Source organism: Pan paniscus, chromosome 3 (assembly GCF_029289425.2).
Source record: "Pan paniscus chromosome 3, NHGRI_mPanPan1-v2.0_pri, whole genome shotgun sequence".
Classification (NCBI taxonomy): Eukaryota; Metazoa; Chordata; class Mammalia; order Primates; family Hominidae; genus Pan; species Pan paniscus.
This window is the reverse complement of record NC_073252.2, coordinates 7,034,067-7,155,962: the sequence shown is the minus strand read 5'-3', so window position 1 is coordinate 7,155,962 and position 121,896 is coordinate 7,034,067. Positions and strand designations below refer to the sequence as shown.

The 121,896-nt window shown below is 43.6% G+C and overlaps 1 protein-coding gene across 8 annotated transcripts; it reads right to left on the bottom strand.

Moving 5' to 3' along the window:
- Positions 1-3,976: 3,976 nt before the first annotated feature.
- KIAA0232 (KIAA0232 ortholog) lies at positions 3,977-104,453 on the bottom strand. Of its 8 annotated transcripts, XM_055111178.2 has the most exons (11): positions 104,252-104,393; positions 91,082-91,188; positions 62,371-62,870; positions 44,841-44,978; positions 29,803-29,869; positions 28,527-28,608; positions 22,849-26,131; positions 20,774-20,845; positions 15,354-15,462; positions 10,276-10,373; positions 3,977-6,549 (listed from the first exon to the last, which is right to left on the bottom strand). In XM_055111178.2, the coding sequence occupies exons 3-11, from the start codon at positions 62,599-62,601 to the stop codon at positions 6,370-6,372; spliced, it is 4,260 nt and encodes a 1,419-aa protein (XP_054967153.1). In that variant the 5' UTR covers positions 62,602-62,870; positions 91,082-91,188; positions 104,252-104,393; the 3' UTR covers positions 3,977-6,369. The 8 variants fall into 8 exon arrangements, with proteins under 8 accessions (XP_054967153.1, XP_034807842.1, XP_034807845.1 ...); XM_034951951.3 differs by lacking the exon at positions 91,082-91,188 and having other exon boundaries at positions 104,252-104,453; XM_034951954.3 differs by lacking the exons at positions 91,082-91,188; positions 104,252-104,393 and adding an exon at positions 103,892-103,909.
- Positions 104,454-121,896: the final 17,443 nt, after the last annotated feature.

Genomic DNA, 121,896 nt, shown 5'->3' with positions numbered 1-121,896 from the left:
GAAAGGCACAGACCTCTCTCTCCCAGGTGTGTCCTGAGTCTTGGCAAAATACACTTCGAAATTAATTGAGGTCTGTCTCAGGTACTTTTTAGTTTGCACTCTAGTATTTATGCAGATGGACAATTTCATGTTTATAACCAACCCTTAGGAGAGAGGTCCAGTTATGATCTCCATTTACATCTAAAGATACCAACGTGTGAGACTGAGTAACTCGCCCAAGGACACACAGCCGGGGCTGACACAGCAGGACTACCTGCAAGTACGCAGACAATACATAACTTTTTTTTTTGAGACGGAGTCTTGCTGTCACCCAGGTTGGAGTGCAGTGGCGCGATCTCAGATCACCACGACCTCTGCCTCCCGGGTTCAAGTGATTCTCCTGCCTCAGCCTCCGGAGTAGCTGGGATTACAGGCGCCTGTCATTATGCCTGGCTAATTTTTGTAGTTTTAGTAGACACGGGGTTTCACCATGTTGGCCAGGTTGGTCTCGAACTCCTGACCTCAGGTGATCCGCCCACCTTGGCCTCCCAAAGTGCTGGGTTAACAGGCATGAGCCACCGTGCCCAGAGACAATACATAACTTATCATGAGTGGGATTTTGTGAGATGGAGGTTTCAGTGTTAAATGGACTCTGCAGTCAGTGCCCAAGGTGAATCCGGGCTCCAGCATCCACCAAGTGTGAGACTGCAGTGCCTAATGCCCCATTGTGCCTCAGTTTACTCATCTGTAAAACAGAGCAGCTGTAGCTCCCTCATAGGGTTGCTAGTTAACACTCAGAGTGCTTAGAATGCGTGGCAGCCAGTAAGCCCTCAGTGTCAGCTGTTGACTATGATTAGCACAGACAATAGCAGCGCCAACCAAACGTTAGGTGGCAGCATCATTACCAGCTTGATAATTGAGGCAACTGTCCCTGAACATGCTATTAATTAACCACACCAGTGGCACAAGGCTAGCAGCGGGCTCTGAAATGACAGCTCATTTCCTAATCTCTGTGTTCACAACAGTGGCCAGCTTGTGATGCCATCCGACTGGCTGCTTTCAAGAGCAACCAGGGGCAGGGGCTTCCTTTCTGTTCCTGGACTGCTGGTAGATGCAGGCCTCCTGGGCACTGCCACAGCCACTCATGGCCAGAGTGGCATCTGTAGTAGTGGCAGCAGCAGCAGCAGCAGCAGCAGGCACACAGGGCAGTGGCCAGAGCACTTTCAGTGAAACAGGCAGAGGCCTTTACACTCCACCCCGGGCTGTTCTAAAAATACTTAGCTGTGGTGTCAGAATTCCTGGCCCGAGAGGGGAGGACTGCCTGAGCTCCGGGAGGTGGAGGCTGCAGTGAACCGAGATAACACCACTGCACTCCTGCAAATCGGTGGGGTAAGGACTTTAAAAATGGTGTTGGGGGGTGGGCCAACTACATCCTTTAGGGCCTGTGCTATTGCCAGGTGCAATGGCTCAGGCCTGTAATCCCAGCACTTTGGGAGGCTGAGGTGAGGAGGATGGATTGAGGCCAAGTAACTGAGACCAGCCTGGGCAACCCTGTTCCTACAAAAAATTAAAAAATGAGCTGGGCATGGTGAGGTGTGCTTATAGTCCCAGCTATTAGGGAGGCTGAGGCAGGAGGATCACTAGGCCCAGGAGTTTGAGATGACAGTGATCATGCCACTGCACTCCAGCCTAGGTGACACAGTGAGACTGTCTCCAAAAAAGAGCTATGCACAGATTTCAAAAATTTTTTGCACCAAAATAAACTTGTATTAACTTGTTATAACATGTCTTAAGATCTAGTTTGAGGCACTAAGAAGGGTACGACTGTTTGAAAAGAGCACCTATCAGAGCAACATGAATTCTGCTAAAAATGGAAGCAAGGACATCAAATTTATGGTGATGCTTGGGTGGAAGAATGGTGAAATCAGTGATTTTTTTTTTTTTTTTTTCCTTGAGACAGAGTCTCACTCTGTTGCCCAGGCTGGAGTGCAGTGGCGTGATCTCGGCTCACTGCAGCTTCCGCCTCTCAGGTTCAAGCAATTCTCTTGCCTCAGCCTCCTGAGTAGCTGGGACTACAGGCACATGCCACCACGCCTGGCTAATTTTTTTGTATTTTTAATAGAGACAGGGTTTCACCATGTTGGCCAGGATGGTCTCGATCTCCTGACCTCGTGATCCACCCACCTCAGCCTCCCAAAGTGCTAGGAATACAGGCGTGAGCCACCACACCTGGCCCAAAATCAATGATTTTTTTACAAAAAAGCTTATGGGGACAATGCCCTGCCCCCAGCCAAAATCAGAGGTTTGCCAATGGGTAACTTGTTTTAAGAAGGGATGAGACAATGGTGAAGACCTCCTCATCAATTTGTGAGGAAAAAATTAATCTTATTCATGCCTGAATCAAAGAGGACCAATGATCAACAGCAGAAACAACAGCCAACACCATAGACACCTCAGATGGTTCAGCTTACACGATCTGACTGAAAAATTAACGTTGAGCAAACTTGCCACTCAGTGGCTACCAAACCACTGCACTCAGATCAGCTGGAGACAGCAGCAGAGCTTTCAGGGGAAACTTTCAACAAGAGGAATCAACATCCTAAAGCATTTCCTCTGAGAACTGTAACAGGAGATGGAACATGGCTTTACCAGCACAATCCTGAAGACAATGTGATTGTGATCACAGCACTGGCTACCAAGAGGTGGGAGGGGTCTCCTCATAGCAAATGCAGACTGGTCAAAAGCAGAGGCCAGGCAACCATTTTCTGGGATGCTCAAAGCACTGTGTATGTGCTGACTTTCCAGATGCCCAAAGAATGTTAACATCTGCTTATGACGAGTGTTTTGAGAAAGTTAGCCAAAGCTGTGGCAGAACAATGCCTAGGAAAGTTTCACCAGAGCCCTTTTCCACCATGACAGTGCTCCTCCTGCTCATTCCTCTCAGCAAACGAGAGCCATTTTCCAAGAGTTTTGATGGGAAATCATTAGGCATCCACTTTGCAGTCCTGATTTGGCTTCTTCTGACTTTTTGTTTCCTAATCTTAAAAATCTGTAAAGGGCACCCATTTCTCTTCAGTTCACAATGCAGAGACTACACTGACAAGGTGAAATTTCCAGGAGCCTCAGTTCTTTAGGGATAGACTGAATGGTTGGTATTATGTCTTATAGTAGTATCTTGAACTTGATGGAACTTATGTTGAGAAATAAAGTTCATATATTTTTATTTTTCTTTTAATTCCATTTTCCATGAACTTTTAAAAGTCCCCTCATACATGTTTACGGATGTCCATAGAAACGTTATTCAGATACTGAATAAACAACCAAAAAAACATTGTTTTATCAATGAGGAACCTGTTAAATCTACATAATACAGCTATAAAAATAATTATGTAGTTCTATAATTACCGACATGAAGACATCTGAGTAAAAACCTATTTCTGATGTTATAGAAGAACAAGTATAGTACACTCTTTAATGTAAATTTCTCTATGTATGCATTCATATATACTGTACATTCAGAATCCTGGAAAGGGGCTTGCACAGATGTTACCAGTGTGTCTCAGAGTGACAGAAGGACATATGAGTTTTCCTTTTCCCTTATACTTCTTTAAAAACACACTGATTTTTTTTGCACAATGAATATCAATCATATTAACATATAAAGATTTAATTTTTTCCCCAGAAGAAAACAAAAAGATTGAGCTTTGTGTACCATCTACGGACAAAAATGCTATGTGTTTTGCAGACTCAGGTAGTAGTCCCTGCGTGTGCTGGGGGTGAGATGGGGAGGAGCCGCTCATTTCTCAGCAGGCCACACCACTTTCTTCCCTAGCAAAGCTGCACAATGTTTTCAGCAGTGTCTGCAAGGAGAGCTAAATGACCTCCATCTAGAACAAATGTAACCTGGGCACTTGCTCTTCCACGGATGCTCATGAGTAAAAGGAAGCTGGAGTTCTTTACAAAAGAAGCTTTGCTATGAGAAATAAAAACAACAAACTGTTTTTTACAATTTTTATTTGGTGTTAACTCCACAAGAAAACAAACAAAAAAAAAATCAGTTACTCTGGTGTACGTGAAATCAGAACAATACAACCACGGGAAAAACAATCTCAGCCCAGGAATGGAAACTGGTACTTCAGTGCTATGGAAATGCAATGCGCTTCATACCACAGTGCGTTTCAGCGTTTGCCAACTTTTTAAAAAAGCTTTTTCTTTGTGATCATCCATTCACAAAACTAAAAAGCCACACTTTCATCTCTGTTGCTGAAAGCCTCTGAGCTTCAGCTACTTAACTATGAAAACAAATAAATACATAATTTGTGAATCCCTTTGCTCACTTCGAATCCGTCCCATTCACCTGTGGAAGGTGCTGCATCTTCTCACCTGTGTCTGAGGAAGTGTGCACCTTTGCCACCTGGAGCCCTTTCCTAATAAACAGCAGCTGTCCAAAATCAACTGTGCTCAAGGTTGTGTCTGAAATCTATTTATTTGGTCTTTGCTACACAAGCAACGATTTCTAGAATAATCGTCCACTGTAGTGATATGAGGAATTTACAACTTTCAATCCTTTTTTACTTTTGCTGTTAAATTATATTTCAGTGCAGATGCTTATCAATTTTTAGGAAGCTCCAGAAGAATGAAAAATACATAAAAACGTATCTGAAGTTCGTAAATAAATAACAGCAACATAAAACCTTACACATGCGCGCACGCACACACACACACACACACCCACCCACCTTAAAGTGTCAAAAGATGTGTTGTATAAAAATAAACCCTAACACGTGGGAAGATCGACCCGGCGGGCACACCAGGTCCCTCTCGGTGAGGACACACAGACCCTCAATGACTCCACAGTCTTTGATGGTACTTTCTTTTCTGTGTTATCAATTAAGAAAAAGGCAACAAAACCCAAATGTTCAAAGCAAATCATAGATTTCACAGCCAGTTCAGCTCCCAGCTAATAAATTATATGTGTGTTTACTGCCTGCCCAAATGAGTGGTGAAGCTGTCTAGAGCGTATCAGACTTTTCTGCCATTCCTGATGCTCCAGGCATGCTACGCTGATTTCACAGATTAGGTTTTTTTTGTTTTTGTTTTTTAAACAATGAGTTGGTTAAAAAAGAAAAACAATGTAAAAAATGTAAAATGTTTCGGTTGTGCACATACTGCTCCTCCTGGCTTCCGCCTGTGGCACAATGCCATGAGAGCCGGAGGAGCGGATCGCCATGCACAGACGCGACTCACAAGATGCGCCGGCTCCCCGGGCTCACCAAGGAGAAACGGGAGCCAGTCCCACGGAGCGACAGTCAGCAAAACCACCACACAGGGATGTGGAAAACTCATGACTCTACCCGCCCCAACCCACCACACACAGAACTTGCCCAGAACATTCTCTCAAACACAAAATGAGATCGAAGCTATACTACATCACAGCCAAGGAGCGGCTAGCTGCAGCAGCCAAAGATTTCTCTGGGTGATGAGGTGGCCTTTACTGCATGTCAAATGTTCACAATTTCAAGTTTTGGGGGTTTCAATTCAACATAGGTCACCAGAAAGTAACAATCTGCAACTAAGGTCCTTATCACATATGTAACACTCACCACAAAGAACCCTGCATGGGGTTTTGGTGTAAATGTAACTGCAGTATGAGAGCAGGTAAGGGGTGGGGTATGCACCCTTACCCCACTGTGTCTCGCATACGACCCCACACCCCAAATCCTTGGCTTCTTCAGTTAGCAAGAAAGTCACGAACCATAGTATCTTCCATGATACTTTAGGGGAAAAGAAATCCTAAGATAGAAAACACAGTATTTGGTGAGTCTTGAAAAGCACACCTTTGCGGTTCCTACTTGAAATGTACATGAGATTTTGCTGAATGGAGACCACCGCTGAGCCACCCAGGCTTCCCTCTCGCCTTCAGAAAGGCATCAAGCCACTGTAGGGTAAGAATGGATATCCCAGTTCTTGGAGAACAAAGCCTAAATGCTCCAAAGCTGAAGTCTCTGAAGAGCAGAAGTGGTTGTTGACACTGCAATGCTAGTAAGGTCATAGTGATATAACCGCAGTCGGAAGGAAAATTAACTGCAGTTAAGATGCAAAAAGCAGTGATACTTCTAAGACAAGCACATGCACACCCATTCTTGATTTGACAACACAATCTAGTCTATTTCAAATAGCCAAGAATTTAACAGCTGGGAAAAAAAATCTTTAACAGGATAGCTGTCCTCAACTCTAAAATAAGCAAGAAGAGAAAGATAATTATTACCAATCTGAATCAGTTAATTGAAGAGGAAACCTAAGTTGTTGTTTTAGATTAACAGGTCTCACTGAAGAGTAATTTTCCATCACATATCATTTTTAAACAATAATTTGTACTATTTTGCAGGTTTAGAGATGAGTTCGAGAAAAGAGCTCCTCTTCACTAGGGCCCACCCACTCGCCTCCGCCTTCTGAGCCTGTCTCTTCCGAGGTGGAGCTGGCGCTGGAGCACATCTTTCCGCGGAAGCCATCTGACTTTGCTCCAGAATCTCTCTCTCCTGTACATCTTGCTTCATAAACAGAAGACACCTAAGATTAAAACAATTTTCAACACATCAAAAAGACTTTTTTTTCCCAAAAGGGTGAGATACTCTATCTATATACAGAGAAGAAATAATAAATCATCAGTGTTTTCCTGTGGAGTTACAAAAATGCAGAGTTTTACTGTTTCAGAGCAAAACTGCCTCTCTTCTCTGATCCATGAAGGATCCAAAATCCTAATTCCACATGTTCAGTCACTTGGACAAAATGTTAGCCATGTTAGGGTAGGATAAAGAATTATTTCATTTTCAAAGTCTTTGAGTACCTGCTATGCACCAGGAACTTTACTGGGCACAGGGACTCCAGCAGTGGAAGGCACATGCCAGGCTCGCTGGGGAGATGAACGAGCAAACCAACATGTGCCAGTTGCAGTGACACAGTACCGATGGTGAGGGGGGCACTGCAGACGGGTGTGTTGGGAAGGGAGTTTGCAGTGACACAGTACAGATGGTGAGGGGACACTACAGACCTCTGTGTTGGGAAGGGAGTTTGCAGTGACACAGTACAGATGGTGAGGGGACACTGCAGACCTGTGTGTTGGGAAGGGAGTTTGCAGTGACACAGTACAGATGGTGAGGGGGGGCACTGCAGATGGGTGTGTTGGGAAGGGAGTTTGCAGTGACACAGTACAGATGGTGAGGGGGCACTGCAGACGGGTGTGTTGGGAAGGGAGTTCTTTGGAGAAGAGGCCCGCTCAGCTGAGAAGCCAGCCATGCAGAGGTGCCAACACTCTGTGGTGTGGGACTGTCTCCCCTACACCAGATGGTCAGCATCTCTGGACCCCAGGACATGAGATGCAGTGGTGGCCCCTCCTCAGTCACAGTCATTACAAAGCTCCCCTCACCCTGCCATAGTAACTAGCAGCACTCCCACCTCATTTCCAAATGGCAGCATTGTCCCTGGTTGAGAACCCCTGAGGCAGAAGCACAGAAAAGCCACACAGAGTAAGGGGAGAGCAGAGACAGATGAGGTCAAAGGCAGACGGGGGCAAAACATACAGGGCTGTAGAGGCGTGGCGGGGAGTTTGGATCTGTCTCAAATGCAACAGCAAAGCGACATCATGGTTAGCAGTATGGGTCCTAGAGGCAGACTGCTGAGGTTCAGAGTTCAGGTCCACACTGAAGCTGTGGCTCTCTGGCCTCGGATACACGGCGCCTGATGTTTTTGTGCTTCAGTTTCCTATTTTGCAGAACAGGCATGACAACAGTACCTACCTCACAGGGGCGTTGTGAGGACTGAACAAGATACTGCTCGTGAGGTCATTCTGTCTGCTGTGTGGACAGAAGGCTGGAAAGGATGACGGAAGCAGGAAGGACAATGAAAAGACCATGGCAGCTGTTCAGGAGCAGGGACAGTGGCTTGAACAAAGTGGTAATGATGGAGAGGAGGAGAAGTGGGAGATGCGAAGTGGCTGACGGGGGCAACGGTCAGGACTGGCAGGCAGACTGTGTGTGGAAGATGAGAGAGAGGACGGGGGAATATGTCTCAGTTTGGGGTTTGAGGCCGGAGGGATGATGTGAACTAGTCACTGAGGAGAGAGCTGGTGGGGGCCTCAAACATCTGCCTTCATGTGTGGAGCCGGACAGGTCAGTGGGCAGCAGGACATGGACGATGATGCTACAGGTGCTTGGGCAGACAGTTCTCACAGGACTTGAATGGACACTGACTGATGGTTAATACTGAGTGTCAACTTGATCACATGCCCTGTGATTCAAGTTAACGGGAAACTACAACAGCCCAGTCCAGACAGGATACAAACGGCTCAGACTCTTTAGGAATGAAGGTTTAGGTCACTCCACCGGGAAAAAACCACAACCTGCTGAGGTGCTCGCTGAAGGCAAAGGGAATACAGAATGGGTAGTAGAAGAAGGTAGTCATCAATACCAGCTACGACCACGTGACCAGGTGCAAAAACCAGGACTGTAATTGTCTTATTTCCTCCTTCGTTAAAAACACGTTTGTGCATGTATACACTTGTACTAAGAAAATCTCATTTTATTTTTTGTCCTTTATCATGTGACACAAGATTTATGTATGTATGTATGTATGTATGTATGTATGTATGTATGTATGTATGAATGAATGAATGATGGAGTTTTGCTCTGTCACCCAGGCTGGAGTGCAGTGGTGCGATCTCAGCTCACTGCAATCTCTACCTCCTGGGTTCAAGCAATTCTCCAGCTTCAGCCTCCCAAGTAGCTGGGATTACAGGGGTGCACCATCACGCCCGGCTAATTTTTGTATTTTTAGTAGAGATGGGGTTTCGCCATGTTGGCCAGGCTGGTCTTGAACTCCTGACCTCAGGTGATCTGCCCACCTTGGCCTTCCAAAATGTTGGGATTACAAGCGTGAGCCACAGCGCCCGGCTGACATAAGATTTATTGACTTCATATCAGCATTTAAGTATTGTTAACTCTATGTAATAGTACTTGGGTTTGGGATTGGTGCTTTTCCGGTTGTATGAAGCATAGCTGTATTATGTTAGGTATAATTATGACCTTATTGTCTTTATTTGAAGATTACATAAAATTTCAGGAGATGTGTATGGGTTCAAATTGACAAGGGGTGGACTTGTTATGGTTAATACTGAGTGTCAACTTGATTGGATTAAAGGATGCAAAGTACTGATCCTGGGTGTGTCTGTGGGGGTGTTGCCAAAGGAGATTAACATTTGATCCAGTGGGCTGGGAAAGGCAGACCCACCCTTCATCTGGGTGGGCACCATCTAGTCAGCTGCCAGCGTGGCTAGAATATAAAGCAGGCAGAAAAATGTGAAAAGACTAGACTGGCCTAGCCTCCCAGCCTACATCTTCTCCCATGCTGGATGCTTCCTGCCCTCGAACATCGGACTCCCAAGTTCTTCAGTTTTGGGACTGGGACTGGGACTGGCTCTCCTTCCTCCTCAGCTTGCAGATGGCCTATTGTGGGACCTTGTGATCGTGTGAGTTAATACTTAATAAACTCCCCTTTGTGTATATATATACCTATTCCATTAGTTCTGTCCCTCTGGAGAACCCTAATACACTGACGATTCACACCAAATAAAAAGAATTTTCCTTAGATTCATTTGCCTGCCTGCCTCTTAACCGGGGAAGGTCTAAGACGAGACCAAACCAGGCGGAGGCCCCGCTCCCGCCTTCGTGGTGTCCACAGGCTTGTGGAAGAGGCAGACATGCAGAAACGGAACGCAGGTACATGCTCTGGCTACAGCAAGAAGAGTCGTGCACAGAGTGCAGGAGGACACGGAAAGGGCAGGATGGTTCTGCAGAAGCCGGGACAGCGGCAACAAGCACACTGGCAAGGCTGCCTCAGGGTGCACTTTCAAAGAGGACAAGGCTAGGTCTCCCACTTATTAGGTAAACAAAAAAAAAAGAAAAAAAGAAAGATGAAAAGTGTGCCCACCCAAGGAGCAACAGGGTCAGCTCTGCATTTGTAATGCAATGCCCTCGGGCAGTAGTGTAGAGCCAAGACTGGGGAGAGAGCTGGGGATTCTTCAGGAAGCACTGGCAGTCAACAGTCAAGGGGGTTTGGAAGCGGGGGAGAATGCAGACTCAGAACAAAGGCCAGAGAACAGGAAGTCTGCACCCACAGGCCTGGCTGGTTCCTGGGAGAGGTGGGGTCCACTCACATGACTCCCAGGTTTTTGACTACAGTGACAACTGGAGGTGGTGGCTGTTTGTAAGTTAATGATGAGGAGGAGGACAGTCCACTTACCCTATTAAAATCTAACAGGCGCTCTTCATTACTGGGTGTCTCTTTAGCATCTGGATATTCTTCTAAACCACTCTCTCCCTTGGCATTTGTGTAACATTCTTAATCATTTGGAATGGAGAAGGGAAAAGAGGGAAAGGGGGAAATTCCATTAAGACACAGTTATGAAACACACATTCTTGTTTCATTTTTCACTAAAAAGCTACATCAGTTAGGTCTCCCAACCCTTCGGAGATTTTAAGTCGTCACTAAAAGCACAGCCAGGCAGGTGTGTAAGAGAAAAAAAACGCTATGCTGACAAAAAATTCTTGGTTTGGTGAGTTAAAAAAAGAAATAGGCCAGCATAACCATACACTCCTGTTATTCTACCAGGAGGCACTCATTGGACAAGCTTCTATTCACACCTGTAATGTGATCGGCCCTGGGAACACAGGACAGAGAGACCCACAGGGCCCATGCTCTCCACAACAAATGGATGGAGGAGACAGATGGTGCATCATAGCACGTTCATAGGACAGAGGAACAAAGGAAGCTCAGACAGGAGGGAACGCAATGGAGAAACGACACAGGGTCACGTCCTTGTGTGTTCTTCCTCAACAACATACTGAACCATGTATCACATCTATGAATAGGAAAAAGAAATGGTGCTAGCGATTCCATCAGGCAAATGGCCCCACAAAATGGGAAAGAAACTGGGATGAGAAGAAATCAAACAAATCCAACGAGCCCAGTAGTTCTCAACCCTGGCTGCATATTCTCATCATCCAGGGGCTTTAGAGAGGCTTAGACTCCTGCCAGAGATTCCAAATGAACTGTCCTGGGCAGGGGCTGGGCACTTTCTGAAAAGCAGAATTGCTCCCAGGCAATTCTAATGCACTGAGAACTGCTGGTCTTCATCCAGAACAGCCTCTTACTCCCCTTACCTCCATGAGAAACATAGCTGAGGCAGAGGCACAGTGCAGAGTAAAAGGAGGAACTTGGCCAGGGTTTTGGACTCTGGCGTTGACATTCATGGTGCATTAAGTCCTTTAGCACCCTTGAGCATCTACTTCCTCAAAACCAGATCACACCCCCCATCCCCTGCCACAGAGTTGCCACAAGGTAGTTTGACGAGATGACATGCCTGCCCCTTGCACAACACCCCAAAGGACAAGGCTGGAGCAAGTGACTGCTGCGCCCTTCTACCTTGGCACAGGGTAGCGAGGCTGTGCCAAGGGTAAGACCATCTGGGCCCTGCTGGGCTGCTTCCTGCAGCTGCACTGGCCACATGGAAGACTCTCCACAGCTTCTGTTCTCTCTGACGGCTCCAAGAACTCCAAGTTACTAGTTGAGGTTCATGAGAATACCCCAGGCTCTGGGATTAGACAGACTTCAGTCAATTCCAGGTCATGCTATTTACTTGTGATGTAACTTTGCACAAATTATTTAACCTCTTTGAGCCCTAGTATCCTCATCTCTAAGATGAGAACATCACCATTTTCCCTCCTACATTTCTGTGCAAATTCAAAGAGGTGAAGCCTCAAGCACAGTGCCGGGCACACACATTGTACCCATGACCGCTGCTGATCAAAGCCATAGGCTTGGAGGCGTGGTTGCCCTAGGGCGGCTGGGGAGGATGCCATGTGTCCTCTGCTGAGGCTGGGAGGAACCCTGGCTTCATCTCTCCTAAGGAGGCATCTTTTCCTTGGCTGACTTCTCACTCCATGGCCCACTCCATATGGCCACCACTTATACTGGCTGAGGGGCATGGAGTGGATAGGACATGGTTTCCTTGACAAGGATAGCTCAGAGGCAGGCAGGCCCATCTCCACACCCCACTCCTTCATTTTCTCTTCCTGCTTTAGGAATTCTGTACATACAAGAGGGTTTTATTGTGCCACAGGGTATTTGGAAGAGGTGATGCTGAACTGCTGCTGATAGTCTTCATGATGCTCAAGTTGACCACCACCCTGTTTCAGGCTATGACATGCCAGCCACTGTTCTAGGCACTTTACCTTACAATGAGGGCATTCTTCTAGCCTCCTTTTATACATACAGACTACAGAGGCACAGAAAGGCTCAGTCAGCACCCAAAGCCTAATAGCTGGGGAAAGAGGCTCTGGATTCCAATACAGTTCTCAATCCTGGGCCTTTCACCGCCTGTCTGTACTGCTTCCCTGCAGGACTCTCTGTCTTTAATGCTAAAATCATCCAGACGCTTACATTACTCAAGTCTTGAAAGCACTGAAAATCCAGGGGCGTGAGCTGTGGAGACTGCTGTTTGGGACGGCACTCCTGGTGCACAGAGTCTACAAGGCCCTCTGTGGTCTGGCTCCCAGCTGCCTGACTGGCCTCATCCCCACCACACTCCCATGCCATCCCTTCTTTGCCAGTCATGCTGGGGCATACCCAATGCATTCCTGTCCCTGCACAAGCCACTGCTGCCTGGCACCTCTCCCTGCAGGCAGCCCCAGCTGTCACATGGTCTGTGCCCTATTTCCTCAAGTCCCTGTTGAGAAGGTACCTGAGCAGGGGGAGGACAGGGACACGATGTTTGCCTATGCATTCCCAAGTCTAGAACAGTGCCTAACCCAAGTGCTGAAGGGATGCACATATGAATACGCAGCAAGGCCAGCAGGGGGCAGACTGCACAAAGCTGGGGCTTTCTTATATGGTTACCTGAACAAGCTGCCTCTTTTCTGAGCCTGTTTCCTCGCCTTACTGTAAAGGGGACAATGCTACTCTTCCTTTCCAGAGATGCTGTGAGCTCCCAGGTCAGCCCCTGGCTCAGAGCAGCAACTGCTTGTGACGAATCATATCCAATATTAGAAGCATTAGGAGTCCCCAGCCACTTCTGCTGAGTAGGTAAGTGACTCCCTGTTTTCTTGGCTATCCTTCTGAGACTAAATGCCCCAACCCACATAAGCTAAAGAAGGATGCTTCATGATGCTACAGGGCAAATATGCAGGGACTTAACTCACAGTGTGAGCTAAAGGTCATTCAAAAGAAATAATTACCAGTATTTATGCACTGAGAGTTTCTCTATATACCACTTCACTGTAAAAACAAAAATATTATGTACAAACACCAGTATCTACTAAGAGACTGTACAGATAACCAGGAACCTAGAGCTAAGAGGTGGAACTGGATTCTTTACTAACTAATGACAGAAAACTGGACTAAGGGTGCTAAGGTTGCCCTTTACTAAAGAAACATGAACTCTGTGTCTCAAAATCATCCTATGCCACTGTAAGGAATTGGTTCTTTTCCACAAGGTGGCATCCTCCTCTCCCTCCTAGCTCTTCCTGAGAGGTCCTCTGTGGCACAGCTGTGGCCACATCCCACCTTCATTCCATTAACTGTGTCTGTGTCTTATACTTGCCCAGTTTACCAGACTGGACACACATGAAGGGAAGCTCTGTGTGTCCTACTCCTCCTACTGCCCTGGCATCTACCTTGGTACCAAGTGCAGGCAGCTGCTGTAGAGGGCAAAACTTCTGGACCACAAGAATCACAACCTACATTCTAGCCCATGCTTAATAGTTAACTGTGTGATTTCGGGCAAATTACAGTACTAAACTTGAGACTCAGCTTCCTCATCTGAAAACTAGCGGGGGGCATCTCCTAAGGTTCTTGTGGGAATTATGTAAAAGAAAAGCTTGAGAGCACCTTGCACGTAACCAAGGCTGTCCAGATACGAGCTAATGGTAGGGCGGCAGCAGCAACGGGCCTTCAATAAACGCTGTTCAATCAACGAAGACGCTAACAGTGAAGACTCAGCTCTACGCTCTCCTTATGACCCAGCTGAACCTCTGGGAAGGAGGAAGGCAGGGTCTTGGGAAGCTGTCTGTGGCTACAGACCAGAGAACAGCAAACGCTCCACTCCTAAAGAGTCAACCTGGCCAAGCCGGCCTTCCATCCCATCAGCTATAGCCCATGCTGCCGAGGGATGCCAGGGAGGCTTTCCGAGGACAACACAGGCGTGTGCAGGGCATCGTGGCTAGTGAGAGAGAAGTCACTTGGCTCCACACTAACTACAAATTAGCTGAGGGGATGTGACAAACACGTGAACCCGTAAATTTAAATGCAATAGATTTGCATAACCCCTTCAGGACTCTGACAGGAGACTGGTGTTAAATAAATGTGGTAGCCAATAGAAGCCCAGGAGACCACAATCTGGACAAGTTGAACTTCCTGAGCTAATCAATTCTGGTTGCATCCTTAGTTCCTACTTCTCCCAAAATTTCAATTCAGGGTTTCTTAACAACTTCTGGGTGTCTACCTGGAAGGCCTCACAGACTGCTCATTCAAAAAATACCCTAAACTAAAATCTTCCTCACCGCATCAGCACCCACTCCTGTCTCCCTCTCTACCTAGACTCCCATAACTACTCCTCATAGAAAGTAATCCAACAAACTCCTCCTCTACAAAACCTCTCCGTCCTGTTTCCTTTTCTCTGTTCCCGCTTTGATTGCCTCAGTCCAGGCCTTTAGCGTATGCCTCCCAAACTACTGCAAGGGCTTAAAACCCTGGCCAATAGCCTTCAGTTTTTCAATTCCATTTCCACTCTGTTACTAGAATTGTTCTAAACAACATCTGACCTTGACAACCTCCAATTTAAATCCTGTCAACGGCATTCCCTTCCTGCATGTCAGACGCTACCTAACCTAGCCAAGCCCTCAAACCTTCTGACAGGCTCCTGCCCTGTCTGTCTCTCCTGCGTCAGCTACAACTCAGCTGAGCCATGGGGCCCTGTGCTTTCCCCTGGCTGCCACCCTCCTGCCTCTGTGCAGGCAACTCTCTTCACAGGGACTGCCCGCTGTTTCCTCCTCTGTGACTCAGTGGTGGCTTATACACACCTCATCCATGGTCAGTAATGCTTGGATATATTTCCATGCCTTTCCCCTCCATCAGATTGTGGCTGTTTCAGAGCAGGGCCCAGTTCTCATTCCTCTCTGTGTCCCCAGTGCATGACAAAGTGCTACCCACACAGAAACCTCTTGGTAAATGTTTCTTGGACTGATATTCATAGAAAAAGAAATTATTGCTCTTAACAAATTACAAATTGGAATGAATAAATGAACTAACAAAGGTCTCCTTACCTTCACACTCTGATGCAGGAAAAAGAGGAGAGTACAAGGCTTTTTCCCACCAGGTCTGTTTTTCTTGACTTCTATTCATTCCTTGTATATCAGTGTTCAATACAGGGAACTGTTTAGATTAAACCAAATACAGAAAAAGTTTATAAACTTTCAGGTTAGAGGAAGAATATTCAAGCATTATTAACTATAGATTATAAACCCAGAACTTTTAAACTGGTGAGGTTTTTTGATTTTTCTTTCTTTCTTTTTGAGATAGGGTCTGGCTCTGTCACCCAGGCTGGAGTGTAGTGGCACGATCTTGGCTCACTGCAACCTCCACCTCCAGGGCTCAAGTGATCCTTCCACCTCAGCCTTGCAAGTAGCTGGGACTACAGGCGGGAACCACCATGTCTGGCTCATTTTTTGTGCTTTTTGTAGAAATGGGGTTTCGCCATGTTGGCCAGGCTGGTCTCGAACTCCTGGGCTCAAGCAATCTGCCAAGCTTGGCCTCCCAAAGTACTGGGATTACAGGCATGAGCCACCATGCCCAGCCAACTGGTGAGTTTTTATAATGTTCTGAAAAAAAGTGCATTTTAAAAGCCAGCGTGTTCACAGTGTATAAAGAAAGTATTGCTTAAGAAGTACTTAGATGGGAAGCGACATGAAAATCTTAACTAAAAAAACTCTTACAAGCCAAAAATATAATGTAATAAAAACGCTCCCAAGCAAGGCAAACTTCTAGATTCCCCAAGTGCATACAGGTAACGGGGAAGCCCTGAGCCTTTACTGGCATGAGGTGCTCTGAAGAGAACAGGGGGAACCTTCTTCTCCCTCATATATTCAGGCAGAAGTAAGTAAAAGAAGAAATGGAATCAAAGAAACTTCTTTTTTTTTTTTTTTTCCAAGACAGAGTCTCACTCTGTCACCCAGGCTGGAGTGCAGTGGCACGATCTCAGCTCACTGCAACTTCTGCCTCCAGTGTTCAAATGATTCTCGTGCCTTAGCTTCCTGAGTAGCTGGGACTACAGGCATGTACCACCACCCCGGCTAATTTTTGTATTTTTAGTAGAGACAGGGTTTTGCCATGTTGGCCAGGCTGGTCTCGAACTTGTGACCTCAGGTGATCTGCCCGCCTTGGCCTCCCAAAGTGCTGGGATTACAGGCGTGAGCCACCATGCCTGGCCCAAAGGAAATTCTTATAGGCACAGTTATTGACCTAAGTGTCTTAAAATTATCTTGCTTAGGTGCGAACCAGAAGGAAACTAAGGCTAAAACCAAATTACAAATTCAAATTCCATGATTCAAATTTAAAATAGGAGATAGCCATCCAAATGAGATGAGAGAATGACTCCTGAGAGCGGGAGAGACTCATATCCTTCACATCTGGAAGCTGCCCAGGCCCAGAAGAGGGACCTAGCCTGAACCCAGGCTCTGTCCTTTCCCAGTGGGATTCTCAAGTCCTGGCTGGGCCCCGCGCACCTGCTTGGCCAGTGAGAACTGGATAGTGTGGCCAATGGCAGACAGACAACAGCTGTCATCAGTGACCAAGAAGAGTCCTTGTAGTGTGGTCAATAGAAGACTTGTGGCAGCTTCAGTCACCATGTATACCTGGCATGCTGGCAGTCAGGGCAACCCCCTTCAGTGTGCCTTCCTCACTGTGCCTGAGAGAGTGAGCCTGCCCCAGCTCGCCCAGGGTGAGGCTTGGCCACTGCATCTTTCTACCACCCACATCCCCTAATACTGTTTTCTCAGTAGACATCTGCTTAGTGGACAGGCCTGTGAAGACTGCACCCATCTTCATTGTTTTAAAAGACACTTCACTACGTGTTCAAGTTTAAAATCTAAAGTGTTTTAGAAACAAATTTTTCATCAGTTTCCTAACAGGATTTTGTTGTGCTTCTAACTTAATTATTTATGGGTCTAAAACTGTTCAATTCCGTAATGAGTGTCTGTTATGTAACTAAAAGGGAAACACTTCAAACTTTTGTTTTCACTTAACTTTTCGGAAACACTCCTAAGTCAGAAACTGAAGAAGAATTGTACTGTCTACCCACAGCAGTCAGTTAACCTTTGCTAATTTCTCCTACAACTTATCCTAACAATAAAAATTGGTACTGCTATTAGATAAACAGATGCTAGGGCCAGGGGAACGGACAGGGCTGGGCTTCCCGCAAACAAGGTGGCACCACGCAAGGCCTGCAGTTCTTCCAAGGTGGCTAACAGCACCTGTCATGCAATTCCCTGCACTCTAAGACCTCTTCAGAAAGGCCTTGCCTGTCCTGTGAGATTACTTAGTGCTACTCAGGGGGAGCAAGGAAGATGCCCCAGCCAGAACTCTCTCCATCACCTCCCTAAGGCGCTATTGAAGATAAATGGATTTAGAGGTTAACAGGTTCTTATTTGAGAAAGAAAAAGCTCTTTGCAGGAATGATCAGTTTAAATACACTGCTTATCTTTTCATCCTTTCTTGAGGATTAAGATCAAGAAAGGGAGTGAGTTCATGGTGGGGGATGGGACAGGTCAGGGAAAGCAGGCTAGAGGGGCCAGGAACCTGGGAGCAGGGGCAGCATGAACCAAGACGAGTTTAGATTCCAGCAGAACCCGACTGTAAGCTTCCTGAGGGGCGGGACCACGTCTTCCTCATCTTTGCATCCCCAAGTATGGGGCCCCGCACAAAGCAGATACTCAAGTGTCTGCTGACGTGAAGAAAAGTTTCCGCCAGGCCAACAGTCTCTGACTATCTCATACATCATTTCTTCTCTCTCTTGCTGAAACCACTGTGAAGGGCACACCAGTTTCTACCATAAATTTGGGAGTCTTTTTTCTGCATCCTCCATTTGAATGTCAATTCCTATGGCAGGGACTTATTTGTCCCGTTTTATACTAAACATATTCAAGGAATATGCATCTCGTTATGACATCTCTCCACTCATTTATAACTTTTAGGCTGGATCATGCTATATTCATCTAATACATCATCGAATGTATTAATTCAACTTCTGCTGTAGCTGGGAATGAAAAGAATGAAGAGACAATGGAGGAAGCTGAAAGCAGATCAGAAGGTCGCTGTCATGGACAGGCAGGCACAGCAGCGGCCTCAGTGCTGCCCTCCCTTTCCGGCCAGGCATCCTCTCAGCTCACTCTCTTACCTCTAAGTATTTCCTTAAATTGCACCTTGGCGAGGAAGCCTGCTCTCACACCGCCCATTAACACAGCAAACTCCTGCCATCACTCCCAAACCCAATGCCCCTCGTCCAGCGATCCTCCTTTCCAATAGCATTTATATTGTAACACACTATATAACTTAACATGTTTATTGTCAGCTCCCCAAGGTGGGATGTGACTCCACCAGCACCAAGAGCTTTGTTACTTATTCCCAGCACCAAGAATAGTACCTGGCCGAGCAGGTACATAAGAAATACTTGATGAATGAATGCAACAGTGAAAAGAAGACATAAACTTAATCCAAAAAGCCTAACCAGAAATGTTTTTAGCAACAGATGTAAAATTGAGAAATTCTTTAGAAGGTGGAAGCTGGGTGAAGGAAACAAAGGCTTCACAGCTGTAAATTCTCACAGAATACTCCTAGTATGGATAAAGAGAAAGGTGCTTGGTTTTAGTTTTACTCTGGGAATCTTGCCCCTTTGCCACAATCAGCTCTCATTTGGGTCACACCAGGAAAAGCAAGACTTCCATGTACCTTGTTCTCTGGGAAGGAAGAAATGAAACATCAATGAAGAGATACTGAGTGCAACAGAGACAAACAAGAGACACAGAACTGCTGGTGTAAGTCTTCCTCAGTTCACAGAGGTGCAGAGTGGTGGAAAATGCTTTGCCTGTCCCCCACACTGGGATCTGGGGCAGCTGTCTCACCTCTCAGAGCCTATGTGTCTTTAGAAGTGGGGAAAATAACCTACCGCATGAGGTCTACATGGGCATCCAGTAGGATAGTGGTGACAGAAGCCTCTACATAGATGGGCCGGGTGGCACATCACCAGGATGACCCCTGACCCTCACTCCTTCTTTACTCATCAGAGCCTTCCTGTCCCTCCAGACCTGCTGACCTCCACAGCACAGTGAGCTCCTCTCCTGAGTGGACTGAAATTCCCTGAAGACAGCAAGTAAGCCTTTTGCTTATTTTCTGTGCCTCAAGGTACTTGGTACTAAGTTGGCAACCAAGGAAACGACAAGAACATTTTCACCACAAATGTATGTCCAGATACCAAGGCACACTGTGCTTCATCTGTGCTACTCTTAACCGTATGGCTTATACTCCAGAGACCGTGAGATCCCTGTTCACAGCTGCCCTGCACACATCAGCAGATTCAAATCTCTTTACCCTTGCTTCTGCTGTTCCTTCTGCCTGGACTGCCCTGCCTCCGTCCTTCTACTCTGGACACTCAGATATGCTCAAGAAACCTACCTCAACCTTCACAGGCTGGAAGGGTTCTCCTGCAGGTTCCCACAGCATTCTGTGCTCCCGTCCACCATTCTACCTACAGCACCTAAAACTGCACTGGTCAAATGCCCTAAAACGTAAAGAACTGACTAGGTAGATTACGGTATATCCATACAATGGAATAGTGTGCAGAAAATAAAAAAAGGAAGGGTGATTACAATAAAGTACCATTTCAGCAAAAAGAAAAAATAGGAAGAAATACATGTGAACATTTACTTGTTTATACGCGCAAAAAATATCCTTGGAGAATACATCAGAACTCACACTAGTGGTTGCTGCTGGGGAGGAAACCTTTCACTGTGTATGTACATATACACTTGTAACTTCTGAATTTGAACCATATGAATAAATTACCTATTTCAGTTAAAATAAGTAACATGGTACAAGTCGGTCATCTTCACTACGCTGAATTCTGTATGGGCAAGGACAAAGTCTTATTCATCCAGGACACCTACTTTAGCAACAGGCATGTAAACAGGTACTCACTAAATGTTTGCTGAATTGAACTAAACTTTTGAAAATAATCATATTATTTTCATGCTCTTAGACACCAGTTCTATCGGAAATCCTACACTTTCATCATCTAGGTCTGAAACAGATGGGGTTCTACTGATCTTTAAACAGACCTCCCAGATTGCTTTCTGAAGACTGTACTGACTCAGGAAAAGGGCCGGAAGCACATCCTCTTAAAAGCACCCTTCAGACTGACCAAGCAATGTGACAGAACAGAAAGATGCAGGTTCTAGTCCCAGGCTGGCCCCAAACTGTCCCTTCAGGTCACTCAGCCTCCTCCACATCTCAGATGAATCTATGAAGTAAGTTTCAACCTGGCTTCTAAAGTATAACAATGCTGCCAAGAGAGCAGTGCTGACAACATCTAAACTATCAGACAATCCCAAAATGTCCTCTGGGAATTTTTTTGGCAGCTAAGACCTTTCAAGGAAACCCGGAATTCTGATAACACATAAATACATCAACATACTAGAAAGCGAAGGAATATGGTAGTGGTATGATGTAGAATCTTGCTTCTTTCCTCTTTTTCTTTCTTCCCAATCTGGAACCAGGTGAAATACAAAGTACATAAAGGAATATTTAAGGATGAAAAATGGGGCAATAAACAAACAGATAAAGGCTAACAATATTATTGGGTTTTTTCTTAGCAGTGTTTCAATGGGATTAAATTCATCCTCTGCGGGTCTCTAGGTAGCTGATTAGAGCAGTGCCTCTCAAGTCGCCTGGGGGCTTCCTAGAATCACAGGCAAGCAGTCCCACACCTGGGCACTCTGATGCGACAAATAAGTAAGGCATGGTCCACAGCCACAAGGAGCTTATAGTCCAGGATATAAATAACTCATGAGAAATGGAAAATGCAATCAAAAAGAGGCATAAAGTGCATGAAAATTAAGAGAGGGGCAAAATTAATTCTGATGCAGAGTGGGGCTGGAGCAGGGGAGAGAGGGAATTAGGGAAAGTGTCAGTGAAGGAGGTGGTATATGAAATAAGTCTCATGGTATGGGTAGGATTTGGATGTGCAATGGTGGGTAGGGTGTGCAGGACAGTTGGGAGGAAGTGCAACACTCATCTGCTCTCTGGCCACAGGTGGCATGGCTTCTAAACACCTCCATCTCTTTTTTTCAATAAGCTGGGCCGGATGCGGTGGCTCATGCCTGTAATCCCAACACTTTGGGAGGCCAAGGCAGGTGGATCACTTGAAGTTAGGAGTTCAAGACCAGCCTGGCCAACCTGGTAAAACCCCGTCTCTACTAAAACTACAAATAATTAGCCGGGCGTGGTGGCGCATGCCTTTAATCCCAGCTACTTGGGAGGCTGAGGCAGGAGAATCACTTGAACCTGGGAGGTGGAGGTTGCAGTGAGCTGAGATCGCACCACTGCACTCAAGCCTGGGCGACAGAGTGAGACTCTGTCCCCAAAACAAAACAAAAACAAAATTAAATAAGCTGTTTCTGGAGAAAGGCTAGGCACTCACATATCGAAAACAGTGGAAAAATGGGCAGACCGCTGTGCTTTTTTTGTGAAACAGTTTATTGTCTTAAGTGTTATTTCTTGCACAATCAGTTTAACCTCAAGCCATTTCTTGGGCATACAGTGGAGGGGTACAATGACTCTCATTAACACAACTTAATGTGATCCTCATTCCATAGCCTTAACATATAATCCACATAGCTTCTGGAATATGTACTTTGTATAAAGCAAGATACATCTATATAGGTTCTGTGGAAGAAATTTTGTTGCATTTGGGCTGTGGGTGAATTTCTACATGTACCACAATGTATTTTTGAGAACTCCATAGAGATATAATTTGTTTTATATGTAAAACACAAGTTTTGATAAAGTGATCAACTTCTAAGAGTCAGTTAGACAGGCTTGCTACACTTTAATAGCAGCCACTTCCTGATTCATCAACTTTGAATGTTAGAACACTTTCATGTTACGTTTTTGCTTTAAGCATAATACATGTATCTTTTTTTTTTTTTTTTTTTTTGAGATGGAGTCTCACCCTGTCACCCAGGCTGGAGTGCAGAACACGATCTCGGCTCACTGCAACCTTTGCCTCTCGGGTTCAAGTGATTCTCCTGCCTCAGCCTCCCAAGTAGCTGGGATTACAGGTGCCTGCCACCACGCCTGGGTAATTTTTGTATTTTTAGTAGAGACGGGGTCTCACCATGTTGGCCAAGCTGGTCTTGAACTCCTGACCTCAAATGATCCACCCACTTCGGCCTCCCAAAGTGCTGGGATTACAGGCGTGAGCCACTGCACCCGGCCAATAACATGCATCTTAAGACAACACATAGGAATCTTACATCCTGTGATTTTTAAAAGCTTTTTCTCTCCAGAAAAACTCTACTGTCTAGTTCAAATTTATAAATATCAAATCCATTTTAAGCCCTTACACGTAAAATTAGAACAATTTAAGTTTTAAGACATTTAAGCTAATTTCCCAATAATTTAACCCTATCTTTCATTGACTGGCATGTCTGTTCTTGGGTTAAACTCTGATCAAATCCTTTTGTCAAATACCAACACGCAGACACATACCTCTTCCAGCTGTCCCGAAGAAACTGGATTATCTTCATAAGCAGGAAACTGACAACCTGCTTTGCAACCACAAAAATTATTAATTTCTTCCTCGCATTGTGCCATTATTTTACAATTTGCTTCTGAGCTTTCTAAATCTATTTCCAGGGATTCATTCATGCTACATTCCAAACACTGATTTTGCTTTCCTACTGACAGAATCCCAGTTGATTCCTCCTGGGAATCCAGTGATGTCTGAGCACTCTTTTCCATCCCAGATTTTTTTAACCTGGGAAGGAATTTTCCAGACTCAAGCTCTGATTTTCCATAGTAATGGCCTTCTTTCTCTGCATCTTCTTCCAGAGGTTTGAGATCTGCCTGCGGATCTTCAAATATATCAACTTGAGAAGGAATGGGAATATTTGCTTCATCTTTCTCAGATTCAAATTCTGACTCGCTTCCTCCTCCTGGGGACAGTTCGGATGCAGAAATTGGGCGAAAGTGAGTCCGAGGAGAGATCCGAATAGCCCTGTATTGTGTTCTGTCAACACCACATATCCTGGGGTGAAACACTTCACTGTCTGAGTCAGAACAGAGGATTGATTTCGGTTTAAAACTGGGGCTGAAAGATGCAATCCCTTCAGGTTCAAATGAGCATTCTACATGAAGAACTTGTGAAAATGGATTGCTTAAGTCAAAGGAAGAAAATGAGTATTCAAGTCCAGGATCTTCGACTTGAAAGTTGCCACAAGCTCCTAGTAAGTCTTCATGGAAGATAAAAGAAAATCCCTTATTTAACCCATTTTCCCCACTCTTCGGCTGATCGTTCTGTTCAAATGACACGAAGGGTTTCCATAACTGCCTGTGCCCAGGAGCAAAACTGTTTCCTGGGGTCATAAAGACATCTGTACCAGCTATCGTCACAACATCAGAAGCTGCACACTGTAACAGACTTCCTTTTGTGTGACTAGGTGGTACGACTGCCCATTCCCCATCACTATTGAAGGTTTTGAGTTCTCCATAAACTCCTCCAAGAATGAATGTGTTTTCTTTATCTTGGGCTACATCCCAGGGTTTAGAGGGTGTTGTATAATCACCACCATCCACGTTTGATAGCTCACTAGAAGCAAATGCTCTTTTCTCCAGGCTCTCTTTCTGTCCCTCCCACAGATGGTACTCTGACCTCCGCACAGCCTTATCAGGCTCCTGAAGGGTCTCCAGTTCAGCTTCAGCATCTAGACAGCAGCAGTAGTTATTTACATCTGCCGAAAACAACTCAGCATCAGTTCTTTCTATTTCTACTGTAGCCACAGAATTTGTGTCTGCCATCTTTGTCCAAATGTCTTTAATAACCCCTGAGCTGTAGCCATCTCCATGTGGACTTTCATTACATACTTGTGTAGTTTCAAAATTTTTGTTTTCTGTTTTTTGTTCTAGCTGAATACCACAGACGGATTCTAGTTTAGATGTTTTTTTGAAAACTAATGTAGGAATCTCACCTAAAGTTCTACTGTTTTGCTGGCAAGTTTCATCTTGCAAAAAATCTAGAAGTTCTTCATCTACATAATTTGACGAGACTCTAGGAACTACATAATTAATATCTTCGGCATTAAACTGTGTGGATTCTTCAAACTGAATATTTAATGTTTCATTGTCTGAACGTGTTTCTTCTGAATGGGACCATGGACTACAAGTTCTTGTTGAAAGATTAGAACAGTGTTCATTTTCTTCAAAGGCACTATTTTTGGTCCATATTAGCAATCTAGACTGTGTTTTCCCAAGCATATTAGCACTAGAATCTGTATTTTCATTTCCCAAGTTGAGTGTTTCAAAAGAAAATGGTAAAACAGAATTACTGCATTGCACTTCAAACACTGAAAAACAAGAGTTTATACCAGATCCTTCATTAATATCTGAAAAGAGCTCTTGATTGCCAGCAAGCAGGTGTGAATTGAGCACTGTGCTGTCTAAGATGGGAGAGAGTCTAACTGGAGAGTCTCCTCCAAAACTCTCCCCATCAGCATCACCGGAGCTGGATGAACAGCACTCCCAAAACTGAGCCAGATTGCCAAGGTCCTGCAGGAATAAGCCCTCAGCACCTACGGAGCTGGTAGAATCTGTCCATATTGCACGTTCCCCTTGCAACTCCATACCATCTAACACTATGCAACATTCTGCCTCAAAATCTGTGTTCTCTTTGCTTTTCTGTCGAATCATATTCAAAATCCGACTTTCTCCTTGCATTGTTTCTGAGGCACCAGGATCCAACATGGATTGATCAATATCCACTTCATAGAAGTGCGTTAATTCTGATAGATGAATATCATCCAGGTATTTATTGTCCTCTGGTAGAGAACATAATGAGGTCCCAGTGAGGTCAATATCCTCATTTATAACTGCAGGCATTTCTACAAAATGACCATCAATGAAAGTACCTGCTGCGAGGTATGTTTTATGAAGATTATTGTTGCTGATACAAAGACCATGCACTGATTCAGACAATTCTTCCACTGCCTCTGATGTCAGATCACTTGTATCCTGTCTGTTTCGGTATGTGGTCTCTAGTTTACTTTTTCTGCTCAGAGGAACAAAATATTCAGCAATTGGCTCGGTGTACCACAAGGGCTCCTCTTTATACTCTGTGTCCTTTCTGTTCTCCATGTACAGGTCTTTTCCTTCAGTGCTCCCAGGATCTTTTCTCCCTATTTCTTTTAAAGGTCTCTTACCCCGCTTGCACAGCTGTTTGACAGAACCACTGCTGCTACTGCTACTACTTCCAGTATGAATGTTCCTTTCAGCCTTTTCACCGTGCTTCAAAGAAAGCCTGCTTTGCCCATTCCGCCCTTTTTTGTTTCGAATCTCTCGTGCCTTGTGTCTTACTTTAACATACTTCATGGATGCTTTTAATTCTCCCTGATTCCCACTGGAACTTGAGCCTGCTTCACTGGAGCCAGAAGACCACGAGCGAGGGCGAATCTTTCCTTCAGGTTTATGTCGGATTTGCTTTTTGTACAAAGCAGGCTTTTCTTCAATTGTGCCATTACTAAATTTGTTTTCCTTCTCGTTTTTGCTTTTGCTCTGGGTTTTCTCATGCACAGTGGTGGGTACTTCACTGCTTCTTTCCTTGGTGACTTCACTTTCACTGTTGCAGTCCTTAGGAGAGGAAGTATCTGTGCTAGCTGGTGGGGCTGTGGATGATGAAGAAGAGCTAGAGTAAGAACAGACTTTAGACTTGTTCCACACAGTCATGATTTCTTGCAGGCAAACTGGTTTCTCAGAAAGTGGTGGAAATGCTTCATAGTACCTGAAAAACAGAGGAAAGACTTCAAAACACGAGTATGCAGATTTTTTAGATACAGTAAAACAACATTACCAACCAGAAGAATGGAATATTTCATTTTAGTAGTGTCAACATTCACATCATCCAAGAATCATTAACTTTACAATAATTTATAATACAGTAAAATATGCTTAAGATTAGTCCCATGCATCAAGCACCATTTTGCTCAGCACTGTGACACGCACTGTAAGATTACTGAGAAAATATGTAAGATGACAGTCTTTATCTTCAAAGTTTGCATTTTAATTAAGAAGTCAAAAAGGACAAATAGTAGAAGAAAGAATGCAGTCTCTTCAGTAAGCATTATCTGAATTTGAATCTCAGCTAAGTCACTATTGCTTGCGACTTTAAGCTCATTATTTACTGCTTCAGACTATTTCCTCAACTGCAAAATGGTGATCCTATGACTTACCTCCCAAAGTTACTGTGAGCGTTGAAAATATATGCAGTTAAAAAGCTCGGTAGCAATCAGTCAAGAGTATGAGCTCTGAAGCCACATTCTCTGAGGTCAAATCCTGGCTCTGCCTGCTTTACTAGCTGTGTGACCTTAGGCATGTTACTTAACCTCTCCATAGCTCAGTTTCCTCACCTACAAAATAGAGCTAGTAATATTTACCTCTCAGGGTTGTGAGGAGTAAAGGAATTAATATGCAAAATGAGTTGGAACAGCAGCTTCTTACGTAACTGCTAGCATACTGCCTGGCATTGAAGCAGGCCCTCAGAAAGGGTAGGAATGATCACATTCAAGTATTCAGAAAGAGGATGTCGGTGAGGCCTACAACAATTAAAGTGGGCCACAACTGAGCCTTGAAATTCCAGATTTATTCCACAGGTTTAGTGAGTACTACCTGTGAGGCCTGAGAGCCTGTGTGAGGACACAAAGACACACATGTTATGCTCACAGAATGGAAAACTAATTAGAGCTGTGATCACTAGAAATGCAGCGTAGAAAAAGCCAGGGAGGCTGGTTTCAGGGGGCTTGAAAATGAGAAAGTATTTTTGATTTGCTAGGAAACTGGGGGCCACTGAAGATTTCAGAGCACAACAGATTGCAAAGGGCAGAATTTAAAGTCACATTGGCTACTGGGGACTGTTGTTTCAGAGGCAACGCTCAAGGTCACACATGAAGTGGTAAAAGGCCATGTTTTCAAAGGGCCTGAACTTGATTCTCTTTCTCAGTCTATGTCAGAGTTGACCAACAGAAACATATTTTGAGCTTCATATGTAATTTTAAGTGTTCTAGTAGGCACATTAAAAACATAAGAAATAGGTGAAATGCACTCCAGTAATATATTAACTAAACTCCTGATATTATTTCAACATGTAATCAATACTTTAAAATGTTTAATACTTTACATTTTTTTTATATATAGTCTTTGAAATCCAATGAGAATTGTCCACTGACAGCGCATCACGGTTTGAACCAGCCCCATTTCAAGTGCTCAGTAGTCACACATGGCTTGCAGCTACTGTGCTGGACAATACAGGTCTATACAAACCAAGGAAATGCTATTTTTTTCTTAGGTTTCAGAGGTTCGAAAGATTAAAATAAAATGTATAATAGGGAAGTCTGTTTATAATGCAGATTATTTTAAGACTAATTATTTACGAAGAAAAAAATAAAAGTATCTTTAGGAAGCAGGTTTGGCAGGTCAAGGATTGCCTATGTTCCCTCTGCAGTAAACAGTGGGAACTCAGTGTTCTTGCTTGCGAACATGGATAATCATTTCTTTTCTTTCTTGTTTTTTTTTTTTTTTTTTTTTTAAATAAGACAGAGTCTCGCTCTGTCGTCCAGGCTGGAGTGCAATGGCACAGTCTCAGCTCACTGCAACCTCTGCCTCCCGGGTTCCAGCAATTCTCCTGCCTCAGTCTCCTGAGTAGCTGGGATTACAGGCATGTACCACCATGCTCAACTAATATTTGAGACAGGGTTTCACCATGTTGACCAGGCTGGTCTCAAACTCCGGACCTCAGGTGATCCACCTGCCTTGGCTTCCCAAAGTGTTGGGATTACTGACATGAGCCACTGTGCCCGGCTGATAATCCTAATTTCTCACAGCTGTCTCAAAGGGCTGTTGTGAATATTAAAGGTAATAGTACATACATAGACTTAGCAAATAATAACCTTCTATGTTTCACTCATTTGTTCCACAAATATTGAATATGAACACCAAGGACAGAACCATCTTATTTCACCTTTGAATTCTCAGTGTCAAGCATGTAAGCGCTCGATAAATGTTTCTTACATTATATATAATGAAACTAAACAAGATGACAAACAGAAAACGGAAACCATGTAGCAGTTATTCATTTGATTTTAACAAATGCACACTTTATTACCGAATACAATCTTACATACATTTCCACTTGATCCTTTGCTGGAGGGGATAATTCTGCCTCTGGAGAGGGAGACCCCTCTAACTTTTTGTGAATCTTCTCTTCTGTTATGAAACAAAAATTAAGAAAGATTTGTCTTATATCTAGTTAATAAATGCTAATGTATTTCAAAGTTTCTCAACTAATTTTAACAAGAAATAGAGACTTTGGTGCTTAAAAGGCAAACTCAATACCGATCTTTTTAATAAAAATCTATTTTTTCAGTGTGCCAGAGGGAATTCTCCGATTAAACCACATTAGCATTAGGCCAAGAGGTGAGAGTTGTTCATCTCGTTGCTGATACAGTGCTCTAGAGGCACTTAATTAAGAGACTGAAGTCCCCTGTGTACTTATTAATTAGACCAGAAGGACAGAACATCTGTTTAGATTCCAAAACTATTTTCTCACAAAATTCTACACTCATAGACTTTACATTGACTCATCTTGACCAAAACTAATCTGTAAAGAATATTCTTTATTACAATTTGCTCTATTACTTAACAAGTAGGTGAGCAAGGGCTATTTCAACTGAAACAGGAAAAAGGGCTATCCCTTAGTTTAGCCTAGGATACTGCCTTAGGTTACAAATCAACTGTGCCCTTAAGAGGCAGGCTCAAGGCTTGGTGGGCAGCAAAATGACCATAAAGAGGGCAAGGAAACAAGGATCCTCACCCTTAATATGAAGGTCTCGTTCTTAGGGATTGCAAACAAGTTAGAAAAAGTATGAGGAGGATTCATATATCGAAATAACTAAATAAGCTTGCCAAGTCTGTGTTTCCAAAAAAGCTGAGTCAAAACAGAAGTCCCTTCCAAACCTGAAGTAATTCATGTCTTAACATCTTAATTTAATGTCGTAATTTAGCAGTCTTAACATCAACAGGCAGATATTAACAGAGGGGCAAGGATGGGGAAAGGAAAGAGACAATATTGTTCCTGATCTCTGAGCTTCAACTTGAAGCCAACGACAATTAAAAAAACCCAAAAAACAGAAAACCATGAAGTGTTTCCTATCTCTGAGGGCACCTGTGGACTAAGTCCCTCCCTTGGTTGCAGGAATCTCTATGAGTGACTGCTGGGACTGACACTGAAGCCACTAACAGAGCTGCAGATGGAGCATGAGGCTGGCCTAGTGACACACACTGGACACAAAGACTTTGTTCTGGTTGTTTTCTTTTCTGATCAATTCTAAGATTTTCCCCAATCCAGATTCCTCAGGGATGTAATCCTGGCTTGTGTGCGCACAGTGCTTTTGACCTCACCTTGCTTACTCTGAAGGTCTTTCAGTCTGGAGCAGAGCTCCTCCACTAAAGTCTCGATACCAGAGCTCTGCATGACAACAAAAAGACACATTAGGTTACAGCCAGGTATGTACAAATCAGGTATTTGTATACTTTTGTTTTAATACACAGGTTTTACAAATCATCCACATTCCAAAATAAATATATTACCAATATTTACGTGAATACTACAGTTTAAAAATTATAGGTTTGTAGATACAAATTGGTATACATGCTTATTACTAATAAGGCATATTAAATGAAACTTAGTGATAAAATGTGAACATATTCATGTACCTCCCAGAATAGCTTCTGTTTTTCCAAAGGTGTGTCATCTTGCTCATGGGGCAGATTTAAGGGCCTAAATGTCCATCATACGACCAAAAGTCAGTCACCATCAAAAAGAGTATTAAATATTTATGTGAGCGAGATCTTATACCAGACTTAAAACAAAGGAAAATCACAAAACCTCATCTTAGTTCTCTAGGAGCTCACACCCTGAAAAAAACAAGGTGATTTTTTTTTTTCTGTTTTAAAGAAACATGAACACTCATGATTAAAACAACAGAAGTCCAGAAAATGAAGCCAATATTGCAAATGTGAAAGCTTTGTCTTCTTTTCAGCATCTGGACCAGATTATCGACTTCTGTACAAAGCTTGGGAGTTTAAAATTTAAGGAGAGTACATAGAAGAGTCTGGATTTGGGAGGGTAAAAATAAGAGTCAACCTTTAAAGAAAAATGAATGTTGAAAACAGGCACAAGCAAATAATCTTTCATTAGTAGACTTTAACTTTTAAGAGTCTCAATTTCTCACAGGAAGAAAAAAAAATTTTTTTACAGTGGACAAAAGAAGTCAATGTATTTCTCAGAAACTTTAGATTTATTCAGTGACCAAAGTCCTATTTAAACTGGAATCAAGTCCTTATTGGTGGGCATAACCCAAACAGATGCGCGTGACGGAGAGTTCTGCTAAGCCAGTGCCCTCACTAGGCCTTGACGGGCTAAAAATAGAACTTTACCCCATTCACTTAACTCAAAATGACTCAGCACAAATATTATAGATATCCTACATAAGAAATCCCATGGTTACACAGTTTGAGTAGCAAGAAACAGATTACAATGAAAACAGTTAATTGTAAACATCTAGAGTTACATTCTGTCCACGTCATACCACAGCTTTTAATAGGAAGATAGAAAAATAGGCCAGACAAGAGTTGCCCTTTCCTTTAAAAACACTCTTAAAAACCATGGCAGATATTAGTCATAAACACTGTTCAACCACAAACAGTTGCACCAGAAAGCACCTGCTTACCATAATGCTCAAGGTGTGACAAGGACGGCAATTATATTCCATTTCCTTCGGATCGTGAAACCAACACCAGTGTCAGCTGACACGCTGCATACTGTTCTGTACAGCAAGCCTATGTCACTAGGTTTCTAAACCTAGGGCTAGTCTCGCAATGCAGAACACTGAACCTCTAGGGATCACTTATTAAACGTCTTCCAATACTCTAAAATGGGGTCCCATTTAATCAGAATGGTCATTACAACCTAGTGACTACGTATTTTTTCATGCTTTGTCTTAGAAATTAATTACATATACACACATATATTTATTAATATATGAGTAAATATGTATACTATATGAGTGATATATATATATTTGCTGTCATATATAAACATATATTTTTTTTGCTCTCATGTTTAAACAGCAAAATAAGAGCTTACTCCTTACTCTCTGTGTAAAAGCAAGCTCTACCAACCAGGTTTTTCTGTTCTTTTCTTGACTACCTGTAGCATCTTATATATTTTTTTAAAAAATCAGCTGGGCGCAGCGGCTCACACCTGTAATCCCAGCACGTTGGGAGGCCAAGGTGGGTGGATCACTTGAGGTCAGGAGTTCAAGACTAGCCTGGCGAACATGGTGAAACCCCGTTTCTACTAAAAATACAAAAAAATTAGCTGGGCGTGGTGGCAGGCACCTGTAATCTTAGCTACTTGGGAGGCTGAGGCAGGAGAACTGCTTGAACCCAGGAGGTGGAGGTTGCAGTGAGCTGAGATCGCGTCATTGCACTCCAGCCTGGGCAACAGAGCGAGACTCGGTCTCAAAAAAATAAAAAAAAATAAAAAATTAAAAATTAAAAAATCATGAGAACCCTGGGTCACCATCACAGCAAGCTGGGAAGCATAGAGGCACAGCAGAAGCTGTCATCACCCTTTGTTGTCTCCTGGCAGGTGTTCCAAAGTGTTAATTTACAGTTTTAATGAGAAATTTTTATTCACTTTCCCAATTATATAAACCATTAGAAAATATTAATAATCAAATTTCAGTAGCATAGCATATCCATAAGGCCATTCAATAATATTTTGAGAGCCTATAGTATCTTAAAAAACAAAGAAAGATTAAGTTATATCTTAATAACAACTCTAAGGAAGCACAAGCTATAGGTGAAAAAAATGCTACCATTCCACCACTGAACTCATGAATTGCTTTTCCTAACTGTAAAATGGATAATATCCACCCATCTTCCAGTATCCAACACATGTAAAACACTCTGCAAACCGTTAAGAGCACTCTAAAATTCAAATTACAGTACTCCAAACCTGCAAAGTGGCGAGCCACATACAGACACTGGCAAGTTTCAGGACACGCTCAGTGAGCAACCCTCAGAATGCATGGCCAGCCAGCCACAAGTTTACCATGCACTGGCTCATTCACGCACCCAGTGAACAAATGGTTATGAGGACCCCTGTCCTCCTGAGATTTACATGATAATCACTCTAATTTCTCTGAGAAGAGGACTCAGTGGAATGTATTTGGGTTTGGGGCTTGGAGTCATGCTGGCCTGGGTCTGAATTCTTGCCCTGCTACATTCACTGGGCAGCAAAGGGCATGTGTGCCACTTCCTCTTTCTGGACCCAAGAATGCCACCACTTCCCTCCCAAGATTCAGTAAAAAAAAGCTAACATGACACATGTGAGGAATCCAGAGTCCCTGTCACCTTAGTCACTTAAATGTTGGTGTCATTTCTAGATTTTGTACGTCTTTAATTTTCTACAATCTTGTTTTTTGATTCATCACTTCAAAAATGTCTTTAATTTTTGCTATGATTTGATTTTGAGGTTGGAGGAGTAAAAAGGTAATTAACCTAATGCATACCACCAAAACCCCTCTGGATTCTCCCTGGACTTCATGGCCTGCTCCTTCTCTCTCTGACCAACGCTAGGTTCTTGCTACTGCTGCACTCTCTGCTCCTGGCTGTGGGGTGGGGTTGAAGAGTAAAATGATGATGGAGACTGAGCCTTGGTCAAACACAGCAACTGGTGTCCTATTACTTCATGAGGGTCTTATTTGTTCCCTGACAAATTCCTATCACTTCCCATCCCTACAACATTTCCAGTATTTCTCCATCTTCTCCATACTTCCCCATCCTTCTCAACTTGGACCTTAGTTATTAAGTGTAAAGTAAAAGAAAGGCAATTTGACTTATTCTGCCTCATCTCTCCTCTCCATACTCAAAGGTTTCTGTGCCATATTAATCATCTTACAGGTTTCTCTTTTATGGAGGGTTCATTTAGACTGGATATTCCCTAAATGCTGGACAGGTGCCGCCATAGTGTGATCACTAACCTACATGATACTCAGTGTTAACTGCCTGTTCCATTGGCACATGGCTCAATGGAGTCAAAGAGATCTGGTTCTAAATTTCACCCCAGGGTTAACCACATGACCCTACATAAATCATTTACCTATCAAAGCCTCAGTTTCTACATCTGGAAAAGGGTGCTAGTATTATGGACACATTTCCTAATAGCTGGTTACTGAATTTCCTATACTGGTCCCCTAATTTCTTTTGTCACCTGTTTACCATTTCTTCATCTTTTTGTTCTACTTTCTGGAAGATTTCCAGAGCTGCCTTCCAAACCGTCTATTGAGTTTTTCATTTCTATTATCATGGTTATAATTTTTAAAGGATCATCTCGTCCCTCAAATGTTTCTTCTTTCCAGCAACCTCTTCCTCGTTAAGAAATCTTCCACACTTCTATCTTTGGAAGATAAACCTATTTGTCAGTCAGGCACCAGAAAGGGATGGGGGAATCAGTCAGTCCCCAATTTTCATTATGGTGTCTCATGCTTTGCCTCAGGGGTGCTTAGTATCCCAAAGTCCAGAACCTGTCTACTTAATCTCTCCAGAAAGTAACTGTCAGAGGAAAGGCTGTTACTCTGGTGCCCCCAATGAACTGTGCCTCCCAGCACTTGCCCCTAGGTTGGGCCCCTCCCACAGTGACTGGGTTTCACAATAAGATGTTGCCGAGTGTGACAGATGCCCTCCTGGAATGCTACCTTCTGAGTGTTCTCCATCTGCCATGTGGGGAAAGGTCACAGCTCCCAGCCATGCTTGCTGAAGCACCAGTCACATGAGGAAAGCAATCCTGGATGTTTCAGCTCCACCTGCCATCACAGACCCCAAGCAAGAACAGCAGAAGAACCTCCCAGCTGAGCCCTTGCTAACTCACAGAATTGTGGGTAAATAGTTGTTTCAAGCCACTAAGTTTTGGGGTACTTAGTCATGTAGCAATAACTGAAGCACAGGCTTTCAAACACTCCTATTTTCAGCCCAGCCCTGCACATGGAGCTCTTTTACAGTTTTTCAGATCTTAGTCTTTAGCTTTAAAGCAGAGTTGGAAGATTAGTGGTAGGAAACCCAACTAGATACTGATAGAATGACTACTGGTGATCATAGTAATTGTTTCACTGGAAAGCAAAGGATCAATTCCATACTTTAATGACTGGAAGTTTTAAAAACCTTTTTAAAATTTAGAATTAAATTAATGTTAAGCAAATAAGCAAAAGAGCACCAACTGAGAAGACTGAGAATATGTGCCAGGGGTCACAAACTCATGCCTTCAATAGCCAGAGAAGCAATACAAAGTGAAAAAAAACTCCTCTAAATAAAAAGCTGTTTCTGCCAAGGCCCCTGTATGAGAGCTGTGATTCCTATCCTTGAACACGGAATGGTCTAAAAAATTGGCCTGTCTCCAGCTCTCATGCACATTTGCTCTCTAGAAAATGATACAGAGTAGGAGAGAAGTGGCCAATGGATAAATATCTTCAAACATGACCTAGGGCACAGATTATATACTCTTTAGAATGCTGAAAAAAAAAAGAAGGTTAAAGTTTTCAACAAAAAATAGAGGATATCAAACTGTTATAATAATTAAATAATGTGATCAATCGAGGCTTAGAAAAAGGTAACCCCGCTCTTTAGCAGGGTGATGTAACATAAAGGGAACACGATCTGGACTTATGAGACCTGCTGTGCTGTGTGAAGCTGGACAAGTTATTTAACTTCTGAGCCTCCATTTCATCATTTTACAAAAAGAGGAAAATACTTCAACTTGATTTAAGTCCTTCAATTTTCTTAGTTCATTATAGCACCTTACTGATTCAGGCAAACCCCTCCCCGCTTTTTTTTTTTTTTTTAATTTTTGAGATAGGATCTTGCTCTGTCACCCAGGCTGGAGTGCAGTGGTACGATCACAGCTCACCATATCCTTGACCTCCAGGACTCACGTGTTGCTCCCACCTTCTCAGCCTCCCAAGTAGCTGGGGACTCAGGCGTGTGCCACCACACTTGGCTTTTTTTTTGTTTTTTTTTTTTCAGAGATGTGGTTTCTGCAAAACCCCATCTCAAACTGGTTTCAAACTGCCAGGCTCAAGCGACCCACCCGCCTCAGCTTCTCAAAGTGCCGGGATTACAGGCATGAGCCATCGCACCCAGGCAAACCCTATTTTTTATGATATGCAAAAAAGTCCTGTTTCTTACTTTCATATGGAGATGGCAGTTTCTTTTCCCTTTAGATATCTAACAAGTAAACTTCCTGAAGGATATTTGGCTACAGAAGCTCAGAAAGCTATGAGCTGAATGTCTGGATACTACTTGTTTCACTTCATGGTTCAATTAAGAAGAACAGTCACAACTTAGACCAGTTATTTTTAATCTAGGAAGGATGAACTCTTAAGGAGGCCACTAATGGGCATGTAACAAAGTAATTCATATAAGAAAAGTTTAAGTATAACATTCTGGTTAGGGCCATAGCTTTCATCAAATACTCCAGTCTATAAGGCTGACAGTTACAAAAAAACACTGACTTCAGTCAAGGAATCTGATGCCTAAGTATACATGCAAGAAAAAGTACTGTACATACGCACAAGGATAAGCAGGTAAGAATGTTCCTTTCGGCCGAGCATGGTGGCTCACGCCTGTAATCTCAGCACTTTGGGAGGCCGAGGTGGGCGGATCACGAGGTCAAGAGATCGAGACCATCCTGGCCAACATGGTGAAATCCCGTCTCTACTAAGAATACAAAAATTAGCTGGGCGTGGTGGCATGTGCCTGTAGTCCCAGCTACTCGGGAGGCTGAGGCAGAGAATCGCTTGAACCCAGGAGACAGAGGCTGCAGTGAGCTGACTGAGATAACGCCACTGCACTCCAGCCTGGCACAGAGCGAGACTCCGTCTAAAAAAAAAAAAAGAATGTTCCTTTCTACTTTCTTTATAATAGCCCAAAATGAGAAGCAATTGAAAGGCCCATTACCAGGAGAACAAACAGTGTTACATAGTTCACAATGGACAACTATTTAGGAACGAAGAATGAAGACATTATAAGATCATGTTATCAATATAGATAAAATTTTAAAATTTTTAACTAAAAGAAGTTACAAAAATATATAGAGTATGGTATAATTTATAGAAAGTTTAAGAACATGCAAAATCATGCTGTATTTGTGTACACCTTCAAACAGTATTTAGTAAACATACGAAAATAAGCATGGGAAAGACAAACACCAAGCGGGGTATGATGGTGACCTGAGAGGGATGACCAGGAAAGTCATTAGGAAAGCGTACATGGGTCTCCAGCTGTGCCCCCAACACCTGGCTTCTTCAACTTCAGTGGGCACACAGGGATTCACTGGGCCATCATTTGGCCCTTTCTGGTCCTCAAACTCTTAATCTGTTTTCATACCCCAGCCCCTAACCCCACGCATGTCTATTTTATAGTGCCTCATTCTCAGATTTTTACAGCAGCCCCTTCCACTTCTGTGTCTGCTCTCATATTCTCACTTTTCAACATGTGAAAGATCAGAAAACTTCCTGTTAAAAAATCCCAATTTTCTACCTTTTCTAAAAAGAGATCAGAAGATCTGGGCTAGATTAACAAAAAGAAAATGGGCTATTTCTTGCCTGGTCCTCATAAACCACTCTACCCCACCAACCCTAGACATGCATATTCAGTTTATTCAGCTGCCTGTTCAAAAATCTCCATTTAGCTGTCTCCTAGGAGGCATCTCATATGTTAATCCTTATTCATACCACAAAGATGTTCCTTCCTTAGGTTCCTTTTCCTTAGTAAATAGAAATTACTTTTTTTTTTTTTTGGAGACCAAGTCTCGCTCTGTCACCTGGGCTGGAGTGCAGTGGCGTGATCTTGGCTCCACCGCCTGGTTCAAGCAATTTTCCCACCTCAGCCTCCTGAGTAGCTGGGACTACAGGCATGCACCACCACATCCGGCTAATTTTTTCTTTGTTTGTTTGAGATGGAGTCTTGCTCTGTTGCCCAGGCTGCAGTGCAGTGGCACGATCTCAGCTCACGGGAACCTCCGCCTCCTGGGTTCAAGTGATTCTCCTGTCTCAGCCTCCCAGGTAGCTGGGATTATGGGTGGGCGCCACCACGTCCGGTTAATTTTTATATTTTTAGTAGAGACAGGTTTTTGCCATGTTGGCGAGGCTGATCTCAAACTCCTGACGTCAAGTGACCTGCCTGCCTCCCAAAGTGCTGGGATTATAGGCATGAGCCACTGTGCCGGGCCAGGAATTATATTCTTGCAGTTGCTCAGATCAAAACCCTTGGCTGTCTTCCTTGTCTCCTCCCCTTATCTCTACCCCACATCTAATCCTGACAGTTCCATCTTCGAAAACAGATGCAGAATCCCCCAGCCATCTGCCTTCTGGACCCCTGCAACTGCATCTTCACTGGGTGCTCACAATCTGCCCTCTGTCCCTCCAGCACAGCTCACTCACCGTGTTTAGTTAGTCTCAGTGCAGCAACCAGTATGGTCTGATCAGCATCTGACTGGCAAGTAAATCAGGTTGCACTACTCCTCTCCAAACCCTAACACTTCACAGCTGCTCAGGGGAAAAGCCCAAGTCCCTAGCATGGCCCGTGTGTCCTCAAATGCTCCAGCTCCACTGCCATCTATATACCCAAAGACATAGGACTTAGGCTTCCTCAGGCAGGACTGGCTGTGATCACACAACAACTGTGAGCACTCTCAGCTTTTGTAATCACTGGCTTCTTCTCAGGGGGTTCTGGTCTGTAGAGAGAGCACAGCATCACTTCCTGCAATGTACATAATGTATTCAGACAGGCACCTTACACATTTTAAGTGCTCAATAAATGTTATCATTGTATTGATGCTCTTAGTATTACCCAGAAAAGGTTGGGTGCAACAGTCCATGTGTCAAGACACAGTATATAGTCATCCCTATATTGGGTCGCTTCCAGGACCCCCTGAGGATACCAAAATCTGTGGATGTTCAAGTTCCTTATATAAAATGGCATAATATTTGCATATAACCTACACACGTCCTCCTGTTTGTTTTAAATTATTTCTAAATGACAAGTAATACCTAATACAATGTAAATGCTATGGGTGTAGTTGTCATACTGTATTTTTTAGGGAATGCCAGGAAAAAAGTCTATATGTGTTCAGCACAGACACAATCATCCATTTTTTTCCAAATATTTTTGATCCACTGTTGGTTACCTCCACAGATGTAGAACTCATGGGTATGAAGGGCCAATTGTATATGGTCAAAATTAACCTTGAAGGTAAACACTGCCGTGACATACTTTACATGGTTTTCTGTAGATATAACCCTGTACAGCATATAAATAATGCATATACAAAATACTAAGTTGTACTCTGTACTTTTACTGGCAAAAAGAATTTTACTGGTAGACTTAGCTCAATTGAGAATATAAGCAAGTGAATGTTAAGACTCTACTCTACTTAGGGTGTAAGTCCTCTAAGGCTCTTTAAATAACAATAGGACTGGTCAGCTCCCCAGGGTAAGCTGCAGTGCTGTTACCTTCAAAACTAACACCCCAAAAGAATGGTATTATGAAAGAGTTATTGCATTTTAACTTTATTTACTCCTCAAACAGGGCCTCATTAAGTTTCTAATCTTCTAACCATCCTCAAAGTGGGAGATAAAGTACTAGCTTTGATTCAGTTTTAAGTGGCTCAATAAAAATAAAACAAATATAAGTAGTTTTTTTTTTAAGGGGGAAATGAAGAGTGGTTTGCATATATTTAACAAATACCAGGTATATGCCAGGTCCAGTCATAACAGGAATGAAACAGACAGCTTAGGATAATAATCACCTAAAAAATATGCATCTGGAGGAGGGCTGAATTGCCTATGGCTGATTCACAATACCATTCCTCTTTACAGACCCCATTACTAACTGCAATCAAAGCATATGCAAAACATTTTATCGAAAACTTGCATGTTATTTGCATATGTAAATGAAAGGGAATTAGCCAAGGCAGTTTTCAGCTGGGACCTAAAAACCAATAAAGCCCATCAAAGGTCATGATTCCCTGGAGAAATATTCACCAACTGCTCTGCCAACTTTTACACGGGGACAGCCAAATTTTAATCAATGTATAAAATTAAATTCTGACACAACTGAATTGCCCTTCTGTTTTGGCAATGTCTCTCATAAAATAATGAGCTGAGCAGGCCAAGAGAAGTGCCATAATGTGGGGTACAACTTGTTACAAGGATAAAGTGGAGGCATGGTGTAGTATCACAAGTATGTAAGTGGAGCCAGAGAAGTAAGCCATTCTCCTTAAACCATGACACCAGTGAACAGTCTGGTAACTATGGATGCTTTTATAGAAACAGTTCACATTGTAACTATAATAGTCACATACACGCATGGTCACATGTGTCACACACACACATAATAGTCACACACATAATGAGAAAATAATTCATCTCACATGTAATGCATAACATCACCAGTACTTCCTACCTATACTTATATTTAATATAATAATATAACCTATATTATTGTCTTTTAATTGCCATTAGCATTTTAATCGCCATTAGCATTTTAATCTACTAGATTATAAACTTGAACTGTTAGTGGTTTTTGATTGTGACCAATTAGTAGTGACTGTCTAAAGAGCTGTACTGAGAAGCACTTTTAAGAGGGCATTTGGACTGGATGGGAAAGCATAGCACACAGTACCACAAACACGATCATCCTCAGGAAATGAGCATACTTATATGCAAACATTCACGACAAAAACACAAAATAAAATTGTGCATTATAATTTTCGATGTAGGTCCTCTTTGCTCCTTTCTTTCCATTGAAGCCAATAGACAGATTATAAAAAGAAACCCAGGGGACACACAGATGGCCTACCATTCATAAACTACCACACATTGATTCTTTCTATTGCAGCAGGCAATAGTTAAAGAGGGTTCTTTTCATTGGCTCCCCAAGAGGCCAGTGAGCTGGTTTAAGGCAGTGGTCCCCAGTGTTTTTGGCACCAGGGACTGGTTTCGTGGAAGACAACTGTTCCACAGACCAAGCAGGTAGGCATGGGGTTCGGGATGAAACTTCCACCTCAGGCATTAGATTCTTATAAGAAGCGTTCACCCTAGATCCCTCGCATGCTCAGTCCACAATAGGGTTTGTGCTCCTATGAGAATCTAATGCCACAACGGATCTGACAAGAGGCGGAGCTCAGGCGGTAAAGCTTGCTCGCTGTTCACCTCCTGCTGTGCAGCCCAGCTCCTAACAGGCCATGTACTGGTACCTGTCCATGGCCCGGGGGTCGGGGACACCTGGTTTAAGGGATCTATAGATTGATGCACAAACAACAGCTCTGGAGCAGGGACTGGGACTTGAAGACTCTCCTCATTCATTCCATAAGTAATTACCGAGCATCTGGTTATGCCTGGCACATTCACTTCCTCAGCTAATTTTAATTTGGTAAGATTTTTAAAAATCGTTGTTACGAAAAAGCAATCCAACAATCTTTTTTTTTTAAATAAAATGAGAAGGAAAGAGCAATAAAAGTACAAATATGCTTTACTGGGGTTGAAAATAAAAATCCTGCCTATGACAGCCAGACAAAGGAAAGCATTTTCCCAAAGCAATAACCTAAAGAATCAAAGATCTTTATAAGCCACAACCATTCCCTTGCACTGTTTCTACCTCATACTAAGTTCTTCACATCACACGACATACTCGGCTAGCATGAATTACACGCAAATTCAACAAGCTACAGGAGAAGGGTCTTGCATTACTCACAGAAGGTTTTTATACCCTTCATCTTTTCAGTTGATTTCAGCTGCCCCTGTCATTTCCCCAGCTTAACCGTGAGTCAAAGGCTAGGCTCATTTCTCAGCAACTTTGGTCCAAAAAAGAAATAAGATCCTTTCTCAGTTTGAACCTGCACTACCCATATTTTCTTTCCGACTATAACTCAGCAGCTTCTTTGGATTTTGCTCAAATAATTTACCTGAATTAACTTCTCACTTGTTAAAAAAAAAAAAATCTGCATTCTGAATTCCTTTAAAAGCTCTAAATTACTTATCAATCTACAAATTATCAATTTACTCCCTTTCGGTGTCATAAAGAAAACACCATTTTGGCTGGGCATGGTGACTCAGGCCTGTACCGTGCAGTTTGGGAGGCCGACGCGGGAGGATGTCTTGAGCCCAGGAGTTCAAAACCAGCCTGGGCAACACAGGGAGACCCTGTCCCTGTATTTTTTTAAAATTAAAACAAAAAATCAAAAAACCCACCATTTTAACCACAAAGTTTTCTCTGCCAAGTTTTCTCTGGGCACGTCACTCACAGCCCCTGCTGAAGTGATGAACCTCCAGGCAGCCCTGCCCCCTCACCAGGGCTTATCAAATCAGGCTGGCTCAAGCCTGATTAAGCCCAGGCTCAATCACCTGGCTCAAGCCCAGCCAATCAGATTCTCTCTCTAGATGAATGGTGTTGGACAGTAGAGTTCCATGGTCATGCTGGGCTGGAAGCTGGAATGGCCATTCTTCACTATGTGCTAAAGCAGAGAAAACCAGAGTTTGGACAGAGAGGGAATGACCCTGACTCAGGCACAGAAGGAAATGAGAGATTGTAGCTTGGTTGTTACCGAAAGTGACTTTGTCTATCACATAATTCCCAGTTCAGGTCTCTCGTGAGGCTGCTATACTTTTAGCACTTGGCTTCAGTGAGATATCCCTGTATCCTTTACATATATTTCTATTCTTCCTTAAACCAGGTTAATTATGTTCCTAATTGTTGTAATGAAATGGTGCCTAAGATAGCTGTATGTATAAGTGGTAACTTCCAAACTCCTATCCCATGCTGTATGAAGCAACAATTTCAAGAAATTAAGAAGTTGGCCAGGCGCGGTGGCTCACGCCTGTAATCCCAGCACTTCAGGAGGTGGAAGCAGGTGGATCACCTGAGGTCAGGAGTTTGAGACCAGCCTGGCCAACACAGTGAAACCCCATCTCTACTGAAAATATAAAAATTAGCTGGGTGTGGTGGCGGATGCCTGCAATCCCAGCTACTCGGGAGGCTGAGGCAGGAGAATCGCTTGAACCCAGGAGGTTGCAGTGAGCCAGGTTTGCGTCACTGCGTTCCAGCCTGGGCAATAGAGTAAGACTCTGTCGTCTCAAAAAAAGAAAAAAGAAAAGAAAAAGAAAAAGAAATTAAGAAGTTAAAAAATCAGAGGTGGGGGAGAAGAAAACAGCTGGGAATAGAAAAAATAATTGGATGAAAGGGTAGGCTTTTTTAAAAATGAATGTTAGATTCATTTTTAAAAAATCAGTACCTTTCATGTGATAAGCACTCACTGTGCTAGGCAGTAGGAGATAAAAACGATGGGTAACTTGGTCGGGTGCGGTGGCTCACGCCTGTAATCCCGGCACTTTGGGAGGCTGAGGCAGACGGATCACGAGGTCAGGAGATCGAGACCATCCTGGCTAACACGGTGATACCCCATCACTACTAAAAAATACAAAAAATTAGCCGGGCGTGGTGGCGGGCGCCTGTAGTCCCAGCTATTCAGGAGGCTGAGGCAGAAGAATGGCATGAACCCGGGAGGCAGAGCTTGCAGTGAGCCGAGATGGCGCCACTGCACTTCAGCCTGGGCTACAGAGCAAGACTACACCACAAAAAAAAAAAAAAAAAAAAAAAAAGATGGGTAACTCACAGTCCTTGCGCCCAGTGAGCACAGTCAAATGAATAATTACAACTTAGGATGTGAAGGCCATGTTATTTGAGGTATACACAATGTATCATGAGTATATGGCCAGGGGAGTCAGGCTTTCAGAGACAATTCTTTTTTTATTTTCTTGAGATGGAGTCTCCCTCTGTTGCCCAGGTTGGAGTGCGGCGGCATGATCCTGGCTCACTGCAACCTCTGCCTCCCAGGTTCAAGTGATTCTCCTGCCTCAGCCTCCCAAGTAGCTGGGATTACAGGCATGCACCACCATGCCCAGCTAATTTTTGTATTTTTAGTAGACATGGGGTTTCACTATGTTGGACCAGGCTGGTCTCGAACTCCTGACCTCAGGTGATCTGCCCGCCTTGGCCTCCCAAAGTCCTGGGATTACAGGTGTTGAGCCACTGTTCCTGGCCTCAGAGATAATTAGGAGTTGGATGAGAACAGAAAGGTGGGAAACATTAAGCAAGCCTTAAAAACCGTTTGCATCAGTGGCAGCCAGACAGAATAAACTTCTGCAGATTGTCAAAGATAACAAAGCCAATGATCGCAACACTAGACCATTCAACAATTAGTCCAGGAAGGAAGTTTCTGGAGGTCAGAATCCGCTCAATTTCGCCTTGCATCATAAAGGTGCTTAAACCATACCTTCTCAAATAGTATGGTCAAAGCAAAATGACTCTTTCAGTAGTTATGATCTCACAGATAACATCTTAGAGTGAATAATAAAATAAGAATTCATAATATTAACTGCAAAAGATATTTTTTAATTATTTTGTTATTTCAGGAAACTGAAAGACATGAGAAATATTTTATATGAAATGCTAAAACAATAAAATAATATTGTAATATTTTCTAAAAACAAAAAATATATAAATCATATGCCAATACAGTACTTTTGAAGTGTTTGAACTGCTATTCCCTTCTAGGAATGTATCCAAATGTAATAATACAGACCACTGAAAAACCCCACATAACATATTCTAGACAGCATAACAGAAAAATCAAGAGCGGGCCGGGCGCGATGGCTCATGCCTATAATCTCAGCACTTTGGGAGGCCACGGCAGGCAGATCACCTGAGATCAGGAGTTCAAGACCAGCCTGGCCAACATGGTGAAACCCCATCTCTACTAAAAAATGCAAAAAAATTAGTCAGGCGTGGTGGCACGTGCCTGTAATTCTGGCTACTCAGGAGGCTGAGGCACAAGAATCGCTTAAACCTGGGAGGCAGAGGTTGCAGTGAGTTGAGATCACACCACTGCACTCCAGCCTGGGCGACAGAGTGAGACACTGTCTTAAAAAAAAAAAAAATCAAGAGCAAGGTAAACATCCAGTAATAAAGATTATATTATAATATTATACTGCTGTTGAAATATTATTTGAGGAAATGCAACTGAGCCACTAAAAAGAATAAAGACAATGTAGTAACAGGATGAAATAGTCGAGTTGGAAAAAGGATATAAAATTTTGTGTATACTCTTAATTAGAATAGCACATATAAAAGAAAAGCATATAAAACTTCAGAAAATAGAGAAAAATACCATAAAGGAAAAGTGGTAATGTTCATGTTACTTGGTAAAATAAGTAAGTACTTTGTTTTCCCAGTTTTTGGAGGTCAAGTTGTCATATTTGTAAACTTAAATCACCCCTTCTTTTATTCTCTTAAGTGTTAGAAACAAAATGTAAACTTACTTCATCAGAAGCAGATCGAAGACACTGGACAGCAGCCTGTTTTTTCATTTCTTCTAGAGTTAGATCTGAACATTTTTTCTTACTCTTTCCCCATTTCTTATAAGCTCCTTTTTCCCAGCCCAGGAAGATGTCATTCTCCTGCAATGAAATTGCACCAGGTTAAATGACCAGGGCTAACTTGGACACTACTATGTTCCACCTACCACACACACTCAGTCACAAAAAGGCCCCTTGCATTTCCATACGAGTTTTAGGATCGGCTTGTCTATTTCTGCGACAAAGGGAGCTGGCATTCCAAGATGGATTATCTTGATTCTATAAAACAACTTGGGGTGTACTGCCATCTTAACAGTATTGTTTTCTGATCACAAACATGGGATGTTTTCTATTTATTTAGGTCTTCTTTGATTTCTTTCAAAGATGCTTTATAGTTTTTGGTGCACAAGTCTTGCACTTTTGTCAAATTTTTTCTTAAGCATTATATTCTTTTTTATACTATTGCAAATGGAGTTTTTTCTTAATTTCATTCCTTAGGATTTTCTCTATATTCTATACAAGATCATGTCTTATGTGACTAGAGTCTTACTTCTTCCTTTTCAATCTGGATGTCTTTTCCTTACCTAACTGCCCTCTTAATGCTGATTTATAAAAAAAAGTTTATGTATTTCATCTTTGAAAATGTCTTCACACAAATAGAAATTGCCAAATGCTGGTATTAATCCACAAGCATGAGTTTAACTGAACATATTTGGTTAGAAGGCATTTATAGAATTCTGTTAAATTTGTATCTTGATATTTGCCTTCTAGCATGTCAGTATATTGTAGATTAATACTAAGGAATGAAAGTTAATGAAAGCGCCTTGCTAACTTAAGTAGGCAAATAGATTTTGAGATAAAGAAATTTCCTTTGCACTGCGTATCCAGTATGAAAAATGCTGCTGGAAGAGCAGTTTGAGCCTGGACAACTTACCCATGATAAATTTGTGTGGGGATGGAGATTTCACTTCTTGTTTTAACTTTTGACAGAACAAAAAATGTATGAAGCAGCCTGACATTATGTATGATTCAAATAATGTTAGAGTGACTTTATCACATTATTTAGGTTGAATTAAGAAACATCACATCTGTAGCAAAAGCTACATAAACAACAGTATATCACACACACTTGTTTGCATTCTGTTCTTTATACTTGTATTTGAGAGGTCCCTCATGCTGTTTTTTTAAGGCTTAATGTACTATGTTAATGTATCATAACTTAACCAAAATTTAACAGCATTGAATTGTTAATCACAGCTTAAAGAAATGAGTATAAAAAGAACCAAGATATTTCTATTTCACTTATCGTTATCCTTTTAGTCTCCTATCCTGTACTATTAAAAGTCTGCTTATGACTGGGGGCGATGGCTCATGTCTGTAATCCCAGCACTTTGGGAGGCAGAGGTGGGTGGATCACGAGGTTAGGAGTGTCTCAAAAAAAAAAAAAAAAAAGTCTGCTTATACATAAACATAAAATATTAGACATTTGTCAAATAGTTACTCAGTCCTAATCTTAAAGAAACAACATAATTATCAAGTACCAAAAGCAGATACAACTAAGGAACTCCCCAGCATGAGAGTCTATTATCAGGTACTTTTCTAGACACTACAGGGAGGTCACGTAAGGCTAGAGTTCTGATTGACTTTTCCATGCTGTCTTTATCAAAAGGGAGATTGGGAACTGGGGGAGAAAAAGCACATGCCACTTGGAAATACACCAGCAGTCACTGGAGGCTAGCTGCTGAGCATACGCCCCTGCCTAACAGTGCCTAAATGACCAAAACCACAATGTGTCTGCATGGAATTAACACTATCCCCATCATCCCTTTGGCCACAAAGATTGGCTCAGAGAGAGACACGTGGCCAATCAGAAATGCACATTTCATGGTCCTTGCTGGGAATGCGGAGAACATGACCTCTGGACAGTGTGTGAGAATATGATCCCAGAAGCATGCTCATTGTCACCACCCTTTACCCTACAAGGAGCTGGCTGCAAAACCAAGCTGACAAAAAGAGGTAGGCAGAGAGGCAGAGCAGAAGCCTGAATGACACTGGGAAGCTGTGAATCAAACCTAGCAGGGGCCAGCCCAACTTCTGGACTTTTAGTTATTTGAGTCTTTTTTCCCCCGTAAGCCAATTTAGGCCAAACTTTGGGTTGCTTGTGAATGAGATACAGTCAGATTCTGAGGAGAGCATTCAGTAATAAATCCACTGATATATTGCTCAAAATAACCCCTATTTGCCCCTAAAAAATGAGCCGCTCCAATCAAACAAGCATAATTTCAGGTTAACTATATTCCTGTTTTTCCTACTAGGTCTTCAGCCCACAGTGATGACCTCCTCACTGACCTACCTGCCTTCAGTGGCCCAAGCCCGTCTGCCCACTGCCATGCCATTAAGTCCTGCTGGCTAAACTCGATCTACAGGTCTTTTGTCTCTAGGACATAACTAGAAATGCCCTCACACAGCACATCAGTCTCTTCAGGGTCTGTTTCCTGTGGGCCTGCCCCACTCTGACCTTCGACTACCCCCTCCTCAGCATACTCTTTTCTGACCTTACAGCATCAGGCCCCTCCTATTTCTGTGTCTTTGTACACACTATCCCTTTATACACACTATTCCTTTATTCTTCCTTCAAGGTGATTCCTAAACTGGCAGTTGTCACTCAGGGACCATCCCTAGTTTTCTCTGTATTGATGCATTCACATTTGCACATAAAAGCAGAAATGTCAGTTTTAAAACATGGGATATTTATATTTAAAACTTCTCTATTCCATGAGAACATTTTACACAAAAAGCGTTAATGGTGTCTTGGGAAGTACAGGAATTTGTGTACCCATCATTAGCACCAACTCTCACTCTGAAATTATTTTCATATTCCTTATATGTAAAATTTTATATATTTTCTTCTGCCTAACGTAAGTGCTAATGCAAAATCTAAACCTGACGGTGATGGGAAAAAATTTAATCAATTTTCATATAAGAGCTAAAATTAATCTTATTAATCAATGTCATTCCTAGAAGCTTGAGAGGAAGAATCCTTAGCTTTATTTATTTTACTTCTGAGACAGAGTCTTGCTCTGTAACCCAGGCTGGAGTGTAGTGGCGTGATCTTGGCTCATTGCAACCTCTGCCTCCTGGGTTCAAGAGATTCTCGTGCCTCAGCCTGAGTAGCTGGGATTGCAGGCATGCGCCACCACACCTGGCTAATTTCTGTATTTTTAGTGGAGATGGGGTTTTGCCATGTTGGCCGGGCTGGTCTTGAACTCCTGGCCTCAAGTGATCTGCCCACCTCGGCCTCCCAGAGTGCTAGGATTACAGGCGTGAGCCACCTCACCTGGCCAGCTTTATTTATTTTAAACGTATCAATTCATAAACTACCAAAAACATGTATCAGCTTCAAGCAACCTTTATAACAATTTTGAAATGGACTTTGTCTCAAAAAAAAAAAAAGCTGCTTTGAAAGTACAAGTCAGTTCCACCCCAACATCAATCCTCACAGGTAACTACTGTCAACAGTTGGCATATATCTTAACAGATTTATTTTAAATGTGGAATTTATCCCACATAGCAGAGTATATACAATGTAAATGTACAGTTTTAAGAATAATAATATATCTATCAGGTAATAGTCAGACCTAGAATACTCCCAGTAACCTCAGAAGCCTCATCTGTCAAAAGCTATCTTTAGGCAGGGCATATGGTGGCTCACACCTATAATCCTAGCAATTTGGGAGGCAGAGGTGGGCAGCTCACTTGAGCCCAGGAGTTTGAGAACAGCCTGGCCAACATGGTGAAACTCTGTCTCCAAGAAAAATACAAAAATTAGCCGGGCATGGTGGTGTCCACCTGTAGTCCCAGCTACTTGGAAGGCTGAGGTGGGAGAATTGCTTGAGCCTGGGAGGCGGAGGCTGCAGTGAGCAGAGATCACGCCACTGTGCTCCAGTTTGGGTGACAGAGTAAGACCCTGTCTCAAAAAAAAAAAAAAAAAAAAAAAGCTATCTTTGTTACCCTCATACTTACTAGTTCGGGTAAGATCTTTTAGAATGGAGATAATTTTTCTCAGAATCTGAAAGGTATTGCTCCATATACTCTCAAATGCAACACTATAAGTTAGAAATCCTAATTCTACAGAATGGGAGTAAATTTTTGCAATCTATCCATCTGACAAAGGGCTAATATCCAGAATCTACAAAGAACTTAAACAAATTTACAAGAAAAAAACAAACAACCGCCTCTGCCTCTCCCTCTTCCTCTCCTTCCCCCTCCCCCTCTCCCCTTTGCACGGTCTCCCTCTAATGCCCAGCCAAGGCTGGACTGTGCTGCCGCCATCTCGGCTCACTGCAACCTCCCTGCCTGATTCTCCTGCCCCAGCCTGCCCAGTGCCTGGGATTGCAGGCGCGCGCCGCCCACGCCTGACTGGTTTTTGTATTTTTTGGTGGAGACGGGGTTTCGCCGTGTTGGCCGTGCTGGTCTCCAGCTTCTGACCGCGAGTGATCTGCCAGCTTCGGCCTCCCGAGGTGCCGGGATTGCAGACGGAGTCTCGCTCACTCAGTGCTCAATGTTGCCCAGGCTGGAGTGCAGTGGTGTGATCTCGGCTCGCTACAACCTCCACCTCCCAGCCGCCTGCCTTGGCCTCCCAAAGCGCCGAGATTGCAGCCTCTGCCTGGCCGCCACCCCGTCTAGGAAGTGAGGAGCGTCTCTGCCCGGCCGCCCATCGTCTGGGATGTGAGGAGCCCCTCTGCCCGGCCGCCCAGCCTGGGAAGTGAGGAGCGCCTCTTCCCGGCCGTCATCCCGTCTAGGAAGTGAGGAGCCTCTCTGCCCGGCTGCCCATCGTCTGGGATGTGGGGAGCACCTCTGTCCAGCCGCGACCCCATCTGGGAACTGAGTAGTGTCTCTGCCCCGCCGCCACCCCGTCTGGGAGGTGAAGAGCGTCTCTGACCCGCCGCCCCTTCTGAGAAGTGAGAAGCCCCTCCGCCCGGCAGCCGCCCCGTCTGGGATGTGAGGAGCCCCTCCGCCCCGCCAGCCGCCCCGTTCGGGAGGTAGGGGGCAGCCCCCGACAGGCCGCCGCCCAGTCTGGGATGTGGGGTGCGCCTCTGCCCAGCCGCCCTGTCTGGTAAGTGAGGAGCCCCTCTGCCTGGCCGCCACCCCGTCTGGGAGGTGTACCCAACAGCTCATTGAGAACGGGCCATGATGACGATGGCGGTTTTGTCGAATAGAAAGGGGGGAAGTGTGGGGAAAAGAAAGGGAGATCAGATTGTTACTGTGTCTGTGTGGAAAGAAACAGACAGGAGACTCCACTTTGTTCTGTACTACGAAAAATTCCTCTGCCTTGGGATGCTGTTAATCTATAACCTTGCCCCCAACCCCATGCTCTCTGAAACATGTGCTGTGTCCACTAAGGGTTAAATGGATTAAGGGCGGTGCAAGATGTGCTTTGTTAAACAGATGCTTGAAGGCAGCATGCTCGTTAAGAGTCATCACCACTCCCTAATCTCATGTACCCAGGGACACAAACACTGCGGAAGGCGGCAGGGCCCTCTGCCTAGGAAAACCAGAGACCTTTGTTCACATGTGTATCTGCTGACCTTCCCTCCACTATTGTCCTATGACCCTGCCAAATCCCCCTCTCCGAGAAACACCCAAGAATGATCAATAAATACTGAAAAAAAAAAAAAAAAAGACAAACGACCCTTAATACAATTATTAAGCACAATAGAATGAGAAACAAAGAAATCAGGAAAAAGTGAGAACAATATTTCTACAAGTACAAGAAATGGGGGGAAAGTGTTAGGACTCAAAGCCACCAAACTGCGTATTCCAATTTTCAATATACATATATGATTTGCAAAGCCAAACAAACAAACAAACAACCCCATCAAAAAGTGGGCAAAGGATATGCATAGACACGTCTCAAAAGAAGACATTTATGCAGCCAACAGACATATGAAAAAATGCTCATCATCACTGGTCATCAGAGAAATGCAAATCAAAACCACAACGAGATACCATCTCACACCAGTTAGAATGGCGATCATCAAAAAGTCAGGAAACAACAGATGCTGGAGAAGATGTGGAGAGATAGGAATGCTTTTACACTATTGGTGGGACTGTAAATTAGTTCAACCATTGTGGAAGACAGTGTGGCGATCCCTCAAGGATCTAGAACTAGAAATACCATTTGACCCAGCATTCCCATTACTGGGTATATACCCAAAGGATTATAAATCATGCTACTATAAAGACACATGCACATGTATGTTTATTGCAGCACTATTCACAATAGCAAAGACGTGGAACCAACCCAAATGTCCATCAATAATAGACTGGATAAAGAAAATGTGGCACATATACACCATGGAATACTGTGCAGCCATAAAAAAGGATGAGTTCATGTCCTTTGCAGGGACACGGATGAAGCTGGAAACCATCATTCTCAGCAAAATATCACAAGGACAGAAAACCAAACACTTCATGTTCTCACTCATAAGTGGGAATTGAACAATGAGAACACATGGACACAGGGAGGGGAACATCACACACCGGGGACCTGTTGGGACGCGGGGAGCTGGGGGAGGGATAGCGTTAGGAGAAATACCTAATGTAAATGACGAGCTAATGGGTGCAGCAAACCAACATGGCACATGTATACCTATGTAACGAACCTGCACATTGTGCATATGTACTCTAGAACTTAAAGTATACTACTAATAAAAAGAAATCCTAATTCTTTGGGTAAGGCTTGTTTTTTCTTTGGAAAAATCGTAGCTTTGTCCTTGGTGGTCTAAAATTTTGAAACCAAACACCTTGACAGAGTGGTGGTTCTACCATCAAGAGAGTGATGCTTCTTCCCCTTGAACGTGTGTGGGCTCCAGTCGGCTCAACAGAGTGCAATGGAAGTGATTCTATGTGACTTTCAAGGCTCGGTGGTAAAAGGCCTTAAGCTTCTACCTGATTCTCTTGGGCTACTCGCTTTGAGGGACCCAGCCAACCACATAAGCCTAGCTACCTCCTGACCCACATGAAGAGGCTCTGGTCAACAATACCAGCTGAGTCCAGCCCTCCAGCACACCTGCCAAGATGACAGACATGTCAGTAAAGCTATCTTGGGCCTTCCAGCTCAGCCTGTCTGTCAGCTGAGTACCAATGAGTGACTTTGGGTGAATCACCCAATTGAGCCCTGCCCAAATTCCTTACTTACAGATTCTGTCATATGATCGTGTTGTTGTTGTTTTAATGCTACTAAGTTTTGGGGCAGTTTCTTAGGCAACAACACTCTTACCACAAATAAAAGTATTTCTTTTGTGCTAAACAACTCTCTTTTAAACTCAAGAGAACCACCCCTACCCCTCCCATTATAACTTTTACAGTGAACAAATCCAGGTTCATTCTATCTTTATGTACCATCAAAAGATTTTTACTTTAGTTTCTTAAAATTTATTACTTTTTTAACCTGGTCATCATGTCACAAAAAATAAGAGTAATTGCCACTGGAATTTGTCAGTCTTAAAGAACACCTTTTCAAGGGACCCAATTGTGTCAAAGGTAATAATTACATCCAGAAATATTATAGTGACCATGTTTGCTGAATGCATAATTAGGATATATGGCAGGGCTAAATATTTCAAATTGAGATTGTTAGGGTAAATGTTGGAAATACTGTATCAGCAGCTTATCTTTGCCTCTAACAAATGCATTAGCCTACCTGCTAGAAGAGGAGTAGTTAATAGGAAAATAACTATTTGAAGGAAATATTTGTATGAATAGCAACAATAATAGCAATAGTTGTCAATATTTACTGAGCACTTACTTTGTGTCTAGTATTCCTCTAACTATATTATCAGTACATAAAATGATGCCTGGCACCTATATGGTCAATAAATGAATCTCCTTTAATCCTCAGTAACGATATTAGATATGCACATAATTTGTACAATTTATAAATGAAAAGACAGCTGTAGTGCCAGCTACTTGGAAGGCTGAGACAGGAGGACCCTTGAGCCCAAGAATTCGAGGCTCAGTGAGCTCTGAGAAACACTGCACTCCAGCCTGGGCGAAAGCAAGACCCTATCTCTAAAATAATAATAATAATAATAATAATAATAATAATAATAGAAATGAAGAGTCAGGCACAGAGATGTTAACTTGTCCAAGTCAGTGGTCTAAGTTGGAAAGTAAAGAAGGTGGGGTTAGAACCCAGGTCTTCAGACTCCAAGGCCTATGTTCTTAACAATGTGATACTGACTTACAGTAAGCGGGGGAAATCTCAAAAGGGAAAGAGAGAACAGGAGACTGCAGGTCTGAAAGTCACTTGGGATAAAAATCAAGGTGGTATTAAAGGAACTTTTGGTCTGGGTCAGTGGTACAAGTTTTTTCACCCTATAATCCTTCTGATATCTCCTGCTTAATTCTTCATGAATTATCCAGTGATGTATATGCTATTTCATACCTACTACCCAGAATGGTTTTTGTCACTATGGGAGTCAAAGTGAATACTGGCATGTATATACTCTTCCATCAGTAGCATGAACACTTTCTTCTTCTTCTTTTTTTTTTTTTGAGATGGCGTCTCACTCTGTTGCCTAGGCTGGAGTGCAGTGACACAATCATGGCTCACTGCAGCCTCGACCTCCCTGGCCTCAGGTGATCCTCCAACCTCAGCCTCCCGAGCAGCTGAGACTACAGGCACACACCACCATGCCTGGCTAATTTTTGTATTATTTGTAGAGACAGGGTTTCTCCATGTTGCCCAGGCTAGTTTCAAACTCCTGGGCTCAAGTAATAGCATGGAATAATTCTTAGGAAGTTTTCAGGGATAGGGAAGGTTCTAGAAAGATACTCCTGGCTTTCTTTCTGGAGCTCTGAAATGCTGATTTGAAATAAGAGAATAAAAATAGGAAGTGTTGTTTAAATGCAAATAACAATGCTTGTGATGTAGAAGGTTATTTAATTAAAGTCTGTTGAATGTTTGTTGAAATACAGTGTATGCAGTGACACACACGAGGAGCGCTTTATGGTCAGACTTTTATAGTTCCTATTGTTAAAGATTCTAATAAACTGTAACAGGAAACACCGCAGATGCTAGCTTTTCAAGAAGCGTAATGCTGAACGGGACACGCTACAGGAGTATGTTACAAATAGGCTGAAGGAGCAAATAAGGTTTGTTGAATGAAGAAGGGATGAGTCTCGCCTAGCACTCAGGACTGGGATTATTATTATACAACCTATGGGCAAATACAGATAATGTAATAATCCAGTTACATTTCTAGAAGGATGGACTCTGAGCTAGTAGATACAATTTGATTAGGGGATTTAAAACAAGCAACAGTAACTTCTCTGCAGGGCAGGCCCCAGTGTGTGATTATGGGGCCTACACCCACTCCTAGCATGCTTCCCTCCTACACACAAGTCACAGACCTGAGAAAGAAGCACGTGGCTATCCATTTGTCTAATACGTATCTGAGCCTCTTGTATATTCCAGGAACTGTTTTAAGGGCTGGGAATCCAACAGAAAACATAGCAGAAAAGGTCCCCAACTCTGGCTGGGCGTGGTGGTTCGCTTCTGTAATCCCAGCACTTTGGGAGGCCAAGGCAGGCGGATCACTTGAGGTCAGGAGCTCGAGACCAGCCTGGCCCACAGGGTGAAACCCCATCTCTACTAAAAATACAAAAATTAGCCAGGTGTGGTGGTGGGCGCCTGTAATGCCAGCTACTCGGGTGGCTGAGGCAGGAGAATTGCTTGAACCCGGGAGGTGGAGGTTGCAGTGAGCCAAGATCACGCCACTACACTCCAGCCTAGGCAACACAGCAAGAGTCCCTCTCCAAAAAAAAAAAAGGCCCCAACTTCATGAATTACATATGCCAGTAGGGGAGACATAATTAAATCACAAGTAATCATATAATTTCAGGTAATAAAAAATGTCATGAAGAAAAATAAATTAGGTAAGAGGGCTGAGAATGGGAGGCTTCTATTTTAAATAGAGTGGGTCAGGGAAAGACTGAGGATAAGACAAAACATATATCAAAACCACACTATGCCATTAAACAAATAAATACTCTCTTTTAAAAAGTAATTGGTGGCAGCACAACTCTCTTGCCTAGATTAACTAGAAAAGCCAGTAACGACATAAAGACAAACCAAACCTACATCACCTGCTCCAGGGCATCAGAGCCCTGCTGAGGTGCCAGGCATTGAGAAGACAGTGAGTGCCAAGGGAAAGGTAGGTGTGGGCATGGGGCACTGACATCTGCAGCTGCTTCCTTCCTGGGGAAATATGCTGACCTAGGCCCGGGACAAGAGGCTGAGAAAAAGGTGGCCCTTTGAAGAGGCAAAGAAAGCAGCAGAACTTGGAGTAAACTCTTAGGGCCAGAGGGAGAACACCTGAGATACAGATGCCAGGGTCCAAGCAAGAGGAAGGGGTTGGAAGCAGAGGGCACTCTGCTGGCGTCCCCTCTGAGCATGTGAGGAACTCTAAAGCTGTGTGGGACACGAGGGGGGCTTCTGGGTTGCCAGTAATCTTCCATTTCTGTGTGTGGCTATAGTTACAGGGATATGATCTTTGTGAAAATTCATCAAGTTGTACATTTTTCTGTATGCATTTTATGCCTCAATAAAAAGTTTAGGGAAAAAAACCTCTTATTCTTGTACAGAATCCATGGTTGTTCTCTATATGGAACAGTTAGTAAAGTTCTGGGAGTCCTAAGATCTAAAAAAAGAAATCTAACCATCCAACAACACCTAAAGCCATCACTCAGATGGAGGGGCCATCATGAAAGGATACTTTTGGAGGTGGTCTGCAAAGAAAAAACTTCTAGAAAAAGACAACAAAATCGGCCAGGTGTGGTGGCTCACGCCTGTAATCCCAGCGCTTTGGGAGGCCGAGGCGGGCGGATCACGAGGTCAAGAGTTCGAGACCAGCCTGACCAACATAGTGAAACCCCGTCTCCACTAAAAATACAAAAATTAGCTGGGCGTGGTGGCGCGCACCTGTAATCCCAGCTACTTGGGAGGCTGGGCCAGGAGAATGGCTTGAACCTGGGAGGCGGAGGTTGCAGTGAGCCGAGGTCGCACCACTGCATTCCAGCCTGGGTGACAGGGCGAGACTCCGTCTCAAAAAAATAATAAATAAATAAATAAATAAATAAATAAATTTTAAAAAACAAAAAATAAAAAAAAGGGAAAGAAAGCACTACTTTGTAGAAAGGTAGTTGGACAGGACTTTTTTGGGGTGGTTCAGCACCCCACTTACTCACTCCATGTCTCCCTTGGAGACTCGTCCTCTCAATTCTTAGTCCTTGTGGTCCCAGGTGCTCGCACCCAAGTCTTGTCACTGCAGTGATCAGCTCAGGAACAGCTCCACAGCAAAGCTGACCTACTAGGATGAGAAGCCTGCTCTTTCTGCTGGACACACATACACAAAAAAGGGTGTAAGTCTGAGCTTACAGCGGGCAGGGTAGGGGTGAAGCTTGAGAATAAAGAAAACAGGCCGGGCATGGCAGCTCACACCTGTAATCCCAGCACTTTGGGAGGCCAAGGTGGGTGGATCACTTGAGGCCAGGAGTTTGAGACCAGCCTGGCCAACATGGTGAAACCCTGTGTCTACTAAAAATATAAAAATTACCCAGGCGTGGTAATGCACGCCTGCAATCTAGCTACTCAGGAGCCTAAGGCAGGAGAATCACTTGAACCCAGGAGGCAGAGGCTGCAGTGAGCTGAGATCGCCCCTGCACTCTAGCCTGGGCAACACAGTGAGTGCTCCACCTCAAAAAAAAAAAAAAAAAAAGACAACAGAGAAGGCAAGCTAAAAGACGGGGCACTGATTTTACTGTAGGCCCTGGATCAAGTTGCCACTGGGGTCAGCCCTAATTCCCAGATATTTCAAGTTTTTTAAACCAGTAAATGCTCCAAAATTTACTAGCTGTGTGGCCTTGGGCAAGCTATTTAACCACTGTCAGTATCTCCACCTATGAAATACAAATAATAACAGGATGGTGTAAGGAAGATTAAATGAGTTACTGTGAATGGAAAATGAGTGCCTTCAACAGTAGCTGGCACACAGCACATGATACACACGTGTTTGCTTTTACTATTACTTCTCTTTAAGCCAGATTGAGCTGGGTTTTCTGTTATCATCACAGACTCCTAATAAGAATAATAAACAAAGAATGCATTATGCTGAGAACATCAATGTATAACAAGAAAAGTTTTAATAAACTCTCAATGGTAGTTTAATTAGCTATAAAGGAAACGAAAGCATATTTGGGGTTATAAGAACAATACTGAAACACACCCTCATCTGCTAGTGCATCCCTTCCCACCTGTGACAGATCATGGGGAGACCTACTGTCAACTATCAATCTAGCACAACTTCTGGGCAGGAAAAGTTAACTCCCATTTTAAGTTATAATGTTACTGAAGTTCTCCTTTTAGTCATTTTTGAGTAAGACTGTAAAATGTTTTAAACTAATGTAACAAATGTGTTGTAAGATGTACAGGATCTAAGCTTAATGCTCCAGGTCACCAGTCAATGCACATTGCCATGCCATTCACTTTCAGGCTGTGGGAGCTTAATACTTACTTTCGAGGTTTGGCTTGCAGACTGAATAAGGCAATCCTTACATATTAAGTGGCTGGTGCTGCATCTTACATGCTGTGATGTTCCTTATGTGACCAGGCTACTGATTTTTAAAAGATGGAAGGCACTGTGGTAAAATGTCAACTACTAAATGTAGAGGGGATCACTGAGTTAGGAAAATCACCACTTTTCAACCACCCAACTAATAACTGATTCAGGCAAGGAACATCAATGGATGGTAAAAGTATCAAAGTCTCCCTGCACAGATCGCTTATTCATTACAAGGAGAAACCTGGCAGACACCATCTGAACCATGATAAACCAAGTCAGCGTCTCCAAGAATGATAAAGACTGTCATCACTGGCCCTCTGATGTGATATGCAGAAAAAAAGAAAACATCATTATGCAATGCTACTACCATAAACGCACAAGCCAACTCTAAATACGAGGAAATATCCGAAAAACCCAAATTAAGGGATGTTTTGCAAAACTGGCCTGGACTCTCCAAAAGCATCAATGTCATGAGATGCCAGGGAAAAACAAGGAATTATTACAGATGAAAGGAGATTAAGGAGATGTGGCCATTAAAGTCGATGCATAATCTCAAACTAGATACTAGATGAGGGAGAAAACTGCAATGAGAAACAATATCGGGACAGGTGACAAAAACTGAATATTGACTGTATATCTGACAATAAAGTTTTATCAATGCTAATTTTCCTGAATTTTGTAATTGTAATATGACTAAGGGAAAGTCTTTGATCTTAAAAAGTACATGCTAGTTTACTCAGAGAGGTCAGCATGAAGAGAAGACAGAAATAAAGCAAAAGTAGAAGATGAAGAAAAGTGGGCTAAAGGGTACAAACATACACGTAAACAAAGAGTCACTTCTAGTATTCAACAGTATGGTAGGGAGACTACAGCTAACAATATTTATTGTATATTTCAAAATAGCTAGAAAAGAATTGGACTATTTCCAACACAAAGAAAAGATAAATGTTTAAGGAGATAGGTAACTCAAATACCCTGATTTGATCATAACATCTTATATTCATGTATCAAAATATCATAATACCCACAAATATGTACAACTATTATATATCAATAGAAGAAAGCAAATGTGTGAAAATACTAACAATTGATGACTGAAGAAAACATGAGAGCTCTCTGTACTATCCTAGCTGTTAGTGAGGTCTGAAATTATTTCATTTTAAAAAGTTAAATTTATTTATTTTTTAAGAGACAGGGTCTCGCTGTGTTTCCCAGGCTGGAGTGCAGCGTCATGATCGCTGCTCACTGCAGCCTCCACCCCCCGGGCTCAAGCGATCCTCCTACCTCAGCTTCCCAAGTTGCTGGGACTACAGGTAAACCCCACTGCATCCAGATAATTTTTTTTAAGAGATGGGGTCTCACTATGTTGCCCAGGCTGGTTAAACTTTTTAAAAAAAGATTAATATATGATTTCTGCCCATAAGGATGTTATAACCTACTGAGAAACAGAATACATTCCAGTAACGATAATGAAAAGCTTTACAGTAAAATATTACCAAGTTTGGTAGAAGACATTGCTTTCATCAGAAATTATCAGACAAGGTTTCAGAGACAGAGGTGACCTACGCTTTGAAAGATGGGTGAGAAAAGCAGTTTATATAAAATAAAAGTGAAATGTAGTGATTTCCTGATTATCTTAGAATATACTTCCCAGACAGAGTAATCATGACAAAAAAAAAAAGGAAGAAGAAACATTTATGGAAATAAAACTACTGGCACAGTGACGGTATCTCCATATTACAAGGCAGTGGTTCTCTGGAACTACATTGTAACCAGCCCACCACCACAAATGTGTTTATAACCCTGCCCAAATTAGAGGTTTATAGATGATTCAGCCTTAAACAAGACTAGGATCTGATCAGCTTTACTTCCTTATCATCCTGCACAACTGAGACCAGACTGATGCATAAAATCTGTTTTAGAACTCAAGAGCACTGCGTGTTTGCTTTAGCCTAAAACAGAGAAGTGATGGGTCTTCAAACTGGCTGCTCATGGCTAGACTAACTCAAGGACTAAGGGGTGAGCGAAGATGTGAGGAAATGAACACCCAGGAGTACAGTGGTTTGGCCTCCACTCGAGGGGCTGCATTATCACAGGCATGAGCCAGAGATCAGGAAAGGTGGCACACATCTTCACCCAGGTCTGTCAGCCTTGCTGTTAGCTGGAGTTCTGAATGACAGAAGCTAAGGCCCCTTCCACTCTCCTTACTCTTGCTAGAAGAGAACCATCCTTGTCTTCTGCATCCTCTCTGCCTGGGGAAACCGTAAGCACATCCTCCCTTTGAGTCAGGCATCTGGCTTTTGCCACCTTTAACAAAGGACTGTAACTTCACGGAAAAGCAATGCAGGGGATAAAGGATTCTCAAGTCATGTCTTACTAAAACAGGTATCATTTAAAATTTGACCTTCTTCATTGGCGTGGGACTTGGCACACATGGCTGTTACTTTGGACCAAGTAGAAAAGTATTTTAGGGCCTTTTATTTCCCTACGCATTCTCCTTGTAACTCCAGACATGTTATGTTTTCCCTAACCTTTATCTGTCCTGTGTCCTGAGGAACGAACCGGAACTCTGGAGGGAGGATCAAACACAGCTGCAGATACTGATAGTTCATCTTATCTCTGACCACAACCCCCTAGAGTTAGTAAAGAAACCAGAGGATTCACAAGTCTGATCAGAGATGTTATTACTATAATCTTATTAACATCTGGCCTGTTTTATCCTATATGTCCTGTAGCACCCAGCACATACTTTGTGCTAGTAAATTTATTGGTGTTGATTAAATATTGTAGACTGATAATAGCTGACATACAACTCTTAAGAAATGAGAAGTTCAAGTCCTACTAAAAAACTATTCTTTCCAGCCTAGGCAACAGAAAGAGACATAGTTTTTTAAAAATTAGCTGGGTGGGGTGCCACACACATGTGGTTCCAGCTACTCAGGAGACAGAGGCAGGAAGATCGCTTGAGCCCAGGAGGTTAAGACTGCAGTGAGCTATGATCACACCACTGCACTCCAGCCTGGGCAAAAGAGCAAGACCCTGTCTCAAAAAAAAAAAAAAAAAAAAAAATCATTCCCTATGAGTACATGCTTACAATAAAGTACATAATTTTTGAATGATGAGAAATATTTTCCTCATTTCTAGAAATTAAAGTCCTTCTATGTTTGTAGATTTAACGTCTTGCCTGTAAAGGAGCATATTTGACATTTACCAGAAAGATGATAACAGAGCTCTGGTAAGGAAATTATACAAAATACTGACCACCAAAATAACACATTTGCTGATTATTAGGTTATAAGCTAATCCCTTCAAAACCTTACTTGACTTAATGCCAGCCAAGGCAGCAAGCAACCTGGAAGCAAGAAAAATGCCGCTGTGTCCAGCTAGACATGATGAGAAACCCCTCTCATCAAACATGCTCTGCACAACTGAGGTATAAAACATGTTAAGCTGGCTGGAAAGAGTAGCTCCCATCTGTAATGCCAGCACTTTGGGAGGCTGAGGTGGGAGGGCTGCTTGAGCCCAGGAGTTCAAGGCTTCAGTGAGCTATGATCACACCACTGCACTCCAGCCTGGGTGACAGAGCAAGACCCTGTCTCAAAAAAAGTTAAGCATCTTGGTGAAATCCTCTGTATGTGTTATTTATAGGACTTTGAAGTTTTTTTGTGTGGTCTGGAGGGGCAAAGCCAATATCTCCTGACAATGAAACCCTTCCTGCTCTCAGCGTGGGTAACGATGGTTTAAAACAGCAACAAAAACTGCCCACAAAATACCCCCTTCTTTTTACTGTCTATAAAAACCAAAAGATTTTATGTGAAATTTGTAGACAGAAGTCACCCAGAGCCCATTTATTTAGTACTGATGACTCTGGTTCCCTCTGGCAGGCCTCACTTTCAGTAGCTCCTCTTAAGAATGAGACTCAGGTTAACATTTTTTTCAAGAACCTGTATTTGGTTTCTCTTGCTTTCTCTTTCTCTCTCTCTCGTGTATGCGTGCGAGCGAGAGACAGGGTCTTGCTCTGTTGCCAAGGCTGCAGTGCAATGGCGCAATCATGGCTGACTGCAGCCTCGACTTTCTGGGCTGAAGTGAACCTCCCACCTCAGCCTCCTGAGTAGCTACGGACTACAGGCACATGCTACCATGCCTGGCTAATTTTTTAATACTTTTTGTAAAGACTGGGTTCTATGTTGCCAAGGCTGGTCTCAAACTCCCGGTTTAAAGGGATCCTCCCGCCTCGGCCTCCCAAAGTGTTGGGACTGTAAGTGTGAACCACCACACCCAGCCCAATTTCTCACTATAAACTCAGCAGCAAAGTCAAATAAAATGTGTAATGACCAACTTGCAAGGTGACACACCCTGACTTATAGCAAAATTGTGTGCTTTACTCAACTTTAAGTCTACTGATTTGTCATACATACTGACTAATAAGCAGTTAAACATCATTCTTGCAGATAAAATACAATATTAAATTTGGATGGCAAGAAGTATAATAGACACAATGTTTAAATATCTATTCATAATGTGTGAGTTTTCTAAATAGTAGAAATCAACATTCCAGAGCACTGCTACTCAAAGGCAGCAGGTCACCAAACTATGACCAGTCCATGACAAGATCTGGAGTCTATGCCAAAACGTAACCAACAGTGAGAAAGTCTAACTATGGAGAAAATAACTGCACTTAACAGGGTGCTCGATGACACAGGCTGATTGACACTCCAAGGCAATCTTACCATCTGGTCACTGACAGGTTAAATGTTTGCACACACACACGAATAGCTCAGTTTTCAAGTATAAAAGTGCTTGCTTAAGAGGAATGTATACATACAGATACAATCAGTTTTCACGAAACACTTAAAATATGTAAATACCTGTTCCTGCAGGTCGTAGTCATAGCTGTCATGCAGCAGAAGACTGAGGACATACCGAGTGTAAATCATGGCATCAATGCCACATTTCTCGAGCTCTTGTCCCAGCCAGGTCTGAACTGGACCCAAAGCATGAAGCAGAGACATTTCAGAAACAGACACAGGGCTTGGATAAGAACTTGAGGAGCTTTCAGATGGCAAACCATCCACAACAACTGTACAGATAGGGTACATGAATTTAGGTTGCCGACATCCTTAAAATGTGAAGCATTTTCTGCAGTTGATATTCTGTTGGTATCTGGAGGGGATTTTCACTCCAGTAAAAAGTAGAGATGCTTGACATGTAGGATAAGCATTTATTTTTGCTGGTAGTCAGCCACCTAAAACAGACTTTCCCTCTTCAGGCATGACTAATGAATCAACATCCTGATAGCAACATACATGTAGATGTGATTTTCTACTTTAATTTCACATTGAGGCCAAATGGAAGTCTCCGGCAGAACCTACAAAAACGAGAGAGGAAAAAAAGTATGCATTATATATAAATAATAAATTATTGACCTTTTGAGGAAAAAAAAAATCAAATAAACTGTCCCTCTTTATTAAAATATTTTTGGTATCTTAGAACACTGATTTTTCCCCCCATCATCTTTGATATTTTAAACTTCTAAAATGAATCCAGGCACTGTGGTACCTTCCCGTGTACCAGCAAGTTGGAAGGCTGAAGCGGGAAGACTGCCTGAACCCAGGAGTTCGAGGCTGTCCTGCACCATGACTGTACCTATGAATAACCCCTGCGCTCCAGTGTGGGGAACATATTGAGACATTGTCTTTATAAATAAATTTTTAAAAAAACTTAAAACAACATTGTGAACTTTTAAAAAGCTTAGTATCATTTAAAATAAATGAAAATTCAGGAGTTGATGCTCTGCTTCTGCTCAATTATACCAATTTTTTTTTTTTTGCTATCTCAAGAGATTGGACTAGTAAAATTTTGTTTCTGTAATGCTGAAAAACAACTAATAAATCACTAGTTCATATCTAAGTATAACGGAAATAAGTAGATGAAGAGTAATTTCATTGAAACATGGGTAAAAAAATTAGTTCTTTATGTTTTATATAAGTAATCAATTACTTTGTAGGGCTCGAAACTTTAGGACTGGTCATCTCTGATTTCATACAAATAAAGGTGGAGTACCAATCTGTTTTACAACCAGGCTATACTGTTACAACTATTGAAACTTGTCTTCTTGCTGGAGAGGATGTGGAGAAATAGGAACACTTTTTACACTGTTGGTGGGACTGTAAACTAGTTCAACCATTGTGGAAGTCAGTGTGGCAATTCCTCAGGGATCTAGAACTAGAAATACCATTTGACCCAGCCATCCCATTACTGGGTATATACCCAAAGGACTATAAATCATGCTGCTATAAAGACACATGCACACGTATGTTTATTGCGGCATTATTCACAACAGCAAAGACTTGGAACCAACCCAAATGTCCAACAATGATAGACTGGATTAAGAAAATGGGGCACATATACACCATGGAATACTATGCAGCCATAAAAAATGATGAGTTCATGTCCTTTGTAGGGACATGGATGAAATTGGAAATCATCATTCTCAGTAAACTATTGCAAGAATGAAAAACCAAACACCGCATATTCTCACTCACAGGTGGGAACTGAACAATGAGAACACATGGACACAGGAAGGGGAACATCACACTCTGGGGACTGTTGTGGGGTGGGGGGAGGTGGGAGGGATAGCATTGGGAGATGTACCTAATGCTAGATGACGAGTTAGTGGGTGCAGCGCACCAGCATGGCACATGTATACATATGTAATTAACCTGCACACTGTGCACATGTACCCTAAAACTTAAAGTATAATAATAATAAATTTTTAAAAAAAGAAACTTGTCTTCTTATATACCTAGGTTGAATTTCTTAGTTTTTATGACAGATGACACACTTTCAGCTTAATGGCTTCCCCCCAAATTAACATACTTTCAATAAGTGAAAGTAATCTAACAATGGCTTTATTAAATCATAATATTCTTTATATTAGAGTTCTGGTTAATTTACAAACCACCAGAAAATGAAAACTAATGTAATGAAAGGTAAACCTCCTAAACTCAACTTTTGCATGAATTTTAACAGATAATAAGAGGGCTACCAAAAATTACTTTCAAAGTATTGTTAATAAATGTTAGTAAAAGCATCAAGTCAGAAAGACAAATACCATTACCCAAAGATTTAAGACTGAGTTTCTTGCATTTATCTATCACTATGTAGTAAATTTTACACACATTAAATATAAAGACAACAGTTTTAAGTTCACCACAGGACTAAGTTACTAAATTAATGTGTCACTAATACATGTTTTGCTACTTTTAAAATCCTCTCTACTATATTATCTTTTCTGAATTATGACAACTAGATAAACTAAAGCCAAGATTTTCTGTAGCTTTCACCAGCTGAACTTTTCCAACTGACTTTCAAAACATTTTCCATAATTCATTTAACATTTGGATCTCAGGATGCCAGAGAGATTGTCAATTAAATAACACACTCAATTCTGGAGATGTGCAAGAAATATGAAGAAAACGACCCCTAGAACACTATAATAAAATTACTCAAACTTGTCATAAACAGAAAAATTTTAAAGCACTCAGAGAAAAAAGAAACATTAAATATAGCAAACAAAAGATAAGTATGACCTCAGTTTTCTTGTTGGAAACAATGCAAGTGAGCAGATAATGGAGCAAAAACTTTAAAGTACTAAAAGAAAAAAAAACTGTCAACCTAGAATTCTATACTCATTGAAAGTGTCTTTCAAAAAGATACTTGCACACTCGTATTTATAGCAGCACAATTTGCTATTGCAAAAATATGGTACCAGCCCAAATGCCCATCAATCAATGAGGGGATAAAGAAATTGTGGTATATGTATACACATATATACACACACACACACATATATACATGTATATATATATATACACATACACGTATATACACGTATCTATATACACGTATATATATATACGTGTATATACGTGTATATATGTGTGTATATATATACACCATGGACTACTACTCAGCCACAAAAAGGAACGAAGTAATGGCATTTGCAGTGACCCTGATGGAACTAGAGACCATTATTCTAAGTGAAGTAATATAGGAATAGAAAACCAAACACTGTATGTTTTCACTCACAAGCGGGAGCTAAGCTATGAGGATGCAAAGGCATAAGAATGATACCAGTGGACTTTGGGAACTCAGGGGGAAAGGGTGGGAGACGGGTAAGAGATAAAAAGACTACAAACTGGGTAGAGTGTATGCTGCTCAGGTGATGGGTGCACCAAAATCTCAGAAATCACCACTAAAGGACTTACTCATGTAACCATCACCTGTTCCCCAAAAACCTATGGAAATAAAAAATAAAAATAAAAAGCAAAAAGCTAAAAACTAAAAACTTTCAAAATGAAAGTGAAACAAATGCTTTCTCTGATATGCAAAAACTGAAGGAATTTATCGCCAGCAAATGCTATGGATTTAAATATCACCTCCAAGCCTCATGTTGAAATTTAACTGCCATTGTGATGGTATTAAGAGGTAAGACCTTTAAGAGGTGATTAGGTCATGAGGGCTCCAACTTCATATCACAGGAGTGGGCTCCTGATAAAAGGATAAGTTCAGCCCCATTTCTGTCTCAAGCACTCGCGCCTCCTCTTACCCTCCCCATCATGTGATGCTTTCTGCCATGGCATGACCCTCACTACATGCCAATGCCATGCTTTTGGACTTCCCAGCCTCCAGGAACTGTGAGCCAAATAAACTATTCTTTATAAATACCCAATCTGTGTCATTCTGTTATAGCAACAGAAAACAGAGTAAGACAGAACAAAATGTGGATCCATTCAAGGGAACAAAGAGCACCAGAAATAACAACGTTTGTCTTATTATTTAAATATCTTTAAAAGACAATTGCTTAAACAAAAATAATACAAAACATTGTAGAGCTTTTATTTAATAACATACATACAAGTAAAACATAAGCCAACAGTAGGATAAAGGCCAGGAGTGGAGAAATGTAAGAATACTATTATTAAGTTCTTGTATGAAAATGGTTTATCATTTGAAGACAAATTCTAATAACATAGCTGTTAATAATAATGAATGTAAATGACCTAAACACATCAATTAAAAGGCAGAGATACACTGAATTTTAAAACAGCAAGACCTAATTATATGCTGCCTATTAAAAAAAAAAACCCTCCACTTAATTTTTTCCACAGAATTCAAGTTTATATTCCTGAATGTCAATCTGGTAGATGTAGCCTAAACATGCCAGCTTTTCCCCAAACTTCTCTACCTGCTCTACCCAAGTAAGATGTGGCGTCTTTTTTCTTTTTAACTTTTATTTTAGATTCAGGGGGTACATATGCAAGTTTGTTACCTGGGTATGTTGCATGATGCTGAGGTTTGGGGTATGAATTATTCCATTGCCCAGGTACTGAGTACAGTACCCAACAGTTAGTTTTTTCAACACCTACTGCCTCCCTCCCTCATCACTATAGCAGTCTTCAGTGTTTAGTGCTGTCACCTTTACATCCACAAGTAACTGATGTTTAACTCCCACTTCTAAGTGAGAACACACAGTATTTTATTTTCTGTTTCTACGTTAATTCACTTAGGATATTATCCTCCAGCTGCATCCACGTTGCTGCAAAGGACATGATTTCATTCTTTTTTTTAATGGCTGCATAGTATTCCATGGTATATATGTACCACATTTTATTTATGCAATCCACTGTTGATGGGCACCTAGGTTGATTCCATATCTTTGCTAGTGTGAATAGTGCCGTGATGAACATATGAGTACATGTGTCTTTTTGGTAGAATAATTTCTTTTCTGTGATGTAGCCAGTAATGGGATTGCTGGGTCAAATGGTAGTTCTGTTTTAAGTTCTTTGAGAAATCTCCAAACTGCTTTCCACAGTGGCTGAACTAATTTAGATTCCCACCAACAGTGCATGAGTGTTCCCTTTTCTCTGCAGCCTCATTAGCATCTGTTTTTTAACTTCTAATGACAGCCATTCTGACTGTTGTGAGATGTTAACTCATTGTGGTTTTGATTTGCATTTCTCTGATGATCAGCGATGTAGAACTTTTTTTCTACATTTGTTGGCTGCTTGTATGTCTTCTTTTGAAAATTGTCTGTTCATGTCTTTTGCCCACCTTTTAGTGGGGTTTTTTTTTCTTGTTGAATTGTTTAAGTTTCCAATAGATTCTGGATATTGGACCTGTGTCAGATGCATAGTTTGCAAATATTTTCTCCTATTCTGTAGGTGGTCTGTATATGAAATGGCGTATCTATTAATACTGTACACCGTTTACTCTATTGATAATTTCTTTTGCTGTACATAAGCTCTTTAGCTTAATTAGATCTCATTTGTCAATGTTCGTTTTTGTTGCAATTGCTTTTGAGGACTTAGTCACAAATTCTTTCCTAAGGCCAGAATGGTGTTTCCAAGTTTTTTTCCTAGGATTTTTATAGTTTGAGGTCTTACATTTAAGTATCTATAATCCATGTTGGGTCAATTTTTATATATGCTGAAAGGTAGGGGTCCATTTTCATTCCTCTGCATATGGCTAGTAAGCTATTCCAGGACCATTTATTGAATAGGGAGTCCTTTTCCTGTTGCTTATTTTTGTCAACTTTGTTGAAGATTCGATGGCTACAGGTGTACACCTTTATTTCTGGGTTCTCTATTCCGTTCCATTGGTCTACACATCTATTTTTGTACCAGTACCATGCTGTTTTGGTTACTGTAGTCTTACAGTATAGTTTGAAGTCAGGTAACACAAAACAACTAGTTTTGTTCTTTTTGCTTTGGATTGCTTCGGCTACTCTGGCTGTTTTTTGGTTCCACATGAATTTTGGAATAGTTTTTTTTTTTTTCCAGTTCTGTGAAAAATGATATTAGTAGTTTGATGGGAACAGTGTTGAATATGTAGACTGCTTTGGGCTGTATGGCCATTGTAATGATATCAATTCTTCCAGTCCATGAACATGAAATATTTTTCCATTAGTTTGTGTTATCCATGATTTTATCGTCCTTCTTGCAGAGATCTTTCACCTCCTTCGTTAGATGTACTCCTAGGTAGTGTGTGTGTGTGTGTGTGTGTGTGTGTGTGTGTGTGTCTATTGTAAATGGGAGTGTTCTCTCTTGAAGGAATCACTGAACTACTGCCAGTCCACGGAGCGTATTCTTTTTTTTTTTTTTGAGACGGAGTCTTGCTCTGTTGCCCAGGCTCAAGTGCAGTGGTGTGACTTTGGCTCACTGCAACCTCCGCCTCCTGGGTTCTAAAAATTCTCTGCCTCGGCCTCCTGAGTAGCTGGGATTACAGATGCCCACCACCATGCCCAGCTAATTTTTGTATTTTTAGTAGAGACGGGGTTTCACCATCTTGGCCAGGCTGGTCTTGAACTCCTGACCTCGTGATCCACCAGCCTCGGCCTCCCAAAGTGCTACAATTACAGGCGTGAGCCACTTCGCCCAGCCCAGGAATGCATTCTTGATTTGGTTCTTGGTTTGAATGTTATAGGTGTATAAAATCCACTTTAAATATAAAGACACAAATAGGTTAAAAGTAAAAGGAGAGAAAAAATATTACCCTAACATTAATAAAAAAGCTAGAGTGTCTACATCAGTTTCTAACAAAAGTAGATTGTGGTGCAAAAAATACTAACAGAGATAAAGAAGGTCAATTCATAATGATAAAGGGATAGATGTATCAAAAGGCCATACCAGTCCTTTATATTATACATCTAACAGCATACTTGCAAAACATATGAAACAAAAATTGGTAGAACTGCAAAAATAAATAAACAAGTCCACAATTACACTAGATCTCAAAACCTCTTTGTCAGTCACTGCAAGAAGAAATACACAAAAAAACCAGTAAGGATATAGAGAGTACAACATTATTAACCAACTTGACCTAAGATAAACTGTATCTTTGGCCACAGAAAAGGTGCAATAAGCTTAAAAGAATTCAATCATACATGCATGTTCTCTGACCACATGGAACTATAACTGGTAACATAAAGATGTCTGGAAAAGCTTCCAAATATTTGAGAACTAGAAACATATTTCTAAACAATAGGGGAGGCCAGGCACGGTGGCTCACGCCTGTAATCCCAGCACTTTGGGAGGCCGAGGCAGGCGGATCACGAGGTCAGGAGATCGAGACCGTCCTGGCTAACACGGTGAAACCCCGTCTACTAAAAATACAAAAAAATTAGCTGGGCATGGTGGCGGGCGCCTGTAGTCCCAGCTGCTTGGGAGGCTGAGGTAAAAGAATCACTTGAACCTGGGAGGAGGAGGCGGCTGCAGCGAGTCGAGATCATGCCACTGCACTCCAGCCTGGGCGACAGAGTGAGACTCTGTCTCACAAAAAAAAAAAAAAAAAAAAGTGGGGGAAGAAGAAATTGGAGAAATTAGGAAGTACTATATTTTGAACTGAATGTAAATGAAAACACAACCTATCAATATTTTTAGGATGCCACAAAAGCAGTCCTGAGAAAGAAATGTAGAGCACTGTCTATATTAGAAAAGGTCTTAAATCAATGATCTCAGTTTTCACCTTAAGAAACTAGACAAAGAAGAGCAAACGAAGCCTAAACTAAGCAGAAAAAAGATCAGAGCAGAAACCAATGAAATAGAAAGCAGAAAAACAATAAAACCAAAAACACGTTCTTTAACCTCTAGCCAGACTGATCAGGAAAGAGAGAAGACATAGATTACCAGTATCAGGAATGAGAGAGGTGAGATCACTACAGATTCTATAGGTATAAAAATGAGAATAAGGCATATTAGAAAAACTTTATACCAATAAATTCAATAACTTAAATGAAATGGAAAAATTCCTTGAAAGATACAAACTACCAAAGCCTACTCAAGAAGAAACAGAATGAATAGTCCTATATCTATAAAGGGAATTGAATTTATAGTTTAAAATTCACAAAGAAATTGCTAGGCCCATATAGTTTCAAAGGTGAATTCTACCAAATATTTAAGAAAAGCATAATTCCAATTCTATACAAACTTTCCCAATACTTCTCAAATCATGTTATGAAGACAGCATTAAACTGATACCAAAAGCCAATAAAGATATTACAAGAAACAGGCTGAGCGCGGTGGCTCACGCCTGTAATCCCAGCACTTTGGGAGGCCGAGGCGGGTGGATCACGAGGTCAGGAGATCGAGACCATCCTGGCTAACACGGTGAAACCCCGTCTCTACTAAAATACAAAAAAATTAGCCAGGCGTGGTGGCAGGCGCCTGTAGTCCCAGCTACTCGGGAGGCTGAGGCAGGAGAATGGCGTGAACCCGGGAGGTAGAGCTTGCAGTGAGCCGAGATCACGCCACTGCACTCGAGCCTGGGCAACAGAGCGAGGCTCCGTCTCAAAAAAAAAAAAAAAAGACATTATAAGAAACAAAGAAGACCAATATGCCTCATGAGTACAGATGCAAAAATTTTACACAAATTTTCAGGTAATTTAATCCAGTAATATATACATCAAACCCAGAGGATACAAGGATATCAGAAGAATGCTGTTCTACACAATTGCCTACCACAGAACCTCCAAAATATTCGTTTCACTGTACAACTCAAAGGCCTTGAAAATTGACACCATGAAAGATTGTATTCACTGTAAAGACTGATATATTGTTTTAATTTTATTATGTTTACTTTAAAATGTGATCTCAAGCCAACCATAAGATTCTTTTTGTTGTCGACAGAGTTCACATTTATTTAGCCAAGTGAAAGGATTCAAGGAAGTGAGACAAAATCAGCATACGAAGGCAAAATAAAGCAAAGCATATTGAACTCCCACATGATCTCAAAGCTGGATAAAACCTTTGCTTGCATTATTATCCTTAAGAGAACCGTTCTTACAACTTGTCCAAAATCTGATTGCATGTAATTTTAAAATAACTGGTTATATCTATAGTCATGAGTGATTAAAATCTACACAGTACAGACTGCAGAGGACCAAGGAAAAGAAAGAAAAAGAAAGTAAAGGCTGACAAGTAGCTTCAGACTACTCTACATCCATCTATGCAGTACTTTTCAGTGGATAGTAATAACTGGGGTTTTTAGACAGAAGCACCAACCATACGATGGCTTCTTCCTGTACCATAATGACAGATCTAAATGTTCTTGAAGCTAAAGAGTATTCATTCTCCTTGCTTTAACTCAAACTGTTAGCAGATGACCCATGTACAGAATACCGGGCACTAAGCTTTCTCTACCTAAGCAGCAAGCCTTTGGTAGAGGGGTAAACATTTGACCAAATTAGAGACTATTTCTAGTTGTGAACTGAAAGGAGACTCCTAGGTATGTTGGTTCACGAATTATCTGTTTAATTAAAACTTACTTCACGTATGATCCACCATGGTGAAACTTACCTCTAATGGTCACAGCACTGAGGGTCAGTGTTGGTTTTGACAAGCACAGGCAAAAACCCATGTTTATTCACCTGGCATGATGAGGAACACAACTGGCAAACACTCAAATTTCAAACTGTCTATCTGCCTTTACACTCATTCCAAACATGGAATTTAGTCAATACGAAGTTAAATTTTAGTTTAAATTCTATAAAAAAGTTTTAAAGAAAAAGCACCACTATATATCAAGTTTTTTTTTTTAATGTTCCCTTCCCTCTTCAGAGGCTTGCGCCAAGAGAAAAGGACCTTCAAATCATCTTATCTTTCTCTCATGCAACATTAGCCCAAATCATCCTAATTCATGTGTATTCCCACATGAATACACTCATTTTAAAATTTGTCTTTTTTACTTTAAAGTTTAAATCGTTTCTATTAAAAATGTAAAAACAATATAGATAGTTCCCATAAAAGTTTATATATCATTTGAGTTATCTTTAATTCACGGAGGTAGGATGGCGAGTGGAAAGTACACTAGTTCAGCAATCATAGTATCTTAGGTTTTTGCACACAGTCCCACCTCTGCCACTTAATAGCTGGCTTTTGTGCCCACAACTTCCCAGGGTCATTGTTCTCTCATCTGTAAAACAGAATAATGTATACTGACTCTTCCTACCTTTCAACCTCTCACAAGACTGTTGCATGGGAAAATGAAAAGTCTATCTGTGTATTTTGGGGTATCTGCATTTCTCCAAATAGCATACAAATTGAAGGTATTGTTAAAGACTACCACACTCAAATTGTTTTTATATGCTTAGTATTACAGGTTCTGTTACTAATAGGATTATATGAAGAACAGTAATTATTTAAAATATGTTAGCCTTTTAGAACAAAATACTCAATTTCTTTACTATCCTTAAAAAAAAAAACAACCAACTATGAGATCGTCTTCATTTATAATAATCTAGTTCTAGTCCTATCAGGGCCTTTCCTCTTTCAGGTAACATTGCAGTTCTCTACAACAAAGTTCTAATATGACAGTGCAAAGAACCCAAGGTGGTTAAGTGCAAAGGAGGAGGAATATGGAAATACAACAACCTCTCTTTGCTGTCCAGTTTTCTACTTGTTTTAGAACACAGACATCTGCAGAGCAATCTCCATACATTTAAACTATGTTATCCCCAAGCAGTCCAGAGAGCTCAGCACATACATATACTTGCAGCTGTACGCCTAGTACACAACTGCAAGCCCTTTTAAAGACCTTAGGATTAAAAATAGCCTTGGTCCAATGAAAATTATCCCCCAAAGACTGGAACAACTCTATGCAGGCTCTGGGGTCAATATTAACATTGCTCTGTGCTGCCCGGCAGTGACAGTGTGATGGAGTAAGGCGAGAACAGACGTCAAGCCAGGCTCACTCCTATGGCAGCCCCCAGGAAACCCTGCACTAAGTTTAAATACATGCCACTTTGGGTCTCCAGGAGTCAGAGCCCTGGGCATGAGAGTTTATAACCAGCCCAGGGACTAAACTAAATTTTTAAATAAAAGTATTTAATTATTTATCTAGTCTACATCTTTTCAGGGTGATATAATAAACCCCAAATGGTTTGTCCATTAAGGGGGAGAAAAAAACAACAGACCTGGCCAGGCGCGGTGGCTCACGCCTGTAATCCCAGCACTTTGGGAGGCTGAGGCGGGCGGATCACAAGGTCAGGAGATGGAGACCATCCTGGCTAACATGGTGAAACCCCATCTCTACTAAAAATACAAAAAGTTAGCCAGGCGTGGTGGCAGGCACCTGTAGTCCCAGCTACTCGGGAGGCTGAGGCAGGAGAATGGCGTGAACCTGGGAGGCAGAGCTTGCAGGGAGCCGAGACTGCGCCACTGCATTCCAGCCTGGGCAACGGAGCGAGACTCCGTCTCAAAACAAACAAACAAACAAACAAAAACAGATCTAAGTACTTAAATTATTATATAAGTAAATACTTTCCAAGAAGTAGACCAAACATAATGCCACACTTCACGCAAGTAATTTAATAATGAAGGGTTTTTTGGAGCAGTGAGGAATTGTTTTGAAGAAGTTCATAAATCTTCTCAAAATCTCATCCCTTATGTAATAATGTTCCGAGAAACATGGTGCTATCTTTTTATATTCTATATGACATATATTACTAAAAATAATTCAAATTACAACTCCTATTGGTGTTCCTAATTATTTAGAGTGCACTAATAGCATTTCTTATAAGCTATGAGAGACATACTATCTATAGTTCAGTTTCTTTAGTGTTCAAGTACAGCAGACATGTGGCCAAGTTAACTTAAATATTAAGATAGTTCCCTTTTTTGTAATACACTGTAAATAATTTTAGGTGTGATTACAACATATGAAAATTATTTCAAAAAGCATACTCTCTTTCTGACATGGCTGCATAAATACTATCTGTGGACTGTTCTCTCAATTTACTTTTGTTACAGCACAACTGATCAAAAAGAGCACCAGACAGTAAACAGTCACAAACTGGGCTTCTCTGGGCAAAATTTAAAATGTGGACCTTGTGGAGAAAAATCTGGGCAGCTCTATTCAACCGATATATTCACTTGCCGATATATATTAGTACCACAGCACTTCTTTCTTCTCATGTTTATCATATATATCTTTATTAGCAAAGTTTTAAAGTATTTTTATAATATAAAAACAGAAGTAGACACTCATACATAATTTCAGCACCTAATATTCACTGTTAGTATTTTGGTGTGCTTATTACTAGTGTTTTTTCCTTTGCATAGGACTTTAAATTTATTATTTCTATATATTAAATAATAACATACATATACTTTCATATTCTGCCTTTTTCACCTGGCATTATGTCACCCCCATGGCGTTCTAAGACCCTTACTGCACTGCCCAATATGGTAGCCACTAGTCACATGTGGCTATTTTAAACTAAAAGTCAGTTCTTCAGTCACACCAGCTACAGTTCAAGTGCTCAACAGCCTCATGTAGCCGGTGTGCAAATATAGTACATTTCCATAATCACAAAAGTTCTACTAGACGACACTGGTTTTGACTCTCTCCTCTCTAGCAAATGACTATGTTGAGCTTAATAAAGACTCATTAAGCTCTTTCAATGGAGTTCATATGCCCCTCCTCACGTTCCAGTAGGTTGTCCAAGACACTACCTGGAAGAAAGGCTACTGATCACAGCTACTCTGAAATAACACAGTGTGCCCAGAAAGAACTGTTTGAGAGAACTGGAAAACATCTACTTTATGTTTGATAGGTCTCAAATTTCAAAAGGTCAAATTTCATTACATTTCAATGTAATCATGGAAGGTTCAATGACAAAGTCAGACTGTATGGAATAACAAGAACAACTAAAGCCTATTGACAAAACAAAGAGAGAACTGATAATTAGGATAAGGGGTCAATAACAAACTGAGGGAAAAGGTTAAAATAGGGTAGATTATGCAACAGAAACAACTCCCAAATTACAGTAGCCTAACACAAAGGTTTATATCTTAAAAAAAAAAAAAAAAAAATTAGGCCAGGCACAGTGGCTCACACCAATAATCCCGGCACTTTGGGTGGCCGAGGCAGACAGATTGCTTGAGCTCAGGAGTTCAAGACCAGCCTGGGCAACATGGTGAGACCCCATCTCTACCAAAAAAATACAAAAATCAGCCAGGCATGGTGGCTTGCGCTTGGAGTCCCAGCTACTCAGGAGGCTGAGATGGGAGGATCACTGGAGCTCGGGAGGCAGAGGCTGCAGTGAGCCAAGATCATGCCAAAGCACTCCAGCCTAGGTGACAGAGTGAGACCCTGTCTCAGAAAGAAAAAGCAAAACTTATAGGGTACAGGTGCAATTTTGTTACATGCATAGATTGCATAGTAAGTCACGGTTTACGCAATACCTGGCTTTCTATGTCTGGCTTGTGCCTTATCACTTAAGATAATGACTTCCAGTTCCACCAACGTTGCTGCAAAAGACACGATTTCACTCTTTTTTTTATGTCTGAATAGCATTCTATTGTGTGTATACACCACATTTTCTTTACCCATTTATTCACTGATGGACACTCAGGTTGATTCTACATCTTTGTTATTGTGAATAGTGCTGCAATAAACATACGAGCACAGGTATCTTTCTGACACGTTCTTTTCCTTTGAGTATCTACCCAAAGTAGATACTCAACAGTGGGAACGCTGAATCGAATGCTCATTCTATTTTCAGTTCTTTAAGAAATCGCCATACTCTTTTCCATAGAAGCTATACTAATTTATATTCCCACCAAAAATGTTTAAGAGTTTCCTTTTCTCTGCATCCGTGCAAATACTTGTTTTCTTTTTGTTGTTGTCGTTTTGTCTTTTTAATAATAGCCATTCTGACTGGGGTAAGATGACATCTCATTCTGGTTTTGGTTTGCATTTCTCTGATGACTGGTGATGCTGAGCTTTTCTTCATATACGTGTAGGCCATGTGTATGTCTTCTTTTAAAAAAAGCCTATTCATGTCTTTGCCCACTTTTTAATGGGATCTTCTTGTTTTTGCTGCTGTTGAAGTGTCTGAATTCCTTGTATATTCTGGGTATCAGTTCCCTATCAGATAAATAGTTTGCAAACATTTCCTCTCATTCTACAGGCTGTCTCTTCAATCTCCTGCTGATTTCTTTTGCTCTGCTGAAGCTTTTTGGTTTCAATAAGGCCCATTTGTCTATTTCTGTTTTAGTTGCCTGTGTTTTTGAGGTCTTAGTCACAGATTCTTTGCCTATATCAATGTCCAGAAGAGTTTTCCCTAGGTTTTATTCTAGTATTTTTATAGTTTCAGGTCTTACGTTTAAGTCTTTAATCGATCTTGAGTTGATTTTCTGTATATGGTGAGAGACTGGGGTCCAATTTCATTCTTATGCATAGGGCAATCCAATTTTTCCAGCACCATTTCTTTAAGAGGGTATCCTTTCTCTGATGTATGTTGTTGGTAGCGTTGTCAAAGATCAGTTGGCTATAAATATGTGGCTTAATTTCTGGACTCTCTATTCTGTGCCATTGTCTATACATCTATTTTTACACCAGTACCATGCTGTTTCGGTTACTATACCCTTTTAATATAATTTGAAGTCAGGTAATGTGATACCCCCAGCTTTGTTCTTTTTGGTCAGGATTGCTTTGGCTATTAGGGCTTTTTTTTGATTTCATATGAATTTAGGATTTTTTTCCTAATTCTGTAAAACATGACATTAGTATTTTGATAGGGGTTACATTGAATCTGTAGATTGCTTTGGATAGTACGGTCACTTTAATGATATTAATTCTTCCAATCCATGAGCATCGGATGTTTTTCCATTTATGTGTCATCTACAATTTCTTTTATCAGTATTTTGTAGTCTTCCTTGTAGAGATCTTTCACCTCCTTGGTTAAATGTATTCCTAGGTACCTTGTTTTTTAATAGCTATTGTAAATAGTACTGCCTTCTTGATTTCTTCCTCAGCTAGATCGTTATTGGTAATATATAAATATTACTGATTTTTGTATGCCGATTTTGTATCCTGCAACTTTACTGAATTTACTTATTAAATCTAGGAGGCTTTTTGGTGGAGTCTTTAGTTTTTCTAGATATAAGAGCATATTATTGGCAAACAGGGATATAATGTGACCTCCTCTTTTCTAATTTGGATGCCTTTTATTTCTTTCTCTTGCTTAATTTCTCTTACTAGGACTTCCACAAAGGTTTACATCCTTCTCATACTATGTGTTCATCCTGGATTGGCAGGGATGATCAGGGTAATCACTCATCATAATCATTCTGGGACACAGGGTGACAAAATGGCCATTATCTTGAACCCTGCTAGTCTAGGGGCCAGAGAAAATAAGATCTGCACCAAAGCTGGCACTGGTACTTTGAATGCTTCCTCCTGGAAGTGAGCTACTCACATTTTAGGAGTCAAAGCAAGTCTCTTAGCCTCACTTCACTTTAATAGGGCAGGTATCACTAGCCCTAATGACCACTTCAAGGGGTAGAATATGAGGCTGTTAATATTAAGGAAACAACTCTGAAGTCTAACATTATTGAAACCAGCATTCTGGTAAACATAGACAAACTATCAAAGACAAAAATAATAGGATCATAAAAGTTTCAGAAAGCACAGACACCGCTGAAACACTAACACCCAACTGGCAATGGAATCATTCCTGCCCTGCCTTCCTGAAGAAGCCCTTTCTAATTATTTAAGGGCATACCGCTGTCTTCCTCCCAACACTTATAGAGTGCTGGCTGTCCTCATGGCCTGCTGCCTTGTGATGATGTCCTTTTATACTATTCTCTAACCGCCTCCTGGGAATGGGTTCCTCATCAAATAGGCTTAAAGTTCTTCAGGCCAAACTGTGACATCCTCCACATGTACCATTTAGTAGAATGCTTAGGCCTTGGCAGGTGATCAAAACTGTGCTGAACTAACTACTTCCCAAATCTAAATGGAGGAGAATAAATTCTGAAAAAGAGAAGTTTGGTAAATAAAATGATATTCATAATACTAGCAGGTGGGAGAAAAAACCAACTCAGATCACACTCTGAGTCCACAGGCAGGGACTAACTAACATAGGAATTTTAACTCATTCTCTCACGATCCCATGTACTAGAGGTTTCTTGTGTACAAGGCACTGTGCCTGGTGTCAGTGATATCGAGACAATCATGACTCTCTCAGGATTTTCCTTTAGGTATTTACCATCCTGTATTAGCAGGCTTTCGCCTTAGGTAAAGCAACTTGTACTCTTCCCACAGAAGCCCTCTACCATTCCCTTTGATCTAGTATGGTACTTCTGCAAGTCATGCTTGAACTCTCTATATTTTTAACTGGTCCTTTCTCACTACAAAGTTCATACTCACATTGCTGGTGTGCTCGGTACCAAGACACTGCATTACCTGCAACTGTCTTTTCATAATTATTCAATTTGGGTGTTTATAGGACTTTCACACAAGGAAAAGACTTGAGGGGGAAGGCATAAAGGATATATAACATAAAGTAAAAGAAAGAATATAGAAAAGAGCATAAAGAAAACAGATATTTGAAATATTAAGACTCTGGCTTTTGGGCTCTATTACTTTTCACCAAAATCCTAAATACTATTTGCCTGGCAAGCCAGAGAGTGCAAACATACAATTAAGTAGTTATACACTTATAAATAATTCTTGTCTGTTATTTTCTTTTTTCTTTTTTGAGACATAGTCTCACTCTGTTGCCCAGGCTAGAGTGTAGTGGCATGATCTCAGCTCACTGAAACCTCTGCCTCCCAGGTTCAAGGGATTCTCCTGCCTCAGCCACCCGAGTAGCTGGGACTACAGGTGCACATCACCACACCTAGCTAATTTTTGTATTTTTAGTAGAGATGGGGTTTCACCATGTTGGCCAGGCTGGTCTCCTGACCTCAACAGATCCACTTGCCTTGGCCTCCCAAAGTGCTGGGATTACAGGCATGAGTCACTGTAATCCTTGTCTGTTATTTTCTGATCTCAGCACATGAATTTGGAACTGAAGATAATGCTTATTCTCTTTAGTAGGTAGCCTGGCTCCAAAGCCAATCTACAGCCAGAAGAGAAAATCCATAAAGAATCTACAACCCAAACTGGAATTCAAGCACTGAAACAGGAACCAAGGGCTATAAACTATGTAAACTGGTTTACCCTAGGTATCTGAAAAGCTACGTAGAAATGGACAATCAGACCTACAGTTTTCTTCCCCATTCTAGAAGTGTGTCAAGTCCCAGGAAATGAATAAGGCTTTTTAAAAAGTAATGTAATCAACAAAACTAGTGTGAGACTTGAGTTCTTTCTACAAAAAGAGGAAAAACTGCATAAAGATTGAGAAATTCCATGCTTACTAGTCATCAGAAATAAACACGTAAGTATATATGCTCCAGTGACAATTAAAATGAATTATTAATATTTTCATAAACAGGATTGTTCTTATAGATAAGATTATTACTTGATAGCAAGAGAAGTAGCAAATGTTTTCATAAATTGCAAGCCTGTAACAGATTTGGTTAATCTGGTTGATCTTTATGTTTAAAAGATAAGGAAGAAAAGCTGGATGCCATGGTGTGTGCCTATAATCCTAGCTATTGGAGAAGCTGAGGCAGGAACAACACTTGAGCCCAGGCGTACAGGGCCAACTTGGGCAACATAGCAGGACCCTGTCTTAGATAGATAGATAGATAGATAGATAGATAGATAGATAGATGGATGGAGAGACAGACAGACAGACAGACAGATAAAAAGGAAAAACCAATTTTGTAATGATAAAGTGTAGGTGAAAGCGATCAGTTCTACATAGATTCAGAAGTACTAAACAGACTTCTATTAAAACAAAACAAATGAGGGCTAGATCTAGTGTGTAATGAGACTAAATAAAAGGGAAAAGCTTTCTATGCAACCTGGATAAACTTTCCTCTACTGAGGAAATGCTACTGTCAAATGCTCACAGACCTGAAAGTTTCGATCAGCCTGTATGTTCTTATTGTTTCAATTCTTTTTTTTTTTTTTTTTTTTTTTGAGAGGGAGTCTAGCTCTGTCACCCAGGATGGAGTGCAGTGGCATGATCTTGGCTCACTGCAAGCTCCGCCTCCCAGGTTCATGCCATTCTCCTGCCTCAGCCTCCCAAGTAGCTGGGATTACAGACGCCCACCACCACACCCGGCTAATTTTTTGTATTTTTAATACAGACAGGGTTTCACCGTGTTAGCAAGGACGGTCTCGATTTCCTGACCTTGCGATCCACCCGCCTCGGCCTCCAAAAGTGCTGGGATTACAGGCATGAGCCACCGCCAGGCCTCTTATTGTTTTGTTACTGTTTGAACTTATTGTTCAATTGTACTATGGAGATGAACTGCTTGTGCAAAGTTACATTGTTTTATGTCTAACTTATACTTGATTCCAGTTATTTGATGATTCTTATTCATCTGTTAATATTTCTGGTTTGAAAAGCTGGACTGCCATATTAAAAAAATTTTTTTACAGGTTATCAAATTATAATAACCAATGTAGACATTTAGTTCATTTAGACCAATTAGATGTCAAAATTCTTTAGCAGGGCTACAAAATGGCAGTTTTTATGCCTTCAAAAAGTTATGGAGATTTAAAAAAATGCCTTTTTTACCTAGCAGGGGTAAACCTCACATCAGACACTTTACAGGACAAGAGGATAAAACATTTGGGCCCAAGGGGAAGAGGAAAATGTATACACTTACAACTGAAGCAAATCCTCCTCCTTCCTTGCAAAAGATAACAAAATAGCAACTAAACAAAATGCAAAAACAAGATAAAACAAAATTATTATGAAATTCTAAAAGCTTTTGGAAAAATTGTTGGAAAAGGGACGAAGCAACTAAATTTTAGAAATTTAAAAATTTCAATTAGGAAAAATGGAAACATCTACAGATTAAGAAATGCAAAATTTCAAAAACCCTAAGCTTACTTGGAAAAAAACTAAAATAAGTAATTTTTACACTTTTTGAAAATGCAAAAAGCTCCAACATGATGAAACCCACTTTGTCAACGTTGAAACATTTTATCATATAAAATACTATATCATAGTGTACCAAAATAATTTTACAATGTGATACTGTTGGTCCTCAAAATGTCTGGGCATATAAATTCTACAGCTTTCAACTACTAAACTCAAAACCACAAATATCTTCTGAGTTTCAATGAGTGAGGTAAAGGTAGCATGAAATTCTGTAACTCACTGGTAAGACAGTGAGTTAACATTTTTTAAATTACTATAAAAGCCACAGCCAAGTAATACAAATTATAGTTCTCCAAAACGGACTTAGGTAAGAAGCAATACTTCAATAATGTGTTTATATCTGTCAATAATCTAATTCTATATGAAAAGTTTATATGGATTATCTGATTCATATCCTAATAGTTAAAAATTTTAAAGAGTCCAAATAAAATTTTCTGTTTATGCAAAAAGATACACACTAGAGAACTCAGAATAGGATCAAAGTAGTACATATGTTCATTTCTCATCCATTAATTATATGCTTCCAACATTAAATCAAGCCTTTAGATATGGTTCTGAAGATAACTATAGTAATTCTTCTGGACCCTAGGAAGATATTTAAATAAACAGTGTCATCATTCAAAGGATAACTTGCTACACAGTTTCCCCAAAGTATACTCTGGGTGATATAAAAATATATTCCTTTGCCATAAACGTCTTCATTTTGCATAAATTAGGGAAATATCAAAGCTGAAACAAGAGCAGGTTTATTGCAGGACATCTTGAAACCTTTAATAGGCTAATATGCACCCGGAACCTCCAAGAAGGAAACAAAGTAGTGGAGAGCATTCATTCATTCATTCATTCATTGACCCGTTTTGCTTCCTTGGAACACAGCTTGGGAAACAGGAGATGTTCTAATCAGAAAGAATTTTCTCCAAGGCCCAAGTTATTAACATAAGCAAGGCATAGATCACCTGACCTGAGGTTTTCATATCCTGAATTCCCAGGATTAAAAAGTTAAACTGAAGATGTAATTTAGGAATAAGATCATTAATTATATTCATCTCCTTTCCTTTAAATAACTTGCATAAATTGTACTATTCTATACAGTAAATCAATTAGTATTCCCTTTTATATGGTATCAGAAACTTCCACATTTTCCCATTTCCCACATACACTTAGGGACTTACTGGTTGTCTTCATTCTCAACGCATTCTCCGGAACGGTTACAAGGGCAGAGTCCACCGCGCCCTACCTTTATCAGTGCACACTACCTACACAACAGTGAAGCCGGCATTTTAGTATCAAAGACGTACCTACCATCATTAAAATGATCTTAGGTTTCTTAACACTTTACAAAGCAATCACAGTTTTTAATGGACCAAAAGACAGCTGTCTGATAATGGGATGTTAATGGCAGAGCTTCCACTAGGTAATGAACGCAACTGGTCAGTGGCTCTAAATTGAGGATGGCAGAGTAGGGCACACTAGTGTTCATGTACCAGAACAAGAGGGAGCACTCCAGGGGCTGGTGGAGGGAGGCCCGCTAGAGCAGGAATACCTGTATTTAACAAACATTTGCTAAGTATTAGGTACAGCTGCTAAAAGTGTTAGAAATGCTACCAAATTTAATTGCACTTTAAGGCATCCTTGAATCTGGGAAACACATTGAGAATTCCTACTAGCTGTGATATTTATCTTATGGAACTCTCCCCAAATAAATAAAATAGATATATTTGTCAAAACCTCAAATACAAATACTTTAAAGACAGTTTAACATGTAACATTCTCAAAAACACATTTTAAATACTCAGCAAAGTGCCACACTTAACAAAGGTGATACATCTTGGATTGGAATTTTATGTTAATTAAAACCTTTCCCCTCAAAAATGACTATCTGTAGAGCCCTATAAGGATATCTCCTTAAAATTTCAGGTATGTTCAAGTCACAAATACTATGTTACAAGGTAAATGTAAAGGAAGAAAATAGGTAGGAAAAATACCCACTGTATGGCTCAGAAAAGGAAAAACAAACATGGAAAGAAAATAGCTAACAATCCAAACATTAAACATAAAAATCCACTTCCAAATGACTCATGTCAAATATAAAATTGGTTATTCCTTTTTTATAAATTCTGGTCAAGTTCTTTAACATGAAATACTTGACTCTGAGGTTAGTAAAAAGTATTCTCTTTAAGTGGATATGAAATTAGACAACTCTAGAAAGAAATTACTATACTTGAAATTTTAATCAGGGTAATCTTATCCAAATGAATCCTTCAAGTATTTTCTAACTACCAGTAACTACGTAACTACTGGAATCTTCCAACTATTACCTAACTACCAGTAACCAGATAACTTGAGAGCTGTGTGACAGACCCTTGAACATTCATGTTTCAATGTTTGGCATTCATGTTTGATAATGTCAAAGATTTGCGTAATTTATCAAAAGTCACCCCCTACAAATCTTTCTCTTACCTTGTCTTCTCAATCTATATTTCCAACTACTCATGGAATATTTCCATTTGAACTTAAGGGAGCTGGGCTTCAATTTATATGAGAAAGTCCATATATATATATATATATATATATATGCACTCATTTTAATTTCTTTCAAGAGGTAAAGTATTCTTCTGTCATCCAGGCTGGAGGTGCAGTGGTACAATCATAGCTTACTACAGCCTAGAACTCCTGGGCTCAAGTGATCCTCCCACCTCACCTTCCACAGTAGCAGGGACTACAAGCATGCACCCACCAAACCTGGCTTTTTTTTTTTTTTTTTGGTCAAGACAGAGTATGTTGCTCAAGTATGCCCAGTATGTTGCCTAGGCTGGTCCTGAACTCTTGACCTCAAGTGATCCTTCCATCTCAGCCACCTAAAGTGTTGGGATTACAAGCATGAGCCACTGCTCCCAGCTATATGCACTCATATTCGACTATTACTCTTCTTTCAACCTTCTGTCATTTTTTCCTTCCTTGAGAGAACCTCACACCAATTAATTTCATTCCTCTGTGCTCCTCACATCACCAACATACCACACCTTGCTCTATACCTGAATCACCACTCTGTATTCTATGTTATAGCAAAATCCCCTTTCTGTCTTTATGTCCTTGGGGAAGACGTGAAGATGAAGCATTCTGGTTGGAGTCAACTTCCATCAGAAGAAAAGGTTAATTGTGCACTGTAACTCTATTCGTACATAAGACACACACACACATAGTTATTTAGTAAGGGGGCTGGTGGGTTGGGGGGGGTTGAGAAGAGTCACAGAGAAAGAGGAAGAGACTTACCCCATATTTCTCCAGAACGCCAACCAATGAGTCAAATGAAATCAATCAAAAAATTTCTAAGAAAAATATTGTCCAACCATGGCACACTGTGATGTACAACCCAGACCCTCAACTGAAGGCCATGCAGCCCCAGCTGCTGGGAGTGCTCCGTCAGCCCCTTCAAGTACTGCCGTGGCTACAGAGAACTGCCTCACCCGACATCTTGCCCTCTTCCAGGCAAGTCATCCTGACTGACTGAGAGAGCGTACAGGCCTGGCTACCCAGCCCAAGCCGGGACAGCTCCCACGGGCTATTCTAATGGGGTTGGCCAAGGCTATGCTATAATTGGGCATGCAAGGTAGTTCAACTTCTCCATTCCCTGAGTCTGGACCCTACGAGCAAGCCCTAATCAACATTCTGCATGCTAAATTGTCTGCATCTGCTTCCCAAAGTACCCGCCTTCCCAGAGAACCCAACTTGTGACACTCATGAAGGAACTAACAGCCCTATCAGGATCAAGGGCCCCTTTATTGCATAAAAACAGCAGAAACCACCACCATTTAGTGGGTATTTATTATGTGCAATACACAGTGAGGGATACAAACTTTATCTGGAAGGTAATGGTGGCATGTATACAAATAACTTCTAAAGCTAAAAGAGTGTGATTTCAGCACATGCACAAAATGATCATCCTCGCAGGCCCTGTATTTTTCTTTGTACTGCAAATAAACCAGAATCCACGTTTCTACTTTATGAAAACCCTATGTTCTACATTTAAAAACATGGATATGCTAATTAAAGTCCTAAGCACTGTAAGCCACTTAATAGCACCTTTCTCTTTTTTTTTTCCTTTTCGTCCTGTCACCCAGTCTGGAGTGCAGTGGAGCAATCATAGTTCGCTGCAGCTTGGAATTCCTGGGCTCAAGCAATCCTCCCACCTCAGCCTCCAGAGTAGCTAAGACGACAAGTGTGCGGCCATCAAGTCCAGCTTTTTTCTTTGGTAGAGATAGGGTCGCACTATATTGCTCAGGCTGGTCACGAACTCCTAGGCTCAAGCAATCCTCCCACCTCAGCCTCCCAAAGGGCCAGGATTACAGGCATGAGCCACCATGCCTGGCCTAGTGGCATCTTTTCAGTCTCCTATAACCACCATCCACTTATTCTTTGAACAAAGGTGAACTAAACAAAGATGAAATGAATCTCTAGAACTGCACTGTCCAATGAATATGGTAGCCACTAGTGGCTGTTTACATTTAAATTAATTAAAATTAAATAAAATTGAAAATTCAGTTCTTTAATGGCACAAGCCACATTTCCAGTGTTAATAGCCCCATGTAGCCAGTGGATACTGAATAGAAAAGACAGTGAACATTTCCATTATCAAACAAAGTTCTACTGGACACAACAGGTCTAACACATCAAGATTTGGGGAAATGGTGACAATTCCACATCCTGGTTCAATACCCAGCTGCTGAACTTAATTTCCTACAAACTAAGAAAATTACAAATTATCCTATGACCAAATTATCAAGAACTCTGTCTATATTTATATTTGTATTCCCACTACATTCCATGTTAATAAGCTGTTGGAAAAGCATTGCTGAACTGAACAAACCCTTAAGAACCTGCCTGCCCTTCCTAACTGGGCTCTTCGTATCACCCCCCTCACATAACCTTTCAGAGTGATGAGCCCAGGAGCCAACCTGGCTCTGCATTTTCTATGTGACCCAAAACTATATAAAATGTTACCAAATGACATTTCTGCCATTCTGCTTACTTCATTTACAGAATTCAAACAAGTATAATGAGCAAGGTCTTTTCCTCCAAATTTTCTTTTTTTTTTTTTGAGACGGAGTTTCCCTCTGTCGCCCAGGCTGCAGTGCAGTGGCATGATCTTGTCTCACCACAACCTCCACCTCCTGGGTTAAAGTGATTCTCCTGCATCAGCCTCCTGCGTAGCTGGGATTACAGGTGCATACCACCACACCCAGCTAATTTTGTATTTTTAGTAGAGATGGGGTTTCTCCATGTTAGTCAGGCTGGTCTCGAACTCCTGACCTCAGGTGATCCGCCTGCCTTGGCCTCCCAAAGTGCTGGGATTACAGGCATGAACCACCACATCTGGCCCCAAATTTTCAAATATAATAAAATCAGAACACATCAAGAAAATAGAGCATATGTAAGTCCAGGCACGATGACTCAGTACTTTGGGAGGCCAAGACAGGCAGATCACCTGAGGTCAGGAGTTCGAGACCAGCCTGGCAAAAATGGTGAAACCCTATCTCTACTAAAAATACAAAAATTGGCCAAGCATGGTGGCGGGCACCTGTAATACTAGCTACTCGGGAGGCTGAGGCAGGAGAATCACTTGAACCCAGGAGATGGAGGTTGCAGTCAGCCGAGATCATGCCACTGCACTCTAACCGGGGCGACAGAGTGAGACTGCATCTCAAAAAAAAAAAAAAAAAAAAAGAAAGAAAGAAAGAAAAAGAAAACAGAGTATATGCAAAACAAAAGCCAGCCAGGCGGAGTGGCTCATGCCTGTCATCCAAGCACTTTGGGAGGCCGAGGCAGGGGGATCATGATGTCAGGAGATGGAGACTATCCTGGCCAACATGGTGAAACCCCGTCTCCACTAAAAATACAAAAATTAGCCGGGCGTGGTGGCGGGCACCTGTAGTCCCAGCTACCTGGGAGGCTGAGGCAGGAGAATCGCTTGAACCCAGGAGGCGGAGGTTGCAGTAAGTCGAGATTGTGCCACTTCACTCCAGCCTGGCAACAGAGCGAGTCTCCGACTCAAAAAACAAACAAACAAAAAACAAAAAAACCCAACTAATCTCAAAGCAAAAACCCAATGTGTAAAAAACAGAATTCTTAGTCTCTATTATAAGAGTCTTTCTAATAGTTATGTAGTCTTAGGCTATGCCATCCACGATTGTGACTTGAGGCCAAATTGATACTTTCTAGTAGACATGAATTTTATGTTTGTTTTAATCCCAATTCCTCTGACAGACCTAGCTTTAATGAAAAGAGATGAATTTGAGGAAATGACTCACAATTTTTCAGAAATTGTTTACCCCCAACTTTAACACCTGCTGTGGACTGAACTGTTTCCCCCAAAAAAGGTATGTTCAAGTCCTTACTCCATTACCTGTGAACATTACCTTATTTGAAAACAGGTTCTGTGAAAATGTAATCAAGTTAAAATGAGGTCATACTAGATTATCAGCCACCTAAATTGGATAAGAGACTCTAATTCAATGATCTGATGTCCTTATAAGAAGAGGGAAATTCACACAGAGACATGCAGGGGAGAATCCCACGTGAAGACAGATGCGGAGACTGCAGTAATGTACCAATGCAAGCCAAGAAATGCCAAGTACTGCCAATAACCACCAGACGCTAAGAGTAGGGCATGGACCAAGCTCTCTCTCAGAATCTCCAGAAGGAACCAGCCCTGCCAACACTTGGATTTTGGACTTCTGGCCTCCAGAACTGTGAGAAGATACACTTCTGTTGTTAAAAGCCATCCATCAAAGTTTGGGGTACTTTGTTGTAGCATCCCTAGGAAACAAACACAGCACCTCTGACTTCCTCCCCTACACCTGATGAAACTGCATTTCTTCTCGTGCAACTTTTATCTTAGTAAATAGTACACAGCAGCTGGGCACGGTGGCTCACGCCTATAATCCCAGCACTTTGGGAGGCTGAGGCAGGAGGATGGCTTGAGCCCAGGGGTTTGAGACCAGCCTGGACAACACAGGGAGGCTCCATTTCTACAAAAAAATAAAAAATTAATTGGGCATAATGTCACATGCCTGTAGTCCAAGAGACTCAGAAGGTTGAGGTGGGAGGCTCGTTTGAGCCCTGGAGGTCAAGGGTGCAGTGAGCGATAATCACACCCCTGCACTCCAGCCTGTGCGACAGCGAGACCCTGTCTCAAAAATAAAGCATGTAACTGAGAAGAAAGAAAAGGGTTGGTGTCAGCATCAGAAGCATGACATATTTAAGCTTAGAAAGGGATTATCTAACCTAGTGTTGTTCAAATATGTCTCAAAGTAGTAGTAGCCAATGCTACACTACACAGGTTAAGGTGGGACAGGTGAGGAGCAGGGGATGGCCAATACCCATCACCTTGACCCCTGGCTCATGCCTTAAGTACCTAGGCTCTCTATAGTTATTTTATTCCTTGTTCATTTAATCAACATCTGAGCACCTACTCAGCATCAAACACTGCTTTCACAACATGAAAAAGCATAAGCTAAGCCAAACCTCCCATTTCATGGATTAAGAAATTTAGACAGGTATTTAGGGTCTCACGGAGAGTCAAAGCCAGGGCCATCATGTATGTGCCCTATCTCCAAAGCTGGTGCCCTTTCTATCATACTATTCACTCCTCGTTTAACTTGTAGCCTTTCCTTCAAACATTTTTATTTCTCTCTTTTTTTTTTTTTGAGACGGAGTCTGGCTCTGTCACCCAGGCTGGAATGCAGTGGCGTGATCTCAGCTCACTGCAAGCTCCACCTCTCGGGTTCATGCCATTCTCCTGCCTCAGCCTCCCAAGTAGCTGGGACTACAGGCGCCCGCCACTGTGCCCGGCTATTTTTTGTATTTTTAGTAGAGGTGGGGTTTCACCGTGGTCTCGATCTCTTGACCTTGTGATCTGCCCGCCTTGGCCTCCCAAAGTGCTGGGATTACAGGCGTGAGCCACCGCGCCCGGCCTTTTATTTTTATTTATTTATTTTTTTTGAGAGGCACGGTCTGGCTCTGTCACCCAGGCTAGCTGGAGCACAGTAGCGTAATCATGGCTCACTGCAGCCTGGAATTCCTGGGCTCAAGCAATCCTACCACCTCAGCCTCCCAGGTAACTGGGACTATGGGCATACACCACTACACCCAGCTAAGTTTTTTTTTTTAAGAGATGGGATCTTGCTATGTTGCCCAGGCTGGTCTCGAACTCCTGGGCTCAAGCGATCCTTCCTGCCTTGGCCTCCCAAAGTGCTGGGATTACAGATGTGAGCCACCATACCCGGCCCTCTTTATACATTTGTTGAGGGTTAAAGCGAAGTCTTTTTCCCTGCATTTAGCATATCATATCCTTCTTAAAGTTTTTAGTTTGGCCATTACTGTTCACTGTCCCAACAGGCCTGGAGACATTTTGAGAAGATGACAGGCCTGAACCTCAAGACAGAGAGAAAATGGCAACCAGCTCTGACCCCACTTTAGCCAATGGCAAAATGCAGGGTGCTACCTGATCCTTTTCAACGTCATCTTTTGCCCACCCTGGCAGGGCCTAAGTAAGTTCCAGTCAGAGGAGCTTCAGTTTCCATGACAGTTGCTATCTCATGGCTTTGGAAAAAACTGTTAAAACACTGCTCTTAAATGTGCAAGTGTGTTTTTTGGGAAATGAAATAATAAAATACAGAGGAAAAAAGTGTAATGTCTAAAGAAAAAACAATCTGCCTGATACTACACTGTTATAGCTACCAACATATTAAAAAGAAGTCGACGTGCTGCATGAGGAAGGCTCTCCAACTGACCGTTGTCAGTAAATGTCCCAAAGTCTGTTCCTATGAGATGATCAGGACAGAAGGCAGTGCCAAAGGATGCTGACTAACATAACCAAGTGACCAACATATAAACCAGAAAACCAAGAATGGAAACGAAGCCCTCCCATCACGGTAGCTAAGGCCACTCAAGGAGCCTACTTGAATATTCTCAAAGACACCCTACGAGCTCAGAAAGAGCAAAAGGAAGGTAAGATATTCTTATGGCAGTTTTACTAAGAGAAGATTACAAGCTGAAAGAAAACCGTGTGTCCAAAATTTTAAGGGTCATGAGAGTCACCTTCTTGCACTAACTGTGTCAAATCTTATAAATGTGTGCTTCCTTTTCTACTATCATGATTGATTCCTCAGATAGGCTATGTTAGAGCTTTCTTTAAACAGGTGGCATGAAACTCACTTAAAAAAGAACAATATGGTCGGGTGTGGTGGCTCCCGCCTGCAATCCCAGCACTTTGGGAGGCCAAGGCAGGCAGATCACCTGAGGTCAGGAGTTTGAGGCCAGCCTGGTCAACATGGCAAAATGCTGTCTCTATTAAAAATACAAAAATTAGCCAGGGGTGGTGGCACACGCCTGTAGTCCCAGTGACTTGGGAGGCTGAGACATAAGAATCACTTGAACCCAGGAGGCAGAGGCTGCAGTGAGCTGAGATCGTGCCACTGCACTCCAACCTGGGTGACTGAACAAGACTCTGTCTCCAAAAAAAAAAGAACAATATAGGGAAGGATCTCGATCCTATCCTGATCCTACAGACCATCTCCAGGACTCGTTCACTTCTACGAATAACCAATTCCACATATTACATATTAATTAGACCTAGTTTCTGATACTTTCCTTTTACTCAAGTTCTAATCAAATTTTAGTGCAGCTCACTTACACACAAACCACACCTCTCATCATCCTCTCCTCACCCAGTCCACACCCTCGCTGGCTCCTCCGCTGGCTGCTCCTCCTCTTCCCAGCTTTCCAGGCTCTGCCCTTGGACTTCTCTATTTCCATTTGCTTCCTCCACCAGTGCCTTCAAGAGCAAAATAATGCCAGTCATATATGTAATTAAAATTTTCTAGGCCAATTGCAGTGGTTCATTCTTGTAACCCCAGCACTTGGGGAGGCCAAGGCAAGCGGATTGCATGAGAGCAGGAGTTTGAGCTCAACCTGGGCAACAGTGAGACCCAGTCTCTACAAAAAAAGTAAATTAGCTGGATGCAGTGGTGCATGCCTATAGTCCCAGCTACTCAGGAGGCTGAAGTGAGAAGACTACTTGAGCCTGGGAGACCAAGGCTGCAAGAAGCTGTGAATGTACCACCGCACTCCAGCCTAGGTGACAGTGATGTCCTAGCTCAAAAAATAAATACATACATTTCTAGTAACCATATTAAAAAAGAAACAGGTGAAATTAACTTTAATATGTTTGATTTAACCCAATATATCCAAAATAATATCACTCCAAATATAATGAAGGTAAAAATTAATGATATATTTTACATTGTAATTTTTCACACTGTCTTTGGCATCTGGTGCATAATTGACACAGCGCATCTCAATTCAGATTAGATGCATGCAAAGTTCAAAAGCCACATGAGGGCCGGGCGCGGTGGCTCACGCCTGTGATCCCAGTACTTTGGGAGGCCGAAGCAGGCGGATCACAAGGTCAGGAGATCGAGACCATCCTGGCTAGCACGATGAAACCCTGTCTCTACTAAAAAATACAAAAAAATCAGCTAGGCGTGGTGGCGGGTGCCTGTAGTCCTAGCTGCTCAGGAGGCTGAGGCAAGAGAATGGCATGAACCCGGAAGGCGGAGCTTGCAGTAAGCCAAGATCATGCAATTGCACTCCAGCCTGGGCGACAGAGTGAGACTCCATCTCAAAAACAAAACAAAACAAAACAAAACAAAACAAAAGCCACATGTGGCTTGTGGCTGCCTTATTTAACTGCGCAATCTGGCTTACCTCTTCTAGTCCCATGATTATAAATACCACCTATGCAGAGATTGCTCCATCCTTTCTCTCTACCCTGCTTCTTTCTCTTTAATTCCAGAACTCTAATGCTACCAAGCTACTAGACAAGGCATCTCAAACTTATAACATGTCTAAAGCCAAACAACACAACCCTGAATTCTCACCACCATTACCCTTGCCATGACCCTCCCCATGTCAGTCAAGGGCAACCCCACGCTATGATGGCTCCTCCTCGCACATCCCACATCTCGTCCATCAGCAAACCCTCTTAGGTGTACCTTCATCATGGATGCAGAACCAAGGCCTTTCACTTGCTCTCCTCTACCCCTTGAAATGCTCTGCTCCTCAGGTATCTCCACATCTTTCTCTCTTCCTCTTCAGGTCTCTGCTCAAGTGTCAACAGAGGCTTTCCCTGTCCACCACATACGATGCAACACCCCATCTTCTGCTCTGTTTTTCCCCTTGGCACTAATTTTCACTTCACATATGCATCTACTTGCTTATTTGTATTATCAGTCTTTCTACCCACACCCACCAGGACAGGACCGTGTGCAGCCACTATGAAGGTGCCCTGCTCAGATCACCCTTCAAGAGAAGCTGCTACAGGAAACTAAGCTGACAGCCTCAAGTTGCTACATGTTCAGAGCCACAACAGCACTGACACCAAGCCATGCTTCCATCAGGCTGCCCCCAACTAATGGTTTAATCCGAAAGGGATAACAGACTCAGGCCTTTCTGTCCAGTGCGGGATGCGCAGCTTCAGCATGAGAATTCCCTATCAGCTTGGTCAAGACTTTCTCAGAACTGTACAGTGACCTGAGGCTGTTCCTAGCCACTCTTCCTCTCCTCTCTTCACGGGAATCAGACCAAGTGGAAGTCAAAAGGCTCTTCCTACATACTACTCCTGCTTCCTCTCGCCTTACCCTTAATTCCCCCAATAAACCTCCTGGATGTCTAATCCATCCTGGCATCTGTACCTAGCCCAGTGTAGGCAGTCAACAAATACTTTATGAATGAATAGATCTCTAGGTAGAGTAGGGAAGCGGAAAGAACATGAACTTTTAAGTTGGAAGGACGGAAGTCTGGGCTCCTGCTCTGCCATATATTACCTGTGACCACAGGGAAGTTTTTCGGAATCTCTCTGAGTTGTAGCTTCCTCATTTGTAAAATGACAACCATCCCATCTCTCTCAGAGTTCTCAGGAGGCTTACATTAAATGGTTTATCTAAGGTCCCTAACACAACGCCCTAACAGATTAGAACGGTTAACCAGTGTTAGCTCACTCTCCCCTTATCCATTTTCTGTAGCTACTTCTAAGAATCCTTAGCCCTTTTACTTCACCAAGAATTCTGACCACTTTTTAAGAAAGCACCAAATAATCCTAGTGAATCCCTTATTCAATTGAACCTGATTGATGAATAAACTTTATTTTCATTTCTGACTCACCTATGATGAGCTTAAGGTTTTACTTCATTTTACAAGGTGAAACCTCAGAGATAGCTATCTTAACACTGAAACTTAGGCTGTTTCGCTAAAGCTTCAAGTTAAGCATACTTTTTCAAACACAAACCAATACAAAATCTAAAACTACAGTTCAGGACCAACTTCTTAAGACTAAGTTTTTTAGAGCCTCTATTTTCTGAAAGTCTGTAGCATTCGTGATCCATTATGGAGTTTTTCAGGAAAATACATACTGACTCTGTGTGGATTTCAAATAAACAGTTTTTTTTTAATGGCTCAAGCATAATATGCAATGTTGTTTATATACACATTCTAAAAAGTCCCCAAGTGGATAAACTAATGGTAATTACTTAATTAACTAATGGTAATTAGTTAATTAGTTAACATTAGGTAATGTTAATGGTAGTCACTCACAGGGAACAGGATTAGGAGATGAGAGGATGAGGGGTTCTTACTACAAGTTTTTATGAAGTCTTCATAGGACTGGCTACATAATTTGTGGGACCCAGTGCAGAACAATAATGTGGGTTCTGAGTTCAAAAATAACTAAGAATGGCCAAGCACGGTGGCTCATGCCTGTAATCCCAGCAGTTTTTGGGAGGCTGAGGCAGGCGGATCACGAGATCAGGAGATCGAGACCATTCTGGCTAACATGGTGAAACCCCGTCTCCACTAAAAATACAAAAACATTAGCCGGGCGTGGTGGTGGGCACCTGTGGTCCCAGCTACTCAGGAGGCTGAGACAGGAGAATGGCGTGAACCCAGGAGGCGGAGCTTGCAGTGAGCCGAGATGACGCCATTGCACTACAGCCTGGGCAACAGAGTGAGACTCTGTCTCAAAAAAAAAAAAAAAAAAAAAAAAGAAAGAAAAAAAAAAACCCTAAGACTATCAAGACTACAACAGCAGATCATTGAAGCAAGCAAGGGCCCTGTATGATGCAATTACAGGCTCATAAAGCCAACCCTGTGCCTTTATAAACTTTATGAGCCTAATATTCTATGTGCAATATAAAAAATCTGTGCTTAATTGTATGAAATTATATCACAGGACTACTTCAGAAAACAAAACATCCGGCCTTAACAAAAGTAGTAAAACTAATATAGCCACCAAGAAAATTTTTAACATGACAAATGATTATTCAGAGTAGTTAGAAACTTGTTGGTCAATTTTTTTAAGGCTGCTGAGAGTAAGGCGGTTACTCATGAAAGTTCACTAAGACATATGTACGAAAATGTTTACTGTAGCACTGTGTTACAAATAACAAAAACCTGGAAACTCTTCATATCAACTAGTTAAATAAATTCAGGCACCTTCACACAAGGTAATACTAGACATATTAAAAAAAGAACATGGTAAAGCAAATCTGTACCTAAAGTAGATCTGTGTATTAGTCTGTTTTTGCACTGCTGATAAAGACATACCCAAGACTGGGTAATTTAGAAAGGAAAGAGGTTTAATTGACTTACAGTTCCACGTGGCTGCGGAGGCCTCACAATCATGGCAGAAGGCAAGGAGGAGCAAAGTCACATCTTACATGGATGGTGACAGTCAAAAGAGGAGAGATTATGCAGGGAAACTCCCCTTTTTAAAACCATCAAATCTCATGAGACGTATTCACTATCATGAGAACAGCATGAGAAAGACCTGTCCCCATGATTCAATCACCTCCCACCAGGTCCCTCCTACAACATGTGGGAATTCAAGATGAGATTTGGGTGGGGACACAGCCAACCCATATCAATCTGTATGTCTGATATGGAAAGCATTCCAAGATACAAAGTTTAGTGTTTGTTTAAATAATGACACAAGAACACTCTTTACCATGATTCCATTTTTAAAAATTTATCTGTGGTCTTCAAGGTAAGATGAATACAGGATGGGAAGGGAAATGAAGAAAGATACTTATTGTTCATGTTAAAAAGTCGGCTTGAGTCCAGGCATAGTGGTTTATGCCTGTAATCCCAGCATTTTGGGAGGCAGAGGCAAGAGCATCGCTTGAGTTCGGGAGTTCCAGAACAGCCTGGGTAACGTGGTAAAACCCCATCTCTACAAAAAATTTAAAAATTAGCTGGGTGTGGTGACGCACAACTGTAGTCCCAGTTACTCAGGAAGCTGAGGTGGGAGGATCAATTGAGCCTGGGAGGTGGCCAAGGCTACAGTGAGCCATAATTGTGCCACTGCACTCCAGCCTGGGTGACAGAATGAGACCCTGTCTCAAAAAAAAAAAAGGCTTTATAACAGCTACTTGTATTCCAATGTTTTGGCAAATCATACAAAACACATACTTTCACAAGTTTAATTTAAACTTTAAAGTATATAAAAACAGGTCAGGCACGGTGGCTCATGCCTGTAATCCAACACTTTGGGAGGCCAAGGCGGGCGGACTGCCTGAGCTCAGGAGTTCGAGACCAGCCTGGGCAACATGGCAAAACCCCATCTCTACTAAAAATACAAAACATTATCTGGGCATGGTGGCACACACCTGTAGTCCCAGGTACTCAGGAGGCCAAGGCAGGAGAATCGCTTGAACCCGGGAGGTGGAGGTTGCAGTAAGCCAAGATTGTACCACTGGACTCCAGCCTGGGTGACAGAGCAAGACTGCCTCAAAAAAAAAAAAAAAAAAAAAAAAAAGTATATAAAAACAAGAAACTCCTTCAGACGGTACTGGCAAAAGATTAACAAAAGTAGAATCAGGAATCAATTATCTATGATGGTAACCAAAGAAAGCAGTGGCAAGGAAAATAACCAAAGAAAGAATTAAAAACGTGTCTACTCTATTTCAACTTTCTCTCCATTAAAATATTCAGGGAAAATGCTAGCAAGGAGCAACACACTAATCAGACATCTAATAAAGGGCTTGCCTGGCATGGTGGCTCATACCCACAGTCCCAGCACTTTGAGAGGCCAAGGCGGGAGGATCGCTTGAGGCCAGGAGTTTGATATCAGCCTGGGCAACATGGCAAAACCCTGTCTCTACATAAAAAGAATAAAAATTAGCCAGGAGTGGTAACATGAGCGTGTAGTCCCAGCTGAGGCAGGAGGATCACTTGAGCCCAGGAGGTCCTGGCTGTAGTGAGCTGTGATCGTGCCACTGCACTCCAGCCTCGGTGACAGAGTGAGACTCTGCCTCAAAAAAAAAAAAAAAAAAAGACCTTTTTTAATTAAAAAAAAAAATTAAATAAAAAAAGGAAGGGCTTGAAAAAATCTCCAAACTGGGTGAACAATTCTGAAATAATTACGGCTGGTTTTCCCTATCTTCTCCCTATTCAACCAGGGGCAACACTGAGGAAGAGACAGATATGGAGAAAGCCTGGCAATAGGTAAGCACTTAGGGAAGATGTCAGAAACAGAAATCTCAATAGTCATTCCAAATACCAAAGAGGAAGTTTCTACTGCTTAATGTATATTAACAAGATGTAAGATTAAAGTGAAAACATTCGCTTTCCTGAAAATAACATACTGTATAGTGTAAACTTTGACAATTTCTATTTTCCACTCTTTTTTTTTTTTTTTTTTCTTGAGACAGGGTCTCGCTCAGTCACCCAGGCTGGAGTCCAGTGGTGCAATCATGGCTCACTGCAGCCTTGATCTCCTGGGCTCAAGCGATCCTCCTGCCTCAGCCTCCTAAGTAGCTGGGACTACAGACATGTGCCACCACACCTGGCTAATTTTTTAAATTTTTTTGTAGAAACAGGATTTCCCCATGTTGCCCAGGCACATCTCAAACTCCTGGGCTCAAGTGATCCTCCCACCTCGCTTTCCCAAAGTGCTGGAATTATAGGCAAGCCAGCATGCCTGGCCAATTTTCCAGACTTTCTTAAGCCATATTCAAAAAAACCTGCTCATCTACAGACAGGTTTGCCTGTCTTCAGAGTAATTTAGGACCACCATCATGAATCTGTTTATGCAAAAGCCCTCTCCAACTTAGTCACAAAATTAATGAAAGAAGGTAGATGCAAGTTGAAAATGAGATGACTGGCCAGGCACGGTGGCTCACACCTGTAATCCCAGCACTTTGGGAGGCCAAGGCAGGAAGATCATGAGCTCAGGAGTTCAAGACCAACCTGGCCAACATGGTGAAACCCCGTCTCTATTAAAAAATAAAAAATTAGCTGGGCATGGTGGCACGCACCTGTAATCCCAGCTACTGGGGAGTCTGAGGCAGGAGAATCACTTGAACCCACGAGACAGAGGTTGCAGTAAGCCAAGATCACGCCACTATACTCCAGCCTGGGCGACAGAGTAAAACTCAGTCTCGGAAAAAAAAAAAAAAAAAAGGCCGGGCATGGTGGCTCAGTCCTGTAATTCCAGCACTTTGGGAGGCCAAAGCGGGCAGACCACGAGGTCAGGAGATAAAAACCATCCTGGCTAACACGGTGAAACCCCCTCTCTACTAAAAATACAAAAAATTAGCCGGGCGTTGTGGCGGGCGCCTGTAGTCCCAGCTACTCGGGAGGCTGAGGCAGGAGAATGGCGTGAACCCAGGAGGTGGAGTTTGCAGTGAGCCGAGATCGTGCCACTGCACTCGAGCCTGGGCGACAGCGCGATTCTGTCTCAAAATAAAAATTAAAAAAAAGAAAGAAAATGAGATTTTTTTCTTTACACACACACCAGAAATAAATATGTGAACACTGTCATAATAAACTAGCATATACAATTAACCAGTGTATCCAACCACTAGTGTCGTCTCCACCTATTCAAATTAATAGCTAAAAGCTGCCACTTACTGAGCATTTACTATATGCTGGGCCCTGTTCTGAGTGTGTCACGTGGATTCACTAAGTTCTCATACAAAGTTATTCCAACTCTGTCCTCCTCCTCCTGAAATCAGAGACTGTAAATTTTGAGTTAATTCAGTCAAACATTTAACAAATGAGTACTATGTAAAAGACTATATTGCACACTAGAGGAAATCAGAAATGATTAAGATTTTCCTCTACATCTCTCAAGGAGTTTATAATCCAGGAAAGACCTTCATGTATATAAACTAAAAAGTCATAAGGAAAAAATAGATAAGTAGAGGTATCAGGCTAGCACTGTGTGGGAGAAAAATAATGAGTTAATTCTGAAAATTGAGTTACAGAAATAGAAGTAGCAGCATTTAAGCCAAGACTCCAAAACTCAGAAAGAGAGAGAAAGGTGGAAAGGATATTTCAGAGTAGTCTGCCAATAACGGAAGTGGCCAGAGGTCTTGTGTTGAAATATAAGGTGACAAGAAGAGATGCAGGCTGGGCGTGGTGGCTCATGCTTATAATCTCGGTACTTTCGGAGGCCAAGGCAGGCAGATTGCTTGAGCCCAGGAGTTTGAAGCCAGTCTAGGCAACAGAGCAAAACCCCATCTCTACAAAAAATTAGCCAGGCGTTATGTGCCTGTAGTCCCAGCTACTCAGGAGGCCAAGGCAGGAGGAAGGGAGGTGGAAGTTGCAGTGAGCCAAGATGGCACCGCTGCACTCCAGCATGAGTGACAGAGCAAGACCCTGTCTCAAAAACACAAAAACGAAAAAGAAGAGATCCAATAAAAGATTAAGCTAAAAGTAAGAATGAGGCTAGATAGCAAAGATCTTACAGTGATTTCCTAACTCTTTAACATTAATTCTCAACCAGGGAAGGAGTGTGGTAGCACTTCCAAGGTAAAAATCTTGGGAGGAGAAAGCCCATAACCTTACCAACAAAACTGTCATATCCCTTAGGTGTGATGGAATAGAGGGAAATGTTGAGAACCTCTGGTGTATACTTGGGAAAGGGGTCATGATATGATTTGATTTGCCTATTAAACAATTCTGGCAACAGAACAGAGGAGGAGACACCAGAAAAAAGAGGCCAGTGGAGGACTACAGTAACTATCTTCATAAGGAGTAAGAGCTTCAGGGAGGGTAGGGGCAGAGGAAACATGAAAGAGTAAAGAAAAAGACTGATGGAAAAGACTCATGGAGGCAAACCTGGTAAAAATCTGGTCAAGAAAGGAAGTCTCTAAAGGTTTCCAGGCTGAGTAACAAGTAGGACAAAAATGCTATAAAGCAAAACATCTGATTACCTTATATCTGTGTAAGGATGTGCAGTACACAAAGCATAGCCTCTTTAAATGTACTACAAAGTAACAGGAATAACTGTTCTCAGTTCCCAAATAAAGACTGACTGACTTCCAAAGATATTTAACAAACTTGTTCACGGCCAAGAAGCAAACCTGAGTCTTTCAAATCCAGTTCTAATATTCTTTTAAGAAGCCCCCTCAAACGCAATTGCTTTTGATGCATATAATAAATCTCTAAAAAAGAAAACTTTTAAAGAAAAAGCATGTAATCTCTTGGGAATTAAATTATACTTCAAATATAAGGATTTTTTTTTTTTTTTTTTTTTGAGAGAGCCTTGCTCTGTCGCCAGGCTGGAGTCCAGTGGTGTGATCTTGGCTCACTGCAACCTCCACCTCCCGGGTTCAAGAGATTCTACTGCCTCAGCCTCCCAAGTAGCTGGGACTATAGGCATGCTCCACCATGCCCAGATAATTTTTGTATTTTTAGTAGAGATGGGGTTTCACCATGTTGGCCAGGATGGTCTCAACCTCTTGACCTCGTGATCTGCCCGCCTCGGCCTCCCAAGGTGCTGGAATTACAGGCGTGAGCCACCGCGCCCGGCCAATACAAGGAATATTTTTAGCCTTGTGCTCTGGTTCCCTCTACCCAAAAAACGGGTCGGTGATTTACAGTCAGCAATGCAGGCACTTCATCTATTTCATTAGACCCTACAAGTTTAGATACAGGTGGGAAAGATGACAGTTTTTACTTTGTATAAAATACCACTTATGTGATTATGTGAAAGACCAAAAATAACTGTAAACAAATATTCTAAATAGTAACTATATTCAACATAGTAAAACTACATTTCTAATGTTGTGGGCACCGATGTTTATTAAAAATACTTCATGTGGGTCTTGTGCGGTGGCTCATGCTTGTAATCCCAGCACTTTGGGAGGTTGAGGTGGGAGGATTGCTTGAGCCCAGGAGTTCGAGATCAGCCTGGGCAACACAGGGAGACCCCTGTTTCTACAAAAAAACAAATTGTTTTAATTAGCTGAGCATAGTGGTGCATGCCCGTGGTCCCAGCTACTCAGGAGGCTGAGGTGGGAGGATCACTTGAGCCTGGGAGGTTGAGGCTAACAGTGAGCCATGATCACACCACCACACTCCAAGCCTGGGTGACAGAGCAAGATCCTGTCTCAAAAACAAACAAACTTTATTTGGAGACTTAAGCCAGGGTCAGAAAAAATAAATATAAATATAAATATACTTTATAATATTAACATACTCTTTAAGGCTGATTACAGACTTTGACTTTATTTAGCAAACATTTAAACACTTATGTTTAACATTAAGCACTTATGTTTAAACGCCTGAGCAAGGTGTCGGGGGCAAAATGATGAGATAGACACCACAGCCAGAGTTTACTATGACCAATTTATAATACAACATGATATAGACAATAATGAAGGAAAAATAGAGAACTATGATTGAGGAAAGGAATAATTCATTGTAATAGGACTTCCAAAGGACTCCAGAGAGAACAGAATATTTGATAAGAACTTTTAAGAACTGGAGGGAGTGGGAGTGAGATAGGACATTCCAATAAGAGAAAAGAATATAAGCAAAGAAGGTGTGAAATAGCTTGGCATGTTCAGAGAACCAAGCGCAGTCTTGTTTAGCTGGACAGTGTGGAAAGGGGACAAAGAGGACAAGATAAAGTACAGAGATGACTGGGGGCCAGACTGCAAGGGGCCTGCATTGTGATGCTGATATCTCTGAATTCTAAGCTCCAAACCACAGGCAGTCTTAGAAGCCTACTGAGCCAGAGGCTGACAAGATCTGAGCTCAGGAAAGATGACTCTGGCAGCCAGGCAAAGTATGGATAGGAAGGGGTGGGGAGGAGCCTGAAGACAAAGTTAAAAGCTTTAAGCAAAGCAAGCAATCTGAGGTTTTAACACTTACACTAGGCGAGTATTTTTAAAGGGTTTGAGTCTTGACGAAATTTCACGTCTTCCCTCAAGTGATCATCCCAACTATTCTGTGAAACAGGTGTCATCAATCTTCCCATTTTACAGATGAGGAAATTAGCTCACAAGCCATTAACTGCCAAGTCAAATGCTACAAAAACAAGGACAAAGCGCAGGCTCAGCACTTTTCCACACAATGAAAAATAAAGAACAAGAACAATCTAACTTCTTTCGAAGAGTGCTACCGTACAACATAGCACAGAGTAGGCTAGCTACATTACCCTATATTACCACTGGAAGTGTTAAAAATTCATCTAATCAGCCAGGCGCGGTGGCTCACGCCTGTAATCCTGGCACTTTGGGAGGCTGAGGCAGGCGGATCACGAGGTCAGGAGACAAAGACCATCCTGGCTAACACGGTGAAGCCCCGTCTCTACTACAAATGCAAAAAATTAGCCGGGCGTGGTGGCATGCACCTGTAGTCCCAGCTACTCCGGAGGCTGAGGCAGGAGACTCGCTTGTACCCGGCGGGCGGAGGTTGCAGTGAGTGAGCCGAGATTGCGGACTCCAGCCTGGGCGACAGAGCGAGACTCCGTCTCAAAAAAAAAAAAAAAAAAAAAAATTCATCTGATCTTCTTAAATGTTTGCAACTTGTATAACAAGCTAATTATCCTTAGATTTGACTTCTGTTAACGTCATGTTAAAGACCTATACTTTTTCTCCAAAGCAAACAAAAAAGCACCTGCACTTTGAATTCTACTTCCTCTGGAAATAAATAAGAATAATATTCTCCCTTCCCTTCAATGTTTAAAAACTGGCATTTCACTGATGTAACGGGCTTACATAAAAACCATTATACCCGAGGAAGCTGTAAACCACTTTTTGAATGATTAAAAATGCATTATTTAGCAAGTACAGCAATTGAATCTGAGTTACAAGATGTATTAAGTGAAAGGAGCTTCTATAGGTATGCAAGGCACAATCTCGGAAATAGGTTCTGTCATAAGGAAACGACATAGAGATCCTGAGACCTATTTAGGAATGGTTCAATCCAAAATAACTGATGGAAGAATATTTGACCTTGAGGATGCAGAGTGATAGAATCCGCTCCTCCTCCCCGCCGCCCTCACCCGCCTTTAAATTCTAAGTCCACGAAATGGTCAAAGTGTTCTGGAACGGGTCTTATTTTGCACAGGAAGAATCTAGCTTGAGCATTTTACCTCACAGTTTTATCCACAGCATCGCCTATTACCAAAACTGCTTGTCCCTACCCCCTCACGAGCTTTCTAACAGTTTTTAAAACAAGACCCAGAAATGTAAAATCCCTTCTTAGGAACTTGAACAATAAGTCAAAGTATCCAACCCAGATAATTATTAGCAAGAACTACATTTATATAATTTTTTCCAAAGAATCTCGCATGCCTCCTCTCCGCTGAATCTCCCTCCTGTTTTTAACTGGGTTAAGTCTTTATAGCTTGCCTATAGAGGACAAAAACGGAAAGGTGGCAAAAAAGAAATCAAGACAGTTCTGCCACGATTTAGGGGTCTGTACCAAGAGTTCGGCAGATCCTGTCATCTGCGCACCACAAGACGCAAGCTGAATTCTAGGGCAACACGAAGCATTCCGACACGACACACACTGGTTTCTCCAGCGGGAAGAAGCAGAGAGCTCTAGAAATGCCGGCTGGAGACGCGTATTGTTGGAAAAGGAGCCGGATCAGGCCCCGCAGCAACTCGGGGCGCCCTCGCGACAGGGTCTGCCGCGCAGCGCACGGATGACTATGGGCCTGTCACTCCTAGCTCCAGCTGTAACCTTCGCCAAACCTTGCGCCGCACCGGCCCCGCCCGCCAGGCCCGCCCCCCGCGCCGCGCCCCGCGCCATAGGCCGGCGCGCCAGTCGCTCAGCCGGCCTCCCGGCCCCGCCCGCCTGCGGCCCTCCTCCCCCGCCCGGCGGTTTTCCCTTCCCGGGGCCCCAAAAGGACAATGCTGGAGGGGAGGGGAACGGAGGGGACGCGAGCGAGCGGCCCAGCCTGCCGGCCTGACCCCGCTGCCGGGGACGCCGGGCGCCTCCCACCGGCCGAAGCCTTCCTCCCGCACCCACTTTCGGGGCTCTACGTCCTATCAAGTCTAAGCACCCCCGCCTCGTCTCCCCCAGAAGAGCCGCCCCGACGCGGCGACACCTGCCCCAGGCAGGAGGCAGCCAACGGCAACCCATTGTGCGGACTCATCGTCCGCTGCCCACCCGGGCGCACGAGCCGCAAGCCGGTGTCCCGGCGTCCTGGGGTCGGGGCGGGGGTCCCAGGGCCCACAGCTCACCCGCACGCCCGGGCACCACCAGGGTCGGGGCCGGTCAGGCCTCCCTCGGCTGGCCCCGGAGCCATCAGCAGCGGCCCGGTCTCCCTTAGGCTGGCCCCGGAGCCCCCGGCGGCGGCCCGGCCTCCCTCAGGCTGGCCCCGGAGCCCTCGGCGGCGGCTCGGCCTCCCTTAGGCTGGCCCCGGAGCCCCCGGCGGCGGCCCTGTCTCCCTTGGGCTGCCCCCGAAGCCTTCGGCTGCGGCCCGGCCTCCTTCGGGCTGGCCCCGGAGCCCCACGGCGGCGAGCGTCCGGCCTCCCCGGCCCGCGCCCACCCGGCCGAGGGGCTGCTCCGCGCCCTCCCTCCCCACCGCCTGCCCGCAGTACCTGCCGAGGCTGCCGGGCGGCGCGGCGGCCGGCGGGGGCGCCTCTCCTCTGGCTCCGAGGGGCTGCGGGCGGCTGCCGAGCGCCGGGCGGCCCTGGCCTGCGCCTTACGTAAAGCGGCGGCGGCGGCCCCAGCGCCACTCCGCGGAGGGCGGGAGGCGGCGCGCCGGGAGCCGCTCCGCTCCGTTACCCGGCAACTGGCCTCAGCGCCCCGCCAACCAGGGGCGCGCTCCATATCCTTCCGCCCGGGTGCCGGGATTACATCAGCGCCGGCCGGTCCCCGCCCCTGCCCCTCCCTCCGGCTGGGCTGCGGGCGCGCGCGGGCGGTGGGCCGCGAGCTGAGGGCGCGAGGGGACAGGCCGGGGCTGGTGCCTGGCGGGTGGGGGTCTAGGGCCCGGGACGCGCCGTGCAGCTTGGCCGGGGCGGCGGAAGCCGCTGGGAGGTGAGAGGGCAAGCAGTAGAGAGGGCAGGCAGGAAGCGGGAGCCCCCCAGCGTGCTGGGCGTCGGAGAGGAGACGCCTCCCGCGGAGGGGCACGTGGGACTGCCCTCGGCAGAAGCCCCCAAACTCCGCCGCCGCGCCCCGCCCCCGGCCCGCGCTGGGGAAGTGGGGCTCGGCGTGCACGGCCCCGCCCGCGGCCCGGTGCAGCCCCCGCCTTCCCGGGCTCGCGCGCCACCTGTCCGCGCCCCCTCCTCGCCGCGTCCTGGGATGGCTGGAGTAGGCGGTTTAAAATAAAGACTTTAATTTTTTGTTGTTGTTGTTAAGGAACCCAGAAGACAAGCTAAAGAAATGTGACATGGCTCTTTTTTTATTAACTAGGCAAAAATAAATTCTGGAAGATTCGAAAGTGGAAACCAAAAATGTGCATTAACCTTTTAATCAAAGTGTCTTCACAGCCACCTACCTTCCCTAAATGTGACTCCTAGGCCTGTTCTAAAAAAGCAAATAAGTATCATGGACCTGGAAAAGGAAGGGAGATTACTTAGAAGAAAGAGGTCCAATGGGAGGAGTGACTTACCTGGGGTCATTTGTTCATTTATGCAGCACCCACTAGGTGCCAGGCACTATGCTTTTCTGTTCAGAACCTGTTGGAGAATTTCCTGCACCAGCTCACGGGCTTGTGGGAGAAGCAGATGCTGAAACACTGGAGAGGGGTCATCTGCTGAGTTGGCTAGATGCTCCATGCATCCATGGAAGGACAAACCGAGGAACTGTCGCTTACGTACTATCTAGAGTGTTTTTCTGCAAACATATCTTTTTGTTCTTTACAAAAATCGTGGGACAAATCTTTGTCATCCCCATTTAACTGGTGAGGAAGCTGAGGCTCAAAGAAAGTGATTTCACCCAAGCCTGGCTGCTACCGAGTGGACAGGGCCTTCTGACCTTGCTAAACCACCTCTTGCAGGAGACAGAATGTGAACCCAGGCTCCTGGCTCTGAAATACGGGGTTTCGTTTCCTTTACACTACTGTCTCCCTTAACCAGTTTGCTTCTAATTGTATTCTCTGAGCATTCTCTCAGGTGAATGTATATCATCATAAATCACACGTTCATTCAGTCAGTTTCTTCTGAGTGCTTGTTGTGGACCTGGCTCAGTGCCGGGAACGCACAGTCCCTGTGCTCCTGGAACTCAAACTCTAAAAACAGTGTCGAGAATGGAAAGGGTATGGGAAATCCAGGGCCACTTGGGAGTAAAGGAGGGGAGAGTAGCAGAGCTTCAGAGCCTAGTTCACAGGTGCCTCCAGGCTCCAGGATTTCACAGACCAAAGTATGGGGGATTTGCAAAGGATGGTCAGCTTTTGATTTTTGCTACATTGGTGACATATCTGTCATCTACATCATATTTTACAAAAGAGTATTAACAGCAAAATTTTTTGAAAAGTAATAACAGTATATCTCAGTTCTGAAGAAAGGAAACACGGTTGGCACCTGTACAGTGACACACACACACACACACACACACACACACACACAGTTTATTGACCTTTTTTTTATTACTTTGCCACAGACCAGTTTTTATACTAGTTCTACCATGAACTAGTAGAACCTGAAGACTTCTTGGAAGAAGAGGTTTTTAAGTAGGAATTATCTTGTATTAATAGGATTTGGAGCTGGTGGGGAAAGATGACAGATTAGGGAAAGAAAGTGTCTTGTTTACTTTGTTTTCTCAACAAAATAGCCCCCTGTCCTCCAAATTATTTTGAGAAAAATCCTAGGAGTCTCAGCTGACTCCAACCTTAGGGCCTTTGCATCTGCTGATTTCTGTGAGGAACTCCCTCCCCAGACCTCTGCGTGGCTGGTTCCTTCTTGTTAAAGGCCCTGCTACGATGTCACCTGCCCAGAGACATCTAGATGCCCAGTTTGGAGTAGCCAACCTTCCCAGTCATGATGCCACTGTTATATATTGTTTCTTTATTCACAGCTCTTATCAGTATCTGAGATTATCTCGTTTGTATGTTTGTTTCCTCATTCATCTCAGCCTCCTCACTCAAGACCTGTATCTCACAAGAGCAGGCATTTTGCCTGTGGTGCTTATTTTCATATGCCCAGAGCCCAGCACGGGGCCTGCCAGTTTGTAGGTGCAGGACTGAACTATCATCTGTGATGTAGTCAGAGTGGACATCAGGGAGATAACAATCCCACCTTCCCTTGAGCAATCAGGAACAGGGCTCTTCTGTATGAGCCCCTTACCCCCTGTAGTGTGCCACGCTGCCTACGACCTTCCTTCAGGCTCCCGGGTAGAGATCAGCCAACTTAAACTCAGGAGAACAGTAGCTTTCTCCCTCTTGTGGGCTAAGATCCCTAGGGAATGCAAATGAGGCCAGAGGACTCCTGCGTTAAGGCAGGGTTGGTGTGGAGGCGGTAGACTCCCCCTTCAGCATTTTCTAAGAAGAAACCATTGTCTCCTGTGTATGTCTGAGATCATTCATTTCATTTCTCTAGTCTCAGGAGCACCTGCCACAGCTTTTTAACCCCTACAGCCGGGTAAGGCAATGCTGGAGGAAGCTGACGACTCTGAGTGCCCTCTGACTTGGATGTTCGATGCTAGCGAGGATTCTAGCAGCTGCCATCTGGGGCAGTGATTGTGTAATGTGTATGCTTAGTGAACAGCAGGGATGAGGCTGGGTCCGGGATGCTTTGTGATGTCGTGTGGCACACGAACTGACGGCAGGCAGGGGCCAGGCCTCTTCGACTCTGTGATCTTGGGTACATAATCTCCCTCTCTGGGGCTCAGTTTCCCCATCTGCACAACAAGGGACTTGGGCAGGAAGATTTCAAAAATCTCCTTTGTTCTGTGCCTGTGTGTGTGTGAGAGAGAGAGATTTAGAAACAAATTTTCAATGAAGCTACACTTTGATAAATGATATACAAATCCTCACCTGTCACCTGACATGAACAATGCCAGCTCCTGTTTACTGACCCCCAGGTGCATGCCAAGTGCTTTGCTCACATTGTCCTTAACTCCCCACAATACCAGGCAGGGAAGAGATGATCCCCATTTTGCAGCCACAGAAGCCAAGGCTTCTCTGGAGACTTAGGTGGCTTGCACAGGCCACACTGCTACTAAAAGGCAGCACCAGGATTTCATTTTAGCCCTGTGCTTGCTACTGGGCCACACAGTATCATTAAAATCCACCATGAGATGACTTTTAAATGAATGAGGCCAAGATAAAACCATGACCAGATAATCTCCCCATTGCCTCCCCATGGGACCAAGACCCTCACTTGGGATACTAACTAGGCATCTCAGTTCAGATGCTGTCAGTCAAGGTGGCCCACATCATGGCCTTCTCTCTTAAGCACCCCAGGCCTGCACCCGCATTCTGACAGCCTCTCCTCTCAGTGGCTCTCCTCTCTTAGGGGTAGTAACATCATTCCAGGCCTGAAGAGAGTTCAAGCCTGTGGCATAGCCTCATGGTCTGACCTTGAGCAAGCCCCTGACCTTCTGAGGGTTTCGGCTTCCTAGTGCAGGAAATGACAGAGGGATAACGCCTTGTTCCGCTTGCCTATCCCTGCAGGGCCAAACCAGATCAGAGGTGTGGTTGTCTCCTGCTTCCAAATTTGTTCCTCACTTCTATCCCTCCACCCAGTCCATGGAAAATCAACAACGTCATCAGCAATGTCACCAGAAGTAGGGGAGAACGGTGATTAAGCACACTGGCTGATTAGCTCACTGATGTGGGTAAATTACTTAGCCTCTCAGTTTCCTCATCTGTAAAGTGGGCATAATAATAACAGTATCTGCCTCAGAGGGTTGTGGTGAAGGGGTAAGTGAATCCACACAGAGGGTACCCGGCACACAGCAAACACTCAATAAATACCAGCACCCATGACCATCCCTCCTTGAAGCCCCCACTACTTAGCTCTGACTGCCCATCTCCAGGACCCCCTCTTCCTCTGTCCCTCCCATTCCCTCCTTTCTTATCCCTCCTTTCTTATACCTCCTTTCTTATCATTCTGCATACCACTAGGGCAGTCTCCTCCACTACAGTAGCTGTTAAGTAACATGAAAATGGAAGGACACCTAATATCTCTCCCCTACTCTGGCTTTTCTCCAAGGCCCAGAACCGCCTCCTGGGCTTGTCCGCCTTGCTGGTGGGACCCTCCCCAGCCCCCAGCATGTTCCTGGCTGACTCACTGCCTTTCCACACAGGGGCCCCTTCCCTCATCGCTCTATTTACAGCATCACCCTCTCCCTGGCTGCCTGAGCTAGAGTCCTAGTGCACCGACCTGGTGAATTTGTTTCAGAGATGACCTTGCAGCCAGACTGAGCTCAAACAGACTTGGGTTTGAGTCCAGCGCAGCCATGTGGCACAGTGAAACCTTGAACAAGTTACTTGCTCTCTCCGAGCTGGCTTGCATCTCTCTAAAATGCACACAATGGGAGGACCCTCCAGCAGTGAACACTCATCTTTTGATCCATCTGCCAGTATATGAAGCCCCTTCTTACGTTTGGTGAATCCCTGTCCCTTTTGGGATTCACCCAAGCAAAGAAGGCTTCCCTACACGGAGCCTGAAGGCCAGACCCTGACCCGACCTCCCTCCTGGCTTCCGACTTACTGTCATGATTATAACCACACAAACCGTTCCCGGGGCTGCTTCTGCATTGCCCAGAAGTGCCCTGCATCTGGACAATTAGCATGTGAAGGAATTGGAAATGATTATTTAGTTATAGGTGTGAGCCACTGCACCCAGCCGGGAACGATTTTGTCAAATGTAATCAATATATGGACGTATGTTTTGGCGGCCAACATTCAACCCACTATACTTAAACATCTTCTGTGGTAATAAAATAGCACAACACCCACCCCTCTGTGTCAACTGACTCACTCCTTCTTTCCTTCCTCCCTCCCTCCCTCCCTCCTTCCTTCCTTCCTTCTTGCTTTTTTTCTTATGCTCTCTCTCTCTCTCTCTTTTTCTTTGACAGGGTCTGTGTCGCCCACGTTGGAGTGCAGTGGTACAATCATAGTTCACTGAAGCCTTGTAGTCCTGGGTTCGAGTAATCTTCCTGCCTCAGCCTCCAGAGTAGCTGGGGCTATAAGTGTGCCACCACACCCAGCTGATTTTTAAAAATTCTTTTAGAGAAGACAGTGGGGGGGTCAGAGGCACCGGGGGTGTGGTCTCCCTCTGTTGCCCAGGCTGGTGTTGAACTCCTGGCCTCAAGCAGTCCTCTCACTTTGGCCTCCCAAGGTGCTGGAATTGCTGGCATGCACCACCATGCCCACCTGATTTTTTTCTTCTTAGCGCTAATCAACACGTGCTGCGTCATATACGTATTTACCTATGGCTTTGCTCCCCCTTTAACTGTAAGTTCCAGGAAGACAGGCAGGGCTCTGTGTACTTGTTCACTGCTGCCTCCTCAGCTCCTAGAACAGGGCGTCACACACAGCAGGCGCTCAAAATTCATATATATTCAATGCATAAATAAAGATCAGACAGTGCTGAAGATTTACAGCCCTATTTGGGTCATTCCTAAAACACAGGATTGCTAGTAACAGCCGATGATGCTACAGTGTTTATAGGGGAAACGGATATAAATGATAGCTATTAAAATGGATGTTATATTTATGTCGACATGCCATAATTATTTCATACTCTGAGGGCAATGGCAGGAAGCTGGCATCTTCCAGGAAGAAGTGACTGGGAGAAGACCCCTCAGGGAAAGCTCCTGGCATGGAGCCTGCCTAGAGCAAGCACCAGGTCAAAGGCAGGCGATTTGCTTCTCAGAGCCTCCCTTTCCCACATGGAAAAGTTGGACTGGGTGGCAGATCCTTGAGGCTCCTTCCCCTCAGACTGGGAGACCTTGGTGGCAGGAATGTCTACCTGCCCCACTGCTCCTGATGAGAGGCAGCTTCGCCACCACCAGGGTCTGGGATCTGTGTAACACAGCAGCCCCCTCAAGGTCCCTAGGCTTGGGTAGGAATTTCACTCATCCTTGGCCACCAAATTCAGAAACGGAAGGTCCCCAAAATATGACATTCGGGATGGGTTGCTTTAGATGGATTGGGCTGAGATGGTTAGAGTTTTGGAACTGGTGGGCTCCCTGTGGAACTGAGGTCCCAGAAGGGGATTCTCTATAAGAGCAGTGGGTGGCCAATGTACAGCGAAGGGGCATACCCAGAATACAATGGAGCTAGTTCACTTCACTCCCCATCTCTGTTCCCTTGATGCCATGTGATCCAGCAGTGCAGAACTGGGGAAGAACAAGAGTCCCTACACCACTTAATACTCAAAAGTACTCGCAAAAAATAACACCCCTCACCAGGTGGCATTATTACTCTCCTTCATTGAGAAAATTAGGAAACTGGACTTCGTAGAAGCTAATTGCTTTATCCAGAGCCACCTGCATACAAACCTGCAGCGCCACCTGCATACAAACCTGTCAGCCGACCCCAAAGCCCTCAGTCGCACCAAGCCTCTGCCGCACACCCTCGTGCCTTCACACTGGCCGTTCCCCAAGCCTGGGGCACACTTCCCAGCTCTGAGAAATGTATTCATCCTTCAAAGCCCTGCTCATGTGTCCTTTTCAACAGGAAAATCTCCCATGAGATGCTCTGCTATCCCCATCTCTCCTGCCCCATAGCTTAGGCAGACTCCTGTGGTGGTGAGTCCTGGGCTGTGCTGTGATGTGTTCGCTGCCATGTCTGTCTTCCCCACAATGATGGGCCCCTGAATTCTCTATCTCTAGCACCTGTGCTCAGTAAAGGCTTGGGAAACCAGGCTCAAAGCCTGGCCCAGATGCCACCTTTTCCAGGGTGCTTCCGGGGGCCACCAACCAGAGTGCAGCCTTCTCCTCCACCAGGAATTCTTGCAGCCCCACCCCTGAGCACCTGCACCCCATTACCCATCTTTGTTTCTCCGTGTGATCTATTTCTGTTTGCTTACTTCTCTATTGCCTTTACTCCCCAACAGGATGTCAGCCTCAGAGCAGGAGCCTAGCCTAGGACAGAGCTTGGTACGTGGTAGGTGCTCAGCCAACATTTGCCAGTTGGTGTTTGTCTGTAACTTATCCCTACCCTCCAACTGTGGGCTCTCCAAGGATCCTGGGATGGGGTGAGTACTTATGCCTAGTGGAGCTCTCACAACGTGCCTGGGCATCCCATCTCACCCCACCCTAGACCTTAGAGCTGAAAGGCCCTGGATGCCCTCCCAATCTAACCTTTATATAAGAGTGGAGACCCAAAGCCCAGAGAGGGTGAGTGGTGTGCCAAAGTCACACAGCGCAAGCAGCCTGACACCCATTCTCCTGGCTTCATGCCTACTGATCTCTCATCTCTTTCTGTCTCCTCTTGTCTTCCCTTGGTAAAGTATTTTCTTTCCTGAAGCCACCCACTTCTGCTAAATTTTACCCATCCAATAGACAGAAGGCAAGGGCTTTCATGTCGGGTAGTCACTCAAACTTGGGTCTAAATTCTGCTTTTCATACCTCCCAGAAGAAGGACCTGGGCCGGTTAGTTTCTTTCTTTCTTTCTTTCTTTCTTTCTTTCTTTCTTTCTTTCTTTCTTTCTTTCTTTCTTTCTCTTTCTTTCTTTCTTTTTTGAGATAGAGTCGGATCCCGGCTCACTGCAACCTCCGCTTCCCAGGTTCAAGCTGTTCTCCTGCCTTAGCCTCCCAAGTAGCTCAGATTACAGGCACTTGCCACTAGGCCTGGCTAATTTTTGTATTTTTAGTAGAGACGGGGTTTCACCGTGTTGGATAGGCTGGTCTTGAACTCCTGACCTCAAGTAATCCGCCCACCTCGGCCTCCCAAAGTGCTGGTATTACAGGCGTGAGCCACTGCGCCCAGCCAAGTTGGTTCATTTCTTTTAAATTGTTAATTGTGGTGAAATACACATAACATAAAATTTACCATCTCAACCATTTCTAAGTGTATAGTTCAGTGTCAAGGACATTAACAACGTTGTGCAACCATCACCACCGTCCATCTCCAGGACTTTCATCTTGCAAAACTGAAACTCTATTCCTGTTAAACATTCACCCCCCATTCCCCTCCCTCCGCCGTCCCTGGCAACCACCATTCTACTTTCTGTTTCTGTGAATTTGACTCTTTTAAGGACTTCATATAAGCGGAATCACGCAGTCTTTGTCCTTTTGTGACTGGCTTGTTTCACTTGATATAAGGTCCTCAGAGATCATCCATGTTGGAACATGTGTCAGACTTTCTTTCCTTTTCAAAGCTGCATCATATTCCATTGTAGGATAGAGCACATTTTGTTTATACATTCATCCGTCAATGGACACTTCGGTTGCTTCCACCTTTTGGCTTCTAGGCATAATGTTGCTATGGTTCGTTTCTTCTTTTCTTTTCTTTTTTTGGGGGATGGGGGCAGAGTCTTGTTCGTCACCCAGGCTGGCATGCAGTAGTGCAATCCCAGCTCACTGCAGCCTGGACCTCCTGAGCTTAGGAGAGCCTCCTGCCTCAGCCGTGGGAGTAGCTGGGACTACAGGCACGCACCACCATGCCCAGCTAATTTTTATATTTTTTATCGACATGGGGTCTCACTGTGTCGCCCAGTCTGGTCTCCAACTCCTGGGCTCAAGCGATCCTCCCACGTCAGCCTCCCAAACTGTTGGGATTGCAGGTGTGAGCCACCACGCCCAGCCTGGTTCTTTTTTTCTTAAGCCTTATTCCTCACTTGCAAAATGGTGTTCCTGTCCTCAGGTGTATACATGATTCACTTTGCCTGTCATCTGCTTAACAAGGGGCTTTATTAGCAGAGTTAAATTACCAGCGTCTGCTGGGTGCCTACTGTGTGCCAGGTGAGCTTCTGCAGACTACCTGTATTTATGCATCAATCCCTCGCTGCCCTATGAAGTGGGTGCCATTGTTATCCCATCTTATGGAAGCAGAGAGAAATACCAACCTTGCCTCAGGTCACAAAGCCAGGGAGTGGCAGAGCTGGGACAACAAGTCAGGCCACTGGCTCCAAAGCCTGGCCGCCCAACCACATACTCTCCATATGACTGAGCTTCTTGTATCCACAGCACCTAACATGTGTTTGTGAGTTCACGGGGGAGCATTCTCCCAGCCCACATCCCGAGCCTGTGCAGCTGGCTGTCTCTGCTGCTCCCAGTGGGGGAGAGTGGGCCACCCCAGGGGCGAGTTCCGGCTGCACTGGGGAGAAGATGAAGGAAAGCACTAGAAGGCTCTGCAGTTCCTGTCCCGGCTTTTGGAAAACAAACACCACCGCCACCAAAACCTGTTCAGGAATTATGTGAAAATTCCTATTTCACACATCTTTTTTTGAAAAACAAATGCTAGAAAGACACATTCTGTCTAGTTGACATGATCAAGAAGAATATCAAACAGCATTCACAGGGAATCCATTTGATTCAACTCAAAGAAACACCAGCATCCATAACTTCGTTTATTTCTGCAGTGGAATGGAGGGAAGGCTGGCTGTGATGCCGCGGAGGCCTTGCCTTAGGGAGAAATTGCTGTCAAGTCACCACACCTCCTGTCTGTGGCTCGATTTATAGCATTTCAGGGACTGTTGGAATTTCTGCCTTGAAACCATCTGGCCTAATTACTCCTGTGGCTGGCATGGGGCCTGGTATTGTTTTTGATTTTGAGGCGAAGGTGCTGGTGGCTCCTTAAAAGAGCCCTTTCCGGTGCCACCCCAAAACTGCAGCCACCTTCTAGGCAGCGTCAGTGTTGGCTGGGACAATTTCAGCCAGTGCCAGGCTTGGAGAAATCAACAGATTCTTTGCATCCAGGAAACAAATAAACAAAACAAACTTCTTTGCCCCTGGGAGGGTTTGCAGGTCAGGATGACAGCAGAGCGTGTAATTATGATGATTATTTTCTGCACAGGGGAAGGAAACAAAGGGCTAGAACTACCTGGTAACTGACAATAGCTCTTGTTTCTGGAGCACCTACTATGCGCCAGGCACTTATTGACCCTCTAACCTGCCTAGTAATCTCTTGGGCCCCTTACCCCCTTTGTCAGGTGAGGAAACTGAGGCTCTGAAAGAGACCGGTGAGTTGCCCAAGGTCACAGATCAAGTAAGCAGCAGAGGCAGGATTTGAACCCAGCTCTCGCCTGTTTAGAGAATGACCTGCCAAGATTTTTGGAGGGGCTGAGCCAAGGATCTGGTGCTGGGGTCCGTGACGGGGAGCCCGGGGACCAGAATTAAGGTTGGGGGTGTCTTAGTTGGAGTCCCTAGAAGCCTTTGGACGAGGATTCAGTGCAGTTTATTACAGAGACAGGGTCTGCAGAATATGACCCCCCAAAGAAGTGTACCTCCTAATCCCTGGAACCAGCGACTGTGTTACCTTACCTGGCAAAAAGGACTTTGCTGATGGGATTAAGGCTATGGATCTTGAGAAGGAGAGATCGTGACCCCCTGCTTTATAACCTCCCTTGGCTCGCCATCGTCCCCACAGTCCCAGGCTCCCTGCTTTCCTAGCGCAACTCTCCATCCTGTCCCTATAGACACCCCAGCCTCCGGATGTACCCAGGTACTTACACTTCTCTCAATGGGCCATGCTTGTCACACCTCTCTGCCTTTGCAAATGCTGGTCCCACTGCCTGGAACGCCCCCCGCCACTCTGCTTAACAACTGTTTTCTCCAGTGTGTCTTCTTTCTGGAAGCTTACCTTGTGTTCCCCCAGGTGGGTGAGGGGGTCTCTCTTGCAATGCTCCACTGCTAGCCCTTTCGGGCCCCCACCCCAAGGTGCCGCGCTGGACAAATATGTCCTACCCACCAAGCTATGGGCTCCTCTGGGGAGCAGCTTTGCCTGCCACGACTCCACTTCCCGGGCACCCAGCCCAGGGCCTGGCACACAGGACGGCTCGGGGAAGGACTCTCCTCTGCAGAGCAGGAGTCATGGGAAAGGCATGCATTGCTGCCCACGGCCCAGCCACTGCCCTCTCAGACCTGGCTATTTTTATTTCTTTTCCCTGCAGAGCTCAGGCCTGTGGGGCAGGTTCTCAGACCAAGCAAGTGAGACCTGCCAGATGGACTGAAGACATCTGCTGGTGCTGCCCCAGCCAGAGGCCGGCAGGAGTGGCCGCAGGGGCTCCTCCTCTAGGGCACAGCCCCAGACCTCAGCCAGGGAGCTTGCTACAGGCTCAGAGCCACCAGGCACCGCAGGCGCTGATGCATCCCAATGCTCAGGTCCAGCTTTGCCATGTTCTTGCTGTATGCCCAGAAGGAAATCACGTCACCTTCTTGTCTCCTTGTCTTGGCACATAGTAGGTGCTTGTAGGTGACACTTTCTATGCTGGACCCTCTATCCTTATCAGCTTCATAATTCTCAGCTTCAGTGACTGTGCCTGCAGTAAATGAGCAGCTGCTCAGCACTGTGCTAGGTTCCCCACTTTATGAATGAGGCAATTGAGGCTCAGAGAGGCTAAGTAACTTGGCTAAGGTCACACAGCTGGCTGGTGGCAGAGCCAGGAGTTAACCCTGGGTCTTTGGACCCCATAGCCCAAGTTCAGAGCCAATCGGCTTCATGACTATGGCCCCTGTGATGATCCAACCCCAAGGAAGCTGCAGCCTTGCTCCAATCCCTCCCAGGATACAGCATGACAGGTGCACAGAGCTGTCTCCGTGAGGTCCCCTTATTTTGTGGACAAGCCATAGGGAGGAATCTGGTTACTCACCTGAGAGGGCCCCTGCCTTCCTCCTGGAGCCACCTGGAGTCACCACACCAGGCAGCTCATCCCTGCTTGGTGACCCAATGTACAGAGAGAGCAGAGCCTTGTCCTAAGTCACACGGCATGGGAATGACACAGCCAGGACTGGAACACAGGCCAGCCCTGTCCTGCCCTGCCATACAAGAAAGGTGGCCTGCCTGCACCTTGTCAGAAGACCCGAAAGCATTGCTGAAATTCCAGTTCCTAAATCTATGGCTTGTTCATCTCTATGGTTCCATCCCCACCACTGCAACCCCAAGGATCCTAGGACAAGGTCCGGAACAAGGTTGGACAAATACATGAAAGAATTCTTCAACTCCTCTGACATTGGGTTATTACTGATTTGAATCTGGACTCATAAAGTAAGGACATCCAGTATGTCTAAATTCTGTGACACCTTGAGGTCCCTCTTGAATGGGAGGCTCCGCAGTGAGAGTCAGGAGACTTCTTTGAATTCGAGTTGTCACATGTACCAGCTGTGGGACACCTGACAAGTTGCTTAACCCCTCTGAGGCTGTTACCTCATATGTAAGCCGATTCTACCCTGGAGGAGGATGAAAGCGTGATAAAACCGAGGTAATAAAACCTACCATACAGGTCATAGGGCGAATGAAATCAGAGGTAAAAGCACCTGCAGATAAGGACAAAATCACAGCAACCCTAAAATGCACCAGACCCTGTTTCTGTGTAGATATTGTGCGGGCTTGTCCTGGAGCCAGACTGTCTGGGTTCAAGGCCTGGCTCAATTGCTCACTAGCTGTGTGACCTAAGGCACATCAGTTTGAGCTCTCTGGTCCTCAGTTTCCTTATCTGTAAAATGGAGGTGATAATATGAACTACCTCACGGGGTTGTGATGAGAATTACAACCTAGAAGCTTTACATGGAGCTTCTCCATATAAAATGATTAGCACAGTGCTGGATGGGTCAGCTGTCAACAACATCAATAACACTAAGGAACAGACCCAGAGAGAAACAGCTTGGCCACAGTCACCCTGCTAAACTCCAGGCTCCGTCCACCATCACACACAAGCCCACCAGCTGTGCTTAGAAACCACCCACCCTCGGGGAGTGAGCCAGGCTGAGCAGTGGGCCCCCGAGACAGCTGGGGTGTTGGGGTGCTCCATCCTTGGGCCAAGCAAGGCCTGGGGACTCTGTTATCAGCACCACATTTAGTGCCTCAAAATGGGTGTGCCCCTATTGGTCCATACTGGGTGCAGCTGCTTTTGCCCATGCTGGGTAGTAAGCAGAGGGAGACCTGGGAAGAGAATGGGGGTGGGGAGAGAAAGGGGAGCACACAGAGGCAGCAGCTGCTCAGAAGGGGCATCCCCACAACCGCAGCTGCACCCAGGTATGGGCCCCATCCTGTTAGAGGTTCAAGCTCTGAGAGGGCCCCCGATACCCTGCTCTGGATGGCCGAATCCCTTGACTAGAATCACGGGGACCCAATGGCAATTCTAGATGCCAGGGTGTTGGTTAACAACAAGCCATAGATCTGTTCAACAGCGAATAATTATGTCAACAGTCAGCCTTCCCCAGGACAGAATCCAATTATGGTTAAGAGCTTGGGAACACGTTTCTGAGCCCCTCTGGAATTATGATCACTTTTGAAGGGCCTGGGACAAACTTCTGCAAAGAGTTTCTGTCATATGGTTCAAAGAATGAGGGTTTTGATGTCAGATGCACCTGCCTCTACCACTTACTATCTGTGTGACCTTGGACCAGTAACCACCTCAGTCTCCTCATCTGTAAAATGGGCATAATAACAGTTCCTTCTCATAGGTGTGTTAAGTGAGTTAGAGCGTGCAAAGCCCTTCCTCCCAGAAAATTCTCTTCCCAGCAAGAATGGGCAGCAAATTAGTGATTCTTCAGGCATTTGTGTGTGGGCTGGGAACACCTCTTCCTAGTGCCGGGCTTGTAGTGGGGGCCTGCTGGCCATCACTTGCTACTAGTGCTCATTATGACAAGAGTGATTTCCTGGGAAGCTAAAGCATCACTGGAGCTTTGCATGATGAGTAGGGCTGTCCCATTTATTTGGCATGGCTTCGGCATCCAGCAGGCATGGGGTTCTGGGTGACCCTCCCTGATGCTTTGGGGTTCAGGGGTTCATGCACAGCTCACTTCTAAAGCGGTGACAGCTGAGGTGATCCTTGCACCGAGGAGCAGGCAGGCCATGGGGGATGGAGGGGGCAGGTCAGGCATTCAGCAGGTGCCATGGGAGTCAGAGCTAAATTCAAGTGCTGACTCCACTGTGTGACTTTGGGCAAGACACTTACTCTCCCCGAGCCTCCTTCCTCTTTTGGAAAACGGCATGACTCATGGCCCTGGAAAGGTTCATCAGAGTCTGCGACCAGCTTAACAGAGGACTGAGCGTTTTCCTCCCATCCCAGAGGCAAGGAGCCCTTTCCCACCCAGCTCTGGGAACCAGGGCCACTGGATCACTGAGGATGGAAGCCCAGGAGCTTGGGAGGGGCCTCCTGGATGGCAGGCTGAGCACCAGGACAATGTCTCGAGCATGTGAGCTGAGAGTGAACTTGGGGCATGTAGCCTGAGCCTACGGTCCTGCCCCAGCCAGCTCCTTCTCCCTCAGCAGGGGATCTTGTAGAAGGAAGGCTGGGTCTCTCCAAGGGCAGGGGGCATGAGGATAGGGAGACCGACAAGCTCAGGGTCATAAAAGGAGAAGCCGGAAGCCTCTGATGGGCCCAGAATCATCTCAGAGACGAGGCCAGGGGCGGGAACAGTGTCCTTAAAACCCTGAACTTTGGACTGTGCCACAATTGTTCCTTGTTAGCTGTGCGTGTGTCCCTTTATAACGAACAGGGTGGGTGTCCTCAGGGTGGGGGGAGGGGAGCTGATGCAGTAATGGGGGCAGGGACTCCCAGTGGAGGATAGAGTGGCGGCTGGCTAAGGACAAAAGGAATGGGCCCCGCCCAGGCCCGTGGGAGGCAAGGGAGGTCGGAATGCCAGCTGAGCCCTGAGAAGTTCTCCACAGCTTAACAGTTGCCAGTGACCTGCTGGTCCCCCGGGGCTGCTCACGAGCTGCCTGCTCTGGTGCCATGAGGCTGAGCCCATCCAGACCTCTCAGGGCAGGTGTTCCCAGCAGTGGGACAACTCATCGTGACTGACCGGATGAGTTGTCCCACCAGACTCATGAGTGAGGAGGGAATAGGGGTGCGCCCGCCGTGCATTGGCAATCTCCCTGGCCTGGGCGGGCGGCAGGGGGACAGGCCACCCCCAAACACTCATTCCAAAGACGGTGGACTTAGCTCTGGGGAGAATTACTTCAGCAGGGACCTCAAAGAGAGAGGGAAAGAATCCTCACCTAAGAGGAATGTGCCGGTTGATTTTATGTATCAATTTGGCCAGGCTCCAGTCACATTTATTCAATCAAATGCTAACCCAGGTGTTGCTGTGACGGTGTTTTGTAGCTGTGGTTGACATCTACCATCAGTTGACTTTAAGAGAAGGGATTCCCCTTGGTGTGGGTGAGCCTTGGCCGGGCAGTTGAAGGCCTTCAGAGCAAAACTGAGGTTTCTCTGAAAAAGAAAAGAATTCTGCCAATCATGCAGCATCAGCCCCTGCCCTGGAGTTTCCAGCTTGTAGGCCCCCCACCTGCAGATTTCAGACTTGCCGAGTCAGACCCCACAATTGTGTGAGCCAATTCTTTGAAATTAGTCTGTTTTCAGGCCAGACGCGGTGGCTCACGCCTGTAATCCCAGCACTTTGGAAGGCCGAGGCGGGCGGATCACAAGGTCAGGAGATCGAGACCATCCTGGCTAACACGGTGAAACCCCCTCTCCACTAAAAATACAAAAAATTAGCCAGGCTTGGTGGTGGGCGCCTGTAGTCCCAGCTACTTGGGAGGCTGAGGCAGAAGAATGGCATGAACCCGGGAGGCGGAGCTTGCAGTGAGCCGAGATCGTGCCACCACACTCAAGCCTGGGCGACAGAGCAAGACTCCGTCCCAAAAAAAAAAAAAATTAGGTGGGCATGGTGAGATGTGTTTGTCGTCCTAGCTACTCGGGAGGCTGAGAGGTGGGAGGATCACTTGAGCCCAGGAGGGGCAGGCTGCAGTGAGCCATGAATGTGCCACTGCCCTCCAGCCTAGGTGACAGAGTGAGACCCTCCTCAAGAAAAAGAAAAGACTAACCAGGCCTTAGCTAGATGAAGGGGAAGGCAGCAGGCAGAGAGAACAACATATGGGGAGGCCCTAAGGTGAGAAGGAGCCCTGTTGTTTTGCCACCAGCTCACTTGTCTGAGTTTCTCATCCAATCAGGGGCTCATGGAGGGGAACCTGTGTCTTGTTCATCCTTGTCTGCTGTGCCCAGCACCCAACTGGGGGCTCGTATATCTTGGGGGGACATATATTCTTGCTCATCTCTCTGTCTGCTATGTCTAGCACCTGGCTGGGGGCTCGTGGAGGGGACACATGTCTTGCTCATCTCTGTGTCTGCTGGGCCCAGCACAGTCACCCTGTGACCTCGGGCTCATCACAGGTGAGTTTTCTTATCTGAAAAGCAGAGAGAGTGGGAGCAGGTAAGGAAGGGAAGGTAGTCCTGGAAGGTCAAGGTAGGGAGTGCAGATTCTTTTCTAAGTTCAGGAGGAAGCTACAAGGCAAAGACAGGAGTGGATTACCATTCTACAACATCAGGCTGCTGGGAATGGGGGTGGAAGCCAGGAGAGCAGATAAGATGCAGGTGCAGTGTTCTAGGTAGGAGGGGAGGGTGGCCTGGGCCAGACTGCCAGTGACAGGAATAAACAGAAGTGGGTGAATTGGAGGCACAACTGTTGGGGTTTGCAGATGAGAAAGAGGGCAATGGATGATGACACCCGTGTTTCTGGTCTAAGAAACTAAAGCATAGTGGCACATTGACAGACGAGGAGGATGTTGGAGGATAGGTGTCAGAGGGTAACTCCGAATGGGATGTGAAAGGCTAAATGCATTTCTGCTTGGGTCTACCAGACATCCTTGGGCTACTGATCACTGGACTAGGATCAGGAACAACTAACCTATCTCTTTGCTCTGCCTTACCTAATTTCTGGCCTCTATGAGGACATTACCTCATAGCCCAAAATAACTGCTGGAGCACCAACCATAATATCTTCATTCCAGGTGGAATGCAGGAGGAAGAAGAAATGGGTAAAAAAAGCTTTCATCAGCTGTGTCCTCTTTTGATTGAGCTTTCCACAAGGCACCCTCATCAATTTCTCCCACGTCTCATTGATTAGAACACAGTCACATGCCACATCTGGCTGCAAGGGAGACTGGGAAATATAGTCTTTGGCCAGACACGTTTCTGGCCAGAATAAAATCAAGGTTTCATTGGAAGGGAAGGAGGGAGAAACAGATAGTGGGGAGGCAACAATCTCTGGTACACTGTCTCTTATTGTTCTCTTAGTTCTCCACTTAACCATCTCCCACACCCCTCTGTGTTGTACACAACAAAATTCAGACTCCTTGATATGACCTTCAAGCCCTTCGCTCTCTGACTGCTACTGCCCCAGCCGAC

Bases quoted from the DNA above. Each gene is read 5' to 3' on its own strand.
- KIAA0232 (XM_034951951.3), bottom strand. From the start codon at position 62,601: ATGTACCCTATCTGTACAGTTGTTGTGGATGGTTTGCCATCTGAAAGC. The intron at 28,609-29,802 runs GTGAGGTCAAAA...GTTTCATAACAG, and splicing joins AGACCTTCAGAGTAAGCAAG to AAGAGAAGATTCACAAAAAG. The intron at 10,374-15,353 runs GTAAGGAGACCT...CAAATGATTAAG, and splicing joins TCCTGCATCAGAGTGTGAAG to AATGTTACACAAATGCCAAG.